At 40.1% G+C, this 129,971-nt stretch overlaps 7 protein-coding genes and 2 non-coding genes across 18 annotated transcripts in view; 4 read left to right on the forward strand and 5 right to left on the reverse strand.

Moving 5' to 3' along the window:
* Positions 1-1,197: 1,197 nt before the first annotated feature.
* Positions 1,198-2,658, forward strand: LOC116538746 (olfactory receptor 11H6-like). Its single transcript, XM_032261273.1, is given in 1 exon segment — positions 1,198-2,658. A coding segment is annotated over 1 exon segment (915 nt). The 5' UTR covers positions 1,198-1,612; the 3' UTR covers positions 2,528-2,658.
* A 3,785-nt stretch (positions 2,659-6,443) lies between these two features.
* Positions 6,444-8,705, forward strand: LOC116538804 (olfactory receptor 11H7). The gene is made up of 2 exons (XM_032261352.1): positions 6,444-7,092; positions 7,422-8,705. Exons 1-2 carry the CDS (start codon positions 7,025-7,027, stop codon positions 8,401-8,403), a joined length of 1,050 nt encoding a protein of 349 aa, XP_032117243.1. The 5' UTR covers positions 6,444-7,024; the 3' UTR covers positions 8,404-8,705.
* Positions 8,706-25,785: 17,080 nt separating this feature from the next.
* Positions 25,786-26,818, forward strand: LOC116538748 (olfactory receptor 11H4). The gene has a single exon (XM_032261274.1). The coding sequence runs from the start codon at positions 25,800-25,802 to the stop codon at positions 26,772-26,774; it is 975 nt and encodes a 324-aa protein (XP_032117165.1). The 5' UTR covers positions 25,786-25,799; the 3' UTR covers positions 26,775-26,818.
* Positions 26,819-50,308: 23,490 nt separating this feature from the next.
* TTC5 (tetratricopeptide repeat domain 5) lies at positions 50,309-69,272 on the reverse strand. Of its 4 annotated transcripts, none has more exons than XM_032261288.1 (10): positions 68,193-69,244; positions 64,118-64,250; positions 62,170-62,441; positions 60,844-60,994; positions 60,348-60,439; positions 58,249-58,305; positions 57,566-57,712; positions 57,175-57,389; positions 53,198-53,342; positions 50,309-50,920 (listed from the first exon to the last, which is right to left on the reverse strand). In XM_032261288.1, exons 1-10 carry the CDS (start codon positions 68,241-68,243, stop codon positions 50,801-50,803), a joined length of 1,383 nt encoding a protein of 460 aa, XP_032117179.1. In that variant the 5' UTR covers positions 68,244-69,244; the 3' UTR covers positions 50,309-50,800. The 4 variants fall into 4 exon arrangements, with proteins under 4 accessions (XP_032117179.1, XP_032117180.1, XP_032117181.1 ...); XM_032261289.1 differs by having other exon boundaries at positions 62,230-62,441; positions 68,193-69,230; XM_032261290.1 differs by lacking the exon at positions 64,118-64,250 and having other exon boundaries at positions 68,193-69,272.
* A 1,269-nt stretch (positions 69,273-70,541) lies between these two features.
* Positions 70,542-105,998, reverse strand: CCNB1IP1 (cyclin B1 interacting protein 1). 4 transcript variants are annotated; one of them, XM_032261298.1, is made up of 8 exons: positions 105,577-105,998; positions 88,496-88,654; positions 84,871-84,948; positions 83,399-83,507; positions 80,001-80,221; positions 77,925-78,258; positions 74,528-74,861; positions 70,542-72,042 (listed from the first exon to the last, which is right to left on the reverse strand). In XM_032261298.1, the coding sequence occupies exons 6-8, from the start codon at positions 78,219-78,221 to the stop codon at positions 71,840-71,842; spliced, it is 834 nt and encodes a 277-aa protein (XP_032117189.1). In that variant the 5' UTR covers positions 78,222-78,258; positions 80,001-80,221; positions 83,399-83,507; positions 84,871-84,948; positions 88,496-88,654; positions 105,577-105,998; the 3' UTR covers positions 70,542-71,839. The 4 variants fall into 4 exon arrangements, with proteins under 4 accessions (XP_032117189.1, XP_032117193.1, XP_032117192.1 ...); XM_032261302.1 differs by having other exon boundaries at positions 71,651-72,042; positions 80,001-80,147; XM_032261301.1 differs by lacking the exon at positions 80,001-80,221 and having other exon boundaries at positions 71,651-72,042.
* LOC116538827 lies at positions 81,485-81,632 on the reverse strand. Its single transcript, XR_004263796.1, has one exon. It is a non-coding gene; the product is annotated as a small nucleolar RNA SNORA79 (small nucleolar RNA).
* LOC116538828 lies at positions 84,615-84,691 on the reverse strand. Its single transcript, XR_004263797.1, has one exon. It is a non-coding gene; the product is annotated as a small nucleolar RNA SNORD126 (small nucleolar RNA).
* Positions 105,999-106,093: 95 nt separating the features above from the next.
* Positions 106,094-120,035, forward strand: PARP2 (poly(ADP-ribose) polymerase 2). The gene is made up of 16 exons (XM_032261287.1): positions 106,094-106,232; positions 107,809-107,964; positions 108,271-108,341; positions 110,275-110,325; positions 112,832-112,928; positions 113,407-113,482; positions 114,616-114,718; positions 116,163-116,325; positions 116,882-117,020; positions 117,804-117,867; positions 117,949-118,083; positions 118,364-118,491; positions 118,651-118,750; positions 119,184-119,282; positions 119,527-119,651; positions 119,769-120,035. Exons 1-16 carry the CDS (start codon positions 106,187-106,189, stop codon positions 119,926-119,928), a joined length of 1,713 nt encoding a protein of 570 aa, XP_032117178.1. The 5' UTR covers positions 106,094-106,186; the 3' UTR covers positions 119,929-120,035.
* Positions 120,036-124,183: 4,148 nt separating this feature from the next.
* TEP1 (telomerase associated protein 1) overlaps positions 124,184-129,971 on the reverse strand; it is a 54,690-nt gene continuing 48,902 nt past the window's right edge. For 3 of the 4 annotated variants that reach the window (XM_032261277.1, XM_032261275.1, XM_032261278.1), the window contains exons 45-55: positions 129,200-129,332; positions 129,030-129,106; positions 128,793-128,925; positions 128,535-128,671; positions 128,261-128,385; positions 127,067-127,210; positions 126,789-126,885; positions 125,237-125,342; positions 124,917-125,131; positions 124,686-124,790; positions 124,184-124,440 (exon numbers count right to left, since the gene is read on the reverse strand). In XM_032261277.1, coding sequence (XP_032117168.1) covers positions 124,318-124,440; positions 124,686-124,790; positions 124,917-125,131; positions 125,237-125,342; positions 126,789-126,885; positions 127,067-127,210; positions 128,261-128,385; positions 128,535-128,671; positions 128,793-128,925; positions 129,030-129,106; positions 129,200-129,332 — 1,395 coding nt within the window. In that variant the 3' untranslated portion in view covers positions 124,184-124,317. Of the gene's footprint in view, positions 124,441-124,685; positions 124,791-124,916; positions 125,132-125,236; positions 125,343-126,788; positions 126,886-127,066; positions 127,211-128,260; positions 128,386-128,534; positions 128,672-128,792; positions 128,926-129,029; positions 129,107-129,199; positions 129,333-129,971 lie in introns of those variants that run through there. The other variant, XR_004263775.1, reaches the window with a different exon arrangement.

The following is a 129,971-nucleotide window of genomic DNA, read 5'->3' on the forward strand; positions in this document are numbered from 1 at the left end:
CTTGGACAAAATTTACGTTTTCTTAAAAATCATGTTTATTAGATAAATTGTTGAATTACTCTTAAAATATTGTTAACATGAATATCCAAAGTTACCTCAGCAATAAAACATTTATGCTTTTGGGTTTGCTCCAGGTTTGATCAAGTACTGAAAGGCAGGCCCCTTGTTCTCTGTGGATCGTATAAATGATGTAAAGATGGAATTTTGTGAGTAAGTTAACAGTGATACTAACAATACAGTAAATTATCCTACTTTAAAGTCATTATATTGCTAAATTTAAAATATTGATAGTGGCTTACCCAATCAAATATTCTGAACTTTAATAAGGATATTTTTGGACATAGTAATAAGCCTACTGGACCAATAGTTTCTAGAAGGTTGTTAGCAAAATATCTAAGTTATTAGTCTTGTCTCAACTTCTGATATACCCAATATCAGAAAGATCTTTCTGGTCTCTGCACATCCTGAGGTGACCCTTTTATTCATTATTTAATTTCGGTAAAAGCAAGATAATGAAGGGACAAATTATAAAGTTTAGGGCTTAATTTCTAGCAAAAATGAAGGCACGTGGTTTTATTACTAAAGAAATTGACTTACCCAACAGCAAAGTGCCTCAAGAGCTGAGCCACAATGTAGAATAGTGCAATTCGGTGGAGAAGAAGGCTGACAAGCAGGGAAAACAGTGGCCTGCAAAAGAAGTCATGGGTGAGAGATAAAACAGCTGCCTTCAGTTATTTAAGACCTCACTATCACCATCATGGAAAAGGAATCAGACTTATTTTGTGTAGCTTCAACCAAGCTGAAGTTTACCTGTTGACTTGGGGTGTGCCAGGATCAGGGGATAAAAGTAATCAAGGAGACAAAGCTTGCTCACCATAAAGAAGGGCTTTGAGAGAACTAGAGCTCCTCAGAAGAAAAGGCGGCTGGATTATTCATCAAATCCAGATGCCGCCAGGGAGAACGTGATCTAGAAGGAACTACATATATAGCTTTCACACCATTTTATAGATTCCTAAGGGTTCTGCAGCTCCTCCTTGAGAGTACCAAAAGGAAGGGAGCTGAAGACTCCCCCAAGTTTTATTCCTATCTGCTTTTTATTGGACTTCTACATATGAAGCTCTAAGAAGGCAATTTAATATAGCAGCTATTTTTGCTGCAGATTTATATTCAATTTTGCTTTAAAGTAAAAGCATGTGTCCAAAGTTTATATTTATATGTAGAGAATCTAAGGGGCAGTTATTTTACCATTAAACATGAAATATTACTGAGACTCAGGGCTATAGAAACATTTGAAATGAAATGTGATTTGTTCCAAGCCAGTCTCCAAAGAGGCCAATGTATCTAGGCGATTCTGGCTTTGTACATATGTTTAAGTGAACCCTTCAAATCTATTTGAACTTCAGTCACCCTGTCTGTGAAAGAGAAGGGTAAAGAATACCTCCTTGCAGCAAAAAGGGTCATTAGGAAGATCAAATGAGATAATGTATATAAAAATGTTTAGTACATCAGCCAGCATGAGTTAGCAAAGTCTTCAAATGTTCCTTATTATTCATTCTTTGATTACTTATGTTTTCCAACAGCTTTGGGACCCCAGAACAGAACAACGCATTTCATGACTGAGTTTGTCCTCCTGGGTTTCCATGGTCAAAGGGAGATGCAAAGCTGCTTCTTCTCATTCATCCTTGTTCTCTATCTCCTGACACTGCTAGGGAATGGAGCAATTGTCTGTGCAGTGAAATAGGACAGGCGGCTCCACACACCCATGTACATCCTCTTGGGAAACTTTGCCTTTCTAGAGATCTGGTACATTTCCTCCACTGTCCCAAACATGCTAGTCAATATCCTCTCTGAGACTAAAACCATCTCCTTCTCTGGCTGCTTCCTGCAATTCTATTTCTTTTTTTCATTGGGTACACCAGAGTGTTTCTTCTTATCATTTATGGCTTATGATCGGTACCTGGCCATCTGTTGCCCATTACACTACCCCTCCATCATGACTGGGAAGTTCTGTGTGATTCTGGTCTGTGTATGCTGGGTAGGCAGATTTCTCTGCTATCCAGTCCCCATTGTTCTGATCTCCCAACTTCCCTTCTGTGGGCCCAACATCATTGACTGTTTTGTGTGTGACCCAGGCCCATTGTTTGCACTGGCCTGCATCTCTGCTCCTTCCACCGAGCTTATCTGTTACATCTTCAACTCGATGATTATCTTTGGGTCCTTCCTCTCCATCGTGGGGTCTTACACTCTGGTCATCAGAGCTGTGCTTCGTATTCCCTCTGCTGCTGGTCGAACTAAAGCTTTCCCCACATGTGGGTCCCCCCTAATGGTGGTGTCTCTATTCTATGGAACACTTATGGTGATGTATGTGAGCCCAACATCAGGGAATTCAGCAGGAATGCAGAAGATCATCACTCTGGTATACTCAGCAATGATTCCACTCTTAAACCCCCTTATCTACAGTCTCTGGAACAAAGACATGAAAGATGCTCTGAAGAGAGTCCTGCAGTTAACTGTTATCCAAAACTGAGATATCTTTGAAAAAGGTGCCAAATTGGTCGCCTCTGATTTTAACTTTTTATAACTGTAGAGAGTAGCTTTAGTAGTATGTTCTGGCCCACCCTCAGGTAGACAGACTTATCTTTCACAGTTTCTTAGCAGTTCAAGTTCAGCTCATGAATTATAAATGCCAATGCTCAATAAAACATTTTAAACATATGTGGCCTCACTGAGTAGTTATGTGGTGGGTGGGTGCATATATACATATATTATTTTTCTGTGATGTATCTTTGCTAGTTTTAATCTTAGCTGACAGAAGAAATCAGTTGCATATGTACCCAAGCCTTTCAAAAACATGAGATCTGGCTAGGCACGGTGGCTCATGCCTATAATCCTAGCACTTTGGGAGGCCAAGACTGGAGGATCACCTAAGGTCAGGAGTTCAAGACCAGCCTGGGCAACATGATAAAACCCTGTCTCTACTAAAAATACAAAACTAAGCTAGGACTGATGGTGCACACCTATAATCCTAGCTACTGAAAAGGCTGAGGCATGAGAATTTCTCAAACGTGGGAGGCGAAGGTTGCAGTGAGCTGATATCATGCCACTGCCCCACAGCCTGCATGATAGAGCAAGACTGCATCTCAAAAAAAAAAAAAAAAAAGTGAAATCTTTTCAATTCAGAAAAATGTTTTTTTTCTGAAATGGAGTTTCACTCTTGTTGCCCAGGCTGGAGTGCAATGGCACAGTCTCAGCTCACTGCAAACTCCACCTCCCAGGTTCAAGTAATCCTCTTGCCTCAGCCTCCCAAGTAGCTGGGATTATAGGTACCCACCACCACATCTGCTTATTTTTGTATTTTTAGTAGAGACTGGGTCATTTTTGTATTTTTAGTACAGACAGGGTTTCACCATGTTGGCCAAGCCGATCTCAAACTCCTGACCTCAGTGATACACCAGCCTTGGCCTCACATAGTGCTGGGATTACAGGCATGAGCCACCATGCCCGGCCAGAAAATAAACATTCTTAAAGAATACTTGTGTGTCAACAGGCCACCAGAAAAAACCTAGTAAAGACCTCTTTCATTGTTTGAGATTGTCTTTCACACCAAGAACAGAATATGCTTTAAACCTCTATGCTTCATACCTCTATCCCTTAGAGAGGAAAACCAAACTCTGCCATTCAAAGCCTTCACTCAATAGACTGGCCCATTCAGTTTTTTCTCCTAGTGATACACTGTACAAGTCTTGCACTTCATGAAGATCAGTCCTCAGGCATATTTAGTCTCAAATGGGTATCTTTACTCATAGCACTTCCTCTCTAAATTAGTTGTGACAACCCCAGTATCACTTATAATATGGAACAATGCCCTAAACATATTTTTATTTGTACCCAGCAGTTTCCATGTCAAATTGGCACCACAGGAACACATTTAATCTAGGGCTTTACCTATTCCACAGCATAAAACCACATGCTGTTTGAGCACAAACTTAAGAAGACCATGGTGTTTCCTCAGAGTAAATATAACACATTATTTTTAATAATCCCTGTAGGAAATGTTAACAAAAATATCAATTAAACCCCCAGGCAAATGTATAAAGGTCCCTAGAGACAGCACAGAAAGTTACAGAATCACTGGAACATGAAGGGACACCTGAGAATTCTCCACAGTGGCTCAAATGAGGCATAAATTAAGACCAACACATAGTTTCGACACCCTCAATGAGAAACAAACCACTAGAATCTTAGGGTACAAGAAAAATGAAATAAGCCACTGATAAAGCTCTCACCCAGGACTTCCATATGATAGCCAATGAAGGAGAGAGTCCTTGTGGCCCCCCTGCAGGCTCTCTACAAGATGATCTAGGAAAGCCTCCTGGTATGCTAGAATATTGGTTTGTCTTTTAGCTCAAAAACCAAAAGAAAAAAAAGGAAAAAAAAAATCCCTCAGAGTGTTTAGATCACCATGCAATTCACACTTTCCAAAACAAATGCACTAGTCATCCACAGGTCTTTCCCTTCTCAGGAAGTGCCTGAGGCACCAGGAATGCTATGACTTTTGTAGAGATTTTGAGCTTAATAGTATGGAACTAGCTTTATCCACTGGGACTAAAATCTAAAGAAAACTGAATTTTTTTAATCTTCTCTCTCAGTTTTCCTCTCTCTGTCCATTCTATTACTTGCTCTGCACCTTCAGAAGTGATATTTAAAAAGAAGAAAGGATAAAAATCAAATCAATGCTTTGGAGGACTAAGATCTCACATAGGTTTAGTAATGAATATATTTGAAATTGTTTCTTACAAATATGTTGGAAATTATCTGTGAAATTTATTTACCATGCTTTCCCTATGGCTAATAATTTTTCTACAAGGTTTTTGTTTGTTTGTTGTTTTCAATGTCAATGAAAGTAGTCTAAGCTTAAAGAAGCAGCTCAGACTTGTGCATTTTGATTTTGGGTCAAAGTCTGTGAATCTGAGTTCAAAATCATGTTGTTTCTTCTCTGTTGCAAGGACAAGTGACTGCTCTCTGCATCACTGCTTTCTCATCTTGTTGAGGAGAGGGGTTTCTTGCTTGGAAAGGAGGAGAATACAGAGAGGACCCATAGAGGGGAACCATTCTTTCATGATGTCGTACAAAAATGACCCTCAATGTAGGTTTAGCTTAGTTCTTCATAATCATCCTAGTTTAAAAATTAAAAATCACTGATCCCCATCTTGAAGTTTCTTTCTTTTTGGCTTCTTGTCCACCAGACTACAACCTTCTGCAAAACCAGCTCTATGAAAAGGTTTATGTTTCCTTCTAACATAGTAGATTCATAGTTCACCTTGTGCATTACTAACTTGTGGGGTCTGCAACAGCTGTATGATCATAAATGTGTTTCTTGGCCGGGCGCGGTGGCTCACGCCTGTAATCCCAGTACTTTGGGAGGCCGAGGCGGGTGGATCACGAGGTCAAGAGATCGAGACCATCCTGGTCAACATGGTGAAACCCCGTCTCTACTAAAAATACAAAAAATCAGCTGGGCATGGTGGTGCGTGCCTGTAATCCCAGCTACTCAGGAGGCTGAGGCAGGAGAATTGCCTGAACCCAGGACGCGGAGGTTGCGGTGAGCCGAGATCGCGCCATTGCACTCCAGCCTGGGTAACAACAGTGAAACTCCATCTCAAAAAAATAAATAAATAAATAAATAAATAAAAAATAAATGTGTTTCTTATTTAATATAACCTCACTGAATAGGGGTTTTTTTTTTCTATTTGATTATGTTCAGTGAGTACTATAAATAATACTATATATATGCATATATACACACATATATTGTGTGGATATATATATTTACATATAAAATGCATATATCACTTCTATCAAATACTATACATGTGTGACTTTTGAGACAAATCTAAGGCAAATTATCTTCTTATCAATCAAAAAAGTTAAAGATATCTTGTTAAAATTTTTCTGAAGCGTGCCCTATGTTAAAGCTATCATTTACTCTTTCCTTGGAGTTCTATTTGATTCTTGAAAATATGTCTTATTTGGTGGTGGTGTTCTAAAGAAAACAAACCAAATTTTGGAAAATGAGCAAATAATTATTTTTGAAATAACACCTTTGATTCTCTTATATCTTTTTTTGAATATTTGGAGGCTATTTTTTTTTTACATATACTAAAGAAAGATCTTCTAAATAGTGAATTTTTGAGAAAATTCTAGAAAAATAAGAGGAACTTTAGAAGAAAATATCTCAGTAACTGCAGTTTTATTCTCTAAAATATCTTATATGTTATCTTTAATGAAATATTTATTTTTAAATGCATATGGAGCATGATAAATTATAATGTAAAATTAGTCACCAGGAAATGAATAATTATGACATTTTATTGCTAAAAGTAAATGATTAAATACCAAATTGTAAATAAGCCATAGTACAATATAAATGTCTCTAACTAGGAAAACGCAAAATATATAAAGAATTTGATCATCTAAATATCCTGGTTGATTTTCTCTTGGTATCACTAAAAAGAAAAGTTGGAAGAAAATAAATACTCCTAAACTAAAAATAGCTCCAGAAAGAAATTATATGAAATAATGTCAAATCACAAACCACTCAAAGCTGTCAAAAGTCTCAGATTTGAATATATTTAAAACGATGGCATGTGTCTTCATATTTTGAAGTGAAGAGCACTAAGTAATTGCTATATATGAACATCTTTTACTGAAAAACAAATTAGATATAAAACAAACCATTTTTGCCTCTATTTCAAGACTTTTTTTATATCAAAAGAAGATGAAATGTTTATTTTTGTCCATTGCCACAGAAAATTCAAACAGCCTGGAGTTTACAAGAATCAGAGCCAAAGGACTTATTCGAGAAAGATAAATCAGGATTTGCTTAGGAATTTTTTTTAGAATATCTAATATATTCACCTGAAAGAGTCAAACTCCTTATCCCCCCAAAAAAGCTTCAGGATGCCTTATCAGCAAAGTAAATTGCCATTGCCTATCTGTGTTCTCTCCACAGTCTGGGGGAACCATGAATAACTCACAGATATCTACTGTGACACAGTTTGTCTTGTTGGGCTTTCCTGGTACCTGGAAAATTCAGATCATCTTTTTCTTTTTTATATTTTATTTTATTTTTTATTTTTTTCTTTTTTTTTCTTTTTATTGAGACGGAGTTTCGCTCTTGTTACCCAGGCTCGGCTCACCGCAACCTCCGCCTCCTGGGTTCAGGCAATTCTCCTGCCTCAGTCTCCTAAGTAGCTGGGATTACAGGCACACGCCACCATGCCCAGCTGAATTTTTGTATTTTTAGTAGAGACGGGGTTTCGCCATGTTGACCAGGATGGTCTCGATCTCTTGACCTCATGATCCACCCGCCTCGGCCTCCCAAAGTGCTGGGATTACAGGCGTGAGCCACCGCGCCCGGCCCAGATCATCTTTTTCTCAATGATTTTGTTGGTCTACATCTTGACTCTGACTGGGAATATGGCCATCATCTGTGCAGTGAGGTGGGATCACCGGCTCCATACACCTATGTACATACTTCTGGCCAACTTCTCCTTCCTAGAGATCTGGTATGTGACCTGCACAGTCCCCAACATGCTGCTAAATTTTTTTTCCAAAACCAAGACTATATCCTTCTCTGGATGCTTCACTCAGTTCTACTTCTTCTTTTCCCTGGGCACAACTGAATGCTTCTTCCTCTGTGTCATGGCTTACGATCAGTACCTGGCCATCTGCCACCCTCTTCACTATCCCTCCATCATGACTGGTCAGCTCTGTGCCATTTTGGTATCTCTTTGTTGGCTCATTGGTTTCCTTGGACATTCAATTTCCATTTTCCTCATTTCTCAACTACCTTTCTGCGGTCCCAACATCATTGATCATTTTCTGTGTGATGTGGACCCACTGATGGCATTGTCCTGTGCCCCTACTTACATCATAGAGCATGTGTTCCATTCTGTGAGCTCTCTTTTCATCATCCTCACCATGGTGTACATCCTTGGGTCCTATGCCTTAGTACTCAGAACTGTGCTTCAGATTCCTTCTTCAGCCGGATGGCAAAAGGCCTCCTCTACCTGTGGATCGCACTTGGTTGTGGTGTCTCTGTTCTATGGAACCATAATGGTGATGTATGTGAGTCCCACATCTGGCAACTCAGTTGCTATGCATAAGGTTATCACACTGATATATTCTGTGGTAACACCTGTCTTAAACCCTCTCATCTACAGCCTTCGCAACAAGGACATGAAATATGTAAAAAAAAAAAAAAAAAGTAAGTCTATACAGAGTAGGTTACCCAAATCCAGGGTTAAAAGAAGTCATATGGAGTCAGCCAGTGAAGCATTGCCCACATCAGAGAATCTACAGTTTGGAGAGCCCACCTCAAAAAAAGAAAATATTTCATGAAAAAGACATTTAGACTACTGTTAAGCCTATAAGGTAACAATATCTAAGTCAAGAAAAGGACTTTCTGCCTTTACTTCTTTCCCACCCCAAACCTAGAATAACCAGAGTCAGCAGACTAATGGAGGAAAAGAGAAATGAAAGGTCAGAGGGAAACAAGCAGATCAAGCCTAAATCAGATCCAGTTTGGAGGAATGAGTTTTAATTTGGATAAAAAAATTAAAATTTTAGTTTTAGACTATACAGTCAGCCTTCAGTTATCTATGGGTCCCACATCCATGGATTCAACCAACCTCAGATTGAAAATATTTGGGGGGAAAAATGTATCTTTACTGAACATGTATAGATTTTTTTTCTTGTCACCATTCCCTAAATAATACAGTATAACAGCTATTTACATTGCATTTGTATATACATAACCTAGGGATGATTTAAAGTATGTGGGAGGAGGTTACAGTGAGCTATGATTGTGCCACTGCACCCCAGCCCTAGCAACAGACCCTGTCTCTAAAAAAATGAAAAATAAAATAAAGTATAATGACGGTGTGCAATAAAGTGTGGGTGATATGAAAATACTACACCATTCTACATAAGGAACTTGAGCTTGTGGATTATGGTATCCACAGGAGGTCCTGGAACCAATCCCTCATGTCTACTGAGAAACAAATGGACTAGAATTCCTAATGGCCTGGATAAGGAGGTCACATATTAAAAATAAAAATGGTTATAAAAGGTACCAGCCCAAGATAGTATCCATAGGTGGAAATAAATTACACATCAGAAAGTGTTTACAATAGACATGGTGGGGAAAAATCAAGCTCCTTTATATTTATATCCTACCAATGCAAATCATTCAATAAAATAGTTGTAGCTACAAATGTTTAAATGTTGCTGTAGCCTAAAAGAGGAAGAAAGCTCCTACCTGAAAGACCAAGGGACTCTCCTGGAAAGCCCCCTTGGACAAGTGGAAAACACTATGCTTCAGGGTAAGTAGAAGGGCCTAAAAAAAATGGGGAAATGAGCGATAGGTGTTGGCTCACACCTGTAATCCTAGCACTTTGGGAGGCCAAGGTGGGCAGATCATGAGATCAGGAGTTCAAGATCAGCCTGGTCAATATGATGAAACCCTGTCTCTACTAAAAATACAAAAATTAGCCAGGCCTGTAGGCACATGCCTGTAATTCCAGCTACTCGGGAATCTAAGACAGGAGAATCACTTGAACCTGGGAGTCAGACGTTGCAGTGAGCAGAGATCACACCACTGTACTCCAGCCTGCACAACAGGCGAGACTCCTTCTCCAAAAAAAAAGGGGCGGGAGGGAATCCTTAGCCGGGGGTGGTGGCTCACACCTATAATCCCAGCACTTTGGGAGGCTGAGGCAGGCAGATCACAAGGTCAGGACTTCAAGACCAGCCTGGCCAATATGGTGAACACCCACCTCTACTAAAATACAAAAGTAGCCAGGCGTGGTGGTGCATGCCTGTAATCCCAGCACTCAGAAGGCTGAGGCAGAATCACTTTAACCCGGGATGCAGAAGTTGCCATGAGCCAAGATCACGCCACTGCACTACAGCCTGGTGACAGAGTGGGACAGTCTCAAAAAAAAAAAAAAAAAAAGGTAATGGAATTAGAAAATCTGCTTAGGATGGTACTAAAGATAAGGTTGAACTACCAATCACAGTTTTGCCTTCAGTCAGCCCTAATATTTCAGTGGCTCAGCTGAACTTGTTAGTTGAAAAGGGGCAGCAAATATTTGTATTACTCTCAATAACTCAAAGCATCCTACTGCTGCAACTTATTAGATGTCAAATACATAGCGTCACCTGTCTAAAACCAATTCTTTTGTTAATATTCAGCTTGGACATGACTTCCATCCTAAGGCCATTCTCACATCCCTAACCTATACTGTGTTTCTCTTCTTGATATATATGGAAAACACAAGCTTATATTCCAATTACTGTACCTAAAGACTATGAGGTCCGTTATGTGTCGGTGTCTCTCCCCCTAGACAATTAGACTTTTGAAGATAAGAACAGTGTCAGGGGAGGATCTAAGATAGCCGAATAGGAACAGCTCCAGAGTTCAGTTCCCAGCAAGAACAATGCAGAGGGTGAGTGCTCACCATGTTTCCAAACAAGTTTGCACTGAGCACAGGCCAGGAGATTCCCAGGCCAAAAAGTGCCATGAGTTTTCAGCACAGCTGGTGCAGCAGGTTGGTGCACAGAAACTCACACAAATCTGGGCAGTCAGCCATTTCAACTGGTGCCTGGAATGCCTGGAAGACAGAGCCGCCCATTCAACTCAAAGGGAGGGGGCTGAGACAGGGAGCCAGGTGATCTGTCTAGGTGGGTACCACCCCCACAAAACAAGCAATCTGAAAAACTCTGGATTGAGAGTTTCGCAGCAAGGACAGCTGGACCCAGGACGGTCCAGCTCAGTGAGGGGGATGGGTATCTGCCACTACTGAGGCAGTCCACCAATACCAAAGCAGTTCACACAGCAACTGGGCAGGGCCTGTGGCAGCTCAGCAACACCTCTGCTGGCAGACTGTGACTAGACTACTCCATGTGGGGCAGGGCATCTCTGTAAAAAGGCAGCAGCATGTCAGGCACATATAATTAAAGCCGACCTTCCTAGGTCAGAGCATCTGAGAAAAGAGGTGGTTATGAGTTCTTCTGCAGCAGACGCAAAGGTACCTGCCCAGCAGCTCTGCACAGAACAACGGAGCTCCCAGCACAGCACTTGAGCTCCTATAAGGGACAGACCATCTCCTCAAGCACCTCCCCGACCCCCATACCCCTAAAGAGACACCTCATAAAAGAGAGCTCAGGCCAGCATCTGGCAGGTACCCTTCTGGGATGAATATAACAGAAGAAAAAACCAGCAGCAACCCTTACTGTTCTGTAGCCCCCATGGGTGATCCCCAGGCAAGCAGGGTCTGGAGTGGACCTCTAGCAATCCTGCAGCAGAGGGGCCTGACTGTTAGAAGGAAAACTAAGAAACAGAAAGAAATAGCTTCAACATCAACAAAAAGGATGTCCACTCAGAGACCCCATCCAAAAGTCACCAACTACAAAGATCACAGGTAGATAAAGCCACTAAGACAGGAGGAAACCAGCACAAAAAGGATGAAAACACCAAAAACCAGAATGCCTCTCCCTCTCCAAGGGATCACAACTCCTCACCAGCTAGGGATCAAAGATGGATGGAGAATGAATCTGATGAACTGAAAGAAACAGGCTTCAGAAGGTGGGTAATAACAAACTTTTCAGAGCTGGAAAGAACACGTGGTAACCCAATGCAAAGAAACTAAGGGACTAGAGAAAGGGTTAGCTGAGAATGCTAACTAGAATAAACAGCTTAGAGAAGAATATAAATGACTTGATGGAGCTGAAAAACACAGCATGAGAACTTAGCAAAGCATATACAAGTTTCAATAGCCAAATCGACCAAGCAGAAGAAAGGATATCAGAGACAGAATATCAACTCAATGAAATAAAATGAGAAGGCAAGAATAGAGAAAAAGAGTGAAAAGAAATGAACAAAGCCTGCAAGAAATACGGGATTGTGTGAAAAGACCTAATCTATGCTTGATAGATGTACCTGAATGTGAGCGAGAGAATGAATCCAAGCTGGAAAACACTCTTCAGGATATTATCCAGGAGAACTTCCCCAATCTAGCAAGGCAGGCCAACATTCAAGTCCGGGAAATACAGATAACACCACAAAGATATTCCTCAAGAAGAGCAACCCCAAGGTACATAATCGTCAGATTCACCAAGGTTGAAATGAAGGAAAAAATGCTAAGGGAAGCAAGAGAGAAAGATTGGGTTACACACAAAGGGAAGCCCATCAGACTCACAGTGGATCTCTCAGCAGAAGCCCTACAAGCCAGAAGACAGTGGGGGCCGATATTTAACATCCTTAAAGAAAAGAACTTTCAACCTAGAATTTCATATCCAGCCAAACTAAGCTTCACAAGCAAAGGAAAAATAAAATCCTTTACAGACAAGCAATTGCTGAGAGATTTTGTCAACACTAGGCCTGCCTTCCAAGAGCTCCTGAAAGAAGCACTAAAAAAGAAAAGGAACAACCAGTACCAGCCACTCCAAAAACATACCAAATGGTAAAGACCATTGACACAATGAAGAAAATGCAGCAAAACATGCAGCCAGCATCAAAATGGCAGTATCAAATTCACACATAACAATATTAACCTTAAATGTAAATGGGCTAAATTCCCCAATCAAAAGACACAGACTGGCAAATTGGATAAAAAGTCAAGACCCACCAGTGTGCTATATTCAGGAAACCCATTTCATGTGCAAAGACACACATACGCTCAAAATAAGTGGATGAAGGAAGATTTGTCAAGCAAATGGAGAGCCAAAAAAAGCAGGAGTTGCAATCCCAGTCTCTGATAAAACTGACTTTAAACCAACAAAGATCAAAAGAGACCAAGAAGGGAATTACATAATGGTAAAAGGATCAATGCATCAAGAAGAGCTAACGATCCTAAATATATATGCATCCAATACAGGAGCACTCAGATATATAAAGCAAGTTCTTAATGACCTACAAAGAGACTTAGGCTCCCACACAATAATAGTGGGAGACTTTAACACTCCACTGTCAATGTTAGACAGATCGACAAGACAAAAAATTAAAAAGGATATCCAGGGCTTGAACTCAAATCTGGACCAAGTGGACCTAATAGACATCTACAGGACTCTCCACCCCAAATCCACAGAATATACATTCTTCTCAGCACCGCATTGCCCCTACTCTAAAATTGGCCACATAATTGGAAGTAAATCACTCCTCAGCAAATGCAAAAGAATGGAAATCATAATAAACCGTCTCTCAGACCACAGGGCAAATAAATTAGAACTCAAAATTAAGAAACTAACTCAGAACCGCATAACTTCATGGAAACTGAACAACCTGCTCCTGAATGTCAGCTGGATAAACAATAAAAAGAAGGCAGAAATAAAGATGTTCTTTGAAACCAATGAGAATGAAGACACAATGACCCAGAATCTCTAGGACACATTTAAAGCAGTGCTTAGAAGGAAATTTATAGCAATAAATGCCCACCAGAGAAGCAAGGAAAGATAAAAAATCAACACCCTATCATCAGAATTGAAAGAGCTAGAGGAGCAAGATCAAAGAAACTCAAAAGCTAGCGGAAGACAAGAAATAACTAAGATCAGAGCAAAACTAAAGGAGATAGAGACACAAAAAAACCTTTCAAAAAAATCAATAAATCCAGGAGCTGGTTTTTTGAAAAGATTAACAAAATAGACTGCAAGCCAGATTAATAAAAAAGAAAAGGGAGAAGAATCAAATAGATGCAATAGAAAATGAAAAAGGGGATACCACCAGATACCACTGTATTTCCACAGAAATACAAACTACCATCAGAGATTATTACAAACAATACTATGCACATAAATCAGTAAACATGGAAGAAATGGACAAATTCCTGGACACTTGTACCCTCCCAAGCATAAACCAGGAAGAAGTTGAAACCTTGAACAGACCAATAACAAGGGCTGAAGTTGAGGCAGCAATTAATAGCCTATCAAACAAAAAAAGTCCAAGTCCAGACACATTCACAACTGAATTCTACCAGACATACAAAGAGGAGCTTGTATGATTCCTTCTGAAATTATTCCAAGCAATACAAAAAGAGGGAATGCTTCCCAAATAAATTTATGAGACCAACATTTCCTGATATCAAAACCCGGCAGAGACTCAACAGAAAAAGAAAACTTCAGGCCAATATCCATGATGAACAGAGATGCAAAAATCTTCAATAAAGTACTGGCAAACCGGTTGCATCAGCACATCAAAAAGCTTATCTATCACGATCAAGTAGGCTTCATTCCAAGGATGCAAGGCTGGTTCAACATACGCAAGTCTATAAATGTAATCCACCACATAAACAGAACCAAAGACGAAAACCACATGATTATCTCAATTGATGCAGAGAAGGCCTTTGACAAAATTCAACAGCACTTTATGCTAAAAACCCTCCATAAACTAGGTATCGAAGGAACATATCTCAAAATAATAAAACCTATTTATGACAAACCTACAGCCAATATCATACTGAATGGGCAAAAACTGGAAGCATTCCCTTTGAAATGTGGCACTAGACAAGGATGCCCTCTCTCACCACTCCTATTCAATATAGCATTGGAAGTTCTAACCAGAGCAATTAGACCAAAAAAAAAAAGGTATTCAATTAGGAAAAGAGGAAGTCAAATTGTCTCTATTTGCAGATGACATGATTGTATATTTAGAATACCCTATCATCTCAGCCCAAAATCTCCTGAAAATGATAAGCAACTTCAGCAAAGTATCAGGATACAAAATCAATGTGCAGAAATCACAAGCATTCCTATACACCAAAAACAGACAGAGGGCCAAATCATGAGTGAATTCCCATACAGAATTGCTACAAAGAGAATGAAATATCTAGGAAAACAATTAACAAAGGATGTAAAGGACCTCTTCAAGGAGAACTACAAACCGCTGCTCAAGGAAATAAGAAAGGACACAAACAGATGGGAAAACATTACATGCTCATGGTTAGGAAGAATCAATAGCATGAAAATGGCCATACTGCCCAAAGTAATTTATAGAGTCAACACTATCCCCGTCAAGCTACCAATGGCCTTCATTACAGAACTGGAAAAAAAACACCTTACACTTCATATGGTACCAAAAAAGAGCCTGCATAGCCAAGACAATCCTAAGCAAAAAGAACAAATCTGCAGGCGTCACGCTACCTGATTTCAAACTATTCTACAAGGCTACAGTAATCAAAACAGCATGGTACTGGTACCAAAACAGAGATATATACCAATTGAACAGAACAGAGGACTCGGAGGCAACACCACACATCTACAACCATCCAATCTTTGATAAACCTGACAAAAACAAGCAATGGGGAAAGGATTCTCTGTTTAATAAATGATGTTGGGAAAACCGGCTAGCCGTATACAGAAAACAAACTGGACCCCTTCCTGACACCTTACACTGAAATTAACTCCAGGTGGATTAAAGACTTAAACATAAGACCTAACACCATAAAAATCCTAGAAGAAAACCTAGGCAAAACCATTCAGGACATAGGCATAGGCAGGGCCTTCATGGCTAAAACAGAAAAAGTATTGGCAACAAAAGCCAAAATACACACAAATGGGATCTAATTAAACTCCAGAGCTTCTGCACAGCAAAGAAACAATCATTAGAGTGAACCAGCAACCAAGATAACGGGAAAAAAATTTTGCAATCTACCTATCTGACAAAGGGCTAATATCTACAATCTACAAAGAACTAAAACAGATTTACAAGAAAAAAACAAACCCATCTAAAAGTGGGCAAAGGATATGAACACTTTTCAAAAGAAGACATATATGAGGCCAACAAACACATGAAAAAATGCTCATAATCCCTGGGCATTAGAGAAATGCAAATCAAAACCACATTGAGATATCATCTCACACCAGTTAGAATGGCAATCAGTAAAAAATCTGGAGATACAGATGCTGGAGAGGATGTGGAGAAATAGAAACACTTTTACACTGTTGGTGAGAGTGTAAATTAGTTCAACCATTGTGGAAGGCAGTGTGGCGCTTCCTCAAGGACCTAGAAATAGAAATTCCATTTGACCCAGCAATCCCATTACTGGGTATATACCCAAAGGATTATAAATCATTCTATTATAAAGACACATGCACACGTATGTTCATTGCGGCACTGTTTACAATAGCAAAGACTTGGAACCAACCCAAATGCCCATCAACTAGACTAGACAAGGAAATGTGGCACATATACACCATGGAACACTATGCAGCCATAAAATATGATGAGTTTGTGTCCTTTGTAGGGACATGGATGAATCTGGAAACCATAATCCTCAGCAAACTGACACAAGAACAGTAAATCAAACACCGCATGTTCTCACTCACAGGCGGGTGTTAAACAATGAGAACACATGGACACAGGAAGGGGAGCATCACACACTGGGGTCTGTTGTGGAGGGACCAAGGAAGGGACAGAAGGGGTATGGGGAGGTTGGGGAGGGATAACACAGGGAGAAATGCCAGATGTAGGTGACAGGAGGATGGAGGCAGCAAACCACATTGCCATGTGTGTACCAATGCAACAATCCTGCATGATCTGCACATGTACCTCAGAACCTAAAGTACAATTTTAAAAAAAAAGAATGAAAGGGTAGCTCAATATAAGAAAATAATTAATCAATATACTACATTAACTACACTAAGTCAATAATCAGAAGAGGAAATTAAGAAGCCAAATGCAAGGCTAGGCACAGTGACTCGCACCTGTAATGCCAGCACTTTAGTAGGCTGAAGCGGTGGGTCACTTGAGTTCAGGAGTTTGAGACCAGCCTGGCCAACCTAGTGAAACCCTGTCTCTACTAAAAAATAAAACAAAAATTAGCTTGGTATGGTGGCATGCACTCATAGTTCCAGCTACTTAAGAGGCTGAGGCAGGAGAATTGCTTGAACCCAGGAGGCAGATGTTGCAGGAGCCAAAATCATGCCACAGCACTCCAGCCTGGGCAAAATAGTGAGATTTCATCTCAAAAAAAAACAAAAAAGCCAAATTTATTTATAACAGCATCAAAATAGCTAAATACTTGAAATTAATTTAATTAAAATGGGATCAGACTTATACACTAAAAACTACAAAGCATCATGAAATAGATTTAAGACAAGTAAATGCACAAACATCTCATGTTCATGGATTAGAATACATAACATCATTAAGATGGCAATAATTCTCAAAGTGATTTACAGGTTCCATGCAATCTATATCAAAATTCCAATAGCCTTTTTCACAGCAATACAAAAGCCCATACTAAAACTTATAGGGAATCTCAAAAGACCCAAAATAGCCACAAAAAAAAATTCTTGAACAGAGAGAAAGGACTCATACTTTCTGATTTTGAGACTTACTACAAAACTATAGGAATCAAGGTAGTGTGGTACTGGTATAAAACAGAAATATAGATCAACAGAATAGAATTAGAAGTTTAGAAATAAACTTGTATATCTGCGGTTAATTAATTTTTAACAAGGGCACCAGGATTATTCAATGAAGAAAGAGTAGTCTCCTTAACAAGTGGTGCTGGGACAACTGGGTATCATGTGCAAAAGAATGAAATTGAACTGTTATTTTATGCCATATAAAAAATAACATTAATCAAACACCTAAATATAAGGGATAAAGTTATAAAACTCTTAGAAGAAAACATAGATTTAAACCTTTGTATCCTTGAATTAGTCAACGGTTCTTTAGATGAAAAGAGCAGGGAAAAAATGTGAAAATAGATAAGTGAGCCAGGCTCATGCCTCTAATCCTAGCACTTTGGGATGCTGATGGAGGAGGATCACTTGAAACCAGGAGCTCAAGACCAGCATGAGAAACAATGCCAGACCCTGCCTCTAAAGAAAGCTTAAACATTAGCTAAGCACACATGCCTGTAGTCCCAGCTTCTCAGGAGCGTAAGGTGGAAGGATGCCTTGAGCTCAGGAGTTCCAGGCTTCAGGGAGCTATGATGGTGCTAACTCTAGACTGGAGACAGAGCAAGATCCTGCTGAAATCAATAAATAAATGGGCTTCATCAAATTTTTAAACTTTTGTGCATCAGAAGACACTATCAACAGAGTGAAAAGGCAACCTATGGAATAGGAATACATACTTGCAAAAGTCACATATCTGTTAAGTGTCTAGTGTCCTGAATATATAAAGAATTCTTACAACTCAACACCCAATTTTTAAACAGGCAAAGGACTTACATAGACATTTCTCCACAGAAGCTATACAGATGGTCAAAAAGTACATGAATAGATGCTCAGTATCATTAGCTATTAGGGAAATGCAAATCAAAACCACAATGAGATACCACTCCACATCCACTAGAATAGTTATAATTTTTCTTAAAAAACTGAATATAACAGGTCTTAATGAGAATATGAAAAAATTGGAATTCTCTTCTTTGGCTAGAGGCACAGAGAAAAAAAAATTGGAATTCTCATATATTCTTGGAGGAAATGTAAAATGATGCAGTCACTTTTGAAAATAGTTTGTTAGTTTCTAAATAAGTTGAAAATAGAAGTACCATAAGACTCAGCAATTCCACTCCTAAGTATATACCCAAAATAATTAAAAACAGATTTCAAATAAAAACCTATACATGAATGTTTATAGCCGTACTATTCACAATAGCCAAAAAAAACCCAAACGTCCATCAACTAATAAATGTATTTTAAAAAGTGGTTTATCCAAGTGATTTAATATTATTCAGTCATAAAAAGGAATTAAGTACTGAAACACAATACAACACAGATAAACTTCAAAAACGTTATGCTGACTGGAGACCAGATCACGGCAGACAGGAAGCAGACTAGATTGCAGCTCCCACTCGGACAGACAGAGCAGTGTGTGGAGGCTCACATCACGAACTCTTACTTCAGAACAACTTCAGGAATAAATCAGGAAAGCTAAGAGAACCCACAGACCCTCTGAAGGGAGTAGATTGCTCCTGCAGGACCCAGGAAACACCCTAAACACTGTGAGTGCCCAAGCTGTGGAAGTGGGAAAGGGGAATTGTCAATCCCTAAAAACAAATTCTCACTGTGAAACCTGAAGGTCTAGATCACAGGAGAAGATACTGACCTTACCTGGAGCTGAGTCAATTTAGAGAGCTGAGTGAAATAAGGGGTAAAGAAAAACAGGAAAAGTCCTGTGGGCTCGCTGGGTCCCCTAGCAAGCCATTTCGGCCTTGCCTCATAGGGGTCCTCAGAGAGGGCTGCCAGCAGCACTGGGGAAGGGTCACAGGGAGAAGGAAACCTCCAGATGAACTTCATAACAATTATACCTAATCAAGAAGTCTCCTGGCCAGAACTCGGGGAAGGGCGTGAATCCGGTGTGCAGACGCCACAGGCCTACTTGCTTTCGCAGCTGGAAAACTAGTAGGCTGGGGTAAGTTCTCAATCCTGCTTGCCCACTGCCTGGAAACAGACTTGGTGTTATTGAGGGGAGGGGCATAGTGGGAGTGAGACCAGCCTTTTCAGTTTCGTGGGAGCTGGCTGAGGCCTGTGACTGTCGGCTTTCCCCCACTTCCCTGACACCTGCATGACACAGAGAGGCAGCCACAACCCTCTTAGGAACATAACTCCATTGACCTGGGAACCGCACCCCTAGCCCCTACAGCAACTGCAGCAAGACCCACCTAAAGAGAGTCTAAGCTCAGCTAGGCCTAGCCCTGACCCCACCTAATGGTCCTTCCCTACACACCCTGGTAGCGGAAGACAAAGTGCAAATGCTCTTGGAAGTTCTAGGGCCCCACCCACCACCTGTTGCTCCCCATACTACCACAGCTGACACTCTCTTGAAAGCACCACCTCCTGGCAAGAGGCCAATCAGCACAAAAATAGTGCATTAAACAACCAAAGCTAAGGATCCTCAGAGTTCATTTTACCCGCTCCCCCATCCTCCTTCCACTGCCCCCCACCACTTCCACCAGAGCAGGTGCTGGTATCTATGGCTGAGAGACCAAAGGTTGGTTGACATCAAGGACTCTCTGCAGACAACCCCCAGTACCCGCCCAGAGCATGGTAGACATGCTAGGTGGCGAGATCCAGAAGAGAGATAACAATCACTACAGCTCACATCTCAGGAAGCCACATTCCTAAGAAAATAAGGAGAGCACTACCTGAAGGAATCACCCATGGGACAAAAGAATCTGAACAACACCCTTGAGCCCTAGACCTTTCCTTGACAGAGCCTACCCAAATGAGAAGGAACCAGAAAACCAATTCAATATGACAAAACAAGGCTCTTTAACACCGGCAAAATATCATACCAGCTCAACATCAATGGATCCAAATCAAGAAGAAATTTCTGATTTACCTGAAAAAAAATTCAGAAGCAGTTATTAAGCTAATCAAGGAGGCACCAAAGAAAGGCAAAGCCCAATTTAAGAAAGTCAAGAAAATGACACAAGAAATGAAGGGAGAAATTTTCAATGAAATAGATAGCATAAATAAAAAACAATTAAAATTTCAGGAAACAATGGAAATGCTTATAGAAATGCAAAATCTCTGGAGATTTTCAGCAATAGAATTGAATGAGCAGAAGCAAGGATTTCAGAGGTCAAAGACAAGGTTTTTTTAATTAACCTAATGCAATAAAGACAAAGAGAAAAGTAAGAAACTATGAACAAAGCCTCTAAGAAGTCTGGGATTATGTTAAATGACCAAACCTAAGAATAATTGGTGTTCCTGAAGAAGAGAAATCTGAAAGTTTGGAAAACATATTTGGGGGATTAAATTTTCAATCAGACAAGAGAAAAAAATAAAAAGCATTCAAATCAGAAAACAGGAAGTCAAACTGTTGCTGTTTGCTGATAATTGTTTACCTAGAAAACCCTAAAGACTCCTCCAGAAAGCTCCCAGAACTGATAAAAGAACTACCTGAGGCCAGGTGGTGGTCCATGTCTGTAATCCCAACACTTCGGTAGGCTCAGGCAGGAGGATCACTTGAGCCCAGGAGTTTGAGATCAGCCTTGGCAACATAGTGAAAGTCTATCTCTACAAAAAGAAACCAAAAAATATGAGCTAGGCATGGTGGCACACACCTGCAGTCTCAGCTACTTGAGAGGCTGAAGTGGGAAGATCAATTGAGCCTGGAAAGTAGAGACTGCAGTGAGCCAAGTATTGCACCACTGCATTCCAGCCTGGGCAACAGAACAAGACCCTCTCACACACACACAAAGTACCCGAGGCAGGGCAATTTATAAAGAAAAGAGGTTTTATTTGACTCATTATGCAGGCTATACAAGCATGGCACCAGCATCTATTCAGCTTCTTGTGAGGAAGCTTTCACTCACAGCAGAAAGTGAAAGGACGGCAGGTGTGTCACCCCATGGTGAGAGAGAGAACAGGAGAGGAGCTGCCAGGTCCCTTTTCATCACCAGCTCTTGCGTGAACTAATAGAGAACTTATTACTGCAGGGAGGGCACCAAGCCAGTTATGAGGGATCCACCCCCAAGACCCGAACATCTCCCACTAGGCCCACCTCAAACATATTTCAGCATAAGATTTGGAGGAGACAAACCTCCAAACCATATCACTAAGTATAGAAAATACCAATGCAGAGGTTCAATCCAAAGATTTTTACGTAATTTGTCTGCCATAACACCTGAATATCAGGAGTTTTTTTTTTTTTTTTTTCCTTCTTTACTGTGTGACTCTAGCCAAAGAAGGAGTGTTAAACAGTCCCCTCAGGTGCTTCTAATGACTGGCCTAGACCATTGCTATTCAGTGTGGTCTGTGAACCAGCAAGGTCAGCATTACCTAAGAGCTTGTCAGAAAATCACTCTCTCAGGTCCCAACCTTCTGAATCAGACTCTGCAATTTAACAAGATGTCCAGGTGACTCATATGCACATTAAAATTTGAGAACTCCTAGCACAGATTGTCATTGAATCTTAATTTCACTTACAAGCTTCCCCAGTAGCCGTCAATGAAGATTTTCTCCTTGCTTATCATTGTCACCTTTCCTTAGGAGTCATCTTTGAAGAAGTAGATTAAGAGGATCCTAGGAAGAAACCCCAATTTTTCAGGAGAAAAACAAAAAGCCAATTATTATTTTTTTTTTAATTGAAGCTAAGGCCTGGCGTGGTGGCTCATGCCTGTAATCCCAGCACTTTGGGAAGCCGAGGTGGGTGGATCACAAGGTCAGGAGTTCAAGGCCAGACTGGCCAACATGGTGAAACCCCATCTCTACTAAAACATACAAAAATTAGCTGGGCATGGTGGCTCATGCCTGTAATCCCAGCTACTTGGGAGGCTGAGGTAAGAGAATTGCTTGAACCGGGACCCGGGAGGTGGAGGTTGCAGTGAGCTGAGGTCACGCCACTGCACTCCAGCCTGGGCTACAGAGCAAGACTCCATCTCAAAAAAAAAAAAATTGAAGCTAAATCTATTTCTAATTTGCATTAGTTTCAAATCATCCACTGTTAGAAAGTGAAATGAGTGGAAACAGACAATCTGACTAAATTTGTCGATTCAATGATTTTGTACATGAACAATTTTGGAATTCCTTGCACATTAATTACACATTATTGGGTCACTCAAGTCTGCTCCCACCCAACACCAACCGCGTGGTCTTTACAGTGAAAGACTTCAAGAATATTTAGTGAATTTGATTTTTTAGTGACCAACAGAATATACTTTTCTGTTTCTCTGTGTTAAAGCACTTCATTTAAGCTACAGAGAAAGATGCGTTTACCCATATGTCTCAGCTTCAGAACTACAGTCATAGGCAAAACTACCATTTATTTCACTGATCTCCACAGACGATCACTCCTTAATAGAACGCAAGCTGTTTCTAACAGAAAGCCGCTAGAAATTTGGTGATTCCCTGGCTCCTCTGTTTCCCTAATTCTAGCCAATATACTAGAATTAATAATACATATATACAAGCTAATATACAAAATTCTAGGTGAGCCCCAAGGGTTGGAAAGAGAATGCTCTCCAGGGAAATTTGGGTAAGCCAGAGACCACATAGGGAGAGACACAGAGCTTTACAGTAATCCCTGAGAGGAAACACAGATTCTCATGTTAAACATCTCAGCAAATTCTGAGAAAAGCCTCTGGAGTTTCCAGGAATGAAAGGCAACAAACCACATATAATGCCCTCACCTGGAATTTTCCTCATCAGAGCCAGTGAGGAGAAGATGCTTGATGCTGAGGTTATGCTCAATTCTCCCATGCCCACCGCCCTCTCCAAGCTGAGCCAGGAAAGCCATCACTGTGTGTAAGAAAAAGAAAAGAATTCATGGTCTGAGCTACAACCACTGCTGTGATATACTACAGAGTCTCTTTGACTTTATAAATCTGATTAGGCACTGTTTCTCTGCAAAGACTCAAAGTGGGCAGTATGATAGCACAGGGTAAAATTTCCATATGTGAATCCAGGACGTACATTCATTGGATAAAAAGTAATGCCCTTCTCTCAGCCTCATTTGTAAAATGAAGTTAGATCATTATACCATTTCTTCTAATTCTATGATTTTGTGATTATTAACAACCATCTTTCTGAAAACAATCTACTTGCCAGGAGTAATCAGGTGGTATGTCCTTCTCTCAGGTTACCTGGGAAGACAGTATACTAAATGAGGGACATTCGAAAGAAGGCTATTAAATCAAGCTATCACACTTAGGGTGGTGGACTGGGGGGTGGATTGGTGGTTTCTTGTACTGGAAAGGAGTACAGTGCATGAAAGAGCTGGTCTCCTAGGATTGTAGCTCAAATAATGATATATCTCAAAAATAAGGGAAACAATCTGTTTGTGGCATAAAATAATGAATATTCCATTCTAATTACCTAACTATTCCCAGACAGAATTTTGGAGACTTTGGAGGGGGATGTCATATGGAACTTTGTGGAATCAGGTTATTCCATCAATGCAGAAACTCTGAAATTGGTTCCTTGGGTTTTTCTATTAAGCTCCCCACCCTTCGATCATTCCATTACTTATCTATACTTCTCCAAAGTCTTCAGGAAAAACAATGTTGCTGCTAATAAAGTACTTACAGAGTAGGGTAGTAGAAAAGATGAAATGTGCTGTGAAGTTGTCAGTGCATAATGGAGAATGTCCTAAACTGTTATTCTCATCAAGCAGGCTTGGTCCATTTTTCAGAACAAAGGGCAGGAGGCTCAGATCTCCCAATTCTGGTTCCCAATTTAAATCTGAGCCTGGAATTGTTCTCTGACCTGTGTATAGTAGAGAAAGTGATTTATTTATGTTTCATAAATAACAATGTGGAAATCACCTACTGAGCACCTTATTCAAGGAAGATGGTAAACAAATACCTTTTAAATTCACCATTAATTAAAAAGCTGGACAACTTCAGAACTTTGATGCTCCAAATTTCCTTTTTTATGCATCTTAAAAACTACCACAGAGCTAGTGATATGGAAGTTCAAATCTTCCACATGTATTCCACATCATGTACTCCCAAGGATACATGATGCTTCCTCCAAATTCTGTATTCTTTATTGCCTTTCACATTTTTCTCTTATGTTCCTGACAAAGTTATGACTGGTGACCTGCAATACACAAGACAAGAGATCTTAACTTAACAAGAAACTCAATATTGAAACTACCTTTTTGTTTTTGGGGGTTTTTGTTTTTTGTTTTTTTGGTGAGGTGGAGTCTCACTTTGTTGCCCAGGCTGGCGTGCAGTGGTGAGATCTACGCTCACTGCAAACTCTGCCTCTTGAGTTCAAGCAATTCTCCTGCCTCAGCCTCCCAAGTCGCTGGGATTACAAGCATGCACCGCCAAACCCAGCTAATTTTTGTATTTTTAGTAGAGTTGGGGTTTCACCATGTAGGCCAAGCTGGTCTCAAACTCCTGGCCTCAGTGATCTGCCCACCTTGGACTCCCAAATTGCTGGAACTACAGGCATAAGCCACTGTGCCCAGCCAAAACTATCACTATTTTAAGGCTTAATCAGCACATTTTAAGTATTAATCAAGTATGAGATTACTGTTGTTTAAACACATTTGTATATTTTATTTAAATCTTAAATACATAAATTTGTTGCTACTGAAAAGTACATACCTAGTCAAATATTTGAAAATGTCCTTTCCTTCCTTTCAGTAAACAAAATTCTACTAGATAAGATTGCACACAAAACCCCATTTGATCTCAGATTCTTTTAGAAAATCCCTTTGCTTTTATCAAACAAAATGCTCACTAAACTAAATTTTTGTATTGAAAATGTCATTTTCTTTATTTCATCTACATGGTATCTGATTACAAAAAGTAAGATAGTTCCTTTTTGTATCGTATGTGTAAAAAACATAAAAATAAACACTGCCAAATCATTAGAGATATTTTTAAAATATTATCATGGAGTTGTCTCTCTATGCAGCAAACTATTTTGTTGTCAAAGATCTAACCCAATTTCATATCAGTTATCCTCAAAATGTCTCTTTTAACAAGTTAGGCTAAATAAGAGAAAATTGATAAGCTTGTGCTAGAAAACCCATAATCAACATTGGAAAAAAAAAATCAAAAGCTGAAAAGGTCTTCTCGAGCATCAAAAGAAAAGAAAAGAAAGAAAAGAATTTGTCTAGTTCTGCCACTAGTGTAGAAAATTCTAGCTGCATTAGATTCTAGCAAAATAACACTGAGACTTAGAACCACAATCAATTCAAAATATGGTAGGATGTATTCCCACCTGGTCTCAGAATATCTTCTGTATTTTCCTGTGTAGCTCAAGTTCTCATCTTGACAAAGGTCTTGAGATGTGTAGAAAGCAAAGAAATTTGGATTACACTCATGTCTTTCTTCTTCGTAGATTTAAGATCCATGAACAAGTCAGCAACACACGTTGTAACGGAGTTTATTCTCCTGGGATTCCCTGGTTCCTGGAAGATACAGATTTTCCTCTTCTCATTGTTTTTGGTGATTTATGTCTTGACCTTGCTGGGAAATGGAGCCATCATCTATGCAGTGAAATGCAACCCACAACTACACAACCCCATGTACTTTCTGTTGGGAAACTTTGCCTTCCTTGAGATCTCGTATGTTTCCTCCACTGTTCCTAACATGCTAGCCAACATTCTTTCCAAGACCAAGGCCATCTCATTTTCTGGGTGCTTCTTTCAGTTCTATTTCTTCTTTTCACTGGGAACAACTGAATGTCTCTTTCTGGCAGTAATGGCTTATGATCGATACCTAGCCATCTGCCACCCACTGCAGTATCCCGCCATCATGACTGGAAGGTTCTGTAGTAAGCTGGTGTCTTTCTGTTGGCTCATTGGATTCCTTGAATACCCAATTCCCATTTTCTTCATCTCCCAACTCCCCTTCTGTGGTCCTAATATCATTGATCACTTCCTGTGTGACATGGACCCATTGATGGCTCTAGCCTGTGCCCCAGCTCCCATAACTGAATGTATTTTCTATACTCAGAGCTCGCTTGTCCTCTTTTTCACTAGTATGTACATTCTTCGATCCTATACCCTATTGATAACAGCTGTTTTTCAGGTCCCTTGTGCAGCTGGTCGGAGAAAAGCCTTCTCTACCTGTGGTTCTCATTTGCTTGTGGTATCTCTTTTCTATGGGACAGTCATGGTAATGTATGTAGGTCCTACATATGATGTACCAACTTTATTGCAGAAGATCCTCACACTGGTATATTCCGTAGTGACTCCTCTTTTTAATCCTCTGATCTATAGTCTTCGTAATAAGGACATGAAACTTGCTCTGAGAAATATCCTGTTTGGAATGAGAATTAGTCAAAATTCATGAGCCAAAGATGTGCCATACTTACAAGTTCTAATGAAGAACCAAGCGATGTTATCAGTTCCTTCAGCAGCCTTTTAGTCCTCAGTCTGAGCAGTTACAGGTTGTATATTTCACCTGGCAGTGTGCCCCACTTACATACATTTTCAACACTTACTACTTAAACCTTAATTAACTGGTCTTCAACATCGACTAAAAAGTTTTCAAAGCCTGTCTTTATTAGAATGATAAAATGGAATTGCTATTTGAGATGCCCTCCTGCTGACATGCCCCATGGTTCATCATTGCATGTCTTCTTTCTCATTGCAACAAGACAATAAACCCAACTTTGTTCAACTACAGATATGTTCCTAGGAGTCTTTGACTGAAGGAAATCAATAGTAGCACCATACCCAGCAAACAGTAAGGCCTCAAACATGTTTTAAAAATATTTCTATCTCAATGTTTTTACTAACAAAAATAATATCGATTGTGTAACAAATTCAAGCAATATGGAAGAATTTCCATCTTTACTCCCATATTTACCAATTTTCATCTTTGCTCCCCAGAGTCAATACATGTAAATCCCTCTGGCACTCAGCACTTCTAACACGGCACCGCTAAATCTATTTCATTTGTTTTCCATTTCTTCCCAACATCAGCCCTCAGCCCTAGTCAAGCCAGTTATTTTATTCAACTCTATCATTTTTTCACTTTTTCTTAGACTGTTCTTTCTTTTCTTTTCTTTTTCTTTTTTTTTTTTTTTTTTTTTGAGTTGAAATTTTGGTCTTGTTGCCCAGGCTGGAGTGCAATGGCACAATCCCAGCTCACTGCAACCTCCGCCTCCTGAGTTCAAGTGATTCTCCTCCCTCAGCCTCCGGAGTAGCTGGGATTACAGGCGCCCACCATCATGCCTGGCTAAGTTTTTGTATTTTCAGTAGAGACTGGGTTTCATTAAGTTGGTCTTGAATTCCTGACTTCAGCCAATCCACCCACCTTGGCTTCCCAAAGTGCTGGGATTACAAGCATGAGCCGCTGTGCCTGGCTAGGCTGTTCTTTCAACCTAGAAAGCCTCACTTTGTCTTCTGCTATGCAAAGAATTTAGTTAACACTTAAATTCTTAAGTTCTTATTTTGTAAAATGAGTATAATTTATGCCTTGAAAAATGTCAGAAAATTAAATCTGATCATTTCCGAAAAGAGCCATAGTACAGAAAGAGACATATAGGAGGCTCTGAGCACACGGTGTTCTCTTCTCCTTCCTGTCTTTCAAACCTGACTATTGATACTTTCCTGGTTATCTTTTAGATGTTTTGCAATGTTCATGGAAACCTATATACTTAAAGATGACTTATTTAAAAACCAAGTTGGGATGGATATATATTTATATATAATTATATATCATATATCTTATATATATTTATATATTTTATATATGTAGTTTATATAAATATGTAAAATCTCTTCATATATGTATGTATATATCTTTTATATGTATGTATAATATTTTGTATATGTATATATAATATATATGTATGTATATATATTAGATGTATGTATACAGATGGATAGATACAGCTTTGGCAACCATAAGGGGATTGATTAGACTGCAAACTTTGAGTCAGACTTGTTTTGTCCTGGCTTATCTGCTTACTATACTAGTTGTGTGACCTTGGAGAAGTTGCTTAAATACTATGAACTTCCTCTGTAAAATGGGGTAATAATAACACCTTAGAGTTGTTGGTTTGTTATGACTTAATACTTATAAAGCACTTGGAACTGTGTCTGACAAACAGTAAAGTTTAATAAACATCAGCTTAAAAGAAACTATTTAACTCAGTAAAATATCATGGTAGCTATAAAATCAGCTCATATAATTTTTCCATTTAACAGATACATTATGTTCCATTATATGAATGTTTCATAATTTATTCATTACTCAATGATACTATATTGTATCTAATATTTTATAATTAAAAGAATGCTATAATTAATATCTTTGAATATGGCCTCATAGATCCACATTGATATTCCATAAGTTGAATATAGGGAATAATTTATAGAATGTAGGAAATATGCATTTTTAATGTGGCTAAATACTGGTAAATTAGATGCCCTAAATAGTGTGGGACAAATGGTGGTAGGGCAAGTAGATATCCACATGCAAAAGAAATAAGTTGGATACCTATCTTACACCATTTACAAAAATTAACTCATAATGAATCAAAAATCTAAATGCAAAAGCTAAAACTACAAAACCCTTCACAACCTTGGATTAGGCATAAATGCCTTAGATATCACACATAAAGCACAAGCAACTAAGGAAAATTTCGGTAAGTTGGACCTTATCAAAATAACAATTTTTGTGCTTCAAAGGATACTATCAAGAAAATAAAATGACAACTGCTATGACTTGAAGATTTGTGTCCCTCCCAAATTCATATGTTGAAATCCTAACCCTCAGGGCAATAGTGCTGGGAGGTGGGACCCTTGAAATTTGATTAAGTCATGAGCATGGAATCCTCATGAATGGGATTAGTGCCCTTATAAAATAGGCCAAGGGAGCTCATTCACTCCTTCAACCACGTGAAGACACAGCAAGAAAACACCATTTATGACCTAAGTAATGGGCCTTCATTAGGCACAAAATCTGTTGGTGCATTGATCTAGCACTTCCCCATCTCCAGAACTGTCAAAAATAAATTTATGTTGTCTATAAATTACCCAGTTTATTGTATTTTCTTATAGCAAACTGAACAAACTAAGACAACAAGTTTTTTAGCCCCTAACATTTAGAGACCAAAAGTAGGTTAGTAGTTTCCAAGGACTAGAAGGAGAGGATGAGAAAGGACTACTGCTAATGGGTACTCAGTTTCTTTAGGGGTGATAAAAATGTTCTGGAAATAGATAGTGGTGATAGTTGTACAACCTTGTGAATATACTAAAAGTTACTTAAATATATACTTTAAAAGAGTAAATTTTTCATCAGGGAAATGCAGATTAAAACCATAATAAGATATTACCTCACATATGTTAGCATGGCTACTACCAAAAAGACCAAAGATAACCAATGTTGGCAAGGATGGGAGTAAAGGGAACCCTCAAATACTGTCAGTGGGAATGTAAATTAGCACAGCCAGTGTAGAAAACATTATGGAAATTCTTCAAGAAATTAAAAAGAGAACTATCATATAATCCAGCAATTCCACTTCTGAGTATGTATCCAAAAGAATTGAAATCAAGGCCAGGTGCAGTGGCTCACATCTGTAATCCCAGCACTTTGGGAGGCCGAAGCACGCAGATCATGAGGTCAGGAGTTCAAGACCAGCCCAGCCAACATAGTGAAACCCCATCTCTACAAAAAATACAAAAATTAGCCTCATGCTGTGGCATGCGCCTGTAGTCCCAGCTACTCGGGAGGCTGAGGCAGGAGAATCACTTGAACCTAGGAGGCAGAGGTTGTAGTGAGCTGAGACCGCACCATTGCACTCCAACCTAGGGGAAAGAAACTTAAAAAAAAAAAAAAAAAAAAAAAAAAGTAGAAGTCAGGATCTCGAAGAGATATCTGCACACCCATGTTCATTTCAGCATTATTCACAATGGCCAAAACATGGAAACAATCCAAATGTTTATTGATGAATGAATGGATTCTTTTTAATGTGGTAAAAATACACAATGGAATAGTATTCAACATTATAAAGGAAAGAAATTTTGCCATGTGCAACAACACGAATGAACCTGGAGGACATTATGCTAAGTAAAATAAGCCAGATACAGGGCAAATACAACATAAATGATGAATGCAAAATAGTTAAATTCATAGAAGCAGAGACTGGAATGGTACTTGCCTGGATTAATGGGAGGGCAAGCCGGGCGCAGTGGCTCACGCCTGTAATCCCAGCACTTTGGGAGGCCGAGGCGGGTGGATCACGAGGTCAAGAGATCGAGACCATCCTGGTCAAAATGGTGAAACCCCGTCTCTACTAAAAATACAAAACATTAGCTGGGCATGGTGGCGCGTGCCTGTAATCCCAGCTACTCAGGAGGCTGAGGCAGGAGAATTGCCTGAACCCAGGAGGTGGAGGTTGCGGTGAGCCGAGATCGCGCCATTGCACTCCAGCCTGGGTAACCAGAGCGAAACTCCAACTCAAAAAAAAAAAAAAAAATGGGAGGGCAAAACACAGAAGTACTACTCAAAGGATACAAAGTTTCTGTTATACAAGGTAAGTCCCTAGAGATCTACTAGACAGCACAGTGGGTATAGTTAATGATATTTCTTCATATACTTAAAATGTTGCCAAGAGGGTAGATCTTATGTTAAATATTCTTATCACAAAATAATAATAATGATTAATAATAAGTGGATGGGAAGAAACTTTTGAAGGTGATGGATATGTTTGTTTATGGCCTAGATTGTGACAATGATTTCACGGATGTATACTTCCCTCCAAAGGCATCAAGTTGTATATACTATATACCTACAAATGTTTGCATGTCAATCATCTCTCAATAAAGTGTTTTTTGTTTATCTTTGTCTCCAAATAAATCTGGAAGAAAAATCTTAGCTCTGCGAATTTTCTACTGTAGGACAGAACCTGGTCTTACCTATCCACATGTGCTTTACTGACCTCTAATGGCCATTAGGCTTTCATGGTATGCCTAAGCATGCAACAGGAAAAACCTCAACCCATCCAAAAGTAATATGAAAAGGAGTATAGGCCAGGTATGGCAGCTCCTGCCTGTAATTCCAGCACTTTGGGAGCCTGAGGCAGGAGGATTACTTGAACCCAGGAGTTGAGACCTGCCTAAGCAATATATTGAGACCCCATCTCTGCAAAAAATAAAAATAAAAATACACACACCTGTAGTTCTAGCTATTTGAGAGGCCGAGGTGGGAGGATCACATCAGTCCAGGAGCTTAAGGCCTGCAGTAGGCTGTGATCACACCACTGCACTCCAATCTGGGCAACAGAGCAAGATCCTGTCTCAAGAAAAAAAAAGAAAGACAAGAAAGGAGTATATTGGTTAATAGAATTTTCTAGTTAACTGCTGACCAGAGGAAAAAAAAGAAAAAAAACTTTGATATTGAGTATCAAAACATTCCAGGCTGGGTGCAGTGGCTTTTAACCTGTAACCTGAGAAGGGAGGATCACTTGAGGCCAGGAGTTGGAGACCCAGCCAGGCATGGTGGCATGTGCTATCATCCCAGCTACTTGGGAGGCTGAAGTGGGAGGATCCTTAACCCTGGGAGGTGGAGGCTTCAATGAGTTGTGATTACGCCGCTGCACTCCAAACATACCATCCCTGAGCGAGCATCTCTCTCTCTCTTTTTTTTTTTAGGAACTAGAAATCCAACAGAAGTGTTTTATTAAAAGGCCAGGCTGACACAGTTTTATCCTCAATTATATATTTTTCTATAACACAGGAAAGTATAAACATCAAATATATGGAAAACTACATTTAAAAATTTAATCTAAACACTTAAGGAGCATTAGGCGCTATATTCACTAAACAGAATTTTAATCTTTCTTGCATTGGCTTTTCATGGGTTTAAATAAGAAAACAATTATTTTCACTTTCTTGCTTTGACATAACAACCCCACAAAACAGCCTGGCATAAAAGTACTGACGTGGTGGCAAGTACTGACTTGAGGGCAAGAGACCCAGACTTAAGCCTAGGCTTACCACTTACCAGCTGTATGACCTTATTTAGCTTCAAACCGTCATATTGCTATGTCCAATACAAGAGAAGGTGTTCCATAAACACTGATGAATTTAGGAACTGAGTATCAGAGAACTAGTGAAGTAAAGGTCTCCTCTCTGCCTGCCAGCTTAGGAGTGGTGTGATAGCAATAGGCAAATAAATAAAAGGAGGGGTATGGTTCTCCCTCCCAATCGTCTAACATCTAGCAGGACAAAGAGAAAATGACCGCATCAGAAAAGGAGTGCAAAGAGAAGCAAAACTGGGGAACGTGAAAAGGATAGTGGGCATATTCACTCACTGGGATTCCACATATTCTCGGAAGCATTGCTTTTTCCCCATCCACACTGGTCAACTATGTACTCTCCCATTCAGTGGGACCATGCTCTAAAATCCTAGCACCCTGGAACTATTTCTATATTTATCTGCTGAGATTCTGGTGTAACCTCCTCTAAGCCATCTTGCCCTGAGCAAAGATAAACAGGACCCTGAAGCCTTTTTTGTTTGTTTGTTTGTTTACCCTCTCTATTGATATAAACATGTAACTGCATGGAAAAATGTGAGAATCTGATCTTCAAAATCTAAAGTAAGCAGGTATAGGAAAATATGTGTTCAGAGAATTATAATCAATAACAGAATAATGTTTATTCATTCAACATTTATTGTATACTGTAAATTGACACTAGGGTTAGGCACACATTTTAGAAAGATACATTTTCTATCTAGAAAACACAACAGTATCTTAGAAGATATTTATAATTTACAAATCACTTATACATTACATAATAAAAATGTATACATATGATTGCTTTATCCAGAACACAGTTTCCAATAAACACTTATAAAACTACATATAGACTGAGATTTCATGTCTTTCTTGGTTTTGTAAGCAAGTTTATCTATGGGCTAAAAACTACCCTATCATCCAGTAAAAAGATTACAATTCAACCTTCAACAAGTGTTTTCCAACCTGGACCTTAACTGTGGCCTGGCCAGAAAGTGTTGGTAATAAAGCACTCAAAGTCAAACCTACTGCATTGCTTCTGCAAGAACAGACTAGACTGGGTACCAAGAAAATTTTCTTTAATACTATCCATTTGTCAAAACAAAGGTTACAGGCCAGGCACCATGGCCTATGCTTATTATCATAGCACTTTGAGCGATCGAGGCAGGAGAATCACTTGAGCCCAAGAGTTTGAGGCCAGCCTGGGCAACATAGTGAGAGCTCATTTCTACTAAGAATTTTTAAAACTTAGCCAGGCATGGTGGCACATGCCTGTAGTCCCAGCTATGTGGGAGGCTGTGGTAGGAAGATTGCTTAAGACCAGGAGTTTGTGGGTGCAGTGAGCTATGATCATTCCACCGAACTCTAACCTGAGTAACAGAGCGAGACCCTGTGCCCTCACCCCCCAAAAAAGAGGTTACACAAATATACTTTGGTATGCTATAGATATATTTTCCCTCTACTGTAGCTTTAGAATCATTCTAAAATGATTTTTAAATGTCCATTTTGAAATGTAATCCAAGGAGCAAAGAGTCAACATGAAAAGGCTACATACTCTAATTCCGAACTGACGATATTCTGAAAAAGGGAAAAGTATAGAGATAGTAAAAAAAAAAAAAAAAAAAAAAGTGGTTTGGGTTCTGGCAAGCAAGGCCTGGGAAGCAAAAGAAAAAAAAATTATTAAAAAAATGAAAAAAGAGGGCCGGGCGCGGTGGCTCAAGCCTGTAATCCCAGCACTTTGGGAGGCCGAGGCGGGTGGATCACGAGGTCAAGAGATCAAGACCATCCTGGTCAACACGGTGAAACCCCGTCTCTACTAAAAATACAAAAATTAGCTGGGCATGGTGGCGCGTACCTGTAGTCCCAGCTACTCAGGAGGCTGAGGCAGGAGAATTGCCTGAACCCGGGAGACGGAGGTTGCGGTGAGCCGAGATCGCGCATTGCACTCCAGCCTGGGTAACAAGAGCGAAACACCGTCTCAAAAAAAAAAAAAAAAAAAAAATGAAAAAAGATAGTGGTTTCCAGGGGTGAAGGAGGAGAGGATATAAGGACAGATAGGTAGAAGACAGGATTTTACAGGCAATGAAATTATTCTGTATGATAGTTTAATAAATACATTCAGTATACACTTGTCAAAACCTATAAAATGGATAACACCAAGCGTGAACGCTAATGTAAACTATGGACTTGGAATGATAATGATGTGTCAATGTATGTTCATCAATTACAGGAAGTGTACACTCTGGGATGGGATACTGATAGTGGGGAAGGTTGGGCATGAGGCAGGGGAAGAGGTATATAGAAACCCTCCGTACTTTCCATTCAATATTGCTGTGAACCTGAAAATGCTTTAAAAGACAAAGTCTATTTTTTAAATAATTTTTTAAAATGTAACCCAATAATAATATTGACCAAAGCTGCACAACTAGATTCACTTTCCTTTGGACAATGACAAAAAGAAGCAGACAAGATAAGTTTTCCACAAGGCTTTTTGCTAATAGGGATGCAGAATGTGGACGAAAATGTTGAGGCTCCCATTTCTCAAATGATGTGCTTTTTCATCTACTCATTTCTCCCACCATTCACCACCACAGCTTTGGACACATGAACCAGATACCTAATCTTTTCCCCTCTCTGCCAGCATGAACAAAAAGGCTCAGGCTGAACACAATAGTTGGCAAAGTCTAGAAGACATTGGCATTATTAAAGCGGTCTCTGCAGAGGCAATGCCCAAAGGAACCCTATTCCACCAGGCCTAATCCAAAGGCAAAGTTGTTTTAACAGAAAGAAAAGAAAGTTGAAGAAGCAGAGTCACAACAGAACCTGGGGTCCCCGAGTGCCAGTTTAGGGCTCTCTGCAGCAGCTCTGCCTTGGTTGATTAGCAGGAGTTGCAGTCCCCTGAGAGTCAATTAAAGGAGGAAGTCAGGGTGAGGGAGGGAGAAGTGATTCCATCAACTCCCAATTAAAAGTGAGCGGATCCCACAGCACAGAGGGACAGTGACTCAAACTGTTACATCAGCCAGGTTCCAATACTAACTCCCTGAACGTGATGAAGGAGCAAAGGGAAGGAGTGAAGGAGGAAGGTGAGGTGTCTCACACTCTGGCAAGCTTCCACTTCCTATCTCAAGCTAATAGATAGATCTCTTCATTAGCCATGAAGAAAATCCCAACACAATATGAGAGGAGACAGGGGGCTACTGAAACACAGCCCAGCTACCAGCTCAGAATCACTCTTGTCAAGTCGCATCCCATGTGACTCATTGTCTTTTGTGTAGAACAATAAAACTTCCATGACTAACCTCTCCTCCATCTCACACTTATACCTGATGACTTTCAAAACACTACTTGATTGATTTCTACATGTTCATAAAAACACTACTTGATTGATTTCTACATGTTCATAAAAACACTACTTGATTGATTTCTACATGTTCATAAAAAAACACTACTTGATTGATTTCTACAAAATCACTGTGAGTTTTTCCAGGTCTGTATAAATATTTTCATCTAGGAATTGAAAGAAGTTAATAGTGAAGTTCAAGAGATTTGCCTAAAATCACATAGGCAGTGTTATTTGTATATTTTTAAGCAATATATTACTATGCTTATATAGATAGAATATCTCCGGAGGAAAACAAGAAAATGGAGTAGTTAATCCAGTAAGGGAAGTAGACTAGGTCAGGGGTAAAAGGGAGTTTTTAACAACATTTTAATTTTACAGCATTGTATATATAACTTCCTGAAATAAATGAAAAAGAAAGTTACAATTAGGAAGGAGAAAACTATAATCTAGTTCTCTTTCCCACTGTATGGCACCATCTCCTATGGGGGGTAAGGAGTAAGAACAGTTTTCTTTTTCCTGTATCTTCCCATGTATGCCCCATTCCATCACCTCCCTATCCACATATACATGCAAAATTTTCTAGGAGAACTTTCCTATTTGCCTGCTCTATGCAAACCTGCCAGGAGCTGGGAGTGTGCTGAGAAAACCAACCAAGTCCTAGGAAAATTTAAAATGTGACTCTGACTTATACAGACACTAATCCTAACAACATAATTTTCATTTTGAAATTAAAAATAGCATCTTTGTCCAAATATCTTCTTAAAATAGATAAATAAACTAACTCTTCAGCATAAAAGATTAAGAGTAGAAAGAATGAAAGCAACAAACCTGCCAGTGCCAGGCACTGTGGTTCCCTAGTACTCAACAGGCTGACGGGTCACTGACAGACGAGGAGGAACCATCTGTCCTGGACATCACTAAAGAAGAGTCTTGGTTGGATGCAGACACAGGTTTCCACAAAAAGAAAAATGAGAGGATGTTATGGGCATATATTACAAACAGTTTAGAGGAGCAAATTTGCAAATGCAAATGAAATGGATAAATTACTATAAAAATACAAAATATTAAAACTGACTCAAGAGAAAATTTGAGTAATTCAAACCGATAAACATCAAAGAATTTAAATCAGTAGTTAAGCTTTCTATTTAAAAAAAAAAAAAAAGTGTGGTGCTGATGACTTTCCAGGGAAATTGTACCAAAAAAAAGAGATAAACCAATTTTATATAAATTCTTAAAATAATCACACAGAGGAAACACTATTTACTCATTGTATAAGGCGAGCTTACATTTGATACAAAAACCAAACTAGAATACATTAAGAAATAAAAACTAAACTAAATTCACTTGTCACCCACAGACACAGAAACCTAATTAAACGAATACAGCAATGTTTAAGAACATGTATATCCTAGGCCAGACACAGTGGCTCACGCCTGTAACTCCAGCACTTTGGGAGGCTGAGGAAGGTGAATTACTTGAGGTCAGTATTTCAAGACCAGCCTGGGCAACAATGGCGTGAAACCCCATCTCTACTAAAAATACAAAAATTAGCCAGGCATGGGGGCGCATGCCTGTAATCCCAGCTACTTGGGAGGCTGAGGCAGGAAAATCGCTTGAACCTGTGAGATAGAGGTTGCAGTGAGCCAAAATCGTGCCACTGAATTCCAGCCTGGGCAGCAGAGAGAGATCCTATCACAAAAAAACCAAGAATATATATATATATATATATACACACATATGTATGTATATACACGCATATGTATGTATATATACATATGTATATATATGTATATACACGTATATGTGTGTGTATATATGTGTGTATATATATATTCTTGGTTTTTTTGAGATACACATATATATGTATATATGTGTGTGTGTGTGTGTGTGTGTGTGTGTGTGTGTGTGTATCTTGACCAAGTAAAGTTTGTACCAAGAATGCAAATTTGATTTATTGATTGAAAGTTGAGTACTCTAATTCACCACATTGATAGGTTAAGGAACAGAAGACAATCATTTGCTATTTCAATAAATACAGAAAAAAAGCATTAGATAGAAAAAGATAAATTAGAAAAATGTAAAACTTTTGATAAAAGCTCATAACAAACCTCGTGTCTAAGAGTAATTATATATAAAACCCCACAACAAACATCTTATTTGACAAGAAAATGTTGAAAGTATTTTCTTTAAGTACAGAAACAAGACAAGAATGCCTGCTATCACCATTTCTATTAAGCATACTAGAGGTCCTAAGTAGTGCAGGAAAAAAAAAACTAAACAAAAGCTAAAGGATTGCAGAAGACCTCAAATGGTCCTTATTTGTATACATAAAACCCAAAGGAATCATCAAATTATTAGAATGAAAAAGTTCTAAAAAGGCCATAGCTGCAAAAAATAAATGAAATACTAATTGCGTTTCTTTTCCAAAGCACAGTTAGAAAAATTAATTCTTAAAAGTGATACTATTTATGATCGCAGAAAAAAACTATAAAAAGGTTAGGAATAAATTTAATAAAAGTTATAAACAAACTTTCTGGAGAAAGTATACAATTATATCAAAAGACTAAACCAGAAAGAAATAGAAATCCTAAACTTAACAATAAAAAGTAAAAGTGAATCAATAATAAAAATCCTCCCAACAACAACTAATAATCTCAGAACTAGATGAATTCACAGCTCAATTCTATCTAATGTACACTCCTACTGAAACTGCTCCAAAAAATCAAGAAGGAGAAAATCTTCCCTAACTCATTCTATGGAGTCGGTATCTCAATACTAAAGCCAGGCAAGTATACAACTAAAAAACAAAACTACAGACCAATTATCTCTGCTGAACATAGACACAAAAATCCTTAGCAAAATACTAGCAAACCAAATCCAACAGTACATCAAAAAGATAATACACCATAATCAAGGGGGTTCTATTCCAGAGATGCAAGGATGGTTCAACATACGTAAATCAATAAATGTGATTCATCACATAGACAGATTTAAAAAACAAAAACCCTATGATCATCTCAACAAATGCAGAAAATAATTTGATAAATTCAGGATCCTTTCATGATAAAAACCCTCAACACATTAGACATAGAAGAAACACATCTCAAAATAATAAAGGACATTTTTACCAAACCACAGCCATTATACTAAATGAGGAAAAGTTGAAAGCAATTCACCTAAGAACTTGAATAAGACAAGGATGCCAACTTCCACCACTCCTATTCAACACAGTATTAGATGTCCTAGCCAGAGCAACCAGGCAAAAGAAAGAAATAAAAGGCATCTGTGTTAGGCTGTTCTTACATTGCTGTAAAGAAATATCGGAGAGGCCGGGCGCGGTGGCTCAAGCCTGTAATCCCAGCACTTTGGGAGGCTGAGGCGGGTGGATCACGAGGTCAAGAGATCGAGACCATCCTGGTCAACATGGTGAAACCCCGTCTCTACTAAAAATACAAAAAATAAGCTGGGCATGGTGGTGTGTGCCTGTAATCCCAGCTACTCAGGAGGCTGAGGCAGGAGAATTGCCTGAACCCAGGAGGCGGAGGTTGCGGTGAGCCGAGATCGCGCCATTGCACTCCAGCCTGGGTAACAAGAGCGAGACTCCGTCTCAAAAAAAAAAAAAAAAAAAAAAAGAAATATCGGAGATTGGGTAATTTATAAACAAGAGAAGTTTACTTGGCTCTTAGTTCTGCAGAGTGTACAAGCATGGCTCCAGCATCTGCTTCTAGTGAAGGCCTCAAAAACTTTGCAATCATGGCAGAAGGTAAAGCAGAAGCAGAACATGTTACGTGGTGAGAGTGAGTGTAAGAGAGAAGAGGAACTGTCACACTCTTTTAAACAGTCAGATTTCATGAGAACTCACTATCTCAAGGAAAGCACCAAGTTACTCATGAGAGATCTGCCCCCATGACCCAAACACATCCCACCAGGCCTTACCTACAACATTGGGGATTACATTTCAATATGAGATGTGGTTGGGACAAACGTCAAAGCTGTATCTTTCCACCCCTGGTGCCTCAAATCTAATATCCTTCTCACATTGCAAAACATAATCATCCCCTTCCAATAGTGCACAAAAGTCTTAACTTATTCCAGCATCAAACCCAAAGTTCTAAATCTCACCGGAGACTCATCTCCTTCCACCTATGAGCCTGTGAAATCCAAGCAAGTTATTTAATTCCAAAATACAATGGTAGTACAGGCATTGGATAAACGTTGCCATTCCAAAAGGGAGAAATTGGCCAAAAGAAGGGGGTAATAGTGTTATACTGGACCGAGCATAGAAAATTAACACCAAGACAAAAGTATGCCAAATTGCAGGGTCTTTATTATGCTGGCGACCACAGAGGACTCACGTCTCTCCAACCTGTGGCGTCGAAAGGAGGGTGCCAAGACTTTTTATACCCGAAAAACCACCTTAGGAGTGGGGGTGAGGAGGGGGGATGGGGATGAAAAGGCTTCAGACATTCCGAGGGCTAGTGGATTCTGTAAATCACCTCCTGGGCGGAGACGAGGGCTCCACATATTCCAAGGGCCAGGGGACTCTTGTCATTCTGTTTGTTACTTAAGTAGTTTTCAGAAGTCAAGATAAACATTTGTTTACACATTATCTGGGTAAGGTGGAAATCACAGACCTTATTACTTATTACAAGTCACGGGAGCCAAGATGGCATGGGTTAGGACTGCTTGCCTGTCACATTAGGGCCATAGAGAGCAGTTACTGATAAGCAAAGTTTACGCAGCTTTACATAGTAGGCATTTTTCAGAGCAAGCTAGCAGCTTTATTTACAGGAGCCAAACACAGCTTTGTCTTATGAAATGGCGTTGCTCAGGTTCTGGCTCTAGGTCAGCACAATATCACAATAGGTCCCACACAAGTCTGAAAACCAGCAGAACAGTCAACAAATCTTAAAGCTCCAAAATAATCTCCTTTGACTCCACGTCCCATATCCAAGGCACATTGATGCAAAAGGTTGGTCCCCAAGCTCTGGCAGCTCTGCCCCTGTGGTTTTGCAAGGTACAGCCCTCATGGCTACTCCCACAGGTTGCAGTTGAGTGTCCGTGACTTTTTCAGAAGCAGGGAACAAGCTGCTGATGCATCTATCATTTTGGTATCTGGAGGGGAGTGCCCTGGTAGGGACTCAGTGTAGGGGTTCCAAACCCACATTTACCCTCCTCACCACCCTAGTAGAGGTTTTCCATGAGGGATCCACCTCTGCAGCAGACTTCTGCCTAGGCACACAGGCTGTCTCATACATCCTTTGAAATCTAGGGGGAAGCTACCGAGCCCCCTTCACTCTTGCAGTCCATGCGCCCACAGACTTAACACCACATGGAAGCCACCAAGGCTTATGGCAGCTTACACTGTTCAGAGCAGCAGCATGAGCAGTATTTGGGGACTTTGAGCCAAGGCTGGAGCCGAAGCAGCCAGGAAGTGGAGAGTAATGTCACAAAGCTGCACAGTGTAGCCGTATTCTGGGACCGATCCACAAAACCATTCTTTCTTCCTAGGCTTCTACCTATGATAGGCGAGGCTACCTCAGAGATTCATGAAATGCCTTCAAGGCCATTTTTCCCCCATTGTTTTGGATATTAGCACTTGACTCCCTTTTATTCATGCTAATCTCTCTAGCAAGTGCTTGCTTTACAACCTGCTTGGATTCCTTCTCTATCATATGGCCAGGCTGCAAATTTTTCAACCTTTTACACTCTGCTTCCCTTTTAAATACAAGTTCCAACTGTAAGTAATTTTGTTCCCACATCTGATCATAGGCTGTTAAAAGCAGGCAGGCCATATCTTGAACGATTTCTGCTTAGAAATTTCATTCACTGAATACCCTAAGTTATCACTCTTAATTTCAAACTTCCACAGATCCCTATGGCATGAACATAATGCAGCCAAGTTATTTGTAACTTGGCTAGGGTGTAACATGGATGACCTTTACTCCAGTTCCCAATAAATTCCTCATTTCCCTCTGAGACTGATATAATTTGGCTGTGTCTCCACCCAAATCTCATCTTGAAGTTCCCATAATCCAAATCTCATCTTGAAGTTCCCATAATCCAAATCTCATCTGTAGTTCCCATAATCACCACATATTATGGGAGGGACCAGGTAAATCATGGGGGCAGTTTTCAGCCTTTGCTGAATTCTTATTCTTCCTGCCACTGTGTAAAGAAGGATGTGTTTGCTTCCCCATCTACCATGATTCTAAGCTTCCTGAGGCCTCCCCAGCCATGCTGAACTGTGAGTCAATTAAACCTCTTTTTTTTTTTTGGACAAATTATCCAGTCTTGGGTACCAGTATTTTGGTCACAACCATTGAACCAGTCTCTGAGAAGTTGCAAACTTTTCCTTATCTTCCTGTCTTCTGAGCCCTCTAAACTCTTCCAACCTCTTCCCATTACCCAGTTGAAAGTTGCTTCCACATTTTCAGGTATCCTTATTGTAATGCCCCACTCCTGATATCAGTTTTCTGTCTTAGGCTATTCTTGCATTGCTATAAAGAAATACCTGAAACTGGGTAATTTATAAAGAAAAGAGTTATAATTGGCTCACAGTTCTGAAGGCTGTACCAGCATGGTTCCAGCATCTGCTCCTGGTGAAGGCTTCAGAAACCTTACAATCATGGCAGAAAGTGAAGCGGGAGCAGTCATATCAAACGCAAGAGCAGGAGCGGAGAGTGGTGGGGAGGTGCCACACGCTTTGAATCAGAGTTCACGAAAACTCACTATGTTGAGGACAACACCAAGTCATTCATTGAGAATTACATTTCGATATGACACTTGGAAGGAACAAACAGCCAAACTATATCAGCATCCAAATTAGAAAACAAGAAGTCAAACTGTTGGGTTGATGCAAAAGTAATTGCGGTTTTTGCCATTTGCCACAATTGCTTTTGCACCAACCGAATATCTCTGTTCACTGATGATATAATCTTATACCTAAAACACTCTAAATACTTTTTAAAAAAAACTCTTAGATTTGATAAACAAATACAGCAAAGTTTCAGTGTATAAAATCAATATACAAAAATCAGTAACATTTTTATACACCAATAACAATCAAGCTGAGAACCAAACTAAAAAAGTAATCCCATTTACAATAGCTACAAAGAAATAAAATACAGTATCTGGGAATATATTTAACCAAGGAGGTGAAAGATCTTTACTACAAAACACTGATGAAAGAAACTGTAGATGACACAAACAAAGGGAAAAATATTCCATGGACTAGAAAAAATAATCCTGAAATTCATATGTAACCAAAAAAACAGAGCTCAAATAGCCAAAGCAACTCTAAGCAAAAAGAACAAACTAGGAGGCATTGTACTGCCTGACCTCAAATTATATTATAAAGGTATAGTAACCAAAACAGCATGGTACTAGTATAAAAATAGACACATAGATCAGTGAAATAGAACAGAGAACCCAGAAATAAAGCCACATATCTACAGCCAACTGATCTTTGACAAAGTTGACAAAAGTGTACAAGAGAAAAAAGGACAACCTTTTCAATAAAGGGTATTGGCAAAATTGGCCAACTCAAGATGAATTGAAGACTTTAATGTAAGATCTGAAACTCTATAAATGCTAGAAGAAAATCCAGGGGAATCTATTCTGGACATTGGTCTAAAGAATTTATAACCACGACCTCAAAAGCAGAAGCAACAAAAATAAAAATAGACAAATGGGACTTAAATTAAAAAGCTTCTGCACAGCAAAAGAAATAGTCAACCGAGTAAACAGACGACCTGTAGAATGGGAGAAAATATTTGTGAACTATGAATCTAACAGGGGACCAATATCCAGAATTTACAAAGAACTCGAGCAACTCAATAACAGAAAACAAAAAAATCCATTAAGGCTGGACGTGGAGGCTCACACCTGTGATCCCAGCACTTTGGGAGGCCGAGGCCGGTGGATCACGAGGTCAAGAGATCGAGACCATCCTGACCAACATGGTGAAACCTCATCTCTACTAAAAATACAAAAATTAGCCGGGCATTCAGCACACACCTGTAGTCTCAGCTACCCAGGAGGCTGAGGTGGAAGAATCGCTTGAACCCAGGAGGCAGAGGTTGCAGTGAGCCGACACTGCACCACTGTGCTCCAGCCTGGCAACAGAGCAAGACTGTCTCAAAAAAAAAAAAAAAGAAAGAATGAAGAAAATATCATTAAAAAATGGGCAAAGGAAATGAGTGGACATTTTTCAAAAGAAGACAAATAAATGGCCAACAAGCATATGAAAAAATGCCCAACTTCACAAATTATCAGAGAAATGCAAATTAAAGCCGTAATGGGATATCATCTTATACCAGTCAGAATGGCTATTATCAAAAAATAAAAACCTGTTGGAGAAGATACAGAGAAAAGGGAACTCTTACACACTATTGGTGGGAATGGATATTAGTACACCCTCTATAGAAAACAGTGTGGACATTTCTCCAAGAACGAAAAACAGACCTACCATTCAACCCAGCAATCCCACTACTGTTTATCTACCCAAAGGAAAAGAAATCATGATACCAAAAAGACACCTACACTCATGTCTCTCACAGCACTATTTATAATAGCAAAGACATAGAATCAACCTAAGTGTCCATCAATGAATGACTAGATAATGTGGGGTGTGTGTGTATGTGTATGTACATATATATGTATCTACATATATACACAGTGGAATACTATCTGGCCATAAAAGAAGTGAAATCATACCTTTTTCAGCAACATGGATGGAACTGGTGACCCTTATCCTAAGTGAAACAACTCAGAAAGTAAAATACAGCATGTTCTCACTTATATGTGGGAGTTAAATAATGTGTACACATGAATACAGAGTGTAGAATAATAGTCAATGGAGACTTGGAAGGGGCGGGAAAGTAACAGGGGGGTAAAGAAAGAGCAATTACTTAATGGGTACAATGTACACTATTTGTGTGATGGTTACACTAAACGCCCAGGCTTCACTGCTAAGCAATACATCCATGTAACAAAGCTGCACTTGTACTCCTCACAATTATACAAATGTTAAAAATAGGAAACAAAAGAAAACTGGATGGAAAAAATGCAGATCATTCCATTGCATTTAGGAAAATCAAAGAATTCAAATACATTTAACAGTAACCAACTTCATTTTAGCAATCAAAAATATGCAACGTTTCCATAGTTTGTTAGTTCTGCTAACAAAATACCTGATAATGGATAATTGATTTTTTAAAAAAATCATTTCTGATGGTTCTGCAGGCTGAGAAGCCCAAGATGAAGGTGCCAGCATTCGGTGTCTGGGTGTCTCGCTACATCCTCACTTGGCAGAAGGCAGAAGGGCAAAACGGTATGCACCTACTCTCTCATGCCATTTTAAAAGGACACTAACAGCTCTGTCTTTATGACTTAATCACCTCCTGAAGGTCCCACCTCTTATCACATGGGTAATTCAGTTTTAACATATGAAATTTGGGAAATACATCTGGACCATAGCAAATACCAGTTAATCATTTTTAATTTTTAAAATAATTTGAAATAATTTCAAATGTGTGGATATTTATCTCTTTCCCATAGTCCTCAACTGTTAAACTGTTTACCTCATTTGCTTTATAACCTTTTTTGCTTTATACATTATGGCATTTTATTCATTTTTTAAAAAAACATAAAAGGGGCAGGGATGGTGTCCACCCCTAAATTTCCTACTGTGGTTTTCCCCAAAGTAAAAATTTTCTCTACATAATCGTGCTACCAGTTAAGTCAAAAACCAAGGTCAAAACATGACTGCCCAAACCACAGATGCCCTTCAAATGTTCCATCATATGTGACAGTGTCTTTTCCTTTCTGCTACAGGATCCCCACCCTGGAAAATGTGTTGTACTTGGGGGTCCTACCATTTTCTTATTCTCCAATCTCAAACTGTTCTTCATCATTCCTTGTACTTCTCACCTTCAATATCCTACATGAAATCAAATGATCCCCTACTGGATCTTTCTGATGATTCTTCATGACCAGATTCAGTGATGTTCCCTTGGCAGGAAGAATACAGAAGTGGTGCTGTGCCCTTAGTGCTTCCCACCAGGGGTCACATTTGCTATCCCTCCCACCCCAGTGATGCAACCATTAATGAGCTGGTCTGGTTGGTATCTGCCAGGCCTATCCAGCTTTAATTTACACTTTTTACTTTATGTTAAATAGTATTTTGTGAAGAGATATTCTAAGGTAATGCCTGTAAGCTGCTTCTAATCACATCTTCACTAACCAGCTTTTTTTGTATTAACTCCTATCTAAACCATCTAATACTATGATGATTTCCTAATGGCAGCTCTAGACATCCTGTAGTTGACATCTACTCTAAGGAGTATTCCTCCATTCTCCTCCATTTACCTATTTTTTTAAATTTACCTTCATGTCAAAAATACTCCTCAATTTGTATATTATCCAATGGGCTCCATTTTGTTACACTCACTTATTTTCATGCTTATGTGCCAGATTTGGCCAGTGGGAGACTTTTAAAGTTCATATTTTTACATAGGAAGTTCTATTCTCAGCTTAGACAATTCCAGATGCCATGTTGATACTGGCAATTTCATTAAGGAATATGATTTCCTCTTATGTTATGCAGAAACCAAGAGTATTACCTATGATCACTCCTACCAGTGAGGCATTTGACCCTCTTAGTAGACATAGCTAATAACCATATATATATATTTCTTACACACACCACAGACACGTATATATTTGTCAGTGTGTACATATCAAAAACCAGAGGTCTTTACAATGCCTCCAGTTCTGATCTACTAGAATTATTTATAGACATTTTTTCTTTTCCATGTTTATACTTCTTTCAACAGTCAGAGACTGGCTGTCATTTACCTTAATATATCTACTTATTTGTACCTTATGTGTTTCAAAATCTAATCTCATAACCACACCACCAATGTTCCCTGCCTCTATCTCACATTCTCCTAATACCTCCATGTACTCATGCTAGCTGGCTGCCAATGTGGCTGCCAGTGTGCCTCGATGTGACTACCTCCCACTTCCTATTTGAATCCTTGGGTGCTGGCTAATACACCACAACACACATCTCTGCTCACCTTTTCCCTCCCCGCACTGCCTTCTAGAGTGTTCTAATCCTACGACTAAGGTAACCCAGCAACCAAGGCCAACCTCCACGGCCAAAAGCAGAGGGAAGGAAATTAAACAGGAAGAGAGAAAAGGAAGAGCAAGGGAAAGATACACATTTTTACTGCAAACAAAATTCTGAGCAGACAATTTTTTTCTTTCCTATTGGTATCCTAAGATTGTACAGCTCAATGGGCAGTGCTAGGATTCAAAAAATAGATGGGTCTGATTGCAGTTAGTAAATGCAGAAGGAATAATGAAATTAGATTATCACTAGTTGGCAACTACTACAGAAACAGTAAAATTACATAGTCACAAAAAAAGAGACAATGAGGAAGACTTACTTACATAAAGAAAAGAGGTAAGAAGATTCAGTGTTATGAAGATGCCTATTCTTCCTAAAGTGATCCATAGATTCAATGCAAATTAAAATAATTCCCAATTAAAGTTCCAGGGAATTTTTCATGAAAAGTTACAAGCTGATTTTAAAGTGTAAATGGGACACTTGTGAAGAACAACATAAAAGAACTTATGTGATTAGATACTGACTTCTTATAAAACTGTAAGGCAATGTAGTACCAGCAAAAAAATAAACAGAGCAGAACAGATCAGAATAGAGAGCCAGGCATGGTGGCTCATACCTGTAATCCCAACACTGTGGGAGGCCAAGGCAGGAGGATCACTTGAATGGGAGGATCACTTGAGCAGCTAATTCTTAAAAAATTAGCCAGGCATAGTGGCACACACCTGCAGTCTCAGCAACTTGGGAGGCTGAGGTGAGAGGACTGCTTGAGCCTGGAAGGTCAAGGCTGCAAGTGAGCCACGATTGTGTTACTGCACTCTAGCCTGGGCAACAGAGTGAGACTCTGTGTCAAAAAAAAAAAAAAAAAAAAAAAAAAAGCCAGAACTCAAGAAGAGAGATACATATGGAAAATTGGTTAAGACAGGCTGGGCTTTAAAGATCAGTGTGGATAGATGGATGGATGGATGGATGGATGGATGGATGGATGGATGGACAGACAGATGGACAGAAGGATGGACAGACAGGTAGGGAGAGAAAAAGAGAGAGAGAGATGGAAAGTTGGTTTAAAACAGACTGGGCTTTAAAAATCAGTAAGGAAAGGATTGATTCTTTAATAAAAGGTGCTGGGCTACTTAATTATTCGTTATGAAAAAAATTATATACCTACATCATAACAAAAATAAAGTCATACTGTAAGAAAAGGACAAAATGATAAACTTCATAAAATAATAGATAGGGAAAATGTCCTTATGGCTTCAGGATAGCTAATAACCTCTTAAAACATAAAAATCATTACCATAAAAGATGGATAAATTCAATGACATTGAAATTCAGAACTTCTGTTGAGCAAAAGACCCAACAGAGTAAAAAGACAAGCCAAAACTGTTAGGTGTCTGAGCACATAAAATGACAAGATTAGTACAGGGAACATATAAATCAATTTGACATCCAATACGGAAGTGTGCAAAGAAATGAATAGGCATTTTACCAGGAGAAAATATTAGTGGCTTCCAAATACACAAAAAGATGCTCAAGCTCATTAATAATCCAAAAAATGCAAATTAAGGCCACAAGTAAATAATACTCGAATCTCCTGTATTTGCAGTATCTAAAAGGTAAGATAATACCAAGCACAGAAGAGGATGGAGAGCACTAGGGAGACTCATCCATTGACAGTAGAGACATTAACTGATAGAAACTTTAGAAATGTTTAGTGCTTCTCAAAAAAGTTGAACTCTATGACCCAGCAATTCCATTCAATGTCAATACTCTTAAACAGTGGTTCTCAAATTTTAGTGTGCATCAGAGTCACCTGGAGGATTTACTAAACACAGATTGCTGGACTCTTCCCCCAGAGTTCTGAATTCAGTAAGTCTGGGTAGGGGGCTTGATAATTTGCATTTCAAAGAAGTTCCAAAGGATGCTGATGCTGTTGGTCTGGGAACCATTCTTCAAGAACCATTGCTATAAAAGAAACTTTTGCACTTACATATCAGGACATATACAAGAATATTAATAATTCAGTGTTTTGCTAGCAAAAAAAGAAAAACCAGAAACCCAAATATCCTTTAACAATAGGATGAATACATTGTGGTATAATCGTACAATGAGATATCATATAGCTGTGAAGGAAGACAAATGAGATCATGGGGAGGTACACAAGGGCTTCCAAGGTATCAATGGTGTACTAGTTTCTACGGCAGGTGGTTATTTTATGGGTATTCCAGTTATTCCTGAAACCATATGTACATATTTTTCATACTTACTTGTTTGCATGCACTGCTTCTCTCTGGTTACCACCTACTGGTCATTTTTCTACTCTCTAGCCCTACACAGAACATGTCAACTCATCTCAGAACTTGAGTAAAAGGGCAACAGTATTTGGGTCCCACATCTCCACTGTCTCAAATGCTTTCACACACCACTTACTACTCCCACCTTCCCTAGTTGCTTTCAGTCATTTCTCAAGGTATTTTTATAGCGCACAAGCTCCTAATCACTCTTCTATGGCTCTAGGCCTCAAAATCGACACTGAAAACTAAATTAAGACTCCACATGTGGGAAAAAACAGACAGTACTTGTAATAAAAACGACGTCTACCACAGGTTTCTTGGTGCAGTCTACAAAGAGTGTTTTTGCAAACTCTATCAGATTTCTAGCAATTTTCATATATGATGTTGAAGCGATGCCTAAGAAAGTTAGCCTTTTTGGACCAAAAGAATGGACTGAAAATTTTATCTTAATAGGCTCAGCCTTTATGACTTGACTGATAAACTTCTCTTATCAATGGATTTCTTTCATCCATTCTCTGAGGAGTCCTCTGCATTCTTTATACATTTAATGAGTCATCGATGATATTCAAGTCACTGATCAAGAATTGAACGGGACTGAACCAAGAACAAAGATCTGAGCCATTTCACCAGAGGTCTTCTAAATTCATCTGTATCCATTAATGTATTATAGCCATTCAGTTGGTTGCTAATACTCACATTTCTCCATTTTACCACAAGGATATTAAGATAAACTGTTACAAAAGCATGTCACTACACTCTAAAGAAACTGAATATCTAACTGTCTCTAGTCCTTCAGACTAGCAACACTATTACAACAGTATTGCTCTGCCATCTTGGACCATAGTGAAGACCATCCCTAGGGAATGACAGAATGGGAAAATGGAAGGAAGCTGGTCTCTAGAAATTTTGTGGAGTTTCCATTCCTGCCCTGGACTGTCTATTGTCAGAATTCTTTTCACTGGGAGAGAAATAAACTACTTTGTATAAAGAAAAAAAAGGGGGTGGTATTACTCCAATATATTGAAGTGATTCTAAAACCAAGACTATAAGCTTAGGGAGAATAAAGTAGGCCAAACTACATGATACTTTTTTTTCCAAACAAATTTAATTCTGTTCCAGCCCCGAAGAAGGGGAAGGACCTAAATTTTACAAATAAAAATAAAAATTGCTCAAAAAAAAAAAGCCATTATAAAATTAAGCCCCCTCCTTTAGCAATAAATATTGAACTGATATATACATATGAGGCTTAAGAAGGAGGCAAGAACAGGAGACTTGGGGACTCTGTCCCATGGTAAGCTCCCGAGACTTCTACCAATTCCATGTTGTTTTCTTAAAACATAGAGAGCAGTGGAAGAGGCAGGAGAGATATGCCAGAAGAGTATGTGGCCCTGGAGACAGCTGGAACATCATGAGGACAGAGAGAGAAGAAATACAAAGTGTAATACAGGCAGGGAAAGGAAAGTCTTCATTTAAAACATTCCTCCCATCCCTACTGAATGACTGAATGTGGCTGGACCAGCTGCCCAGGGCCTTGTCTCCTCTCCTCCACTCCCTGTTGAGCACGAAAGTCAAAGAAGGTCATTCACACTGTGGTCGCGATGCCACTGTGGCAGCAGCCTGACTGCCAGAGCCCTGAGGCTTCCCATTCACCACTAGCAGGAGGGGTGTCTCCACTCGAACACTGGAAAAGGAATAGTCCTAGAAAAGACAGAAAGAAGTTCATTACAGATCACAAGACGGAAAAAGCTCCAGCATGGGGATACATACACCACTTTCAACTTTCTGGACCATCTCCCCCATTGCATACCCCATTGTATACCCCTTCTACTTCCATCTCAATCAGACAAAACTGAGCTAACAAAGGGGATGAAATTTTCCCAAAGTTTTCAATCTTCAGAAGGAAAACAAAGCATGTAGGGCCATGTAGTGTCACTACAAGAATGAGACAGCTCTTTGATTCAAAAAAGGCAGGTTCCTGGCATTGCGTAACAAAAGAATGCAACCAGTTCTCACAGAATCTTCCCATTCCCACGGTGTTTCCTGATAATTAACTAGATACACACAGTAGCTGGCCAGAGCCAGTGAGAATCCTAAGAAAATCTCAGTCCAAATGTTTATAAAGTCCTAAATTAATCCACCAAATACAAATTAAAGTTAATTCTCTTTTACATCAAGAGGAAAAAATAGAACATGTAACAGAATGTAGCCATTTTTCTAATAACAAAAAGGGTATCAGCTCACTTTATCAGCTCCAGTGTATTTTAAGTTGTAAAACATGTTAAATAATCTTTATCCAAAAATTATGGCTGTGAGAAGCAGGCTCTTTTAAGTCCAGGTAAAATAAATTTAAAAGTTCTCATAAATCATTTTTTAAAAAAAAAATCTTCACAGAAATATGGACAAGTGACACCAAAAAATGGCAATTTATAGAAGAACTATAAATTAAAATAATGTTCATGTGATATTTTTCATATAAAATTAGAAAATAACTTTTCAAAGGTTTCCACCCAGAGTTGAGAAAAAAACTACAGAGAAACACTTATTTACATCCACTGTTGGTAGTGACAACTAACTAGTACAATTTTCCAAAGAACTATTTGGCAGTATGTATCAAAACCCTCAGAATTCTGCATACCCTTTGGACCCAGGATTCTGTATTATAAATTAATTTAAGGAAATAATCATAGATATAAGCAAAGACATAAAAATGCTCACTATAGTACTTTTATAATAGAAAAAAATTAGAAATAACCTAGATCTGAGGTCATCAAAGTCTTTCTGTAAAGGGCCAGACAGTAAATATTTTAGGCTTTGTGGGTCATATGGTCTCTGTTATAGAATTTCACCCCCCTCACTATAGTACAAATACAGCCACAGACAGTAGTAAGCAAATAAGTGTGGCTGTGTTCCAATAAAGCTTTATTTGTGGACACTAAAATCTGAATTTCCTGTAATTTTCACATATCACAAAATATTATGCTTCTGTCAGTTTTTTTCATTTAAGAACATAGAAACCATTCTTTCTTTTTTTTTTTTTCTTTTTCCTTATTTGAGGCAGAGATGCTCTGTTACTCTGGCTGGCGTGCAATGGGACAATGATGACTTACTGTAGCCTCAAACTCCTGAGATACAGTGATTCTCTCACTTCAACCTCCTTAGTAGCTGGGACTACAGGCACATACTACCATGCCTGGCTACATTTTTAAACATTTCTTTTGTAGAGACAGGGTCTCACTATGTTGCCCAGGCTGGTCTTAAATTCCTGGACTCGAGCGACCCTCCCACCTTGGCCTCCCAAAGTGCTAGGATTATAGGGATGAGCCACCATGCCCGGCCTAGAAACCACTCTAAATAAAATCATGCAGTGAGCCAGATTTGGTTAATGGGCTTTGCCAACCCCTGATCTAAATGGTTAAACAGTGGTTAAATATCTACATTCATAAGGTTTTCATAAGAACAGAATGAGGCAAGGCAGGCAATAAAACTCTTAGCACAGTGTCTAGCACTCAATTAAGTGTTAAATAAATGTTAACTGTTACCATCTTCATCACCCTGTGTCTACTCAATGTGGTGAAATATGTAAAAACACAGGAAATATTCACAAGCATTTGCATATGATATCCTACCCATGATTTAAAATACAGATAAAAATATATGTGCATATATTTATAAAAAGAAAAAGACTTCAGATTTGTACACCAAACTGTTAACAGTAGTAACATATGAGTGATAATACAACAGCTGAGTGATAATATTTCACTCCATTTTTTTATTTTTTTGCTTACCAGTTTACCTTTTTAGTAAAATATATATATATATATATATATATAGAAAACATATACACACACAAATATATACACACATAGCCTACACACACACTCACATATACATTATTTCTATATCTTATATAAAAAGATAAGCTTGGTTCTACTTTTAGAGCCTATGAACTGGAAGAGAATCCTAGCCATCGCTCACCTTTCCCTTGTGCTGAATTCGGTGAAGCCGCAGGTTGGGCTCAGGGATGGCTACCGAGTCTCCAATGAGCACTCCCCAGCTCTGCACTATATTGTATACCATCACTGCACAGCAAGGTCCATCTGAATCTACCAGGCCAAATGTACTGCCAGGTAAAGACAGATTAGGAGAGAGGAAAACAAAAGGTAGGTGGGTAGGAAAGAAGAGCAGAAGCAGTGGTTTAAAAAGACTAGCAAAATACTGGACTTAAAATCAGTGACAGATAATTAAAATAAAATATAAAATTTAATTTAGTTGGGGAGGGGGACCAAAAAAGGAAATTTAATTTAGTTAATTAAATTTTAAAAATAAAATACTAACAAAATAAATAAATGCTTTTTCTCAGTTACTTAGAAAACCTATGAGGTACCATCCTCCACTTTGTATATCTGAGTTCTCATTTTTCTGAAACTCATCAATCTGTCACTTTGCTAAGAACTTAGACAAAGCACACTGAAGCCATTCCACAAGTATTAATGATGAATTAGACCAAAATGCTACAGTTGTAACATTATTCCTGATCTATCAATTTAATTATTGTTCTCTTAACCAAAGCCTCTAACCATCGCTGTCTGTGTAGTTTAATTCCACAAACTTTCACCAAATATTACGTTATGTCCCAAGCATTGCGTTTAGTAGTAAGATACCAATCCAGCTATGAACAACCTACAGTGTAGGAGTCAGACAATGAAGTCATCACTTAACAGTACAGTGTGATGGGTAATAGCATAACTTTTCCTTTCTGTTGAATTCAGTGAAGCCACAGATTGGATTGTGAGAACCCAGAGGAGAAATATCTAAATCAAAACTGGAAAGCAGGAAAGATGTCCTTGAAGAGAGACGGTCAAAGTGAATCTTAAAGGGTGAAAAACCACCTGAGTTAAAATAGAAAAATTAATCCTTGGTCAAAATTTTAAAAACCTCTAGGGGGATAGGAACAGAGATTGGCTTGGAGGGAACATGAGGGAACTTGCTGGAATGGTGGTAATGATCTCTATTCGGGTTATATGAATATTTTCCATTTGTCAAAAGCTAAAAAATGTACACTTAGATTTGTACATTTCATTGTATGTAAATTTTACATAAAAAGAAAAAATTGGGCTGGGCGCAATGGCTCATGCCTACAATCCAAGCACTTTGGGAGGCAGAGGCAGGTGGATTACCTGAGGTCAGGAGTTCAAGACTAGCCTGGCCAATGTGGTGAAACCCTAAAAAAAAATTAGCCAGGCATGGTGGTGGGCGCTTGTAATCCCGGCTACTTGGGAGGCTGAGGCAGAAGAATCACTTGAACCTGGGAGGTGACGGTTGCAGTGAGCCAAGATTATGCCCCATTGCACTACAGCTGGGCAACAAGAACAAAACTCCATCTCAAAAACAGAAAGAAAAAGTCGAAAGAAATACTGAACTCAGTTAATAACTGCATGCTGAAATATGTAGAGGAAAGTACATTGATCTCTGTAATTTACTCTGATGACAGGATAAACAGACAGATATGTGATAAGCTAAGTAAAATAAAATGTTAATAGAAGAATATAAGTGGTTGAGAACACAGACGTTCAATGTGAAAATCTTTCAACTTAGCTGTATGTTTGAAAATTTTTATAACAAAATGTTGGGGGCAGGAGATGTTAGCTATGTCAAGAAGAAGCTAGAGATTATCCAGGCAAAGCAACTGTATGTAAGACACAGAGGCCTGAAAACAGCTGTTCTAAAACTAACAAAATAGTTCCATGGTTGAAACAAAAGGCACGTGTGGGAAAGTGACAGAAGATAATGGAAAAAAAAGCAAGGAGCAAATCATGAAAGACTTTGTATGCTAAGCTAGGTAGTTCAAACTTTATCCCAAAAGCTGGCCAGGTATGGTGGCTCACGCCTGTAATCCCAACACTTTGGGAGGCCAAGGTGGGTAGATCACGGGGTCGAGAGATCGAGACCATCCTGGCCAACACGGTGAAACCCCATCTCTACTAAAAATACAAAAAATTAGCTGGGTGTGGTGGTACGCGCCTGTGGTCCCAGCTACTCGGGAGGCTGAGGCGGAAGTATCGCTTGAACCCAGGAGGTGGAGGTTGCAGTGAGCCGAGATTGCGCCAATGCACTCCAGCCTGGTGACAGAGCAAGACTCTGTCTCAAAAAAAAAAAAAACAAAACAAAAAAACACTTTATCCCAAAAGCTACATGTAGTACCAATAAGGATCTTAAATAAGTAGCAATGGTCAGATTTACATCTGAGAAACGTTTCTCTGACAGCACTGCGGAACACTGGAGTAAACCAGAGAATCAGGGAGACCTATTTGGAGAAGTGATAAGGGCCTGAATTAAGGTGATAGAGAAGTCAAGTCTACAGAACAAGAAAAAGCAAATCTATAGAACTTGGCAATGGCCTCAATGCAAGAGAATGGAGAAGCCTATTCTTCCAAAAGTCTTAATCAAGTGACTGAGAAGTGATACCATTCATTCACAGGGAATCCAAGGAGGAGAAGCAGGTTTACAGAGACAGATTTAGGTGAGTAATACTGAAATACTGAGTTAGAGATTTCTTATTGGAACCCAGAGGCAGTTGTCTACAGGGATCCAAAACTTGGAAATGAAGCTTGGGCTGGAGATATATCTGTGAGCATATAGGAGGCTTGGGTTTACACGACATCACAAGTCACAATGATTTATAGATAGGATGGAGAAGAACTGTACTCATGCCATCACATGACACACCTGAATTCACAGGAAACACTGTAATCAAGCAAAGCACTCTCCTAATGGATCCAGTCAAAGCCTCAGAATCCTTCTACATAGTATGTCACACAACCACTGACAAGTGATCAAAGTTGGCAACTAGAGGCCATCCTGGTATAAAGAGAAAAAAGAAAAAAAAAAAAACAGTCCTGAGAACCCAAGATTTAAAAGTTGGGCACAAAAACAGAAACCAAGGAGTTGCAAAATATCTATTTGTTCTGACAGTCGTCCAAAACCTTCCTTTGTTTATATCCCTTTATAATTCTTCTCAGTTCTAGGGTTTGCTCTAGTTAACCAAACTGTTCTCAACCATCTTTTTGCTCTTCAACTCATCAAACACACAAACCCATAGAAAATGCCATGGAGAAAGCTTGGGCATATAATGAGAATTGTGAATATTTCCGTTTGGATGGAACAGAAGGGATGTGAAAGGCAATAGTGAGAGATATTCAATAGTCAGAATGTTTTGGAACCATGCAATGGAAGTCGCTGGATCCAGTGCCTAGAAAGACAATGGTGATCCTAGCAAAAAAACAATTTCAGTAGAAGAGAGAAAGGGGAAGCCAGTCTACCAGGGATTAGGAAGTGAGTGAAGGATCAAGGAATGGTGGCACTCACTAAACCCTAACTTTTCAAGATCAAAAAATTTTCTAAATAAATATTCTTAATTCATTTCCTCTGCTGCTAGAAGCACCTGCACCTGTGTCCTTTACATTTCCTTTTTCTCACTCCCTATGACATATATACATGCTCAATAAATATTTGTTGAATGACATCTAAGACAATCTCCTAATCAGACTTTAAGTTATAACTCAAAGCTCAATTTTCAGAACGGCCTAAGTATACCTAAGTACAAACAGGAGTAAGAATTTGTCCTCCTTTAACTTCTGTGATCATGAAAACACAAAAGGACAGAATTTTAAGGTTTCTGTCTTATAAAAAAAAAAAAAAATAGGTCCTGCCAAATTTCAACTATGCAAACTCAGGGCTAAAAAATGAGCAGTGACAGAATCTACAAAAGCCTCTGTGATCAAAAGATTGTTAAATATCACCTAGGCAGTATCTGCCCATGGGATAGTCACAGAGGAAATCAGAAGTCATAAATCTGTGACCACTAACAATGTCCTCAACTGCCAGAGAAAGAAGAGGAAGTGAGAGCAATTAGTTCAAAAGGTTAAAAAGGGGAAAATCCAAGAGAAACTCACAAGGGGACTTTCTCCTCTGTGGTGAGGCTAAATACCACCTTTCCCAGGATGACGGCACCACTGTTCACCCCAGGCTGCAGTGTACTCAGTGGCTTAAGCTCTAGGGTCACTTTCTGCCCAGAGGCTGACTGATAGTGTCCATCACCACAAGGGCCTAGATGGGCTGGGCGCAAGCTTCCCAGCATGCTCTGCAGCTTTTTGGCCTTCACCTTTCCCTGCAAAGAAGGGGAAACAGATAAGAAGCTGGAAACTAACCACCTTCCTTGAGATTCTAATCCTTCCCTCCCACCACTTCTATAGGGTTACTACCTCCTAAACCTATTTATTCTTATTTTATTGACCCACGGCAAAATTTTTAAAAAGTAGAATTCAGCCCTTTAGACATTTTTACCTTACTCTCAAGGAGGCTGGTTAATCTATCCAGGAATTCCAGAAGTTGTTGCTCTCGTTGCCGGGGCTCTGGCCAGGCAGGGTCCAGGGCTACAGCCCGAGAGAAGCCCTCCAGGGCCTCCCCATAATTCTCTTCATATTTATGCAACTGTACAAGAAGTATATCCCAATTACAGGTATATCCAAACAAACTATGCTGAGGGAATAATGGCACCATGGGCTAGGAATCTAGAGAAATAAACTTTTTCCTTCCTGCTATTTTCCTATGCTACCATGAACAGCCTGAAGAGCTGGTAGCACCTTACAGCCTTCTTCCTAGCCATGATGATCACAACCCCAAAGACGGAATCATTTCAAAGAAGCTAATTTCCAAACTCTAAAATAGTTAAGTTGTATATATTGGGTCACTTGACCTTTATATTTACTTAACATTTCAGAAGTCTTCTAAAAGATCTCCCCGTTTTCTACATATTCTTCCACCTCCTCAGCCCCTTCTCCTTTCCCTCCAGTGGCTACACCAGATCCTGAAGCCAAATCAAGCTAATTCTTTACAGAAATAGCACAGCTTTCCTCTCGCAGTCTGTACCCAATCTTGTCCCTATGTACACTCAGTTATCCTCGCAAGCTAAGACCTAGGTGTCTTATTTATTTGACCCTCAGATGACTATATCCCAAAGGTCTTACCGTCGCCCTGTTCAGATGAAGGTCAGGATTGCTAGAAGCTTTCCTGTCAACCTTCTCCTATAATGGGATAAAAAGTTTATCAGTGGATCCTGTCTCAATGTTAAGGATTGCCATGCCCAACATGTGCTACACCTCCTCTTCCTAGAAAAATAGAAATTTCTTCCTTGCCAAAATGTTACCTATCCCACAGAAGCAGTTACCATATAACAAACAGTGTGGGTATGTTAGTCCCTAAAACCTTAGGAATATAAGTGTTTTTGTATGTGTGAGACTTTCAAATGTGATTATAATTTATCCATGTAATATTATAAAGACAGAATAAATCTTTATATAAATGAAATACGTGGGCCAGGCACGGTGGCTCACGCCTGTAATCCCAGCATTTTGGAAAGTCGAGGTGGACAGGTCACTTGAGGTCAGAAGCTCAAGACCAGCCTGGCCAACATGGCGAAACCCTGTCTCCACTAAAAATACAAAAATTAGCTGGGAATGGTGGCATGCACCTGTAATTCCTGCAATTCAGGAGGCTGAGGCTGGAGAATTGCCTGAACCCAGAAGGCAGAGGTTGCAGTTAGCCAAGATCGCACAACTGCACTTCAGCCTGGGTGACAGAGCAAGACTCCATCTCAAAAATGATAAATAAATAAATAAATGAAATACGTGAAGTCATTTTGATTTTTAAAAATTTAAATAGTGAGGTGCTGGTAATAAATGAAGAAAAGCTAGGCTGGAAATGATGTTCATTTCACGCATTTCCTCTCCCCATAAACCTGGCTCCAGACACATGCAGAATCATGTTTCTACATCCAAGTCCCCTTAAAACACACATAGAAAGCCAAATTCAGGTTCTAACTAAAATAGATGGCTAGATAAAGAATTTTTTTAAAAAAGATAAAATAGATGGCCAGATACCACGAGACAGTGCAGGCAATGTGCTGTGAAGAAGCTGCTAGCTATGTTCATGACTATGCTCACTATATTTTTTTAAATCTCCTCATTACCTGGTGCATTGTAAAAGCAAAACACCATGAATTAAAATTGTTTAAATAGTTGGTTCAGATATGTTTACAAATGCAGGTCTGGGCAAAAAAATTAAGATTAAAAAGCAACTATTTAGCAGAAGCCAAATATAAAATGTTTAAGGAATATATCATACTATTCTTTGAAATGTAAATACCAAATTAAGAAATTAGAGTAAAATATAATTGCTCTATAAGTTCCCAAGTTGGAAAAGAGTAGTTTAAAGTCAAAGGTAGACTTGCGGGGAGGATGACAGGAGCGGGGAGAAAAATAAATTTTAAAGGGCAGTCCCTGAATTGCAATCGTGAATATACACTAGCTGTGTTCTTTATTCTACCACATGGAGCAGAATAAATAATGATAATTAAAAAGCAATTATCTATATCAAGAGAAGCAAGAAAGCAAAAGAAGAAAGGTAAATATGAGAGCTAAATAAAAAGTGCTCAAAGGCCAATGTTAACTGAGAAGCCAATTCTAATAATGAGAAAAAAGACGCTAAAAGTCTGAGGGAAAGCCTTATGCAAATGTCTATCAATATAAAAATGCTTGAAAACCTAAATGTCTTCAAAACCCAAATAACCTGTTTCACTTAATTCCTAGGAAATGATGCAGAACAAGCTACACACTGTTTTTTCTTTTAGCCCACAGAAAATCCAGAGCCATACTGTCTAACAGTTAATTTGGGGATAGCACTTAATTTACACTGAAGTATAGGTTTCATTTTTCTTTAAAATGAATGTACAAAAATATTAATAAGCATTATTTTAATAGATTTTTTTCCCATTAATTAAGATGAACACATTGAGGCAGCTCTGTGATTTGGCTGCACATGCGTGTAAGAAACCTAGACAGGTCAAGGAGCTATCCAACACCAATGTACCACAATGTAAGTCGTTCCTAACACTCAACTTATAAAAGTCAGTCACCTCTGCAGACACATCTTTGCAAAATCACACACGAGATGCCAGCAAACACTGCCACTGCCCATGATGCTTGCTAAAGGGCCACAGAGAAGACTGAATGATGCTTCTGCTTCTGTTGCTGCCTATTCATCTGCCCTGGTGACCATAAGTACTTACTGCTTGGGCATAGGCACTGAGGGCTTGTTGGGAGATCTTGGGGTTCTGGCCAGTATTGAAGTAAAGAGAAAGATATGAATTCCCAAGAATATCTGAAAGAGAAGCACAGTGATGAATCATTTCAGAGCCCAAGTTCAAGATATGACTTATTTTGATCATCCTTGAAAGTATACTTGAAAGGTCCCACATGAAACCCAAACCAGGAATGATACAATACTTAGTACACCCAAAATTCCACTAGTATAGAGCAACAAACATGGACCCCAAACTGAAATTTGAACAGACTGTAAAAAGCCCTGCCATGCTTATGTGAAAATTAGGATCAAAAGATCTAACAGTTCCTAGAAAAGTAGTTCACCAAAATGTCTCTCATGTGCCTTCAAAGCAAAGATGCCCTGGCTTAAACCTCAGAGTCAAACTTAAAAGACAGACTGCAAATGTTGCAATGATTGAAAACATCTGCTCTAGAAGCCTATTGAAGATTGAGAGCACTCACACCAGGAGCGGCCATCATGGACATCCATCTGAACAGCTAACTTAGCCTGTCGGACACTGTCCATGACATGCTGAGAATGTTCATCTTCAGTGTCAGTCCGCAGCTGGCGAAGCACCATTGACAAGTTTTGCAAAGAGACTTTGTTTCTGCACTGCAAATAGAAAAGACGTATACTCAGGTTTCCTGATTCTACCTCCTCTTTCTAGATCTATTCTGAACTCAATCTTCTACAATTAATTTTTCATCTTTTTTTTTTTTTTGAGATGGAATCTTGCTCTGTCGCCCAGCCTGGAGTGCAGTGGCGCGATCTCAGCTTACTGCAACCTGCACCTACCAAGTTCAAGCATTCTCCTGCCTCAGCTTCCCAAGTAGCTGGGACTACAGGCATGCACCACCATGCCCAGCTAATTTTTGTATTTTTAGGAGAAACTGAATTTTACCATGTTGGCCAGGCTGGTCTCGAACTCCTGACCTAAAGTGATCCACCCACCTCAGCCTCCCAAAGTGTTGGGATTATAGGCATGAGCCACCGCACCTGGCCATAATTTTTTTTTTGAGACAGGGTCTCACTCTGTCACCCAGGATGGAGTACAGTGGCATGATCTCGGTTCACAGTGACCTCCACCTCCTGGGTTCAAGTGATTCTTGTGCCTCAGCCTCCCAAGTAACTGGGATTACAGCCACATGCAACCATACCCAGCTAATTTTTGTATTTTTTGGTAGAGGCAAGGTTTCACCATGTTGGCCAGCCTGGTCTCGAACTCCTAACTTCAAACGATCTGCCCACCTTGGCCTCCCAAAGTGCTGGGATTACAGGCATGAGCCACCACGTCTGGCATATATATGTATGTGTACGTTTGTGTATATATATGTACACATATATACATATATATGTACGTGTGTGTGTGTGTGTGTGTGTGTGTGTGTGTGTACATATATATTTCTTTTTTTTTAAAGAGACAAGGTCTCACTATGTTGCCTAAGCTGGTCTCAAACTCTTGAGCTCAAATGATCCTCCTGCCTCAGCTTCTCAAAGTGCTATGATTACAGGTGTAAGCTACCACACCCAGCCCTAATTTTTCATCTAAATTCTTGCTGCCATCTGTATCTTCAACCCCCATCTACAAGGATCAGCATAGTTGCTAACTTTTCTTCACTTCCTTTCTCCACCTGAACCTGATCCCATCATCATCTTTCTTTCCCAGCCCTCTGCCTCTATTTTCCTCCTCTAGGTCTGCTGTTCCTCTGACCTTTCCTCCCTTCTGATTCTCTTCTCCTAGTTCAAACTCAGTTCTACTCTAGTTTTCATCTTCTAGGGAAACTCATAGAACCAAAGAAATTCATCCTTCCCATCTGTGTTTTCCAAAGGAATAGTGGGCAGCTCACATGGGTGAGAGCTCCTTTGAAGCAGGTGTGGGCAGCTGCAACATCCCCTTTTTTCCAGTACACCTCGCCCAGCTGGTTCCAGGCTTCCACCAGCTTGGGCTCCAGCTTCACAGCCTTTGACAGAAGCTCCTCAGCTTTAGGGCTATAGTCAGGAGTCACATTTAGTGCTTTCCCAGTTAGCATTAGAACTTGTGCCTTGCCCTGGACAGAACCTAAGAGGAAGAAAAAAAGATAAAGTGGAAAAAAGCAATAGTTAATGGCAGGGCACCTTCTCTCAAAAAATAACTAATTACATGTCAGTTTTAGGAATAAAAAGAGTTGATGAAAATCTTTATCAACAAACCATTTATTAAAAGCTCGCCATAAGCAGAGTGCTATGTTAGCTAACTGGGCAACAAATAAAGCATTATTTTTTTTTCTTTTTAATTTTCTGGAGAATCTCCATCCAAAGAAAGCACTATTTCTAGAGCTTCTGCCATCTGTTTCTCGGGCCCCTAACTACAAGGATCAGTTTGGCTGCTAACTCTCCTAGAGGGTTGGAAAAGACAAAGCATAGATATTAAAAATTAAAACCATGAAAAAGAGCATATGACACTGGCCCAACAAATGGGCTTTAAAAAGTCAAGAGAAAAAGAATCAGGACAAACAGCTACTGTTAAAACAAAAAAAGGGGACAGAGAGAAGAAAAGACCTTCCAGGTTAGAAAATGATATAAACAAAGACACAGAGGCAGAACTACATGTGGCCATAATCACCGGAGAATAGACGGTTCAACCTGGATGAAACAGAAACTTCCTCTATAAGTAATTCGTCATAGATAAGGTTAGAAAACAGAGTAAAGGCCGGGGGCGGTGGCTCACGCCTGGAATCCCAGCACTTTGGGAGGCAGAGGCAGGTGGATCACAAGGTCAAGAGATCAAGACCATCTTGGCCAACATGGTGAAACCCCATCTCTACTTAAAAAAAGTACAAAAAATTAGCCGGGCGTGGTGATGCATGCCTGTAGTCCCAGCTACTTGGGAGGCTGAGGCAGGAGAATTGCTTGAAATCGGAAAACAGAAGTTGCAGTGAACTGAGATGGTGGTACTGCACTCTGTCTCAAAAAAAAAAAAAAAGAAAAGAAAACAGAGTAAAACAATGGACACTTAAATGCCAGGTTAAGGGGGTTGGACTTCAGCTAGTCAATCGTATGAATCTTTAAAGATACCAGAGCAAAAAGGCAGATAGGAGGATAAGGTTAAATGCATGAAGTAATGATTTAGAAAGATAACCATGGCCATGGTCATTATACAAGTGGATTTGAAATTAAAGAGGCCAGGTGTGGTGGCTCACGCCTGTAATCCCAGCACTTTGGGAAGCTGAGGCAGGCAGATCACCTGAGGTAGGGAGTTTGAGACCAGTCTGACCAACAAGGAGAAACCTCATCTCTACTGAAAATACAAAATTAGCCGGGCGTGGTGGTGCATGCCTGTAATCCCAGCTATTCGGGAGGCTGAGGCAGAAGAATCGCTTGAACCCAGGAGGCAGAGGTTGCAGTGAGCCATGATCATGGCATTGCACTCCAACCTGGGCAACAAGAGTGAAACTCCGTCTCAAAAAAAAAAAAAAAAAAAGAGAGAGAGAGAGAGAGAAATTAGAGGCAGAAAGTCAGATTACTGCAATAGTTCAAATAAGTATGCTCTTTCATTTCATGCTGTTTGCTATAATCAAATTTTAGGAAAAGTAGCTTCGGGAATGAAAGGTTGCACAGGGGCCCTGAGAAGTAATATTACGTTGTACTACCCTATAGCAGTAACAGGCAGCATACCAAAGAGTCTACAAAGAGGGAGTACAGGTTGATCACATTTCAGTGATGGATGGGGGCTTATACAATCTCTAGGGCTCATACCCGCTACTTCTTCCATCTGCTGTAGGGTCTTTTCCATCTCCTTTCGCACATCCTGTTGCTTCCTTCCAGCCTCCTCAACACTATGTGTCTCAAAATAGCAGTCTCGAAATGAATAGAGCTGATCCACTAGTTCCTAAAAAGTATGACAATGGAAGCATTAAGTGGAGAGAACACTGGACAGGGAAACTTGAAATTGGCTAGCCATACCAGCTCTTGGTCTAGAAATATCAATTCTCTTATCTCACCTAGGAATGGCACAATAGGCAGGTAGACAGGTTTACCAAAATGCCACAAATCATGAGGAAGAGCAGCCAGTACTCCAGGCCAGCTCTCATGGTCCCATCTTGTCCCATGCCAGTGTCTGTACTATGATGACCGTTTTCTCTCCCTGCCCCAGCAGGGCTCCTAATATGACTAAGCACTTCACATACCACAGTCATGAGGAGGGAAACAGGCAACTTAAGATAAACCAGAAATTAATAAGATCATTCTATATGGTTCTGGTCCTTAAAGAATAACACTTTGAAATGTATGCCTAAAGTTGGACTTCTTAACTAAAACCATTTTATCCCTGATTTTTCATACGCTGATATCTGAAAATACAATACAACCTTTGTGAATACGATAAACATGTTACAGAGTCATTGTTTTACAACACAAACATACCCACTTGAACTTGGTGATTTTGGTATTTTTGCAGCATTTTGTTCTTTGAAATGCTTATTGTGGTTTTGTTTAGTTTGATTTTTTTTGTCATCTTCTGGCTGTCTTGGATTTTTTACAAGTAAATATTCTCTTTCCTCCTAAATGCCTCCGAGTCTTCCTGTCATACCAGGCAAAGCTTCTGCACTGCAGGCCAAGCATCCTTAATCCAAAAATCTGAAATCCTTCAAAATCCGAAACTTTTTAGATGCTGACATGACACTACAAGTAGAAAATTCCACACCTGACAGTCAAAACACAGTCAAAACTTTGTTTCAGGCACAAAATTATTTTAAAAACTGTGTCAAATTACCTTCAGCCTATTTATATAAAGTCTAAATGAAACAATTTTTTTTTCCTTTCTTAAAAGACAGGGTCTTGTTAGGTTGCCCAGGCTGGTCTCAAACTCCTGATTTCAAGCAAATCCTCCCACCTCAGGCTCCCAAAGTGCTGGTACTACAGGCATTAGCCACCAAGTTTCATATTTCATAACTCAGGTCCCATTCCTGAGTTATCTCGTTATGTATATGCAGATATTCCAAAATTTTTAGAAATCCAAAATCCAAAAAACCTCTAGTTCTAGGCATTTCAGATAAGAGATACTCACCCTATTCTTTCCTGAAACTGGATAGCAGCAGAAATATATAATCAATTCCCATCGAGTCTAATCAACTGTCTTCACGACACATCCTGAATTCATCCACCTGTCTCTATCTCACTATGACCATTTCTGGATTACATCAGCTTCATTACTTGCCTGGACTGCAAGAGCTTCTTAACCAGTCACCTTGTTTCTGTACTCTCCCATTCTCCTCACTCCTCACATAAAAAAATGTACATCATATCACAAACCTTCAGATAGTTTCCCATCACAGACAGAATAAAATCCAAATCTTTATCATGGCCTAGAAGACTATATGAGCTGACCTACCACCACCCATCCTGACACTAACTTCACTTCTCATCGCTCTCTCTCCTACAATACTCAAGCGACAGTGGCCTTCATACAGTTTCTCAAACCCATCAAGCTCGGCCCACCTGGGAGCCTTCACGCATGCTTTTCCTTATACCTGGACACTTTCTCCAGATCTCTGCATGACTTATTCCTCATCAACATTTACATCTTAGCTCAAATATCAACTCTCAGAAAGGTTTTTCCTAATTACTCAACCTAAATGAATCCCTTTCTTCTCTCCTCTACTGTTAAATCATACTCGTTTTTCTTCATACTTACCATTTAAAATCATGTGCCCTATCATTGTCTATTGTCTGCCTCCACCACTGAAATGTAAGCTCCATGATGGAAAGACCTTTAATCTGTTTTGTTTCGAGCTACGCTTGAGCCCCAGAAGAGGGCTTGGGACATGCTAGACTCTCATTCAATATACTTGATTGAATTAGCTAATTATCCCTGTTCTAACAAATATATATGTGCTATATTTAATTTAAAATCCTACCCAGAATGAAGAGAACAGACTAGCACTCTCTGCAGTAATGCTTTTCACACTTTATTGTATTACATCCAGGACTCAGCCTGCAGAGACTCTGATTTTAACAGTTTAGCAGAACTCAAAATTCTGCATTTTTAACAGGCACCCCAGATGATTGTAATGAAAACTGTCTGTAAAAGACACTTTGAGGCCAGGCGCGGTGGCTCAAGCCTGTAATCCCAGCACTTTGAGAGGCAGAGGCGGGTGGATCACGAGGTCAAGAGATCGAGACCATCCTGGTCAACATGGTGAAACCCCGTCTCTACTAAAAATACAAAAAATTAACTGGGCATGGTGGCGCATGCCTGTAATCCCAGCTACTCAGGAGGCTGAGGCAGGAGAATTGCCTGAACCCAGGAGGCGAAGGTTGCGGTGAGCCGAGATCGCGCCATTGCACTCCAGCCTGGGTAACAAGAGTGAAACTCCGTCTCAAAAAAAAAAAAAAAAAAAAAAAAGACACTTTGAGAAATATCTTTTTATACATTCCTTTTACACCAAAATGTCTATAACAATAAAATAAAAGCTTACCACCATTTCCATGAACAGGAACACCACTATCTAATCCTTTTCCTCTTCTCTCCTCCTTCCATTCCTGCACCTACTCCACACCAAGATAACCTAAGTATCCTTTCCCAAGCTGCTTAGGACATTTACCACAAATGAACCTAGGAAAAGGAAATTCTCATAAAAAATAAAAACCAATTTCTTTTCGTCCTGCAATCAACATGGCTGCAAATTAAGGGTTTTAGAGAGGGACTTATTGATTGGTTTTAGTTGTTAAAGCAAATATTCAAGAAATTGTTTGGTTTTGTTTTCCCCTGGACCAAACATTTGTAGAAACTTATATTCTTATGGCAAAATCAATACATGTAAGTTGTTAAAATCCAAATAGATACATATAAAAAACTGAAAGTAAAAAACTCCCCCAAACAACCTCAGTGATAACCACTGATTTGTATACCTTTTCAGACTATTTTCTGTACAGATACAAACATATATACACAAATAATGTTTATAATATAGAACCAGAATTGAGAATCTCTGATTTCAGCCAGTCACAATTAGGGGAAAAAACGAAGTTAATCCAAATCAGTTGGAACACTCTAAAAAGTGTTACTATTTTAATATACTCAAGAAACAAATTTCATCAATATTTAAATTTTTGCGCTTGGGCAAGTTACAAGCCTGTCATAGTTCTAATATTTAAATCACAGGCTGTCTTAGAACGAAGAACTGAGTTCCTGAGGTTTAAGGAAAATCTTGGGTCCTTAAAGGCAAAGAGCCAAGCAACTAGTTAGCACCTCGCTACCGAGTCCAAAAGACTAGTCTTAATCAGAAGCACAGTCACCTGTGGACTACGTGGAATCTGGAAACCTCTGCATCAGACCCCAAAGTGGGATTACACATGTTGAAAATCAAAACTGAAGTCCTAAGAAGAGCAACCGGGATACTTGCGGTGCAGGTTATTAGTGTGATTGTTGCCAAATTCAAAGCGGAAAGGTGTTAAATGGCTTTTGTAGGGATCAAAACAACATGTGATAATAGTTCATGCAGATCTGCCATACACATGTATATGCTATTCGCTATGGATGAATCAAGAAAACAACGTCCTCTCTAAAAATACACACGAATAGTTAGGAGCAACAAATCCTCTTTCACACAGGACTGAAATTAACCGCAGTCAGGTCGGCAGTAGGAGGTCCCAGCACACTAGGAGGCTCCCTGGCTGGCTGCGGCTGCACCTTGGAGGGTTGTTATAGTAACCGCACAGACGCATGCAGCTTCGCCTATGTGCCAGGGAATTCGCGGACACTACGTAAACTGGACTCCCTGCTTCTTTTGGAATAACAAAAGCACATACAGATTTTAATCTACGGCCTCACCTGCAATTTCTGCAAGATCGGCTTGACTTCTTCCTCTTCATCAGCCATCATCTCCCAGCCACTCTACGCTTCTCCGCCCCCAACTTTATAACCACAGAGACGCACGCCCTCTCCCACCGCGGGACCACAGCGACATCTGAGGCTCTGGAGGCTTATCTGCACCTGAAGGGCTCTGCTTGAAACCAACTTAACCCATGTCGTAGAGCACAGAGATGCCCTACAATCACTTTTGAGTGCATAAACTTGTTTCTTTCCCAGATCCTGGAAACAAAATGTTCTCAACTTAATTCTATATTCTTGTTTCATATTTTCCTAATTACTTATACCAAGATTACAATACTCCATAAAGAAGAGAGGTTAAGAAGTGCACACCTGTGTTTGAAATTTTGAAAGCCATGTACAATGGCTACTTTATTGAATCTTTCCCAAACTTTGCAATAATTTCCTATGTATGATTAACTTTATCATTTTAATGCACTATCCTAATAAATACTACACTTGGGATTGCTCATAAAACCATCATTTGTACACTAATAATGCCTCCATATTGTTAGACAACATCCAGTATACATAAGAAATGATGACTGTCTCTACAGAGGGAACAGAAACAGCGGAGCTGTAGGTAGGCAAAGAAAATTTTTACTGCCTGCCCTTTTGAATTTTCTTGCCATCTATATGCATCACCTATTCAAATATAAACAATTTTTAAATAAATTATTTGCTTTTACACAGTCTCTGGAAAGAGACACAAGATACTGGCAACACTATTGTTTACAAAGAGGAGTGGCTGGAGCAAAAATGAGTGACTAGAGACTGCGGTAGACTTTTCACTCTATGCCTTTTTTGTAACTTTCAAGTTTGTCCCTTGTGAATATATCTTTTAAAGTGTCATGTAATATTCCTGACAGTTTCACTTTACTTTTTTAGTTTTAATTACAGCTTCAAGCTGATTCTGTGAACCTAACAAAGAAGCAAAACTTTCAAGGCAGAAATCATGAATGTACATAAAATCTTTTCCTCAAATCATTTTCCAACATAGTTTGTATCGTAACCTATAAAATCTACGTCATTAGCTGTAAAATGAGGGATGTTTTAAAACTTACAATTTGAAATTTTTCATCCTTTCTCAGACAATTTAACTTTGGTGCACACTAAGCTGGGCCCAGTGGCTCATGCCTGTAATCCCAGCACTTTGGGAGGCCAAGGTGGGCAGACCACTTGAAGTCAGGAGTTCAAGACCAACCTGGTCAATGTGGTGAAATTCCATCTCTACTAAATATACAAAAATTATCCAGGTGTGGTGGCATGCACCTGTAATCCCAACTACTTAGGAGGCCAAGGCAGGAGAACCACTTGAACCCAGGAAGGAGGCAGAGGTTGCAGTGAGTCAAGATGCGCCACTGCACTCCAGCCTGGGTGACGCAAGACTCTTGTCACAAAAAAAGCAGTAACAAATAACTTTGGTGCACACTATGAATAATTTTTAGATTTTATACTCTATATTCCCAGTGAAGGAAACTACTTTTCAATTATGTAAAACAGGGATATTTAATTGCCTTTCTACAATGACTAAATTATCTTGAAATGATTTCAGTATAATTTTTATTACTAAAAAACAATGGGATTTGGCATTTAGGGTAATTCCATTGTTAACACATCCTAAACCAGTAAGAATCAATCATAAAATTTAAGAGTTAGAAAAGGCCATAGGATAACTTAATTCAATCCTTCATTTTACAGATACAAAGTCCAAGAAAGTTTAAACTCAGTAGAAAAAACCATAACCAGAGCCCAGATGTTCTGTCTCGCCAGCCAGTATGTTTTCAAGTCTTTCCTGTAACAGGACATAAAGTTACTGAGAATGTCCCAGCAAACACAAGAACAGAAAACCAAACACCACGTTTTCACTCATAAGTGGGAGTTGAACAATGAGAACACACGGACACAGGGAGGGGAACATTATACACTGGGGTCTGTTGGTGGGTGGGAGGGTAGAGGTGAGATAGCATTAGGAGAAATACCTAATGTAGATGACAGGGTGATGGATGCAGCAAATGGCCATGGCATGTGTATAACTATGTAACAATCCTGCACGTTCTGCATATGTACCCCAGAGCTTAAAGTATAATTTAAAAAAAGAAAAAAACACTGGAAGCCTAAATCAAGATCTAATAAACACGGTTACCTGAAGGATGAGAAGAATGGAATAAAGGGATGAGAAAGCAAAAAATAAGTTACTGAGAATGTCCTTCAAATTTTATTATGGCTCTACATTTTAAACAAATGCATCAACATAATTTCCATAATAATAGTCAGAAATGCTCACTACTTAATAAAGGAAACAAGAAATAATCTTTTAAATTATTTTAATACAGTCTCTTGAGAGCAGTAACACGTTGGTAAACTTTCGGCAGAAGTGCATTCCTAAATAAGTAAACCCAAGGCAACAGTTGACAAAAAGGTAGAGAAGTAGCTTTATTTTAAAATAGTGTCCTTTGGTATCTCTGGGGGACTGGTTCCAGGAACCCTCATGGATACCAAAATCCTTGGACGCTCATGTCGCTTTTATAAAATAGCATCATATTTGCATATAACCTACAGACTCTCCCAAATACTTTAAATCACCTCTAAATTATTGATAATACCTACTATGTAAATGCTATCCAAATAGTTGTTTTACAGTATTGGTTTTTAATTTGTATTTTTTATGTTAGATTATTTTTTTTTCTTGAATATTTTTGATAGATGGTTGTCTAAATTTGCAGATGCAGAACATGTGGACAGAGGGCCAACCATAAACGCCAAAAAAATCAACTTTAAAAAATAACTTTAGCAGTGTGAGTTATTCTTAAATACAAATGGGGACTGAACATACATGTATCAAATTGTACTCTCATACACTGACATAAGCATACCTCCAAACAAGTTAATATAAAGGTAAATACATAAATATATACAAATAAATACACATACCCAAATAACAAGCCACATAGCACCCACCATTTTCCAAGACCAAAATTTTCATATAAACATACTGGCAAATACAGCAAAATAACACTGGAAATTAATATGCTTACATATATAGACATGTATAAACAGCAGAATTCAAAGTGACATGTAGCATATAACACAGGTACTTAAGGCATAAACAACACAGCTCAGTCAGAAACCGCCCATAAAGAAACAGTTATCCATTGAAACAAATGCTATTGTAACCTTCTCACTAGGGATGAAAATTCAGCAGTTCACAATGGAATTGAGATTAATAAAATGCTCATGCTTTAAATAATAGAAACAAAGAGACCAGACTCTAAACCACTCCCCACTGATGAGTTGGTTATGTTGATAATGTGAAGACAACTTCAGAGACTTAAAAGCTCAGGGAGGCTTCGGGAGTCTCTATCTAGAAAAAGGATTTGCTAAATGAAATCACTGAAGGTGAACATAGAAACATTCTGTAAAGTTGGCTAAATTACCTTTCACTTTTTTTTTTTTTTTAAGAAACAGGGTCTCATTCTGTTGCTTAAGCTGGAGTGCAGTGGCATGATCTTAGATCACTATAGCCTTAGACTCCTGGGCTCAAGTGATCTTCCCAGCCTCAGCCCCCTAAGCAGCTGGGATCACAGGTGTGTGAAACCATAACTGGATCAAATTCTTTTTACTTTGAAGGCCCTGCTAGAAACTTGCTGGTGCTCTAATTCACGACTTGGAGAGGCAAAACTAAAAAAGCTGTTGCTGGGTTCAGGTGCTGTGGGAGAACCTACAAAAAATGGTCTGAACTGAAAATCTCCATCTCCATCTCCCCGATTTCGAACAGGTGATCTATCCAAAGGAAACTTGGAGTTGTTACCTAGGGGGAAAAAAGGGGAAAAACATAAGCATCTATTTCCTCATAGATCTTCAGGAACAAAACGACAAAAGGTATTCAATAAAAATTTTAACAGAACTCAACGCCTACGAGATGGATAAAATACAGACCTAATATTGGATAAGAAAAAGACAGTAATATTCCCTACTCTATCTTCTGACTATAGCATATACTGTGACTCAATTTCTAATGGTAGCATGATCTATCAATTAAAAGTAATTTGACACAATTAAACATGCTTCTAATACAGCTAGAATTTACAGTATCATAATTTTATTCATTTGTCATCTATATAATTTACTTCACAGGAATCATCAAATATGTATGAATATACATTTTTTTCTCCAATATTTGTCTTAGAAAAAAACAGACATATAAAATCTTTTGCCCCAGGTTACTTAATATTTTTTTAAAAAAATACTGCAATAAACATTCTAGAAAAAATATAACTATGAAATACTAGCATATACCATGATCCAATACCAATTAGCACAGGCTTAAGACAAAGCAGATTATAGATCTGATTAAATGAACATTTAACTACTTCTACTGAACCCTTCCTTGGCTTTTACAGGTGTTAAAGGATCAAGCAACTAAAGGAAAATGCTGACTATATATCCTTCAAGCTAACAGTGGTAGCAGGAGATAAAAAGATTAAGTGTGTACAAAAAGAGGAATGGGAAAGAACTGTTGACGATAAAAAAAAAAAAAAAGACAAATGTGGACAGTGGCAGGAAAAAAAATAAGTATATCTGTAATGCCTATTTACAGTAACACTCTGACTAAATTACATTATATAAGTAACTGAAAGTTAAGCAGAAACTTAGGTTTTTTCTTTTATCTGATACTGCTCATTACCGCATATCTGTTCCCTCTTTTTAAGAGACAGCGTCTCACTATATTTCCCAGGCCGGTCTTGAACTCCTGGGCTTAAGTGATTCTCCAACCCCAATCTCCCAAGTGCTAGGCCACACCTGACCACCTCATACCTTTTCTAAAACATCATCTCCTCCCCTACTAAACCTTTTTCCTCAGGCTATAGTAAATATCCAAAAATGAGTATTAGGAAAATCCAGCACAAGAAGCTTTACTTTTTTGTATGCCAAAAACAATTTCCATTAATAGCATTGCAAAAATCTATCAGATTCTGTTGCAAAGAACAGACCTCAGGAAAAAAAAAAAAAAAGAACAGAACTCAGGAAGAAATGAGATTTATTCCATCTGCAAGGCACCTAATAAGCAGAAAAGAGATGGTGGCATCATGCTAGATTGTGAACTTCCAGAAAGAAGAAATCCTATTTGGATAATCTTTATATCCTCATTGGTTAGGATCATACCTAACAACCTGGTGCATGAAACATATTTGATAAATATTTGATAAATGGAAAAAATCAATAAACAAAAGAACGAAACAGCCAAACTGACAATAACTTAAGAACTGTACAATCGGTATTGGCAGGTGAAAAAATTTGAAACATGGTCTTCTCACAGCATAGCAAATGGTTAAGAGTATAGGCTCTGGGCCAGGCACGGTGGCTCATGCCTGCAATCTCAGCAATTTGGGAGGCCAAGGTGGGCGGACCACCTAATGTCACGAATTCAAGACCAGCCTGACCAACACGGAAAAATCCCATCTCTACTAAGAATACAAAATTAGCCGGGCGTGGTAGCATATGTCTATAATCCCAGCTACTCGGGAGGCTGAGGCAGGAGAATCGCTTGAACCCAGGAGGTAGAGGTTGCAGTGAGCCGAGATCATGCCATTGCACTCCAGCCTGGGCAACAAGACGGAAACTTCATCTCAAGAAAAAAAAAAAAGGAAGTAAAAGAAATTAGAGGCAGAAAGTCAGATTAATGCAACCGTTCAAATAAGTATGCTATTTCATTTCATGCCATTTGCCATAATCAAATTTTGGGAAACATGGCTTAGGGAATGAAAGGGTGTACAGGGGCCCTGAGAAGTAATATTATGTTGTACTGTCCTATAGCATTCAGTGGAGACTATAAGAGTCTTGAGTTGTGGTAGGCTATGAATTCTTCACCCATGTTTCAACCTGTACATCATCACTTTTATCTACCGTATTTTCTTACATTTAAATTAAAGCTTTAATTTGAGCAGAGTTAATCTCTGCAAAATGAAAACTTGCAAAAATTGCTACATTAAATTAAAGGCCACATAGTTGTAGTAATATTAGCTGCCATTACTGATTCCTAAGTGCTAGGGTGTGTTTTATACAAATTCATACAATTTACAAAACTTTATGAGGTAAGTATTAGTCTCCCTCTTTCATACAGATGAGAAGGCACAGAAAGTTAAGTAATTTGGTCAATATCCCTACCCTATTTTCAGAGCCTATACTCTTTTTTTCTTTTTTTTGAGATGGAGTTTAGCTTGGAAACGGGCAGAACAGTATAAAAAATCATTGATTTAAAGAACAGATTCTGGATATCACATGTCCTTTCTTACCTAATGGGAAGCCAAAAACACCAGACTGTGCAATCATGGATGGTTCAAGGGTGCCTTCATGGTTAGCAATAGTGATGTTTCGTAGCCTAAGGCTATCATAGAGGCCTTGGAGCTTTTGATACTGACGATTGCGCTCCATAAGTTTCTCAGAGATGTCACTGAACTTTTTTTTGTATTCTTCTAGCACTTTCTTCATGGAGGTGACCTCCCCTTTCATAGAGGTCAATTCTACATCCTTGCTTTGTATTTGCTGAGTATATATCTTCTCCATCTGTTTCAGATGGCCCTCAGCCTTGCTGAAATTGTATTCTTGATAGAGACGTTCCTGATGTACCTGGTTCCAAAAAAGAAAGGATTTTTAAGGTATTGGGTTCCAAGTTATATACTATAAAATATTACACAAACAAACACGAAAGGAAATATAAAGATGCTTATACAGGGATGTCATTTTAACATTTAAAACCCACTTAAAGAAGCAATCATTATATGCAATGAGGTAATTATAGAAAACAGTAAGTTATGTTACTAAATGCATAGAAAAAACGTCTGGAAGAATACTCTCAAACCACTAACATTATACCACCAAAAGTACTGAGTTTTTGTCTTAATTTAACACGTGACATGTTTTTCAAAGATTTTTAAGAAATATGATCCCATTTTTCAAGAGCATGAAGAACAGACTCTAAAACAATTATTATTGTCTCCTGGTATGTACACCCTTGTGTAACTCCCTGTCCCCTTGCATGTGGGCAGGACCTGTGACTAGAATACTACAAACAGTGTAACAGATTGTCACTTCATGAGTTTACTACCTAAGACTATAAGGTCTTACTAGGAGACACACTCCCTTGCTGGTTTTGAGGAAGAAAGCAGCTATGGCAGGAAGGTTCAAGAGGCAAGTAACTAAGAACAGCTTCTGGCCAATAACCAGCAAAAAAACTGAGGACCCAATGAATCTAGACAGACCTTACACTTTTCACAAAAATAAACTAAAAATAGTTCACAGACTTAAATATAAAATGCAAAACTATGAAACTCCCAGAAACTAATAATAGGGGAAAATCCAGGTGACCTTGGATTTGGCAACGACTTTTAAAATACACCAAAGGTATAAACCATCAAAGAGAAAATTGATAAGCAGGATTTCATTAAAGATAAAAATCTCTGCTCTGTGAAAGGCCCTGTGAGAGAATGAAAAGACAAGCTACAGATCAGGAGAGTATATTTGCAGAAGATAGATCTGATAAAGGACTGTTACCCAAAATATACAAAGAACACTTAAAACTCAACGATAAGAAAACAATTTAAAAATAGACCAAAAACTTCACATACACCTCACCAAAAAAACATACACAAATGGCTGAGCACGGTGGCTCACACTTGTAATCCCGGCACTTTGGAAGGTCAAGGCAGGCAGATCACCTGAGGTCAGGAGCGCAAGACCAGCCTGACCAACATGGTGAAATCCCATCTCCCCTAAAAATACAAAATTAGCCGGGCATAGTGGTGTGTGACTTTAATCCCAGCTACTCGGGTGGCTGAGGCAGAACAATCACTTGAACCCGGGCAGTGTAAGTTGCAGTGAGTAGAGTTCGCGCTGTTGCACTCCAGCCTGGGCAACAAGAATGAAACTTCATCTCAAACAAACAACAACAAAAAAATATGTGTGTGTGTGTGTGTGTGTGTGTGTGTGTATTTTTATGTGTGTGTATATATATATATATATATATATACACACACATAAATGGCAAAAAAGCATATCAAAAGATGAGCTACATCACATGTCATCAGAGAAATGCAAACTAAAAGGACATACCACTATACACCTATTAAAATGGCCAAGATCCAGAACATGGACAATACCAAATTCTGGCAAGGACGTGGAATTCTCACTCATTGCTGCTGGCAATGTAAATTGGTACAGCCATTTTGGAAGACAATTTGGCAGTTGCTTACAAAAGTAAACATACTCTTACCATATAAGCCAGCAAACACACTATTTGGTATTTAACCAAAGGAGTTGAAAAATACAGGAGCATGTAAGAGAAATAACTTACCCAGAAAAATACAATAAAAAGTTACTTGACAGATGACAAACATCCTTAAGAAGTATAACTTTATATGTGGCCGGGCACAGTGGTTCACACCTGTAATCCCAGCACTTTGGGAGGCTGAGGTGCACAGATCACGAGGAGGTCAGGAGTTTGAGACTAGCCTGACCAATATGGTGAAAACTCGTCTCTACTAAAAATACAAAAATTAGCTGGGCATGGTGGCACCCGCGTGTAATCCCACCTACTCAGGAGGCTGAGGCAGGAGAATTGCCTGAACCCAGGAGGTGGAAGTTGCAGTGAGCCGGGATCGTGCCACTCCACTCCGGCTTGTGCGAGAGAAAGACTGTCTCAAAAAAAAGTGTAAGTATATATGTAAAATATAACAATATATACGAGGACATGCTTAAAGTTATCCACAGGGAGGTCTTTCTAAGGAAATGCCAAAAGTAGAAATCATAAAGGGAAAAAGTTAAGGATGTGTATTTGATGAATGCTCATAGCATTTTAATAACTTAGAAATAAATTATGATACAATATAACCATTAAAACACGATTACAGAATAGTTAACTGAAAAATATTTAATAAAATATTCATACCGAGTGGGGCACAGGCTACTCAAGAGGCTGAGGTGGGAGAATGGCTTAAATCCAGGAGTTAGAGGCTAGACTGGGCAACACAAGAAAATCCCATCTCAAAAAAAAAAAAAGGAAAAATTCATACCAGATATATTACATTGTTAACTCTAACAATAAAACAGTATGTATGGTATGATCTTACTTTTGTATAGAAGAGTGTGAGAGAGTGTATAAGTGTGTGTGTATGTGTGTGCAATATCAACAACAGTTATCTCCAAGTGATGGAATTATGAGTGCTTTTTTTTTTTTTGAGACGGAGTTTCGCTCTTGTTACCCAGGCTGGAGTGCAATGGCCCGATCTCGGCTCATTGCACCCTCCGCCTCCCGGGTTCAGGCAATTCTCCTGCCCCAGCCTCCTGAGTCGCTGGGATTACAGGCACACGCCACCATGCCCAGCTAATTTTTTGTATTTTTAGTAGAGACGGGGTTTCACCATGTTGACCAGGATGGTCTCGATCTCTTGACCTCGTGATCCACCCGCCTCGGCCTCCCAAAGTGCTGGGATTACAGGCGTGAGCCACCGCGCCCAGCCTATGAGTGCTTTTTTAAGTTTCTTCCTTTTGATTCTCGACAATAAACATTATTGCTTTAAGAAAGTTTCCCATATACTCATAAAACATAAATATAAAATAATCAAGAAAAGACACTAGAAACTCCCACGACTGCCTTAAATTATACTGTCAAGAGAAACTAGACTAAGCACTAACCTGGTATGTCCAGAAGGCCAGTGCTCGGGAGCTAATGTCCAACACGATCTCTGGTCGCAGTCCTGCCAATACCATAGCTTTATATTCCTCTGACGGACTGAGTTCTGTGCGGACAATATCTAGCTTTCCAGAAAGGGTACTGTTGCAGGCAGGACAGATAGCTGGTGAGCGACTAAACTCACCACTGCCATGCTGATCACAGAAGATGTGAGAACAGGCAGTGACCCATGCATAGCCAGAGAGTTTGATGCGACACTTTCGATAATTACAAAGCAGCATATCTTCACACAAAGACATAATAGGATAGTGAGGTCTCCAGAAGCTAAAGAGAGTCCTAATAAGTGGTAAATAAAAAGGCTGAGTAAGTTAAATTGCAATGAAAATAAATAACAAGTAAAAAATAAATATAACATGTATGCTTTTATGATAAAATAGTACACATTTTATTATATTCATTTTATTTATTATAATTGATACAATGATTTGTTACTCAACAATATTAATTGTGCTTCTCATTTATCCTGTTTTCTAAAAATATTTTAAGGATAAAGACACAGGTGGTTACAAATCTTACCAAAGTCAAAAATAATATATATGTGGGTCAGGCCCAGTGGCTCACACCTGTAATCCCAGCACTCTGGGAGGCTGAGACAGGCAGGTCCCTTCAGGTCCAGCCTGGCCAACATGGTGAAACCCAGTTTCTATTAAAAATACAAAAATTGCCAGGTGCGGTGGCTCACACCTGTAATCCCAGCACTTTGGGGGGCCGAGGCGGGTGGATCATTTTGAGGTCAGGAGTTTGAGACCAGTCCAACCATCATGGTGAAACCCCAACTCTACTAAAAAAATACAAAAAAAATAGCCTGGCATAGTGGTGCATGCCTGTAGTCCCAGCTACTAACGAGGCTGAGGCAGGAGAATCTCTGGAACCCAGGGGCTGGGGGTTGCAGTGAGCCAAGATCGCACTACTACACTCCAGGCTGGGCCACCGAGCAAGAATGTCTTAAAAAAATAAAAATAAAAATTAGCCCAGGTGTGGTGGCGTGAGCCTATAGTCACTACTCTGGAGGCTGAGGCAGGAGAATCGCTTGAACCCAGGAGGCAAGGGTTGTGGTGAGCCAAGATCGTGCCATTGCACTCCAGCCTGGGTGACAGAGACTGTCTTTAAATAAAAAAAAAAAAAAAAAAAAAAAAATTCACCTATTAATATAAATACTGCACTCTTCAATGCTATGCTTCTATTAAAAACATTTTTTTAAGCACAGCAATAATCTGGACATGCCAAAACAAGCCATAAAATGAGTGACACATCGATTATACACCAAGAGTAAACGTTCACATTTATCAACTGATAAATTCTGTCAAGAATGTTGCTTTGGGCCAGGCGTGGTGGTTCACGCTTGTAATACCAGCACCTTGGGGGGCTTGGGTGGGCGGATCACTGGAGTTCGCGACCAGCCTGGCCAGCAAGGTGAAACCCCATCTCTACTACAAATAACAAAAATTAGCCAGGGTGGTGGTGGGCTCCTGGAATCTCAACTAGTAGGGAGGCCGAGGCAGGAGAATCGCTTGAACCCGGCAGTCAGAGGCTGCAGTGAGCCAAGATCGTGCCACTGCACTCCAGCCTGGGGCTCTGTCTCAAAAAAATTTAAAAAAAAAGGCACTTTGGGTCCTCTGGGTCAACAGGAACACCCGGACACCTTCATCCCAATAGCCCAGCTGAGTGAGTTTCCTCAGATATGTCACCTGGCAGCCACAGTTAAGAAGCCTGTTTTACGTCCGGCGGGTAGTGGGCACAGAGGAAGCACAGGAGCTGGGAAGCTTTGAAGCTAAGCCCTCTCTCAGGCAGAAGAGGTGCAGCTAATTCCGAATCTTCCACCAGATTCGGGAGTAAGTGCCAATCTAATGGCTGTACGAGATGAGTGAGGGCAAGTTTTAGAGAAACAGACCCACAGAAATTACACTCTGAAATTTTCAGCCAGCTTTCTGTGCTTAATAGAGAAAATAACAACAATAATAATAACAAACGATACTTAATCTGAGACTGAAAGAAAAACCGCGGAAAAACTCCATTACCGCCGCAGCGCCACAAGCGAAGATTCCAGGATTCTCTGCGCGGGAGGGCGTCAGGGAACTACGCCAGAGCACGCAAGCGCGGGGTTGCCCCGAAGCATCCTGGGACCTGCCAGGCTGTGGAGAGTTGCCGAGGACCGCTCGGGCTTTCTAAAAATCACAAGTTCCCAGAAACGGTGTGACAGCTCTAATTGAACATCTGGCACCTCCATGTATCCCAAAACCTAAAATGAAATAATAAATAAATAAATAGGGCCGGGCGCGGCGGCTCAAGCCTGTAATCCCAGCACTTTGGGAGGCCGAGGCGGGTGGATCACGAGGTCAAGAGATCGAGACCATCCTGGTCAACATGGTGAAACCCCGTCTCTACTAAAACTACAAAAAATTAGCTGGGCATGGTGGCACGTGCCTGTAATCCCAGCTACTCAAGAGGCTGAGGCAGGAGAATTGCCTGAACCCAGGAGGCGGAGGTTGCGGTGAGCCGAGATCGCGCCATTGCACTCCAGCCTGGGTAACAAGAGCGAAACTCCGTCTCAAAAATAAATAAATAAATAAATAAAATAAAAAATAAAAACAATACCATAGTGAACGTTCTGTACATGTCTCCTTCAGTACACATCCCAAGAATTCGTTTAGAAGATAACACCCAGAGACTAAGTTAGTATATAAGCAAATATTTTTTTGGTATCTCTTCTTAGCGAAATGAAGGTATCCTGATTTCATGGAGCTTACAATTTACCAAAGTATCTAAGAATGACAGAAGAAAATGAAAATATCATTTTATTCTTTCCTTTGCCACCTCTTACATTTTTGCAAATTGATTCTATAAAGCCATTTCTGGTGAGAAAAGTCCATCTTTAACTTGAAGAGTTATCTACCTTCATACTGCAAAGAAAAGTATGTGTATATATACACATATATATTTAAATTTTTTATTTTATTTATTTATTTTTTTGAGATGGAGTATCTCACTTTGTCACCCAGGCTGGAGTGCAGTGGCTCACTGCAACCTTCCCTTCCCAGTTTCAAAAGATTCTCTTGCCTCAGCTTCCTGAGTGGCTGGGACTACAGGTACGCACCACCATGCCCGGCTAATTTTTGTATTTTTAATAGAGACAGGGTTTCACCATGTTAGCCAAGCTGGTGGCAAACTCGTGTCTTCAGATGATTCGCCCACCTTGGACTCCTAAAGTGCTGAGATTACAGGTGTGAGCCACCGCACCCCGCCAAAAACTGTATTTTTAAAACTGCCCGGACATGTGTGTGAACAACCGCTCTAGAAAACTGAGTAAACCATTTAAAATTTAACCATGAATGACTTTAGAGTATAATGTTTCAGTAACTCCCAGAATCAACTGACCACAGCTTTCTTTAGTAGTGCTAGATGAGAGCTATCTAATTACTATACACTCGTGTTCTGAAACTAGGCTGCTGCTTTTAGTTTTTTAATCACAGGTACATTAATCTAGAATCACCACCTGTTTAGTAATTGTTTGACTCCGCAAAATTCAGAAGGCACTAACGGACAGCCAGCCCATCCACATGGTGCCCTGAGTGAAGATAAGACATTTTTTATATATGATGGATCAAAATCCCACTGCCTAAGGCTCCAAGCAGTGAGAGGAACAGCCATCAAAGTTTACCTCCAACCACATTAACTTAAGACAAGACAAGTTTATAAAAAATAAAGACATCCCAACCTGGGCAACATGGCAAAACCCCATCTCTACAAAAAATACAAAAAATTAGCCAGGCATAGTAGCCTGTGGTCCCATCTACTGGGGAGCCTTAGGTGAGAGAATTATCTGAGCCTGGGAAGTTGGGGCTGCAGTGAGCCCTGATTATGACACTGCACTCCAGCCTGGGCAATGGAGTGGGTACCTGTCTCAAAAAAAAAAAAAAAAAAACAAAAAACCAGGCCGGGCACAGTGGCTCACGCCTGTAATCCCAGCACTTTGGGAGGCTAAAGTGGGCAGATGAGGTCAGGAGTTCAAGACCAGCCTGATCAACATGGCAAAACTCAGTCTCTATATTAAAAAAAAAAAAATTTTTTTTAACTAATAATGAAGACATCAAAGGACTCTTATAAGATAGAAATCATTACATCTAAGTAAGAACTAGAAAGAATCATTAAGGATCGACTGATCCAGCAAGGGAAAATCACAAACTAGATAACAAGTTAGTTCCAAAACCAAGATTAATCAACTAAAGAAAATGTTATTCTAACAATTATATAAAGATACACACTACAGTGCCTATGACTAACTCTAAAACTTAATTAAGTTTTGAGGGCCAGGGGTGAAGGTAATGAGGGGAAGTCTAATTAGCAGAAAGATACATAAGCAATAAAAACAAATAATTTTCTTTCTTTCTTTTTTTTTTTTTGAGACAAAGTCTAGCTCTGTCACCCAGGCTGGAGTATAGTCACCCAGACTGATGCGATCTCAGCTCACTGCAACCTCTGCCTCCCAGCTTCCAGCGATTCTCCTGCCTCAACCTCCCAAGTAGCTGGGATTACAGGGGCACACCACCACATCCAGCCAATTTTTGTATTTTTGGTAGAGACGGGGTTTTACCATGTTAGCCAGGCTAATTCCCGACTTCAGGTGGGGATCTACCCACCTCAGCCTCCCAAAATCCCATCACACCAGGCCAAAACAAAGAATATTTGTCAATCTATTATGCAGATGTCAGAAATTGCCAGGTAGTACAGTATCTAAAATAAATATACACATGGATTCTGATGACAAAACAGTTAACACCAATTGAGCATTTACCTATATGCTTTATCCACACCTTAACTAATTTAATCTTCAAAATAACCATCCTGAGTCAAATGCTATTGCCATCTTCTAAAATATAAAACTAAGACACAGATATTAAGAAACTTGCCAATGTTGCATAACTGGTAAAGTGACAGAGCATAGGTTTGAACCCATATATAACCACTATACAATGCTACTTCTCAACATCTTTAATTTACCTTTTTTTTTTTTTGGAGGCAGAATGTTGCTTTGTCACCCAGGCTGGAGTGCAGTGTGTAATCTCTGCTCACTGCAACTTCCATCTCCTGGGTTCAGGAGATTCTCTTGCCTCAGCCTCCCAAGTAGCTGAGACTAAAAGTTGCATGCCACACCATGCCCGGCTTTTTGTATTTTATTTTTAGGAGAGATGGGGTTTTACCATGCTGGCCAGTCTGATCTCGAACTCCTGAGCTCAGATAATCTGTCTGCCTCAGCCTCCCAAAGTGCTAGGATTACAGGCATGAGCCACCATGCCTGGGATCAACTGACTTTTAAAAAATGCAATTTATAGCACCTTAGCAGCTAGCTGTGAAATCATAAACCTGAATTTTCAGACTCATGTATGTCAAAGCTTCTCAATCGCAACCTAAGCCTTACCATAAAATGCAGTAATCGTCTACTGTATATCCAGGATTTACAGCACCAAAGAGGTCCAGAATGGAACAGGGAGACTCAGATCTGGTTTTGGTCTCTTGAAATTTTACTTCTGTAAAAGACAAAAAAAGCTAAAAAATTATTTCAAGTTCTTCTGATATAACTTTGAGTTGTTTGTATTTCCTGTATTTCACCCTTGTATCTAATTCTCTGCTGAAAATGCAGGCACGGGTAAAGAATATAAGCTTGTCCTAAGTTACTTAAAATTACTTTTAATATATTACAATACATGAATACAATAAAATTAGAAAATAGAAGTTTATACTACAAGATTACTTGTAGAATCCAATTCTAGAGAAAATAACCCCTAGTATTTTAGCATATATATCCTTTTAGATTTCTTAAGCAAACATATGCATATAAAAATATTTAAGCAGAAACATATTGCTCTATAATGTTTTTCATGTGTCATGAATATCATTCCATTTCAATAAACATAAACCTGTATCATAACTTTTAAGTGACTGTATAGTATTGCATTGTAGTCTTCACAAAATTGATTGAACCAACTCTGTTTTTCCCTTAATCTATGTATATAGATTGACAGAATAGTGATTAGTTGAAAACTGCCAGGCTAAATTGGTTATAGAATTATACCAGTTACCAGTGCTTTTTCTGTAGTGTTTGAACTTTTAGATTAAGGATTCCTGATTCTAGTTCTAACTCACAAAAGTGATTTTTTGGGGATATAGAGATATCACAAAAGATCAAAGCACAACAAAATATTAGTCTTAAATTGGTAATTTATTAAGATTTTAGAACTATCTGGGATTGGCTGAGCATGGTGGCTCATGTAATCCCAGCACTGTGGGAGGCCAAGGCAGGCGGATCACCAGGTCAGGAGTTCAAACCCAGCCTGGCCACTATGATGAAGCCCCATGTCTATTAAAAATACAAAAATTAGCCGGGCATGGTGGCAAACGCCTGTAGTCCCAGCTACTCGGGAGGTTGAGGCAGAAGAATTGCTTGAACCCAGCAGGTTGAAGGTTGCAGTGAGCCGAGATCACACCACTGCACTCCAGCCTGGGCAACAGAGCGAGATTCCACCTCAAAAAACAAAAACAAAACAAAACAAAAAGAATTACGTGGAATTACAGGCTAAATCCCAGTAAAAATTTCAACAAGCAGAATTCAATTGCAGGTGTTTGCCCCTAGCTTTAGTCTGCTCAGAGCATGTGTTTAATCAGACTGATCAGCTGAAACACGGACTTAACATGCATTTCATCATGGCAAACTGTAAATGACTGGTGAAGGGCAAACCAGCACTGGCTCCTCATCCCCAAACAGGAAAATCCTCTTAAGGTTAGAACTGGGGATTTTTTTCAACTATCAAATTCCATCCACTAATAACTAATTGCTAGGTGATTAGAAATTCAAACGAGGTAAAAAAATGAAGAGTTTGCTCTTCCACTTACATCTGGCATCACATGAATCCAGCTTCTATCTAGAAACCAAGTTGAACCACAGGATCTATCAATTACCTAAGATCATCTCTGGAAAATTAAAAAAATAAATTAATTCACAAACGTTATGATTATATGACAACTTACACCAGCATGTTCTACACAACAAGTCACAGGAAATTTAGAGTAACTTTATTTGACTCTCCATTCAGTAATATAAATTATTGACTCATCTATTTAGAGAATGTCATCAAATGCCCAAGCTCAATATCAAATAGGGCAGGATCAGGAGTTCAAGGTTACAGTGAGCTGTGATCATGACACTGTACTCCAGCCTAGGTAACAGAGTAATACCCTGTCTCAAAACAAAAATTAACAAACAAAAAAAAAAGAGTAGGACCTCTACACAAGCTTAATTTTGTATAAATTTACAAGCTTGAATAAAACTGTGCAATAGTCTAACCAACATCTGAAAGGCTATGAAAGTCAACAGCCTCATAGTAAGAAAACAGTTATGCGGCCGCGTGCAGTGGCTCACGCCTATAATCCTAACACTTTGGGAGGCTGAGGTGGGTGGATCACCTGAGGTCAAGAGTTCAAGACCAGCCTGGCCATCATGGTGAAACCCCATCTTTAAAAAATAAATAAATAAAAAGAAAACAGTTATGCAAAAGGAGGGAATTCAGAATTTGTAAGATTCAGATAAATGAGGAAATACCCAAAATAGTCAGTTTTTTCAAAGCGTGTTTCAATTTCATTTCAGCCAATGCTGTACTGTATTTAAACTTTACTCTTTGTAATCTTTTGTCAAAATAATCTGAAGAAAATCTTCCTTTTATACAGGAAAATCGAATTCATATCATTTGGAACCCAAGCCTGCCACGAGATGGCAAAGTAAAAAGAGGCTTTAATTTCTTTTTTTTTTTTTTTTTTTTTTTTTGTGACGGAGTTTCACTCATGTTACCCAGGCTGGAGTGCAATGGTGCGATCTCGGCTCACCGCAACCTCCGCCTCCTGGGTTCAGGCAATTCTCCTGCCCCAGCCTCCTGAATAGCTGGGATTACAGGCACGCACCACCATGCCCAGCTGATTTTTTGTATTTTTAATAGAGACGGGGTTTCACCATGTTGACCAGGATGGTCTCGATCTCTTGACCTCGTGATCCACCCGTCTCGGCCTCCCAAAGTGCTGGGATTACAGGCTTGAGCCACCGCGCCCGGCCCTTGAGGCTTTAATTTCATCTTCCAGCGTTTGAGTGTAATCTGAACTTTCAGGTCAAATACATACTAGTTACACAGTTTATCTTTGCAGCCAGCCTTCATACTATTCCCTACTCTTCACCTAATTACTAGCTAGAAAATTTTTTGTATTACTTGTAATGATCATCTAAAACTTGTTAACTAAAAATACTACAATTGTACTTTTATCATTATGTTCTTTTTCATGCAGCAACACGGAGATTTAAAAATCCATAACCTCAGCCGGGCATGGTGATTCACGCCTGTAATCCAAGCACTCTGGAGGCCAAAGCAGGCAGATCACCTGAGGTCGGTAGTTCAAGACCAGCCTGACCAACATGGTGAAACTCCGTCTTAAAAAAAAAAAAAAAATTCCATAACCTCAGATCCAATATAGCCAGAAAGACAAGACTCAGAAATTAACATACCACCAAAAAAGTAGTAGAAAGCAAGTAAGGTTAAGAAAAGAAGTAGCATTGGTCAAGGAAGGCTTCATGAAGCAAAAAAAGTGGGTCATGAGTGGACCTTAAACTTGCATGTCCAATAAGTACTACTTAGAGTTAAAAATTAAATTTCTCCATTACCCTAATCTCATTTCATTACTCAATAGCTATATTGGCAGTACAAACGTAGAACATTTCCATCCTAACAGAAGGCTCCATTGGACATCAGTGCCTTTAATGATGGGTCTAAAATAAGCTGACAGAAAACAGTGGCTATCATTCTTTAGAAATCCTATCTGTCAAGCTGGGCGTGGTGGCTCACGCCTGTAATCCCAGCACTTTGGGAGGCCCAGGTGGGCAGACCATGAGGTCAAGAGATCAAGACCATCCTAGCCAACATTGTGAAACCACATTTCTACTAAAAACACAGAAATTAGCCGGGCCTGGTGGTGCGGCCTGTAGACCCAGCTACTCGGGAGGCTGAGGCAGAAGAATCACTTAAACCCGGGAGAGGCAGGGGTTACAGTGAGCCGAGACTGCACCATTGCACTACAGCCTGGTGACAGAGCGAGATTCCATCTCAAAAAAAAAAAAAAGAAATCCTATTCTCAAAAAAAAGAAAAAAAAAAAAATCCTTTCTGTTAAGCACTATAGAATTTGTATCATTCCAATTTTACAACCCCCTATTTCCAAAGAAAATAGAGCCTCAAAAACATTAAATAAATTTCCTTAAGATCATCTAACTAGTAAGAGCTAGGATTTAAATTCAATAACATCAAAACTCCATAGTCTTTTTACTTCATCATGGTACTTCCTCCTGGAAATAAACAGAGCTAAAAAAGATAGTTTGTGGCCGGGCATGGTGGCTCACGCCTGTAATCCAAGCACTTTGGAGGCCAAGGCGGGCGGATCACCTGAGGTTGGGAGTTCAAGAACAGCCTGACCAACATGGTGAAACCCCGTCTTTATGAAGGAAAAAAAAAAAAAAGAAGTTAGTTTGCTTTAAAATGTAATGCAATGACATACTAGCTCAGTAGGTTGGAAAGAAACTGAAGCTTTTTAAATATCTCAGACGGATATGATCAAAATGTTACTTTATTCCATCCTTGTCCTATATTTCAACACTGCTTTCACTATGTAAAATGTTTTCAGATCAGCAGGATACAAGATTAACTAAGAGAATATAGTCAAGAAGCAAGACATGGTGGGAAAGGCTTCTACAGTTTTAACGATGTCAACCTTAAAACTCCTTGATCTCTCCAAACCTAATATAAATTTTTTTAAAAAAGGAAATTAACAGAAAAAAACCTCCTATATGAGGTGACTCTTTGGGTATAAAGGGAAGAAAAAAAAAAACACCTCCTACAGGATAATCATAGGTTGAAAGGAACAACTTCTCTATTAATCTCAACTCACAAACAAAACCCAGAACGCAAGAGGCCTGGTCTTTTTGTCTTTGACACACAGCACAAAGCCAGCACGTAAATCCTGATGTTAAATATGTGACAACTTTCCCAATGTGTAATGCTCCCTGCAGGATTCTAGTCATGCATGCTTTGACAAGTTCACTCCACCATACAAAGGACATTTCATATTTACTAAGTATTTTGTAAATGCTCCATAAACAATCAATGATCCCAGCATTTTGTTGACTGTGGGCAGTAATCATTTCAAAGTACTGGTGTTCATAGCCAAAACGTACATTTTATATGTGTGAACAGATGCTTCATGAAGGCCTAATACAAACTACAAATTGATACTAAATCAGCAAATGCTGTGTTAAGATTTCATTACCATTCCATTTGACTCTATTCCAATTTACACAGTGCCACCTAGCATTACAGGATACAGTGGTAACTCAAAGAATCTCTAGGCTAAGCTTTTTAGACAGAAAAGACACACATACATGTAGTGAAGAGAACTTAAGACAGTTTATCTTGATCAAAATTCAAGTACCAGGCTTTAGGTCCCATCAGCCTTTAACCCTTTCTATTGAGAATGTCCAAATCCAAGCCCAGTTGATTTTCAGGGGGTCTGTAGATGGACCAATTCTGGACTGGCACATAGGGTGCCGAAGACCCAGGCCTTTCATCCTCAGTGGATTTCATCTTCAACCTGAAACAAAATGAAAACGATATAAAATTTTGTTCATAGGAAGTAAATATTAAACTGATAGCTTGGCATAGTTTTCTTTAGAGGTAGTCATATAAGGCACTGCTATCAGAACAGACTCCAAGTTTTATTTCCCACTATCAGAATTTCCTTCCTTTTTAAAGCAGAATAGTATTCCACTATACAAAGGTATCACATTTTCTTTATCCATTCATCTGTTGATGGACCTTTAGGTCAATTCCTTATCTTGGCTTTTGTGAATAATGCTGCAATGAACGTGCAGAGTGTAGGTATCTCTGACACACTAATTTAATTTCCTTTGAATATACCCAGAAATTGGGATTTCTGGATTATATGGTAGTTTTATTTTTAATTTTTTGAGAAATCTCCATAATTGTTTTTCATAATAGCTGCACTAATTAATAGTCCCTAAAATAATAAATTTTAAAATAATACAAAACTAGATTTTAATCCTGGCTCTCTTGTGTATTTGCTGTGCCCATGGATAAGTCATGCAACTTCTCTAAACCTCAGTTGTCACCTCTGTAAAATGAGAACAAATACTACTTACCTCTTAAAACTTCTGTGAAGATTAAATGAGATAATAAATATACTGTACACTGTAGCTGGCATGGAGTTAAATGTTTAATATGTTATTTCTATTACTTGCCCAAGCTCAACCAGCTAGTGATTAGAACGGCAAGTATTCTGCCTACAAATTTCACACTTTTCCACAGCCATTAAAAAAAAATCATGTCTTTTGCAGCAACTGGAGCTGCTGGAGGCCATTATCCTAAGTGAATTTACGTAGAAACAGAAAACCAAGTATCACATATTCTCACTTATAAGTGGAAGCTAAATATTGGGTTCACGGGGACATAAAGTTGGGAACAATAAACACTAGGTACTCCAAAAGGAGGGAAGGAGGGAGAGGAGCAAGAGCCGAAAAACTTCTATTGGGTACAATGTTTACTACCTAGGTGGCAGGATCAGTTGAACCCCACACCTCAGCATCATGCAATATATCCTGTAACAAACCTGCACATGTACCCCGTGAATCTACAATAAATGTAAATTTAACAAAAACAAAAATTCATTTATTCTTCTCACAATAGCTCAGAAGCCAGAAAGGCCACTCATATAGTACTCCCAAGGGCCCTTCCAACTCCAAGATGTTGTGTCTTTTCTTTTTTTTTTGAGACGGAGTTTTGCTCCTGTTCCCCAGGCTGGAGTGCAATGGCACGATCTCGGCTCACTGCAACCTCCTCCTCCCAGGTTCAAGCTATTCTCCTACCTCAGCCCCCCCAGGAGCTGGGATTACAAGCGTTCAACACCACGCTCAGCTAATTTTTTGTCTTTTTAGTCGAGACAGGGTTTCACCATGTTAGCCAGGTTGGTCTCAAACGCCTGACCTCATGATTCGTCCGCCTTGGCCTCTCAAAGTGCTAAAATTAACAGGCGTGCCTTGCCATAAAGTTATTTCTTAACAAAAGGAGGCTTCCATTGGAAAGAACCTAATTTTTTCCCAACTCACAAAACTACCACCTAAAAAACCAGAACTAAGCCTCTTAAGACTGAAACAGCTTTGGGGAAATTCCCAAAGTCTCCTTTTTTATTTTGCATGTCTATATCCTAAAACATATTTCAGCTTTTCCTAACTTAATACTAAAATGGGTCTACTCCCTCAACACCATAAGTTCAGGGGCATACCCAGCACACATTTTCTAAGAAAACATTGAAAGAATGCCCCTTCTGCCCCTTTGAATACAGATGACTTGGCTGTTCTCGGCCACTGCTGTCACTCCTTCCCAACATTAAACATGTGCTCAAAAGAACAAAAAAATAAAATAAAAAAAGATTTAAAAGAACGTGCTCATAACAAGATAAACCATCCTCTAGTCAAACCAAAGTGGATAAATATATACTCACACAAAAGCCATCAAGATGATTCTGCTTTTGGTAGAAAATCCTTTACTGCTCAATCAAGACATTTAAAGTATTGATTGGTTTCTAATCACCACTATGTGTACAAAATAAATATAAATAGGAAGCTCTGCAAAATATCTAGATTCCTTTTAAACAAGAATATGCTAAAACGCAGTTGAAATGCCTATATGCTAACTGACTTATTTACAAAGTTATTCCTTTAGGGAGAAATATCAAGATCATAATCTAAATATCTACTGATAAAAGCTAAATAAATTATGGCATGTACATAAAGTAGAACACTATGTTACCATTATACCCCAAAAACCTATTGAAATAAAAAATATTTTTTAAAAAACATTTTTAAAGAACACTGTTACCATTATAAAGAATGTGGATACTACTCATGGAATTATTAAGTGGAAAAAGTAAGACATATAGTAGAGTAGATATAGAAAAAGGGAAAGATAGTCACACATATTTGCTTACATGCATAAAATATCTTAGTAACACTGTTATGCGAGAGAGGAATTGGATGGCTTAGGGAAGGGGATAAGAAACTGATTTCCGGCCGGGCGCGGTGGCTCAAGCCTGTAATCCCAGCACTCTGGGAGGCCGAGGCGGGTGGATCACGAGGTCAAGAGATCGAGACCATCCTGGTCAACATGGTGAAACACCGTCTCTACTAAAACTACAAAAAAATTAGCTGGGCATGGTGGCGCGTGCCTGTAGTCCCAGCTACTCAGGAGGCTGAGGCAGGAGAATTGCTTGAACCCAGGAGGCGGAGGTTGCGGTGAGCCGAGATCGCGCCATTGCACTCCAGCCTGGGTAACAAGAGCGAAACTCCGTCTCCAAGAAAAAATAAAAAAAAAAAAAGAAACTGATTTCCTTTGAATTCTGAACCATGTGAATATATTACCTATTCAAAGAATCAATTATAACCACTTGAGAATTATAAAAATTATGGGAGGCCTACAAATGCCTATTACTACATTCAATTAACTGGTTTATTTGTCTTTCTCATGCTTTCTACCTATAAGGATACCCAACATATACATCATATAAAAACTAACATGTATCAAAAGAAAGGAATGCAGTGAAATTACATTTGAGGTCACTAGACAAAACTTTGTATGAGAAAACAGATATCCAAAATACTATGGTAAATAAGTACTGCTTACTTCTAAAGGTACCTAATATTTATTACATACCAACTAGGGCCTAGTTTTTATATATTTTATCTGATCTTGGAAAGCTAAGCCTGGGAATGGCTCACTGCTACTCCCAAGGTCACCAGAGCTGCAAACTGTGGCGCTGGAATTTGAATCTAAAGGCTTGCCCTAAACTAAGGTCCCCGGATCTTTTTCCATAGCTTTTTAGGACACATTCACCACTACGGCAACATTAAAAATTAGGAGCTCCTCTTAGGGCTTATCTGTCCTCAGAGTTTGCTGCCCAGGTTCACCAAGAAAGCCGAAATGATCTGAGCTAAGGCCAGGAAAAAGACAAGATCTGCTGCAGCTTTCACAAACCTAGTAAGGACCTGGGCCCTCTTAGACACTCTCCGGAGAATTAAAATCTACTGAGCTGAACGCCTTCTCCTGAGATCTGACCTCACCCAGGGAGATACAAATCATACAGCATTGGGATGATAACAGTATCTCTCCCTCCCAGCGAAATAAAGCCGGGCGTTTTCCAAGAACACACGCACTGTGCACATGAAGCAGAGTCTATTGTTCCTGGGTCACCGGGACTCAGAGAAAGAAGGCAAACCCCCGCACTGCAGAGGCCCACGTGGAAACAAGCCAGGCAGAGCATTTCGCTGTCTTCTTCCAACCTCCAAAGAGCCTAAATTAATCGCCTTGCGACTCACACACACTCCAATGCCAGCTTGAAATAAAGGCCTGCCACTTGGGTATATGGCATAAACGGAAGAGAAATTCAAAACAATTAAAGAGAGCAAAATTAAGTGCACACTCACCAGCCCACCAAAACGCAGAGGGAGAGAAAGTGGAGAGACAGGAAGTGGCCTTAAGAAGTGTCTTCAGAACCTGATTGGCTAATGAGTTCAAGAGGATTCCCTCCTCCTTTACCTTAAAAGGTACTGAAATGACGTAAGCCACTCCACCCTTCTGTCTTTATGGACCAGTGATGCTTCTTGCACAATTTTTAGAGTGAACTTCTAAAACCAAGTTTCCTTTCCAGTTAATGTCCTTAAGCAAACACAGGCTAATTTAAGCTATTTATGCACTCCTGTTTGTGTGGGCCTACTGCATTTTATTTCAAAGAATTTTCATCCCTTAAGGGTAATTTCTTATCCTCTGTGACCTCAGCATGGTCACAATTGATGCTAGGCAACAGATTCCATTATAAACAGCCTAGATCCATTCAAGTTAAAACTTACCTTCATTTTTTTCCCCAAAAATCCAAAGCTGGCTTGATAAAATTTACCTTCAGGTAATCTTTGAACTAACAAGCTTAGAAGATAAAAGATAGGTGGCTAAGTATTTTATGCTTTAAATAAAATTTAGGTGATTTTGAATCTGAAACTTGCCACTTATTTGCACACATCTAAGCCTCAGTTTCCTCAACTATAAAAAGAGGGAAAAATTATGAAATCTTCCTACTCTGGTTGTTGTGAGTTTTAAGTAAAATAATTTATATAATGTACTCAGTACAATGCCTGGTGCATAGTACTCAACAATGTTAGCCGTTATTGTTATTACATATTTCTTGTTAGGTTTACCTTCCCAAGTAGACTATAAACAATTAGAGAGCAAAGCGTACATTTTACACACCTCCAGACCAAAACAATGACCTTCAGTGCTGAGGACATAAGTGATTAAGCAATTGTTTTGACTCCTAACATCCTCCTCCAGTTAAAGTGTATGTTCTTAGTCCGTTAAAAAAAAAATTTTTTTTTTGAAGCAGGGTATCACTTTGTGTTCATGCTGGAGTGCAGTGGTCCAATCTCGACTCACTGCAGCCTTGACCTCCCGGGTTCAAGCAATCCTCCTGCCTCAGCACCCCACCAAGTAGCTGGGACTACAGGCATGCACCACCCCACCCAGCTAATTTGTGTATATTTGTAGAGAAAGGGTTTCGCCATGGTGCCCAAGCTGAAAGATTTCTTTTTAAGCCATAATTAGAGGACTCACTAGCACAATATTCATCATTATTAGTATTAATAGTATTAATAAGTGCCATTATAGTATATAATAGGGAATACAGATACAAATATATGTTATAGGTACAAATATACATGTAATATGCAAATATTTGAAGTATAAAGATTCAAGGTATACGGAGAAATGATACAATTCTAACTCACAGTAGTTCTCATTTTTTAATAATTTCATCCTATTCACCCTGCTTCCACCTTACTAGAAATTATTACCTATTCCAATCCACTTTAGAGTTTAACTGCCCCAAATTTCCCAATATTTAGCATCAAATGCTACTTTGTTGTTTCATAAGTGATTTATTGTAACTTCCAGAGTCAAAACATTTCTTGAATGTTTACTATAAACCAGGAATGCTGCTAAGCACTTTATATTCATTACTTTGTTTAATCTTCACATTACCCCAGGAATGTAGGCACTTTCATTATAACCATTTCACCAAAGAAAAAAGGAAACAGAGTTATGGAGATTAAGGAATTTGTCTATTTAGCAAGCTTGTCAGGATTCAGACCCTGGTTGCTATGGTTTGAATGTCCCCTTCAAAATTCATATTGAAACTTAATCCCTAAAGTGGCCGAAACTTAATCTTCATTAGAAGTGGGCCCTTCAAGTGGTGACTGGCTCCTGAGGGCTCCACCTTCATGAATAAATTAATCTATTCATGGCTTAATAGGTTACCATGGGAGGAGAGCTAGTGGCGTTAAAGAAAAGGAAAAGAGACTTGAGGATAGCATGTTAGCAGTCTCAGCCTCCTGGCCATGCAATGTCCTGCAATGCCTTGGAACACCACAGAGTGTCCCTTCCAGCAAGAAGGAGTTCAGATGCAACCCAGAGACAGCCCCTTAACCTTGAACTTCGCAGCATTCATAATTGGAAAAAATAAATTTATTTTTAAAATAAATTACCCACAGCCTGGCCCACATGGTGGAACCCCATCTCTACTAAAAACACAAAAATTAGCTGGGCATGGTGGTATGGGCTTGTAGTCCCAGCTACTCAGGAGGCTGAAGTGGGAAGATGGATCACTTGAACCTGGGAAGCAGAGGTTGCAGTGAACCAGGATTGTGACACTGTACTCTAGCCTGAGTGACAGAGTGAGACCCTCTCTCAAAAACTAAATAAATAAATTACCCAGACTTGGCATGGTGGCTCATGCCTATAATCACAGCACTTTGAAAGGCTGAAGTGGGCGGATCTCTTGAGGTCAGGAGTTTAAGACCAGCCTGGCCAACATGGTGAAACCCCATCTTTACTAAAATACAAAAAATTAATCAGTTATGGTGGTGCACACCTGTAATCCCGGCTACCCAAGAATCTAAGGCAGGAGAATCGCTTGAAACCAGGAGGTGGAGGTTGCAGTGAGCCAAGGTGTGCCACCGTATTCCAGCCTGGGCGACAGGGTAAGACTTTGTCTCCAAAAATAAATAAATAAATAAACAAACAAATAAATAAGTGACCCAGTTTCAGGTATTCTGTTATAAGCAACAGAAAACAGATTGAGACAACAGCCATCCAACTTGAGAGCCCAAATTCAACCACCACACTGCCCTGCCTCCTATTGTGCGATTTCAGAAACTCTTACAAAGTACAATATTCTTTTAAAATTCCCGTTAAATATCTTTCATTTATGACATTCTGTATTCCAGGTTTTAGTACTCATAAAAATCTATTATGAGGCCGGGCGCGGTGGCTCAAGCCTGTAATCCCAGCACTTTGGGAGGCCGAGGCGGGTGGATCACGAGGTCAAGAGATCGAGACCATCCTGGTCAACATGGTGAAACCCCGTCTCTACTAAAAATACAAAAAATTAGCTGGGCGTGGTGGTGCGTGCCTGTAATCCCAGCTACTCAGGAGGCTGAGGCAGGAGAATTGCCTGAACCCAGGAGGCGGAGGTTGCGGTGAGCCGAGATCGCGCCATTGCACTCCAGCCTGGGTAACAAGAGTGAAACTCCGTCTCAAAAAAAAAAAAGGAAAAAAAAAAAAAAAAAAATCTATTACGAAATTCTTCCCAGCTGGAAACATCAAAAGTCTGTGCTCTGCAAAATAATATTGAAATTGTTTAAAAGTAGATTCCTGGGGCCAGGTGTGGTAGGTCACATTTGTAATTCCAACACTTGGGAGACAGAGGCTGGAGGATCGCTTGAGCCCAAGAGTTTGAGAGCAGCCTGGGCAGCATAGTAAAACAACTATCTCTACAAAAAATAAAAATAAAAAATTGGCTGGGCATGGTGGCTCACGCCTGTAATCCCAACACTTTGGGAGGTAGAGGCAGGTGGATCACAAGATCAGGAGATCGAGGCTATCCTGGCCAACATGATGAAACCCCGTCTCTATAAAAAAAATAAAATAAAAATAAATAAATAAATAAATAATTACCAGGAATGGTGATGCCTCTGTAGTCCCAGCTACTAAGGTAGGCTGAGATGGGAGAAGAGCATGAGCCCAGAAGGTATAGGTTGCAGTGAGCTGTGTTTATACCACTGCACTCCAGCCTGGGCAACAGAGTGAGATCTTGTCTCAAAAAAAAAAAAAAAAAGTAGATTCCTGGGACATAACTTCAGAGATTCTAATGCAGTGCGTGGGACTCAGCAATATGCATTTTAATAAGCACCCTCAGGTACTTCTGGTAGATTTGAGGCTAACCCTTTGGAGAACACAGATTGAATGACTGTTTTTTAAGGATGTTATCACTGAAAGGGTGGTGGGGGTGAGGGATAAAAGACCACACACACACGGGGTACAGGGTACACTGCTCGGATGATGGGTGCACTAAAGTCTCAGAAATCACCACTAAAAAACTTATTCATGTAACCAAACACTACCTGTTTCCTAAAAACCTATTGAAATAAAAAATAAATTAAATAAAGAAAAAAAGAATGTTATCACAGCTGAAGTGAGTAAACTCTTGGAAAAGGTATCAGTCTTTAAAAACTTTTCATTCACAATTTATTCAAAATGAAGGATTAAGAAGAGCCATTTGTCTGTAATTAAAAATTAAGCATCTCCTTTCCAAGTTCACATTTGGTTATCCATCTTGGAGAAATATTGTGCCCAAAGGGGCATGTTCAAGGAATGATGTTCCTTGTAGCACTGGCTATGACAGCAAAACAATTAGAAACACCCACGTCTATTCAAAGAAGAATCATTAAATCATGATACAACTATCCCTTGACAGTCATGGTGGTTAATGGGTACAAAAAAATAGAAAAAATGAATAAAACCTACTATTTGATAGCACAACTGAGTGACTATAGTCAATAATGACTTAATTGTACATTTTTAAATAACTGAAAGAGTATAATTGGTTTGCAACTCCATAGATAAAGGCTTCAGGGAATGGATACCCCATTCTCCATGATGGGTTTATTTTACATTGCACATCTGCATTAAAACATCTTACATACCCCATAAATATATACACCTACTATGTAGCCACAAAGTTTTTTAAATGATGCAATTATTCTATGATATACTACCCAGTAGTTAAAGAGAATGAAGTAAATCTGCATATAATGACATGAAAACATCTCCAATGCATGTGAAGTGAAAATGGTCAAAAATAACACTGTGTAATATTCTCACATTTATGTGATACTTCCCCCCAACACATACAAATAAGGCAATATAGAATAATTCTATATATACACATCTTTACAACTGAATGAAAAGAAAATAGTCTGGAAGGAGACACACCAAACTGCTAACAGGTTACTCCTAGGAGCAGGACTGACAGAATTAAGGAGCTTTTTGGTTTTGAATATCTGCAATGTTAAACACAAGGGTTTGTATTTAAATAATAAAACAATATCTCTCCACAAAAAAGGGATAGAGATCCAAGAGTAGGTTTCTATTTAGAGGCAAGAAGAGAAAAGTAGGAGACCCGCAACCCCTTAAGGCAGCAGAGGACAGGCTTCAAAGGCTTCAAAGGCTAAATGGACACTGCATTGAATGCCTATCCCCCAAGTTGAACCTAGGACTCCAGAGACTGGGCCTTCTACATATTCAATACCTCCTACCCCAACTCTGAGCTACTACTTTCCCACTTATAATAGGTCTCAGAACTGTTTTAAATTAATATCTCTTGAGGATCCTTTCCTCCCAAAGTTGTAGTAAAGTAGCAGGCTCTCATCAATGTCCCCTTTTCTAGCTATTCCTGAAGGCATGTATGCAAATTTCTTTAAATGGTGTTCCTAATCCACAGCTTTGCTGATCACTTTTGGGAAATTGGCAAATCAATAATTAATAAATTTGGAAATTTATTTATAATGTCAGGCAATATAATAAACCATACTTGTGGAATTTTTTTTTATTTTAATTTTCAAAGCTACCACAAATTAAGGAATTTCAAAGCTTTTAAAATTTTCCTAGGTTCCTTCAATTACTGAACTTTTTGATTCTGAATTTCTTTTTTAAACAATTCTCAAGATCCACCTCTTTGAATAAAGTAGGGAAAAAATCCTCAAGAAAGTGAATTTTAATAGTCTCACCTTTCCTTCAGAACCCAGTCTTTTTCAAGTTACACTTATCCCTTGCTCCTTGACATCCCGTCTTATTTAGTATCTCATTCAATAAATATCAAAACTAGATACTGTTCCAGGCAATGGTTATAGAGCAGTAAACAAAATACACACAGCCCTGGCTCATTGGAGCTTGCAGTCTAATGGAAGGAGTCAGATATCCTAAAAATTAAACAAATATATGTTATGTTGTAATTAGTACCCTGGAAAAAAATAAAGCTGACTAAGAGGCTACAAGTGATGGTAGAAGTGGTATTATTGATATCCAGGAAGGTATCACTGCTATTAAGAAGATGACATTTGAACAAAGACCTTAAGAAAGCCAGAGATCAATCTGGTTAGCTGGAAGAAGAGCAGGCCAGTTAGAGAGAACAGAAGCCTGTAGGCAGAAGGGTGACTGGCAAGTCTGAGACAAAGTGGAAAGAGGCCAGTGTGCCTAACAGGAGTAAGCAAAGGGAAAAATAGCAGTAGATGAAATCAAAGCACTGGAGTAAGAGGCAGATCATATAGAGTCCAGTTAAGTCGTGGCATTTGAGATGGGGAGCTGTTGGAACAAATATGATCTAACTTTCATTTTATTTATTTACTTTATTTTTCAGACAGGGTCTCACTTTGTTGCCCAGACTGGAGTGCAATGGTGCAATCAAGACTTGCTGCAGCCTTGACTCCCTGGGCTCAAGCAATCCCCACACCTCAGCCTCCTGAGTATCTAGGACCACAGAAGTGCACCACCATGGCTGGCTAATTTTTTTTTTATTATTTATAGAGATGAGGTCTCCTATGTTGCCCAGGCTGGTCTTGAACTCCTGGGTCAAGTGACCCTCCTACTTTGGTCTCCCAAAGTGCTGGGATTGCTCGCCCATAACTTCTGTTTTTTTGTTTTTTTGTTTTTTTGTTTTTTTTTTTTTTGAGACGGAGTTTTGCTCTTGTTACCCAGGCTGGAGTGCAATGGAGTGATCTCAGCTCACTGCAACCTCCGCCTCCTGGGTTCAGGCAATTCTCCTGCCTCAGCCTCCTGAGTAGCTGGGATTACAGGCGCGTGCCATTATGCCCAGCTAATTTTTTGTATTTTTTAGTAGAGACGGAGTTTCACCATATTGACCAGGATGGTCTCAATCTCTTGACCTTGTGATCCACCCGCCTCGGCCTCCCAAAGTGCTGGGAACTTCTGTTTTAAAGAAGGATCAGTTTCGGCAAGGCCTGGTGGCTCGCGCCTGTAATCCCAGCACTTTGGGAGGCCAAGGCGGGCAGATAAAGAGGTCAGTAGATCGAGACTATCCTAGCTAACACGGTGAAACCCAGTCTCTACTAAAAAATTAACCGGGTGTGGTGGCAGGTGCCTGTAATCCCAGCTACTCGGGAGGCTGAGACAGGAGATCGCTTGAACCTGGGAGGCGGAGGTTGCAGTGAGCTGAGAACACACCAGGGCACTCCAGCCTGGGTGACAGATGAGACTCCCTCTCAAAACAAAAAAAGGGACCAGTCTGGCTGCTCCAGTAGAGTGATCAACTCATCCTTTGCCTGGAGATTTTCTCAATGTTAGTACTTAAAGTTCCACATCCTAGGATACCCTCCAGTCTGAGCAAGTCAATTGTTGGTCACTCTGGCAAGGGCAAATGGAAAAACAGACAGATTAGGTAAGAAAGCATTTCCCTAAAAAAAAAAGAAAAAAAAAAAGAGGAAACCAAGACACATAGTCTTATAAATATATGTGTAATCACGAAGACAATTGAATCAAAATTTGTTTTTGTCATTCTAGAAAAAAGTCCAATTTCTAAAGTTACCCTAACCAGTGATGGGGTACAGTAAATGCTACCCCCAAAATATGGCACCTTAGAAAATGAGAAAACAGCAGGAGCAGGAAAGTCACTCTGACCTTCTCTCACCGTTTCTCCACTAAAGTGGGCCATAGAAACTAGAATTTACCCCTTCTTCCTTGAAAGGCTATAAAACTTAGGAAGTCGCTCTCTGACCTTCTCCTTTCCTTCTTCCCTGGAGATTCTCATATGACACGTGTCAGGCCTGGAGGGAAGGAAAGTCACACAGAGGTGCCTAGAACAAACTAAACAAACAGGCCTTGCTAAGTTCTACCTCTCCAGTTTATTAACATGAGATCATACCTTTTATCTTCCAATCATACTTTTGTGTGACCATCCATAAAAATAGATCTCTTTATTTTTTTGTGTAATACTGGAAAAACAAACTGCTCTTCCTCTGTTCTCACATCACAACAACAATCAACACAGAACACTTCTGCAACCAAATGTGTGCAATCAGTTCTGCAGCAGACACCAGCTGGGTGTCCCCCAATTCAATTCCGTTCTGAAACCGTCTACCTAGAGACTGTCTCAGAAACCACAGCTCAGTCCCATAAGACTGCCTGTCCTTCCTAACAGTTATAAGTCCAGGCTTCTAGAACTTTTCACCCACTGGCTTCAAGTTGGGATTCCCACAACCCCTCTTTGGGTTGGATTAATTTGCTAGAGCAGCTCATGGAACTCAAGACCGCACTTACATTTCCCGGTTTATTACAAAGGATACTTTAAAGGATACAGATAAAGAGCCAGATGAAGATATAACACAGGGTGAGGTCTAGAAGTATCCCAAGCACAGACACTTCTGTCCCCTTGGAGTTGGGGAGTGCCACCCTCCTGGCAAACGGATGAGCTCTTCTTCACCTTCCTGTAAGCTTCCATGTGTTCAGCTATGCTGAAGCTCCCTGAACCCTGTCCTCTTGGGCCTTTTATGAAGACTACATTGGATAGGCATGACTGACCATCACATAGAAATGTGGCTGGACAACAAAAACAAAGAAAAGAAAAGAAATGTGATTGGACAAAAAGGCTATGGTTTAACACTAATACACCACATGGGGAAACCCAGCAAGGCCTATCTGTTTTGGATTTTTTCCAGAGTGACAAAAACTAATTTTGGTTCTATTGTCTTTGTAATTACACGTATACTTATAAGACTGTGTGTCTTGCTTGACTATTCTTTTCTTTTTTTTTTTTGGAAATGCTCTCTTACCTCTTAACTAATCTCCAGAAAGGCAGGGGAAGATTAAAGTCCTGCCTTGAGAAGGTGAAAGGAGGGCAAAGAAGCTCCAAGAGAAAGATTCTGCTTTCTGAGGCCTGCTTCTAAGGCCTAAAGCACCTCAATATTATAACAAGATCTGTGGAAGTTGCGAGACACGAACAGTGGATAAAAACCTATGTGTGTGTACGTATGTGTATATATGTCTACGTGTGTGTGTATATATGTACAGATATGTATATACCATTTTTCTGAGCTAATTTCATTTGAGAGGACAATAAAGGTAATGAAGTTTATAGTATATTTCATTTGCTACACTTTCTATGCTAGTCAAAGTGCTGACCCCTAATTAAAAGGACTTCTTTTGTTACCAACAATAAGAGACATCATATCTACATATTTTTTTTTTTCCGGGACGGAGTTTCACCCTTGTTGCCCAGGCTGGAGTGCAATGGCATGATCTCAGCTCACTGCAGCCTCCGCCTCCTGGGTTCAAGCAATTCTCCTGCCTCAGCCTCTGGAGTAGCTGGGACAACAGGCATGCACCACCATACCAGGCTACTTTTGCATTTTTAGTGGAGATGGGGTTTCTCCACGTTGGTCAGGCTGGTCTCGAACTCCCAATCTCAGGTGATCCACCTGCCTCAGCCTCCCAAAGTGCTGGGATTACAGGCATGAGCCACTGCACCTGGCCATATTCTACACATTTAATCACATTTTAAAAAATCCTTGGTACAATTCTCAACCCTGATTTTGAGAAGTCATCCTAAGGAGAGATCTAAAATCCATGTCATGGTCATATTTGTTGGTACATAGGAATCAGATGGACTCCAGGTAGAATAAATGCTAAGAAATGCTGGGTTCCTGCAGGGTGACCTCCTCAGTAAATAACCACCCTCTTGGCAGCAGTTATTCACCTGAGTAGTGAATGAAAATCTCTGACTCAAAGTGCTGTACAACAGCATCCTGGGACACGTCCCATGTAAACTGTGATTGACTCCAGTATACTTTCTAGTTGCATGATCTGCTATTTCTCTTTGTTACATTTTATGTATTCTCAGACTATTCTTCCTAGGATTTCAGAAATTTAACCGGATCCTATTTCTACACCTTCTTGGAACCCAAATAAAGAAAATAAATCCTATCACTTATATATTCCTTCAGGCCATAATCTTAAGCAGGAATTAAATTATTCTTTGTTCAGACATGGGTGCTAATTGCTTACTCCAATGTGATACAAAACCAAACAACTAGTCATTAGGAAGACTTCTTTTCTATTTAAGAGGCCTATTTGTTTTTGAATCATGGGAGCTTAAGAAAAAAAAGGGGGGGGTCTTTTTTTTAATCTTAGTTATCATAAATTCTTGCCTTTCAAAATATATTTTTAAAGTAGATTTTCCCAAAAGTTATGCACGTTTTGTGTTTAGCTTGATTAATCCATTTTCCTGTCATTATGATATGTCGATCTAGACTACATATATTTAAAAATTTACATAAGTCTTAGGTATTGATTTGCACAGTTAGCTTTTCTCTTTAAAACAACAGACTAATTTGTTATTTTTCTCCTTAATATTATTCTTTCTACTATAACAATTTTAACCATACGGAAAAGCTGAGAAAGGAATATAATGGACATCTATATGCTCATTACCTATAAATTAACAATTGCCTTTATTTTGCCCTATTTGCTTCATTTGATTATTTTGGCTGAAGTATTTTAAAGTAATTCCAGGCCAAGCAAGGTGGCTCACGCCTGTAATCCCAGCACTTTGGGAGGCCAAGGCGGGCAGATCACATGAGGTCGGGAGTTCGAGACCAGCCTGGCCAACAAGGAGAAACCCCGTCTCTACTAAAAATACAAAATTAGCTGGGCATGGTGGCACATGCCAGTAATATCAGCTACTTGGGAGGCTGAGGCAGGAGAATCACTTGAACCTGGGAGGCAGAGGTTGTGGTGAGTCTAGATGGCACCATTGTACTCCATCCTGGGCAACAAGAGCGAAAATCCCTCTCAAAAAAAGAAAAAAAACAAAGGTCATATGAGTGGAGACTAATCCAATATCACTGATGTTCTTATACGAAAAGGAGATTATAAGGGCCGGGCATGGTGGATCACACCTGTAATCCCAGCACTTTGGGATGCTGAGGCGGGTGGATCACTTCAGGAGTTTCAGACCAGCCTGGCCAACGTGGTGAAACCCTGTTTCTACTAAAAATATAATAATTAGCCAGATGTGGTGGCGCATGCCTGCAGGCCTGTAGTCCCAGCTACTTGGGAGGCTGAGGCAGGAGAATCACTCGACAGGGCAAGACTCTGTCTCAAAAAAGAAAAAAAAAAAAGATTAGGACACAGACACACAGAGGAAGGACAGCACCCATCTGTCAGCCAAGGAGGGAGGGAAGAGGCAGGCCTTAGAAGAAATCAACCCTGTGAAGATCTTTTTTTTTTTTTTTTTTTTTTTTAGTCTTGAGTCGGAGTTTCTCTCTTGTTGCCCAGTTTGGAGCGCAATGGCGCGATCTCGGCTCACCGCAACCTCCGCCTCCTGGGTTCAGGCAATTCTCCTGCCTCAGCCTCCTGAGTAGCTGGGATTACAGGCACGCGCCACCATGCCCAGCTAATTTTTTGTATTTTTAGTAGAGACTGGGTTTCACCATTTTGACCAGGATGGTCTCGACCTCGTGATCCACCCGCCTTGGCCTCCCAAAGTGCTGGGATTACAGGCGTGAGCCACCGCGCCCGGCCCCTGTGAAGATCTTTATCTTGGGCTTCTAGCTGCCAGAATCATGACAAAATCAATTTACTGTTTAAGCTATCCTGTCTGTAGTTTGTAGTTATAGCAGCCCTAGCAATACACTATGTGATCTCCAATAAATTATTCTAAAGTTGTTTCCTCAGCTATAAAGTGGAGATAACATATGCCCCATGAGGTGGTTGTGAGAATTAAATGATGTATGTAAAGCTGACAGCACAGTAAGAACTAAATAAATTCTGGCTATTTTATCCTTAAGAAGATTAAATGAGGTTATGCATGTAAAGCATTTAGCTTAGCGTCTAGTACACAAGAAAGCCTACTAAGTATTACCTATTTTTTTTTTTTAAGAGATGGGCTTTCACCATGTCCAGGATGGTCTCAAACTCCTGACCTCAAGTGATCCACCTGCCTTGGCCTCCCAAAGTGCTGGGATTACAGGGGTGAGCCACCGCACCCAGCCTTAAGTATTACCTATTCTTAACAAATTTTCATTTCATAAAGCCTTACATTATATTTTTCCTATCTCCAAAGTATTGCCTTTTAGACCTTGTCTAATTTATTTGTGCCATAATTAAGTCAGATGTAACAGGCTTTGTACCACTGAAATAGGTTAAGCAGTCCTATCCAACAAACATTTATGGAGCACCTACATTTTGTTAGATTTATTTCCAACTACTTGGTATGCTTTGGTGTTATTGTAAAGGCTACCTTATCCAAAAATTTCCTTTATAGTTGTTTGAAGCTCTTTTATAAATATACAATTTCTTTTCATATACTATTTTCTATCAGTCTTGCTAGGCTTTGTATTAAGGCAAAAATTTTATCCTGTAGTTTCTTCTGGCTTTTAAAATATTCATAATCAAATTACATACAAATAATGAGATTTGGGGTTTTTTCTTAATAAACTTTACATCTTTTGATGAACAAAAATTAAAATTTATCTTTTTTTCCTCTTTTTTTTTTTTGAGACGCAGTCTCGCTCTGTTGCCCAGGCTGAAGTTTAGTAGTGCGGTGTCAGCTCACTGCAACCTCCGCCTCCCGAGTTCAAGCCACTCTCCTGCCTCAGCCTCCTGAGTAGCTGGGACTACATTACATGCCCGCGCCACCACTCCCGGCTAATTTTTAAATTTTTTTTATAGAGACGGAGTTTTGCTATTTTGCTCTGGTTGGTCTATAACAGGGACTATTTTATCCTAACAATATGATTCTAAACGATATTGGTGCCAAAATCAGGATTACCCGATGATATAGTTAATACAGGCTTATTGAATCAGAGGGTCTGGGGTGGGGAATCTGCCTAAGTTTACAGTCCCCATACTCGGTGATTCTCATGCAGCCAAATATTTGGGCGCCCCTGACCTAGCGTCACCAAGAACCAGAAGACCATTAGCAATTTCGCGGACTTCCTGCCCGTGGGTTCCCTCTGTTCCCAACGGGGTTTTTGCAGTTTCATGGAACCTTTCCACGTTCCACTTCCCGCCCTGCATTCTGCCCGGCGTTGATACGCTCCGAACCTCTCGCCTTACCGCCGCCACTCGGTTTTTCTTCAAAAGAGGGCGGGGGAGAGTAGTCTGAATTGGGTTATGAGGTCCCCGTTCGGGGTACCTCACCTCAGCCATTGAACTCGCTTCGCTGGCCGTGAGTCTGTTCCAAGCTCCGGCAAAGGAGGCATCCGCCGGGTCCCTCCCCGAAAGGCGGGGTCCACGGCATCTCCTGCCCAGTCTGACCCTCGCGCGGAGACCCGTTCTCTGGGAACTCACCTCCCCGAAACTCAGGGAGAGCCCTGTTAGGGCCGCCTCTGGCCCTAGTCTCAGACCTTCCCAAGGGACATAGGCATTGAGTGACAGGACGCACTCAGCTCGTGGCCCCACTGATGAGCTTCCCTCCGCCCTATGGGGAAGGGGTGGCCTATGCAGAACTTATAAGATTCCCATACGTAAAGACATTTAACGATTATGGTGACTTCCCAGAACACCCAGCGACATGCAAATATTGCAGGTCGTACCTCGCCTGTCCCCCCACAGTCGTCTTCCTGCCAGGGCGCACGCGCGCTGGGTGTCCCGCCAACTGACAGTGGGCTCGCGATTCCTTGGAGCGGGTTGATGACGTCAAAGTTCGAATGCCATGGCTGCGCGGCGGCAACGGAGCACCGGCGGCAGCAGGGCGAAAGGTTTGGAGCGTATTAACGCCGGGCGGAATGTGGGGCGGGGAGTCAGAAAAGGAACGATGCCACCTACGGTGACACCCTTCCCCTTACGTGGCAACCATAACGTGGCAACCAAACCAGTTTGGGTGCTAAATTTTGTAAATTTCGGTTTTTCGTACCTTTGGGGATTACATAATTGTGCATAAAGCTTTGCGGACCTGGAACAACTAATGTGCCAGTAGTGTTGTTAATAACTAATGTCATCCAATTTACAAAAAGTAATTGTAAGGTACACCATTATTTTATACTCCACAAGAAAGAATAAGCACTGAAAATGGTGTACTATGATTCACTACTTATGTCGTCCATTGTAAGATGCATCCCAGTTCGAGAGAGTAAAATGCAAGTCTTAGACCTTTGAGATAGAGTATTATGTGTATAATGTTCTTAAATGCATAGGTCCACCCTATAAATTAGGTACTACTGTACTTCTCTAGAAATATAATATTGTTGTACAGTATTCTAATATTGAAGCAAGTGAAGTAGGAAGAGATCAAATACTTTTCCAAGTCTCTACAGATAGAAGCAGCAGAGCTAGGCTCTAAGTTAGGCACAAACCCTTGAGCACTTTATTAACCTTTATCCCATACCACCTCATGTGTGAGGTGGATATTTGGGGGACACTGGGACACAAGTAAACAAAACAGATAGGCAGGCCTCAGTCTATGAACTTACAAGACTCCTAGGGCTCCCTTTTATTTTGTTTTATTTCATTTGGCTAAAATAGCAATTTAGGAAGAATTCCACAGACTGTTATACAAGAGTAGTGTTGCAACAGTTATTGCCTCTTTGTAAGCTTAGAAAATTATCTTAAACCAGCAGGGTGTGGTGGCTCACGTCTGTAATCCCAGCATTTTGGGAGGCCGAGGCGGGCAGATCACTTGAGGTCTTGAGTTTGAGACCGGCCTGGCCAACATGGGTGAAACCCTGTCTCTATTAAAAATACAAAAATTAGCCAGGCATGGTGGTGCACACCTGTAATCCCAGCTACACGGGAGGCTGAGGCACAACAATCACTTAAACCCAGGAGGCGGAGGTTGCAGTGAGCTGAAATCGCAGCACTGCACTCCAGCCTGGGTGACAGAGTGAGATTCTGCCTAAAAAAAAAAAAGAAAAAGAAAAGAAAATTATCTTTTTTTTTTTTTTTTTTTTTTTTTGAGACAGAGTTTTGCTCGTTACCCAGGCTGGAGTGCAATGGCACGATCTCGGCTCACCGCAACCTCCGCCTCCTGGGTTCAGGCAATTCTCCTGCCTCAGCCTCCTGAGTAGCTGGGATTACAGGCACGTGCCACCATGCCCAGCTGATTTTTTGTATTTTTAGTAGAGACGGGGTTTCACCATGTTGACCAGAATGGTCTCGATCCCTTGACCTCGTGATCCACCCGCCTCGGCCTCCCACAGTGCTGGGATTACAGGCTTGAGCCACCGCGCCCGGCCGAAAAGAAAATTATCTTAAACCATTTCTTTATTTTTTTCAGTCTCTTAATCTACACATATTCAGGTGTACTCGTTCTTCTTTGCCCATTTCCAAATTCTGTAGCATTAAATGGAAGCAAAAGAGTTAATGATGGCAACACAGCTCCAGAAGACTCTTCCCCTGCCAAGAAAACTCACAGATGCCAGAGACAGGGGTCGAAAAAGATGCCTGTGGCTGGAGGAAAAGCTAATAAGGACAGGACAGAAGACAAGCAAGACGGTAGGCCAGGGAGCTCATGGGCCAGCAAGAGGGTCTCTGATAGGGGTGGATGAGGGGATGATATCTTGTTATGTCAGCTCTTATTTCTTCCTTCTTTCAGGATATAATTAATTTTTCTATCCTTTGGGCATACCACAAAACTATTCTACTGCCTTGAATCTTCGTTTTCATGTATTTGAGATGGATTGAGGCATAAGGAAAGACCAGGATTGCTTGGGAGGGCAAAGTTAATCCTGACAAGTTTCTGTTTAACCACAACAGCTGTTTTTGATTCCCATAAAGTAGTACCTATATGTTTTTCCTCAGAATCCGTGAAGGCCTTGCTGTTAAAGGGCAAAGCTCCTGTGGACCCAGAGTGTACAGCCAAAGTGGGTAAGGTAAGAGACTCTGGAACTGATCTTCAGTCCATGGGTGTCTCAGAGAGCATCCTTTGTTATAAGGACTCTTGTCTGGGTTATTGTTAGTATTCATTGATGAGTGATTAGTTTTCTCCAATGGCAAGGGATAGGAGTGGTAGGACTTGGGGTTAATAATCAGGGTGTTTTTTAACATGGTGTGTTAGACCATTCTTGCATTGCTATAAAGAATTACCTGAGACTGGGTACTTTATAAGTAAACAGATTTAATTGGCTAATGGTTCTGGAGGCTGTACAGGAAGCATAGCGGTATCTGCTCCTCAGGAGGCCTTAGGAAGCTTTTACTCATGGCAGGTGAAGCAGGAATAGGCACTTCACATGGCGAAAGCAGGGGAGAGGGAGACTGGAGGAGGTGTCACATGCTTTTAAACTACCAGATCTTGGGTGAACTCACTCATTATCAAGAGGACAGTAGTAAGAGAGTGGTGCTAAACCATTCATGAGAAATCCACTTCCATGATCCAATCACTTCCTACTAGGGCCCACCCCCAATACTGAGGATTACAAGTCATCATGAGATTTGGAAGGAGACAAATACACAAATGATACCACATGCTTACCTTTTGTGGTTGCCATCAGCCTTCTACACCTCATTCTCTTTTCAACCAGAAAATATTGTTAAGGGAAAACTGTTTTCTTGTTCTAATGAGAAACTGTACCCAATGGCATGAGTTACTGATGAATGGGGAAAGAATTTGAAATACAGAAAGGCGCCGGGCGCGGTGGCTCAAGCCTGTAATCCCAGCACTTTGGGAGGCCGAGGCGGGTGGATCACGAGGTCAAGAGATCGAGACCATCCTGGTCAACACGGTGAAACCCCGTCTCTACTAAAAATACAAAAAATTAGCTGGGCATGGTGACGCGTGCCTGTAATCCCAGCTACTCAGGAGGCTGAGGCAGGAGAATTGCCTGAACCCAGGAGGCGGAGGTTGCGGTGAGCCGAGATCGCGCCATTGCACTCCAGCCTGGGTAACGTGAGTGAAACTCCGTCTCGGAAAAAAAAAAAAAAAAAAAAAAAAGAAATACAGAAAGGCTACCTCTACAATAAGTTTTCTTTTTTTTTTTTTTTTTGAGACAGAATCTTACTCTGTCGCCCAGACTGGAATGCAGTGGCTCAATTTCGGCTCAGTGCAACCTCCGCCTCCTAGGTTCAAGTGATTCTCCTGCCTCAGCCTCCCAAGTAGCTGTGACTACAGGCACGTGCCACCATGCCCAGCTAATTTTTTATTTTTAGTAGAGATGGAGTTTCACTATGTTGGCCAAGCTGGTCTCAAACTCCTGATCTCAGTTGATCCACCTGCCTCAGCCTCCCAAAGTGCTGTGATTACAGGGGTAAGCCACTGCACCCAGCCAAGTTTTTTTAAACTCAGAATTTTTTTTTTTTTTGAGAGGGAGTTTCACCCACGCTAAAGTGCAGTGATGTGATCTCAGCTCACTGCAACCTCCACTTCCTGGGTTCAAGTGATTCTCCTGCCTCAGCCTCCTGAGTAGCTGGGATAACAGGCACCCACCACCACGCCTGGCCTGGGCTAATTTTAATATTTTTAGTAGAAATGGGTTTCACTGTGTTGGCCAAGCTGGTCTCAAACTCCTGACCTCAAGTGATCCAACCACCGCAGCCTCCCAAAATGCTGGGATTACAGGCATGAGCCACCATGCCCAGCCTAACTCAGTTAGATTCTTTGGTATAGTTAAAAAAAAAGGAAGCATGTTTTTGTTATGGTAAGGTTATACCCAGGTTATGGGTAGAACATAGGTTTGCAGTTCTTTCCCTGGGACATGGATGTTAATGTTGCTGTAGAATGACAACTTGAGCCATAAGAAAATTTAGAGCCTCATTTAGGATCTCAGGGCTGAAACTAATGTTGACTTTTTTTTCCTTCTCTCTTTCTAGGCTCATGTGTACTGTGAAGGAAATGATGTCTATGATGTCATGCTAAATCAGGTAAGAGGCAAAAGAGGCGGAACCATTGTATTTATGAGACCTTCTTCTTGATAATTATTGATGATAGCATCCCAGTGTTCAGATCTTTAAAGTCCTTTGTTTTCTAATTTTTATTTATTTTCTTTTTGAGACAGAGTCCCACTCCATCTCCCAATCTGGAGTACAGTGGCATAATCTTGGCTCACTGCAACCTCTGCCTCCCAGGTTCAAGCAATTCTCCTGCCTCAGCCTCCCGAGTAGCTGGGATTACAGACGTGCACCACCATGCCTGGCTAAGTTTTTGTATTTTTAGTAGAGACAGGGTTTTGTCATTTTGGCCAGGCTGGTCTCGAATTCAGGACCTCAAGAGATCCACCTGCCTCAGCCTTCCAAAGTGCTGGGATTACAGGAGTAAGCCACCGCACCTTGCCTAAAGTCCTATATTAATATTTGCCACTAGTGGTTAAATACCTGGGTACTCAGCCCTGGTACCCTCTTACCTGATAGCAAAGTCCTCAGTGAGAAATTTTTTTTTTTTTTTTGCAGATTTTATATCATTTATTGAAACTTAACTCTCTGTTCATATTATTTTGTACTTTTTTTTTTTAATAGGCAGGATCTTGTTCTGTTACCCGGGCTGGAGTGCAGCTGGTGCAGTCAGCCCACTGCAACCTTGGGCTTCTGGGCTCCAGCAGTCTTCCCACCTCAACCTCCTGAGTAGCTAGGACTATAGGTGCATGCCACCAAGCCTGACTAATTTTTAAATTTTTTGATTTTTTGTGGAGATGGGAATCTCACTATATTGGATAGGTGGTCTTGAATCTTTGGCCTCAAATGCTCCTCCTGCCTTGGACTTGTGAGGCCCTGGGATTACAGGTATGAGCCTCTGGGTCAAAGCTGTTTTGCACATTTTCTAACAGGTTGTTGGTCATTTTCTTACTGGTTTCAAGGAACTTTATATAATATGGAGAATAGCCTTTTGTCTGTAACATAAATTGCTTACAGGTATATATTTTCCAGATTTGTCATTTACCTTTTGATTTTCCTTATGGTACACTTTTTGCCAAGGCCCCTTTTTGTTCTAACATCTAATGACCTTTTTTTTTTCACCAGGGGACTAAGGTCATACAGTGGCTTTAAAATGTGACCAAGTACGACAGGAGATAGAGGTAGGAAGGGGCAGCATGCTTAACAAAGAAGAATGCCTCCATATCCAGGGCTTGGCCATATAATACCAGCTGCTGTGCCTTATCATGGACTTCTCTCTCTCTTCACTCTGAGGGATTTACTTACAAATACCTCTTTTTAGATACTGGCCATATTCTCAGTCAGGTTAGTTATAGGACAGATGTGGCCATGGGTTTGCATATCCCTTGTCTCCTCCCAGTATTGCCCTGCTCTCAGCTCATTGTCAAATTGCTGTAGCTGACAAACCAAAGTTGTGAGTAGAACTGTCAAAAAATAAGTCATATAACAGTTGAACATAACAGTTTTAGACCTTTGGAGCATCAAAATTGTTTTCATTTGAGAAATAATTATCGGGAGTGGATTGGGAACTGGAAAACACAGATAGCTTAGAAAACATCTCAATAGTGGCTGGGCAGGTGGCTCAAGCCTGTAATCCCAGGACTTGGGAAGCCGAGGTGGGTGGATCATGAGGTCAAGAGATCGAGACCATCCTGGCCAACATGGTGAAACCCTGTCTCTAAAACAAAAATACCAAAATTGGCTGGGCGCGGTGGCTCAAGCCTGTAATCCTAGCACTTTGGGAGGCCGAGGCAGGTGGATCACGAGGTCAAGAGATCGAGACCATCCTGGTCAACATGGTGAAACCCCGTCTCTACTAAAAATACAAAAAATTAGCTGGGCATGGTGGTGCGTGCCTGTAATCCCAGCTACTCAGGAGGCTGAGGCAGGAGAATTGCCTGAACCCAGGAGGCGGAGGTTGCGGTGAGCCGAGATCGCGCCATTACACTCCAGCCTGGGTAACATGAGTGAAACTCCGTCTCAAAATAAATAAATAAATAAATAAATAACAAAAATACCAAAATTAGCTGGGTATGATGGCACATACCTGTAGTACCAGCTACTCGGGAGGCTGAGGCTGAGGCAGGAAAATTGCTTGAACCTAGGAAGCGGAGGTTGCAGTGAATCGAGTTCATGCCACTGCACTCCAGCCTGACAACTCCATCTCAAAAAAAAGAAGAAAAGAAAATATCTAAATAGGGAGCTGAGGCAGGAAAAAACAGGAGGAGCCATCCAATGTAGGATATTTGAGATTGGATAGAGGGTTTTAGGAAGCATCTAGGCTCCCACTTTAATTTCTAAGAATCCAAAGTTTAATGTATAAGCCCTATTTCTTCTTCATATTTTTAATTTTACAGGAACATAATTTTCTTGCCTGATACAGGAATATAATTTTCTTTCCTTTTCCTTATGGAAATTACTGGCACCTGTCATGAAGGATAAATCATTGGTTTATGTGATTTCCATTTGCAAAACTTTTTTTTTTTTTCACTGCGCATAGACTAATCTCCAGTTCAACAACAACAAGTACTATCTGATTCAGCTATTAGAAGATGATGCCGAGAGGAACTTCAGTGTTTGGATGAGATGGGGCCGAGGTAATGATTTTTATTGTGATTTTATGAGTTGGCATTCAGAAAGCCAGAAGCAGCTTAGTGAGTGGCCAAAGGATTCTCTGGGTTTAAATTGGGTCAGTAGAGGCTCTGACTAGGAATCAAGTTGGGCATCTTGAAATTGGGGAATGGCAGGCATCCTCCTTAGGAAGTTCCCACTGAGAAAACTAAGAGCAGCCCATTGAGGCTGAAAATTCTTCTGTAGTTGAACTGCTAGTAGTGCTCATAGACTGTGGCAGTTAGCAAGTAACTTGTGTTAACATGATTAGTTCGTCCTTTCCTTTCCCTTCTCCCTTTCCTGCCTGTTAGTCAGATGTTAAGCAGAGAGATCTTGGAGAGATGGCTTGTTTCTATTAGGGAATATCTTCTTTTTTCCTTTTTTTTTTTTTTTTTTTTTTTTCTAGTATAGAAATACCTTTGTCCTTTGTAAGGAAATATCTTATGTGTGGCATTTACTTTGCAGTTGGGAAAATGGGACAGCACAGCCTGGTGGCTTGTTCAGGCAATCTCAACAAGGCCAAGGAAATCTTTCAGAAGAAGTAAGTGTTAAAAAGTAACTACAGAAAAAAATACCCTCCTCTTCTTAAATGTTATCTTCTTCAATAATTTTTTTTTTTTAAGATGGAATTTTGCTCTTGTTGCCCAGGCTGGAGTGCAATGGCGTGATCTCAGCTCACTGCAACCTCTGCCTTCTGGGTTCAAGCAATTCTCCTGCCTCAGCCTCCCAAGTAGCTGGGATTATAGGCGCCAGCCACCATGCCCAGCTAATTTTTGTATTTTTAGTAGCGATGGGGTTTGGCCATTTTGGCCAGGCTGGTCTCAAACTCCTGACTTCAGGTGATCTACCTGCCCTCGCCTCCCAAAATGCTGGGATTACAGGTGTGAGCCACTGCACCCTGCCTTCTCTAAGAATTTTATAAATGTGTGGCTTATAAAAAAGTTTTCATTTTATAGGTGTGATTTGGCCTCAATATTAATGTCTTTTCACCCTGACATTCTGTGGTTGAAACACCAAACTGCATCCTTAGTGATTAAATCAAACCAGAACCTTGAAAGTCACTAAAAACAGAAGGATCTAATATATTTAACACATCACCAACAAATTGAGGAAATTTGGGATAAGTGAAGACTGTCATGGGGTAGAGAATATTCAGCCAGATGCTGGGTGCAGTAGCTCACGCCTATAATCCCAGCACTTTGGGAGGCTAAGGTGGGATGATTGCTTGAAGCTAGGAGTTTGATACCGGCCTGGGCAACAAAGTGACACAGCTGACTCTACAAAAAAAAAAAAAAAAAAGAGAGAATATTCAGCTAGAATTCTTGAAACCTTATGATACAGATGAAGAACTTTTTGGAGAATTTGAGAACATGTTTCTTTCAGGGAAAGGGATTAGATGGCTATTTAAAATCTTGACGGCTTTTGTGGTGTTTGGGAAGGACAAGCATTGTTTTTACCTGTTTTTAAAATTCCATTTGTCTCCAGAGTTTTTTGTCCATTTAATGTCCTCGTTTAGAATTAGACAGATTTTGATTTATGGAAAGTTGATGGGTAAAGGAGATCGGTGGTGGAAAATAAATTGTTGGGGGATTTTCTGTCTAAGGAAACAGTTGTAAGTCCATCTTCATAGTAGACCTTTATTTGTAAAGTTTTCTTACACATTGGACTCTACAGATTCCTTGACAAAACAAAAAACAATTGGGAAGATCGAGAAAAATTTGAGAAGGTGCCTGGAAAATATGATATGCTACAGATGGACTATGCCACCAATACTCAGGTAACTCTCATTATACTTTTGGGGGTAAACCTGTTTCTTCTTTATTTTACTTATTCTTTAGAGACAAGATTGTGCTCTCTTGCCCAGACTGAAGTGCAGTGGCACAATCATGGCCCATTGCAGCCTCAAGATCTCTAGGCTGAAGTGATCCTCCCACCTCAGCCTCCCCAGTATCAGAGACTACAGGTACCTACCACTCTGCCCAGATGATTTTTCTTTCTTCTTTTTTTGGAAAGATGAGATTTCACTATGTTGCCCAGGCTGGTCTGAAATTCCTGGGCTCAAGCAGTCCTCCTGTCTTGGCCTCCCAAAGTTCTGAGGTTACAGGCATGAGCCACCAGACCTAATCCTGTTTCTTCTTAATCAGGGCAAAGCAGAATAGCTTAGATCATTCCTAGACTGGGACAGGTCACGGTATCTTGAGTCCTTTCTACTTCGTACCTCAGGGGTAGGGGTGCTCTCAATGATCTTTGTAATCCCGAAGGGACAATAAGAATGAGGACAGAATGTGCCCTTCTAGTCTCTGTTATTTACCACAGTGGTGGTTTTTTGGTGTTTTTTTTTTTTTTTTTTTTTTTTTTTTTTTTGAGACAGAGTTTTGTTCTTTTGCCCAGGTTGGAGTGCAATGGTGCAGTCTCGGCTCACTGCAACCTCCAGGTTCAAGTGATTCTCCTGTCTCAGCCTCCCAAGTAGCTGGGACTATAGGTGCCCGCCACTATGTCTGGCTATTTTTATTTTTTATTTATTTTTTTTTTTAGTAGAGATGGGATTTCACCATGTTAGCCAGGATGGTCTTGAACTCCTGAGCTTGGGTGATCGCCTGCCTCGGCCTCCCAAAGTGCTGGGATTACAGGCATAAGCCACCTCGCCCAGCCTTCTAGGGTTGTTATAAAATATTAGGCCCTATTTACAGAAGTTTATTGTTAATGGACCAAGAGAGGAGCAATAAAAAAATCAAAGTGATTAAACAATTACATTTAAATTTGTTTTCAATTCTGGGTATATACCACCATTAAAAAAAAATTAATTTAGATAGGTATACCAGAATGCTGAAACTGTTCTGAAACAGTCACATACCCAAAAAAATGGAGAAATTTGTCTTTTTAAGATGGGAAGATCTGAGACATAATAACTATTTTTACACGCTGACATAATGAGGAAGGCTTTTTTTTTTTAGACTTATGCTGAGTTGTACCGTGGAGGAGGCAGAACTAGCCTGGTCAACCCTCCATATCCATGGATTCAGTTAACTGAGGATCAAAAATATTCTAAAAAAGAAATTGCTTCTGTACCGAACCTGGACAGCCTTTTTTCCTTGCTTGTCATTATTCCCTAGACAATGCAGTATAAAAACTTTACAAAGCATTTACGTTGTGTGATATTGGGTGTTATAAGTAACCTAGAGATGATTTCTTAGATTTTCTTTGTTTGTTTTTTGCTATAGGATGAAGAGGAAACAAAAAAAGAGGAATCTCTTAAATCTCCCTTGAAGCCAGAGTCACAGCTAGATCTTCGGGTACAGGAGTTAATAAAGTTGATCTGTAATGTTCAAGCCATGGAAGAGATGATGATAGAAATGAAGTATAATACCAAGAAAGCCCCACTTGGTAGGACTTCACATTTTGTTCTGCATTCTCTCCTCATAATTCCTAGTTCCTTTAATGGTATTTTATTACCATTATGATTTAAAGCTTGCTGATAGTACTGAATGAAGAAAATGGGATTTGCTGTGACAGGTTGTATGGAGGGAGAAGGAACTATTTTGAAAGTTGAGGCTGGGTGTGGTGGCTCATGCCTATAATCCCAACACTTTGGGAGGCCAAGGCAGGTGGATTGCTTGAACCCAGAAGTTTGAAACCAGCCTAGGCAACATGGCAAGATCCCATCTCTACTAAAAATTGAAAAATTAGCCAGGCATGGTGGTGTGTGCCTGTGGTCCAGCTATTTGGGAGGCTGAGGTGGGAGGATCACCTGAGCCTGGGAAGTTGAGGCTACATTTAGCTGTGTTTGTGCCACTGCACTCAGACTGGGCAACAGGAGTGAGACTCCATCTCAAAAAAAAAAAAAAAATTGAAAGGTCAAAGTCCTTTTTAGGCAAGGACGTAAGTACAGTTTACAAAATGGGACCCTGGTTTGCAGTCTGATCTCTGGCTGGGCCTGCAGGGAAGCTGACAGTGGCGCAAATCAAGGCAGGTTACCAGTCTCTTAAGAAGATTGAGGATTGTATTCGGGCTGGCCAGCATGGACGAGCTCTCGTGGAAGCATGCAATGAATTCTACACCAGGATTCCACATGACTTTGGGTAAGGCCTGTGCTGTTACTTCACTTTGTTCTTCTACGTATACATATCCCCTGTATCAATCAGCAGCAACTATAATCTTTTAAATATTTTATTCCTAAGGAAATGATCGTCTTGAATAGGTACAGAAACAAAATGATATGTGGGCAGCCTATTTAATCAGCTTACAAATATGGGATGCAGTCTCCTGGCTTGACCACAGCTATATTCTCTGACAAAGTAGAAGTTACCAACTCAAGAGGGAATGGTTCTAGGTATCCAACCACCAAGTAAAACACCTTCAGGCATATCACCCCCTTTTCCTATTTGAGGTGACAAGCCACACAAACACCATTTCTGTGAACTCAAGTGATATCAGACAAAGTAACATTTTACATTGGTTGATTCTGGTTTCTGGTTTTCATCCTATTTCTATTCCTTTTACTGCTTTCTAGAGCCCTGTGACCTAGAAATAACCCTGAGTGGTCAACAGGTCTGCCTATGCTTCTAGATAGAACTATATCCAAACTGTTCCTTATTGATACCCATGTAACTTATTTTTTAAATGATTTTATAAAAAAGAATTTCAACTCTGGTCTCAAAAGTCAAAATCCACATAGTTCATCTTTACTGAGTATGTATTTAAAATTATTTTATATATTTGGAAGTTAAGATCTTTTTACAGATCTTTCTCTCTCAAATGGAAAACCTGTTGAGAGAGGACCTATCTGTCATCTTCTATGTTTAGTCATGAGCCTTTTAGCCACACCTCAGAGAGCTCATTATGAGTTATATCTCTGTTCTTAGACTCCGTACTCCTCCACTAATCCGGACACAGAAGGAGCTGTCAGAAAAAATACAATTACTAGAGGTGAGATATGTATGAATTGAGAAGTATTATATCCCTTATCCCAGGTTCCTCCCACACTGATTCTGTATCTCATCTTCTCAGGCTTTGGGAGACATTGAAATTGCTATTAAGCTGGTGAAAACAGAGCTGCAAAGCCCAGAACACCCACTGGACCAACACTATAGAAACCTACATTGTGCCTTGCGCCCTCTTGACCATGAAAGTTATGAATTCAAAGTAAGAAAAATGATTATTTATTTTCAGACTTCTTTTGCACCCTTAAGACCACCTCCCCTATCCCACTGTTTTCTAACTACTTCTGGTTAACAGGAAATTGTCAGTTAGGGGAGACTTTTTTTATGTACTAGGAATTTGAGAAGGCCAGGTTCTTCCTCGCTGCCTTGTAAGCCTTTGGGAGCAGAAAGTTCTGCCAAGTTGTATCAGAATCCCCAAATTTTTCAGTTCAACTCAGTCTCTTGTAGCGTACACACTGGCCTTTTTGTCTTATTTTTCACAGGTGATTTCCCAGTACTTACAATCTACTCATGCTCCCACACACAGTGACTATACCATGACCTTGCTGGATTTGTTTGAAGTGGAGAAGAAGGGTGAGAAAGAAGCCTTCAGAGAGGACCTTCATAACAGGTCTGAGTCTAGCTTTGGCTTTGAAAAGACAGACACTCCTTGCCCAAAAAGTGCAGCTACAAAACTTATAAAAAGGAGGCAGAGGAAGGTGTTGGCTTTTTTTGCTTATGGCCTATCTATGCAAAACAACAGAGTACAATAATATTGACTTTTCCGTAGGATGCTTCTATGGCATGGCTCCAGGCTGAGTAACTGGGTAGGAATCTTGAGCCATGGGCTTCGAATTGCCCCACCTGAAGCTCCCATCACAGGTTACATGGTGAGTGAAATTGAACTCTGGGAGGAGCACAGGGGAAAGGGATACAGTAATGTTCTCAGTGGTTTTTTTTTTCGAGATTAGGATTAGGTACTTCTCCTCCCCAACAGTTAAGCCAGCTCACTGATAACCTTGTCATGTTTTACTGTGTCCTTCTTTCTTTAAATCTCCTCCCCAACAGTTAAGCCAGCTCACTGATAACCTTGTCATGTTTTACTGTGTCCTTCTTTCTTTAAATTCCTAAAGATACCTCGCCTTTCCCTCAGAAGGCAGAAATTCACAGGTGCTTCTACCCTCTCTAGGACAGAATTGTGAGGGAAATGGAGAAGGGTCTATATTGTGTTTAAGGGAATGGAAAAACAGGGCTGGTGCTATACACCTTCTCTCTAACACAGTGGCTTAGAAGCTGACCTTGGTATTCATTTATATATTTCAGTTTGGAAAAGGAATCTATTTTGCTGACATGTCTTCCAAGAGTGCCAATTACTGCTTTGCATCTCGCCTAAAGAATACAGGACTGCTGCTCTTATCAGAGGTGAGGCAGGAGTATGTCTGAGCTCTAGTTTATTAATTCCCACTTTTTTCCAGTGAGGAAAGTTTGAACCCAGAACCAAGAGGTTTACTTGGGATAACTTGAGAGAGAACCAACTGCAATTTTTAATACACTGGATTCCTCTGCTGGAGTAGGGGAAAAAAGTACTGATGGGATTTTCCGTTTGGCTCTGGAGCCATCTAATTTTTAGTAGAATATGGGCATTCAAAGATTTTTTGCTTTGCAGGTAGCTCTAGGTCAGTGTAATGAACTGCTAGAGGCCAATCCTAAGGCCGAAGGATTGCTTCAAGGTAAACACAGCACCAAGGGGCTGGGCAAGATAGCTCCCAGTCCTGCTCACTTCGTCACCCTGTAAGTACTCAGAACCAGGAGGGCTAGAAGACTCCTTTTGGCCACATAAGACTACTTTCTCTATTCCAGCTTCTGAACCAGAGACTGATGTTGACATACTTTTCTTCCATTTGGCAGGAATGGGAGTACAGTACCCTTAGGACCAGCAAGTGACACAGGAATTTTGAATCCAGATGGTTATACCCTCAACTACAATGAATATATTGTCTATAACCCCAACCAGGTCCGTATGCGGTACCTTTTAAAGGTTCAGTTTAATTTCCTGCAGCTATGCTGAATGTTGATATTAAATAAACCAGAGATCTGATCTTCAAGCAAGAAAATAAGCAGTGTTGTACTTTTAAATTTTGTGATACTTTATATAATAAAAACTGTACAACTCTACCACTGGCTTCTTTGGGCTTTATTTCTCCAAGCACATATTTCTTCTGATATTAGTAGATTTTCATTTCCAGGGCAGAAAGTACTCACTGCTCTGCAAGTTATTCAGTATCTTGTTCTTAGTGGCATCTGTGCATTGAGGGATACTAATGGGTGGGGCTAATGCTTTTCCCTGTTTAATTCAATTTTTCTGCAAACTGGAATTTGTTGAGCATTATTGCAGGAAGGGTAGAGGCAACAAAGGCTAAGTTGTCTTTTTCCCATCCATACATAGTCACTTGCCTTTTTCAGATGTATCAGCTGCAGCCTGGGTCTCCAACTACTTAACATCTTAGGATTTACCACATGTCCAAAAATTTGGGAAGCCTTTGGAAGACTGTCACAAAGCCTCAATACATGTAACTTTTTAGAAACCAGATTTTGAATATCTATCAAAATTTGAAATGTACATGCCCTTTGACCTAAAACTTATATATGTTTGCATAGATGTCACTGAGGCATTGGTGTACACAAAAAGATCCATAGATAAGGAACTAGTCAAATATATCTACTCATTGAAGTAATATGCTATTAAAACTGAAGCAGATGACATAATTTTCCAAAGAATAGAAAAGAGGGAATACTTTGCAACTAATTGCATAAGGCAGTATGAAATCAAAACCAGATAAAGATATCACAAGAAAGTAAAACTATAAGGGCCGGGCGCGGTGGCTCAAGCCTGTAATCCCAGCACTTTGGGAGGCCGAGGCGGGTGGATCACGAGGTCAAGAGATCGAGACCATCCTGGTCAACATGGTGAAACCCCATCTCTACTAAAAAAACAAAAAATTAGCTTGGCATGGTGGTGCGTGCCTGTAATCCCAGCTACTCAGGAGGCTGAGGCAGGAGAATTGCCTGAACCCAGGAGGCGGAGGTTGCAGTGAGCCGAGATCACGCCATTGCACTCCAGCCTGGGTAACATGAGTGAAACTCCGTCTCAAAAAAAAAAAAAGAAAGTAAAACTATAGACCAATATCTTTCTATCTTCTTCCTCAGCCTCCTGATTAGCTGGGATTACAGGTGTGCACCACCACACCCAGCTAATTTTTTGTATCTTTAGTAGAGATGGGGTTTCAGCACGTTGGCCAGGTTGGTCTGGAACTCCTGACCTTGTGATCCACCCACGTTGGCCTCCCAAAGTGTTGGGATTACAGGCGTGAGCCACCATGTCAGGCTTTAAGTATATATTTTTATCCTATGTAAACATTGGCTATAAAAAGGTACTGAAATATAAGTACAATGAAGTTTTGGTATGAAAATTCAAGAGGCTCCTAAAGAAAAAAAATAAATACTCATGTATTTATGCTGATACAAGTCAATAATTGAAGACATAAATTGGTAGGAAGGGATAAAATTCCCTTCAGAATTTCGGACTAGGTGTGGTGGCTCACACCTGTCATCCCAACACTGAAAGGCCGAGGTGGGAGGATCGCTTGAGGCCAGAAGTTCAAGATCAGCCTGAACAACATAGTGAGAACTCATCTCTACAAATATAAAAGCCAGGCGTGGTGAGGCATGCCTGTAGTCCCAGCTACTTGGAAGGCTGGGGCAGGAGGATCGCTTGAACCCAGGAGTATGAGTGCAACAAGCTATGATCAATGTCTCTGCACTTTAGCCTGGGTCACAGAACAAGACCCAGTCTCAAAAAAATAAAAAGAATTTCAATAAATAAATGTCAAAGGGAAATAGAAAATATTAGGGAAAATGGAGAGGAATAGACAATCATGATTAGAAAACCACAATAATAATATTGCAGTCAAGATCCATCGACGAATGCTTAGACAGGAAAATGATACTTGCATAGCCTCAAAAAACTTAAGATATATAAATTTATTTGATACCTCTCTCTTCTAGAGGTTTTCTTTCCTTTCCCCTGAGTATGGGCCGGACTTAGTGACTTGCTTCTAACAGAATATGAAAAAGGTACAGCAAAAATACCTGGCAAATACCACTTTAAAAGTGATCAGGGTTAACACCAGTTATAAGTTTTGTTAAGTACCCAATAAAGATGTAATAAAGTACATCATCTCTTGAATTCTTCCATTAAATCCATAATCTCAGCCTATTCATGAAAAAAAAAACAAAACAAAACCAAACTGAAGAACACTCTACAATATTCTTCACTCTTGTTGCCCAGGCTGGAGTGCAGTGGTGTGATACTAGGGAGTCTGAGGCAGGAGGATCACTGAGCCCTTAGAGGCAGAGGTTTCGGTGAGCTGTTACTGTACCACCACATACCAGTTTGGGCAACAGACTGAGACCCTGCCTCAAAAATAAATAAATTTTTAAGTGTCAAGATTGGCTGGGTGCAGTGGCTCTTGCCTGTAATCTCAGCACTCTGGGAGGCCAAGGAGGGCAGATCAAGAGGTCAGGAGATCAAGACCATCCTGGCCAACATTGTGAAACTCCATCTCTACTAAGAATACAAAAATTAGCCAGGCATGGTGGTGTGCACCTGTAGTCCCAGCTACTCAGGAGGCTGAGGCAGGAGAATTGCTCAAGATCATGCCACTGCACTCCAATCTGAGAGAAAGAGTGAAACTCTGTCTCAAAAAATATTTTGCCTTTTGCTCTCCTAAAAGCATGGGCCAAGGGCAGGAGCAAGCTCTAGTTGTCTGTCTTCCATGCTCTGAAAATTCTATAAAACCACCCCAGCTAAGGCTGGAACAATGAGGAGGAAAGTATTGGGTGTCAGTGTTTTCTGCAAGGGTTGTGACCTGAAACTTTTTAAAAAACCACCCACCTTTGGGGAAGCATTTCTGAATTTATCCATCATCATTTCTTCTTGGATACCATCAAGTAACAGCTGTTTGCCGAGTGGAGCTGTCATTTAATTTGATGCATCTCCGGATTCAGATGAAACATTAAATTGTCTTCCTCGATTCTCCATCAGCTGTACAGTTTTTAAACTATCAGTGGCATTTCAAGTCTTCTGAAACAGCATGGCTGTATTGTATACAGCATGCTGTATAAAACAGCAAAGGCTAAGTTGCTCAATAGATTCTTCCATGTGATCGAATTTTAGGAATATAAGAAGGTTCTTTTACGGCCCATGCGTGGTGGCTCACACCTATAATCCCAGCACTTTCAGAGGCTGAGGTGGGTGGATCACTTGAGTTCAGGAGTTCGAGACCCACCTAGCCAACGTGGTGAATCCCATCTCTACTAAAATACAAAGATTAGCCGGGCATGGTATCAGGTGCCTGTAATCCCAGCTACTCCAGTGGCCGAGGCAGTAGAATTACCTAAACCCAGGAGGCGGAGGTTGCACTGAGCCAAGATCGCAACACTGGACTCCAGCCTGGGAGACACAGCCAGACTTCATCTCAAAAAACAAATAATAAGTTTTTTTAATTAAGATAATCAGGCTGGGCACAGTGGCTCACACCTGTAATCCCAGCACTTTAGGAGGCTGAGGCAGGTGGATCACCTGAGGTCAGGAGTTTGAGTTTGAGACTAGCCTGACCAACATGGAGAAACCCCATCTCTAAAGAAAAAAAAAAAAAGAAAATCAGAGTTCATGGCTATGACTGTGCCACCTCTCAATCAGTTTTAATCTTTGTGTATTTCAATTTGAGAGAGAAAGACACTTTTGTGATCTCTTCTGAGAATGCCAATTACCACACTGACTAAAGTTTGAAAGTCAAGTATCAAAAGTTGGGAAAACCAGAAGGTTTGTTCTACTTTGAATGGCTTGACTCCTCACCTCTCATCTGGGTGGTTCTGAGAAAAGGGCTGTCTCTGAGAGGAATGTAGTGTAATGTTATCCTAACTCTATTCCAGTTAGGAATAGAGCTTCTAAACGCCCTGATGCATGACTGACTTACTCTCCCTCCCTCATTCTTTCCCGATGAACCGCTCTGTTCAAACTGAATGTTGGCCGACATTGCTCTCATTCTTCCTCCTGGCAAGAATGGCATCCTAGGGTCCTAGGGCCCACAAGTAACACAAGAATTCTAAAACCTAGTTTCAAAGAGTACCTACTTAAGATTTCATTCACGTTATTGTGGTTCTAGTAAGGATTAATGTTAAATTAGAAGAGACACACATTAGAATATCCATATACTTCCCTGCTGTTCTGAATCCACATGAGAATACAGGCAGGCCTACACTTGAGATGTTTTGACACTTTATTTTTATAATTATTAAGAAATTATTAATTTTATAATTATTAAAAGCTATCAGTGTCTTCAGGCTTTGCATCTCTAGCACAAGGGGTATCATCTTTCCCCTGAGTAGCACGTCTTCATTCCCAGGACAGAAAGTACACATTGCCCTGCATGTCTCCCACGGCAAGCTGCAGGGTGGAGTTAGCGCCCAGCCAGGGTTCCAGGCAGCTCACTGACCCTTCGCATCGGAACAGGCCCAGCTACGATGGGAACAAAAATGGGGGAGGTGAGGGCTAAAGCCTAGGGCCTCCTTAATAACTTATTTTTTTCTCACATTAATTCTGTTTATTTAGAAATAGGTTGGTCACACATTGCAAGTGATTGAAGAAAACAGAATTTTGATGTTTGACCCTTTCTTACCCTAAGGTTGCTGTCTTGTGACATCCCTTTGGGATAGGTGTGCACACACAGAGAGACAGACACAGACACACATACACACACTTACCAGCTGCATACTGGGTCTCTCCCATATCTTAACATCTCTGTCCTTTGAAGCTGTCACCAGCAACTCAGGTAGCACATGGAGGGCTGTGACAGAGCCCGAGTGAATCTCAAAGAGGAAGGAGGAGAGCAAGATAGTGAGTTTTCAGGGGCCCCTCCTCAGGGAACCATCAAAGTGTGCTATGTCAGACCTACAGCTCACCCCTAATATTTCTGACTTTTCCTTCAAACTCACCTTTCTACGCTGCCGTGTATTTAAATGTGGTATTGGCTCGCTGTCCATGCTGGCATCAGATTCCCTTCTTGTAGATTGGTCTGTCTCTGGAGTTTGGATTTCAGGAGTGTTTACTTTTGTCTGCCAGATGTTACCTGTGATCCATTCTCCTTCTGGGTTGCATTTGGCCAGGTTCCATAGCATCCCATCAGAGCTGGCACACAAAAATGAGGACTCTGCCATTTTAAGGACAGAATTAGAGCCAAGTCTCAGGCCTTGAGGGATCTGCCATCCCCCCTGGGCCATCTCCAGGTTCCTCAGGTCCTTCTGTTACCACTCACCAGATTCAGGTTTGGCTTGAGTTATCGATATTAGCGTCCTACTAGGATTCTCTAAGTTTATATTAAAGTTCAGGCTCTCTTCAAACTCTCCTGATTCTTTTTTCCTCTGTGAAAGGATAGGTAATTTTGTTTAGCCTACCCATACCAGTCAACTTGTACTAGACAAAGCAGTTTTCTGCTCTGAGCTGGTCAGGACTTTTTAATGATTTTTTATTTTTATGTAACTATAACTTAGATACAATCAAGTACACAAATATACATATATTTTTTGAGACGGAGTCACCCTCTGTTGCCCAGGCTGGAATGCAGTGGCACCATCTCGGCTTGCTGCAACCTCCACTTCCTGGATTCAAGAGATTCTCCTACCTCAGCCTCCCATGCAGCTGGGATTATAGGCTCATGCCACCACACTCAGCTGATTTTTGTATTTTTGGTAGAGAGGGGATTTCACCATGTTGGACAGTCTGGTCTTGAACTCCTGGCCTCAGGCGATCCACCCACCTCAGCCTCCCAAAGTACTGGGATTACTGGCATGAGCCACTGCGCCTGGCCAAGTGCACAGATCTTAAATGTACAACATGATGAATTTTTACATTTGCATCTACCCATGCAGTCACCCCCCAGATCAAGATGTAGAGCATTTCCATCACCGCAGAAAATTGCCCTTATGTCCCTTCCCCATCAACGGCAGACCATCACCCCAAAAGCTAACAATATTCTGATGTCTGTCAACTGAAATTAGTCTTGCTTGTTCTTGAACTTCATTTAGGTAAAATTATATAGCATGTCCTTCTTTGTAACTGGCTTCCTTTGCCCAGAATAATGTCTATGAGGTATTTCTGTATTATTGCATTCATCAGCATGCAGTATCACATTAATTTTTTTGCCATGTAGCATTCCATTGTATAAATATACCACAAATTATTTATCCCCTTTCCATTTATTAATATTTAGCTATGATGAATAAAGTTGCTATGAAGATTCTTGTACCTGGCTTCCGAGAATATATGTACTCCTTTCTCTTGGGTATATATTTAGGAGTGGAATCATGGGTCATGAATAAGCTTTAGTAGGTAATTTTAGTAGGCAGCAGGTCAGGATTTAATAACCTTCTCAGAAAGAAAAGGCTCCCAGGAACCTGCATGTGAAGTGAACAGCTAGCTTTGGCTCACTCAATCAAAAAAGTGATGAACATCTATTAGGTAACTGCTAAGTCTGATGACAAAAACAAGGTGTAGTCCTTGCCCTCAAGATGCTAATATTCACAGGGGCAAGACAAGAGAACATGGGGAAAAATGCAATTGAGAAAACTTCTAGGTTTATGGTTTTCCATGGCTTTTTAAAACAGTAGAGTCCTTTCTTGTACCAATGAAATCTTACATAGGCATCCAATATATAATGTCTAAATTAGAACTGCTCCAGTTGAAGAAGGATTGGAGGATTTACAGCCAACTGCCTTTCCCTTCCCCTATCCTCCATGATGGGCCCCAAGGTGTAAAAACACTGGTCCTAGACAAAAGTTTGTTTTAGCACGTACTCAAATAGGACTTACTAAGAAAGAAAGAACTCCAGGGTCCTTGGGCTGCAGGACAAATATGCCATACTCCTTGTGGGTGGACAGTATCATAGGATTTTCTCTATAGCTGCTCCTAGTTTACAAGAGAGGAATAGGCTAAGCTCAGGATTTAAAGAGAGGTAAAGAGAGAAACACCTCTCTTTAAGACTCCAGTGTTTTCTTTTAAGTTGGACTCAACCTGAGGATAATCACTAACTCACATTTCCTTTTTCTTCAGAAGAAGAAAAAGGAAGAAATGGCATTTTGGATCTTACCAGATTTCAGACGGAGCATCCCCTGGCTTCATGCAAAGTAACTTCAAATCCGCTTTGGCCAAGATTAGAAAGTGACCATCAGGAGCCCAGTCCAGACTTGTCAGCACCCCTAAGTCCTCCTGTAGAATTCGGTTCAGGTGAAGACTAGCTCAAAAAAGGACACGGACAGAGAAAGATCCTACTTTAGTTAACCTCTCTCAGGCTTCTCAATCCCACATGAATTCCTCAGGATTGAAGTATAAAGCAAAATGTATCACCTTCCCCAAAAATCCTGTTCCATTTTCTGTTTTTTTAAAGTTAGTATTCATCAGCGCCAACCCATTACTTGCTCAAACTAGGAATCACTAACATTCTTGGCTTTGCCTTCCCTCTCTACCTCCAACTTATCAATAAGGCCTGTGGATGCAACACATGCCTAAATCTTTATGTTCCCTTCTCATCTCCACAGCCCAGGTCAGGCCCACATTATGTCTTTTCTAGGCTATAGCTACAGGTGTAAATATGGTCTCCTTAACTTTAGTATCTCTCTACTACTATCCATCTTCCATACTGCCACCAGAGTTCTCTTTATAAAAGCCAGATAATTATTCCACTCAAAATTCTTAGCACTGTGTCCTCTACAGCCTGAGCCCAGTGTATCTTTTCAATCCAATTTGCCTTACCCCCACCAGGAATTCAAGGACCTGGCTATACCCAGAATATACTACACACTATCTTCTGTACATGTTCCTTCCTCTTCCTGAAACACTGTTCCCTGCTCTTGCTGGTCCAGAAAACTCATACTCATTCTGTAAGTGTCCAACCTTAAATACCAACTCCTTTCCACAATTCTCAAATTTTGAAGCCCCAGGAATGTGTGTGTGTGTGTGTGCGTGCGCACACACATATGTATCTTCATTATAGCACTAGTCAGTTTGAATAGTGCTGGTGGTTTAATTATATGCACATTCCTCTACAGCGAGCTTCCTTAGTTAAAGAATGAATTTAATCTGTAACTGGTTCATACTGTCTGGCCCAGTGCTTGACATCAAGTAGGCACTGACAATTATTCATTTACATTGCCAGAAGCAGAAAATAATGTCCTGTTCAGTAACTAACATCCAATTGACCTAGTTCAGAAGTAGTAATTTGGGTAAAATGTCAGGAGAGAGGAGACTACTGTTTCTATCATGTTAACCCATCAGCCTGTTTCACCTGAAATTTCCGGGTGCCGAACCCTGCCGCGGTTTCACTTGCCACTCGCTGATTTTCTCATCAGCGCTGAGGACAAAAAAGGTGCGTGTCGAGGACCAGATCAGAGCACCAATGTGGCCTGGGGCCTGGTATACACAACAAGTTCACTTCAGTGCTTCTGACGAGCCAGGATGAACCATCTTTTCCCTCCCGGCCAGATATGCAACTTCTAACCCCCAGTAAATACACAGCCAGGGAAGAATTTACACAAAGAACTGAGGGTACACCGACTCACCTGTGCTGTGGCCACAGCCTTAGCTTCCCGCCACAAGATTAGTTTCCCAGCTTGATTTCCAGATACTGCCATGGAACCATCTGGTGCCCAAGCCACAGCAGTGATGGCTGCAGAACTCCTTGGTATACATGTGTCATCTGGAGAAGAAAGGAAGTGTTTCATTAGGAGCTAAGATATTGCTGGGATAAGAGATATCAGGCTACACTCGACCTTTTTTGTACCAGTAACATATCCTGTCTCTTTCCATGTCTCACTCACCTGCTTCCTTAGGAACCTGCCAGAGACGTACAGAACCATCCTCAGAGGCAGTCAGCAGGAGGCCTGACATTTCTGAAACAGCAGCTGCACGGACTGGGCCACTGTGTCCCAGGAGGGTGTGGGTTTGGCACACCTAGGAGAAAGGGATGGAGATGGGCTCATGGGAGTGGGCACAACAGAAAGTTATCCCACATATCTTCCCCACCTCCACTGACCCTGGTCCTTGCAGGAACTCACCAAGAGTGGATGCCATAACCGTGCAGCCCCATCCAGCCCAATGGTCACTACCAGAAGTTCTGATCCAGGCTGTCCAGCTGATAATACACAGAGACTGTGTAAGAAGAAGGGATGGAGCAGGGAGAAAAGAGGAGGCAACAGGGAAGGAGAGGTGGCTGACGTTTTGTTACCTGCGCGGGGCTCCAGAGCAGCTGCACAGTGGCTAATGGGTCCTGAGTGGGCAGGGATGCTGGTCAGCTCCACGCCTTGATGGTCCCACACTTTCAAGGTCCCATCCCGGCCCACAGACACCACATGCTCCTCCTGCCCCCAGAGCACAAGATCAGAGCAGAGTCATATTGAGCAGGACATGGGAAACAGAACTTCCTCCACAGAGGTGGGTTGAGCATCAGGGGCATGGAAAATGTCAATGATGGAGGAGAACTCAGGAACAGTGAGGTTGGGTGGCTCAGGACTGCCTCAAGGTCATGATACTAAGATGCTGTGTTTTCATGCTCCCCTCTCTCCCTTTACACCAACCCTTAGCTTCAACACCATAATCCAGTCCCGAGTTTCTTATTTTCTTTTTCTACTTTTTTTTAGTGATAGGGTCTCACTCTTTCACCCTGGAGGCTGAAGTGCAGTAGTTGGATCATAGCTCACTGTAGCCTTGAACTCCTAAAATTAAGTGATCTCTCCCGTCAGCCCCCTGAGTAGCTAGAACTACAGGCATGCACCACGGTATCCAGCTAATTTTTATCTTTACTTTTTATACAGATGGGGTCTCACTGTGCTGCCTAATTTCCAGGCATCTCATTCTTTTTTCCTTTCTTCTTGTTTTTTTTTTTCACTTTTTTTTTTTTTTTTTTTTCATTTGTTTTTATTTCTTTTCTATTGTTTGGGCCTCAGCATACTCTCTCTACATGCATATTATAAACAAATACAAGAAAGTGAAATGATAAT

The sequence above is a fragment of the Sapajus apella genome, unplaced genomic scaffold (assembly GCF_009761245.1).
Source record: "Sapajus apella isolate SASKATOON/1434 unplaced genomic scaffold, GSC_monkey_1.0 scaffold122, whole genome shotgun sequence".
In the NCBI taxonomy this organism is placed as follows: Eukaryota; Metazoa; Chordata; class Mammalia; order Primates; family Cebidae; genus Sapajus; species Sapajus apella.

Excerpts from the sequence above, each read along its gene's own strand:
- LOC116538804 (XM_032261352.1), top strand. The coding sequence starts at position 7,025 with ATGAATAACTCACAGATATCTACTGTGACACAGTTTGTCTTGTTGGGC. Across the intron at positions 7,093-7,421 it reads TTTCCTGGTACCTGGAAAAT|CCAGATCATCTTTTTCTCAA; the intron begins TCAGATCATCTT and ends ACCGCGCCCGGC.
- LOC116538748 (XM_032261274.1), top strand. The coding sequence starts at position 25,800 with ATGTCTTTCTTCTTCGTAGATTTAAGATCCATGAACAAGTCAGCAACA.
- TTC5 (XM_032261288.1), bottom strand. The coding sequence starts at position 68,243 with ATGATGGCTGATGAAGAGGAAGAAGTCAAGCCGATCTTGCAGAAATTG. Across the intron at positions 60,995-62,169 it reads GGATGAATTTCTTTGGTTCT|TGCAGAAACAAAGTCTCTTT; the intron begins ATGAGTTTCCCT and ends TTCTATTTGCAG. Across the intron at positions 53,343-57,174 it reads ACAGAGGAGAAAGTCCCCTT|TACATTTGGCCTGGTAGATT; the intron begins GTGAGTTTCTCT and ends TTTACCTGGCAG.
- CCNB1IP1 (XM_032261298.1), bottom strand. The coding sequence starts at position 78,221 with ATGTCTTTGTGTGAAGATATGCTGCTTTGTAATTATCGAAAGTGTCGC. Across the intron at positions 74,862-77,924 it reads TGGCCTTCTGGACATACCAG|GTACATCAGGAACGTCTCTA; the intron begins GTTAGTGCTTAG and ends TTTTGGAACCAG. Across the intron at positions 72,043-74,527 it reads TGTTTTTGGCTTCCCATTAG|GTAACAACTCCAAGTTTCCT; the intron begins GTAAGAAAGGAC and ends TTTTCCCCCTAG.
- PARP2 (XM_032261287.1), top strand. The coding sequence starts at position 106,187 with ATGGCTGCGCGGCGGCAACGGAGCACCGGCGGCAGCAGGGCGAAAG. Across the intron at positions 106,233-107,808 it reads CGGCGGCAGCAGGGCGAAAG|CATTAAATGGAAGCAAAAGA; the intron begins GTTTGGAGCGTA and ends CAAATTCTGTAG. Across the intron at positions 117,868-117,948 it reads AAAAAATACAATTACTAGAG|GCTTTGGGAGACATTGAAAT; the intron begins GTGAGATATGTA and ends TCATCTTCTCAG.